Genomic DNA, 144,179 nt, shown 5'->3' with positions numbered 1-144,179 from the left:
TATTTTTAATCATACCTAATATGAGATTCCCCCACTATATTAAGAGTGGTTATCATTTATAAGAGGACATTGATTCATACACACATTCATACTAAGATATACATAAAAGAGAGCAAACACTATCCTTTTTGGCTTTTGGTATTTTATTCATAGTGTTTCTTCTATCAATTATCCTTTTCAATATTAGAGGTAATTAAACTCGAAGATTTAGGCTAACAAGTCCCTCCGGTTTGCATTCTATCTCTTTTATAACTAATTTAAATATGTATTTATTTATTTTTCCCAATTTGTATCAATATATACCACATATTCTTAGAACTACATATAAATTCAACTCTATCCGTTTTTCGGGTAAACAAATATTTTTCTCAAGACCTTTGCCTCCTTCATATGTGCGCGATAGAACAACGTCTCATGATATCAACTAATCTAAACTCTAATCGTTACAATTTTTTTATTAGTATATATTTTTTTAATTAAATTCCATGCACAATGTTAATTATGTTGAAATATTTTTAGGACTTAAGAAAGTTTGAAATATTTTTAAATGAAAAAAGAAGAAGATGAATACAGCGACAAGCATATTTCACAAAAAATGTGAACAGGGCTATAAGGATATTTTTTAATATATGCGACCAGATGCAATGTAGCACCTACCATGCAATAGGAAGACTGCAATTTTCTTTATCAATTTTTTCCCCCTAATCAACGCAGAGATCTGCTTGTGTTTTGTCATTTTTAAGAATTATCCAACATACGAGTCATTCTACAAACGTCTGGAAAATTCCAACAAATAGAATTTGTTGGAAATGGAATATCTACAAGAAAACCAAACTCTAAGTTTCGACTGCCATTGGTGGATAGCAGTCCAACATTATATTATTCTGGTAGTCTACACATATAAACTTTGCATCACAATTTACATGCCAGTGCCAACTTTCGAAAACCAATTACCCATGTCGCTCAGATCCTTCGTACATATTTCTATTCAACATGTATGAAAATATACGTCTAAATTAATAATACATTAAAAATTGGCATGTCATCATATCAAATACTTTTTTCGTAATTACACGAAATACGTATTCATAAACGAGTCCGAACAACATAACCAATAATAATCCTTATTAAGCCAAACTGTAAGTTTCCACCGTCATTGGTATATAATATTTCCAACGTTATACTTCTAGTCTATACATATGAATGTTGCATCACATGTGCCAGCGCAATGTTGGAAAACCAATAACAATCGTTAAATTAAACCAAACTGTAATAAACCGACTGTCATGCAGTGGGGGATAGTATTCCAACAATATTCTCGTAGTATATACGTATGAATTTTGCATCATATATATATATATATGGCAGTGCCACTATACAAAATCAATAACAATCCAGTATACGTAAGGGTGGCATCATTTGAATTATTATTAGTCGGGTTAACTTCATGAGCAGGACTAGTGGGTGTATCGTCATCCGGTTGCGTTTCATCAAAATCTATTTCTTCATCATCATTTTCATCAATAGTTGGATTACCATAAAGAGCATTCATATATTCATGGTTTAATTGTTCACTGGGTGCAATATTATGGTAAAATTGACTCTCGGTAAATTATAATAAACTATTATCGCTATCAAGAATAGGAGGTGTAGGACGGGTAACAGGTTTGGGTCGGGGAGCCGGGGGAAGTGGAGGAGGAACAGATTAGCCACTAGATTCACCACTCTTGAATTTTTCCTTATTTTTACTAAATATTTTTTTAAGGAATAAGCCATCTTAATTAATCAAGTAAAGTAAATAAAACAAACAAAACTATAATATTAAAACTTAAGAGTTGGAACGAGTTTACCGAATTGACGAACAACTTGTTGAAAATTAATTATCGTTGAAGACTTGAAGATTTCAATTCACCAACTTCACGATTTTGCACAAATTGTAACAATTAAGTAAGCAATTATAGAAGAATATTAGAGAGAAATTGATGATTTTGTGAGAAAAATGAAAGAATGAGGGGGTATTTATAGTTGAAAATAGGAAAAAAGTGTAATTATAAAAAGATTGGGGTTAAAACAAAGTTTGGGGAGGTTAAATGGCTATTTTGCAAATAGTCAACGACTATTTTGGCAGACCAAACGGCTAGTTTTTAAATGGCCAAACGGTCAAATTTTTTTTTAAAATTATCCGTTGGGCCTGGATAGGTCCGATTAGGACCGCTTGAACCGGCCCACTTTCCAGCCGGTCCCGGTCTCGCGGGTCTCGCCTATGGGACCGACCCACTACCCAGCCCACATCCCCACGGTCCCGGTCTTATCCGGTTAAGACCGTTTAGGCCCACTGCCCATTTGATCTTGCGGTCCTGAGTCGGTTCCGGTCCTAACCGGCCCACATGCCACCCTTAAGTATACGTACGTATGTATGTATGTATGTCTTACTATTAAAGTTGTGTAGTCCATAACACCAACTGAAGAAACCAGAAGAAAATGGAGTCTGACAACCACCGCCTAATTAAACTATATATTGTCATGGACCTTGTCCCTAGAACTCTTACGATAATTCGAAGCCACAGAATCCGACTTTCAACAGAAATAGACAGAATATTCAAGACATACAGGAGCCACAAATTAAGTATCTAGAAGAGCCTATAGCATTTGGCTTCACAACCAACCAACCACGATTTGGAAAAATTGGCAAGGATTTCCGTCTTGGAAGAAAGATTTCGTAAGATAGAAAAAAAAAAAAAAAAAGGATAGAATATTCTCTATTGACATAGAACGAGGGAATCGGCTTAAAAACGAAGGAACATTTAAGAATTGGTACACGCGAGGACACGTCTTTCCGATAATGCTAAAGATATAGGGTGTATTTGGTTTTAAGTATTTGATAAATGCAAAAAATAATTACTCTAATAAATCAAGCTTATGAACCAAAATCAGACAAAAAATATAAGTTTTTTCTTCAAAATTTAAACACGAGTTACGATTTTATTATCAATATGTGCAAAAAGAATTGTCGAAGGGACGCTTGGCTTGACCTTATTGTACATTTGAGATCCTGGAAGCCAAGTTAGTGAGGTTTGAATTTTGGAACAAGAGGAAACAAAATTAAGAACCCCTCACTAGTAACTAATCCAAGTAACACCAAATAAATAAAGAGTGACAATAAAGGTGAGAGCTCAAGGTGGATCAAAAGTAAGCATACCTAGTTAGCGTTTGGATATAGATTTGATTGAAACTTGAAAAAAGTATTTTTGAAGTTGTGTTTGGACATGCATTTTATTTGAAGAAAAGTTGAAGTTTTGAGGGTGGAGGAAAAATTTCATCTAAAAACTGCCCTAAACCAATTTTCAGAAACAAACAATATTTTCAATTTTCTTAAAAAAAAAAATAAAGCCAAAATCTATAAACAAACAAGAGCTTAGCCTTCTCTTCTTGACTCATAATGAAGAAAGCTGTCATATGTCAATGTTTATTATCCTTTAATCTGTCTAGGCAGTGAGCCAAAGTTAGCACATATACTGATTGGCCTCTCTAAATTAATGCTTAGTGAATATACATTGTCTATTTACCAGATTTTAATTTATTGGACTATGTCTCTGATTCATAAATGCAATTCCGGAATTAGCAAAAGTGAATCAATTTCACCAGTGATCAAATTGTATCCCCCGTCTATGCACCATTTGAGCCCAAACGGAAAAATCATAAGTTGGTTACCTCTAATTTATAATTTGTCAACTTATAATCACGTTTTATTTTATAAATTTTTAACTAATTTATCCTAATAATTCTTTTTGTAATTCCAAAAATATTATTTTTTCTATTTGTCCATTCCCAAAATAATACTTTCTAATTTTATTCTACTAGCTTTAGTGACCTTATAGTTATTTATAAAAAACGCTTATCAGCATCTTTTGTCAAATACACAATTATTTATTAGTAGTTTCAATACTTTTTTTCAAATATATAATTTCAAAAAGTACTTTTCAACTTAAAGACCACGGGTTAACTTTCAACCGGTTCATCACTTATCGATGTCATAACAAATAGCATTCAAATCAATATCAATAGAGGCGGGCCTAGAGTTTCAAGCAACCAATTCGTTTTAATCTTCTTCTTTTCTCTCTTTTATTTGTGGATTGAAATTAATTGCATTGCGCGTTCCACAAACTCCAAGGTAAAATAATACTTCAAGCATATATTCTCAATATAAACATACTCAAAAACTTAATAAGATAAAACAAAAAAAGATAAAAATACAAGTCGTGTTAACATTTATCAACGCAATAAGTTAATATTATTAAAATATCTTTCCTTTGAGAGGAAGTTTTTAAAACGGCAGGAAAAGATGGAAAAAACAGTTGGCTGAGTCCATACAAAATGCAAAACAACAAAAATAGTCTTTTAATTAAAACGGCGGCCAGACTAAATGCAGTAGGAAGCTTAAGTTTCTCTCTATTTTATTTTATATATTTTTACTTCTTCCTAAACAACAGTTGAGATCTGCTGTGATTTTCCATTTTCAAGAATACGGATATACTACAAAACTGGTCTGCAAATATCTAAAAACCAGGAAAGAGACAAGTTTGGTTGAATACTACTAGAAAACAATGTATACTTAGGTTTCGGCTGCCACTCGTTGGCTAGAATTCTTCCTATCATTTTTATTTTAGTTGTATATGCTAATATATAAATATTTTATTTACACTACAAGTGCAATTTAACATACGAAAGTAAGTTCCTAGTAAGATATTTAATAAACAAGGAAAGTGACAAGTTTGGTTGAACACTACTAGAAAACAATGTATACTTTAAGTTTCGGCTGCCACTGGTTGGCTAGTATTCTTCCATCATTTTTATTTTAGTTATATATATGCTAATGTATAAAATTTTATTTACACTACAAGTGTAATTTAATACGCGAAAGTAAGTTTTTGTTGTCAGTTACTATTTTCTTCGATACACTTTAATTAATTTTTTTATTATTTTCATACATATTAAGAAATTTACCTTTTATCATTAATTAATAATAAAATTGATCATATTAATTTTAATTTATTCATTAAAACTACAATAAATGCTCCTAGACTCTTTAATCCAAGAGTAATTTTGAAAAAAAAAAGATAATTCCTTCTTGAAACCTGAAAAAATTAAATATTATGGACCACAAAAAAAAGTCAAAAAATCAATTAAAGTGGACCGGAGGAAGTAACATTTATCATAAAGATTTTGTTGTAATTACTTTAATAGATACTTCCTTCGGTAACTTATAATTGATTTTTTGGTTGTTTTAACACATATTAAGGAACTCACTTTTTAACATTAATAAATAATAAAATTGATCACATTAACCTTTATTATCCCTTTAATTTATTTATTGAAAATATGACAAATACGCTAAGATTGTTTACTCCAAGGACAAATTTTAAAGAAAAAAATTAATTTTTCTTGATATCTGTAAAAATTAAATATTGTGAACTACAAAAAAAGATAAAAAAATTTAATTAAAGTGGACCAAACGAAGTGTGAGCAAACTTTGCAGATTTCAACAGCTACTACAGAAAACCAATAGCAAATCATCCCAATATGTATGATGACTCTGCAGCAACAACATCTGTAGACACAATGGGCTGGCCAAATCTGACCAATAAATCTTGCAATTTTTCTACATAACATGTGCAATATTTAAAGGGTAAAACTTGCTTGGCTTCATCTTCTTCCTTCGGGAGTAAGGATAGATAGTGAGCCTTTACCATTTTCAGGTGATGTTTGAGGGGGTAAATTTTTCTACATAACATGTGCTCGTTACGCTTTCACCTCGTATACCTTACATTTTGGACTACTATATATGGTTATAATATTGGGGAAAAAATGGTGTCAAAAGTCTCAAAATCAAGCAGCTGCTAAACTGGCCTTCTTTTTACTATACAGCTACTGAAACTGCTAATCAACAAAATAGTGTAGTAAGTAGTTTTTTCAGGTTGGGGGAACTTCACTTACTTTTGTCTTCTTCTTGTTCTAGCTAGTTCCTACTTTTATTTTTTTTGGTTGATACATTTTGCATTCGATTTAACTCGTATACATTGATAGAGTAATAGTGTAATTTTTTTACACTATTAGTATATTTTAACATGTAGGAGCAGGCAACCTTATTTATTAATTGAAATTGATTACTAATTCTTTATAGACAGTTACGTATAGTTATCTTTTTAGATAAACAAATAGTGTAATTTTTTTTACACCTATCTTGAAGGTCTCTAAAACTTTTGACAACAAATTTACCCTCAAAATAGTTCGTTTCAATAAAATGGTTCCAATAGGAGAAGTCTTGATCTCAGAATTAGGAATTCAACGTAACTTGTCTTGGTGAAAAGTTTTTATCCTAATATCTCTTGCAACCTAGACTAATGCAACATGCTTGCTTGCATATATTGTAGAGAGTGATAAATGATATAATTGAAAAGTAACAGAAGGAAAATTAAGAAATAAAATTACCCACTCAAGCAGGAATACACATATCTGAATTAATCTTCTATCCAATTTGTAGTTTATGTAGAGGACAAGGGACATTGCCTTTTCCTTGAAGACTCAATGTGAATGGCTCCACTACCACTTCTCCTCCACTACCAAAATTCATTTTTCTTTGTATTAAATCTACTTAAAACTCATAGCTCGTTTAGTTACCGAGTTCACAATTAATCTTTATACCTATTTAATGAAGTTTTTATTATAAAATACCATAAATAATAACTATCTCTACCCCTGAACTCTACTACACCACTGTAATTAGACCAAGTTGAATGATATGACGTTCTAGAGGTACCATTTGAAATTTTATTATATTAGATCAACAACAAGTACTTACTCTTACCTTATAAAAACAGAAAGACTATTTAGACGATAAAATTTGCCACTTTAGATCAAATACTTAAAAAAGAACATCAAAGTCAGGCTGTGTGGCCACGAGATACCCATGAAAAGCTAAATAGGAAAGCTTTCTATCTATAGAAAAAACAATAACATAGGTGGGGATAATATAATTTTTAGTCACAGTCACTAAAGCAAGATAGTAACAAAATCCTAGCAAGGATCTGAACTAGTACGAACACCTATTTTCCTGCCCTTACTTTAAGAAACATACTCCGTTTTAAAGATCGCAATCTTTTAAAATATGACATAAACATGTTACTCCTCTTCCGTTTCAGCTTAAATAACATATTTTTTTTATTTGTCCGTTATAAAAAGATTTGACATATTTTTATATTTGAAAATAATTTAATTTTAAATTTTTTATTTTTTACCTACTTTACTTTTAATGAAAAATTTTTATTGTCACACAAATGCATTACTCCTAAAGCTTTTAGTACCACATGTTTCAAAAGTTTTTTTTTTCTTAAATTTTATATCAGTCAAATTATATCATCTAAATTGAAACAGAAGAAGTATTTTTTTTAAACTTGTGCTTAAAGGATTATAACTTGTTTGGCCAAGCTTTTTTGGGCCAAAAGTGCTTTTTTGGCAAAATAAATTGAGGTATTTGGCCTAAGCTTTTAGAAGGAAAAAAAGTGCTTTGGAGGAGAAACAGATTTTTGAGAAACAGAAAAATGTAACTTCTCCCCAAAAATACTTTTCTAAGAAGTATTTTTCAGAAAAATACACTTAGAAGCAGTTTTCAAAAGCTTGGCCAAACATTAATTACTGTTCAAATGTGCTTTTCAAATTAATTAGCCAAACACAAATCGATTTTAGTCAAAAGTACGTTTTTAAAAAATATTTTTAAAAAAAATATTTTTTAAAATAAATAAATTTTAAAAACTTGACCAAACAGGCTATTAATCTAGAATGTTCCAAAAGTTCAAGTAGTGAAGAACGGAAAAGAAGAGGGTAGACAAAGGTCACCGTTCATGAGATAATTTTGAAGTGACATTTGTCAATTTCTAATTTCCCTTTTGGACATATATTTGAAGTAAAATTGAGAAAACAAATTATTTGAAGTTCATCATTGAAAAAAACATTTGATAAAGTTAAAAATTAATGAGTGGAAGTTAGCTTGAAAACTTAGCTTCCTTTATACCACAATTTCGACTTGAATAAACTTTTTTTCAAATTCAAGTTCAAATTTTGATCTGAATTTCACAAACAAAATCATAAACTTCGAGTTCAAATTTGTATTTGCTAGACAAAAAATACCACCTGCTCTTAAAGGCATGAGAATTGAATGATAATTTACTGACTGTTAACTTAATTATATCTCATCAATTCAAGTTTTAATTTTTACTATGTCCTATTCCACCCTGTCACTAACCCTATGCTCCCCCCCCCCCCCCCCCCCCCCCAAACCAAAAAAAAGCGTTAGAGACAAAATAGGTTGGAGGAACTAAGCAAAATCCATTCAAAGTTAAACCTCAGTTGCATACAATTAGTCCCAATGGTCAATTTTGGCTGTTGCAACATCCCTTAAAATTTAGGGAAAAGAGTCTAAATTGTTTTTGTACCATCTGTAATTGAGTAATTGTTCTCTTGTTACACTTTTGGTCTAATTTTACGTCGTTGTTATTAAAAGATTTTGTCTACCCTTAATCCGTAACAGAACTTCAACTTAAGTGTAATTGATAAGTTATACGCATTTTTATATTTTGATTATCTAACAAACTTTATGATAAGAACCATATCGAAAACATGTTACACCTCCTCAAGATGCCAAAGCACAACAAATCTTAAGTCGGGCACAAGTTCCAACAGCTAAAGTCGCTGCAACTGTTCTTCTGCACACACGTAACAATACAACCGTTACTTTATTGGGAATACTTTGTACCGGATATTTGCTTGCATCATCCAAGTGACATCACTTGCATATTATTAACATGAAACAAAGAAAAAACACACACTTGCACATCCGAAAAATTAATTAAGTTTTCTCTCAAGTGTGTTTCCATCTTGCAAGTGACTTCTAGGCTTCAAGAACAAAGAACAATGAAACGAAGGACTAGTTTCCAGCTCCGTGTTATCAATATGGCCTTAGTTGTGTTGTACTTTTGTTAGAGTGAATTACTTGTAATTCCTACTTAACTTAGCTAGAAGCATTGTGTAGGAAACCATTTGTAAAATCATAAACCTTATGTTTGTGTCTTGGCTAGAGTTAGTCGAGTTGTGAGCTTTGTAATAGAGTTATTACAAAGAGGCTTGTAATAGAGTTATTACAAGTGAGTGGGGGATTAAGAGTTTAATTCCTAGGTTACAATAGGTTGTAATCTAAAGTTGCTTGGTTGGTGAAGTTAAAATCCTACGAGTGTAGGACGTGGTTTTTAATTCTGTGAGCTAGGAGTTTTTCACGTAAACCTCTGTTGTGTCATTTACTTATCTCTTATTGTGTGTGTTATGTGGGAACTGATAGAGAACCAGGTTCTCTATACAATTTAGTGGACCCTAAGTTTTCATCAATTGGTATCAGAGCAGGTTCTTTCTATCACGCTAACATCTAGAAAGGATCCAAATGGCTGCTCCACCAAACTTTGAAGAAGGTCAATCAACCTACATACCACCAAGATTCAATGGACAGTACTACGGATGGTGGAAGACAAGGATGCATGACTTTATCATGGCTAAAGATTCAGAACTTTGGGATGTTATCTGCGATGGACCCTTCGTCCCCATGAAAACTTTTGGCGAGCCAACAGATACAGCCAAAGACAAGGAAGGAGTACAATGATACTGACCGAAAATCCATAGAGAAGAACTTCTGAGAAAAAATGATTCTCGTCTGTGGTATTGGACCAGATGGGTACAACATAATCTCTGCCTGTCAATCTGCCAAGTAGATCTAGGAAGCTCTCCAAATAGCACATGAAGGAACAACTCAAGTCAAGCAGTCAAAGATCGACATACTCACCACTGAGTATTAACTCTTTAGGATGAAGAATGATGAGTCCATTTAGGACATGCACACTCGATTCACCTCTATCATCAACGAGCTCCACTCTCTAGGAGAGATCATTCCAAGGAACAAACTTGTCAGAAAAATACTAAGTGTATTACCTAGTTCCTGGGAAAGCAAAGTAAATGCTATCACTGCGGCAAAGGATCAGCAAAAGTTGACCATTGATGAACTCATTGGAAATCTGAAGACTTATGAAATGAAGAAGAAAAAGGACCATGAAAGAAGAGAGCCCAAAAAGGAAAAGAACCTGGTCCTCAAGGTAGACAATAATGACTCAAGTGGTGAGGATGCTGACATGGCCTACCTAACGAAGCGATTTCAGAAAATAGTTCGCAAGAATGGAGGCATTCGAAAAAGGGTCAGCTTTAGCAAGCTAAGAGGTTATGACTTGTGTCATAAATGTGGTAAGCCAGGACACTTCATCAAGGACTGTTCTCTCCTCAAGCAAGACCAGTACAGGCACAACACAGACAAAGCAGTCAAGAGGAACTCGGTTCCTAACAAAAGATTCAAGAGAAAAGATGTCGCTGATAATGTTGTGAAATAAGCTCTTGCTGCATGGGGAGATTCTTCCAGCGAATCTGGAGAAGATGATGAACAAGGTGACACTTGCATGATGGCAGTTGAAAGTGAAGCAGCTGAATATGACTCTATCTTTGCCCTGATGGCAAAATCTGACGATGATGAAGATGATGTTGATGATAAGGTAAACTTTCTAGAAGTTCAAAGAAATTTGAAGTCTTACTCTCAGAAGAAGCTTATATCTTTGGACAAATATTTTAATTAATGCTTATCATAGTCTTATAAATGATAAAAATATACTAACTGTGGAACTAGGAGAGATAGAACATGAGAGAAATGATCTGCTAGTCGTAGTGGTTGACCTAAAAGAAATAATAGAGGAACTAAAAAGGGAAAACAGTTCTGGGAATATCCAAAAAGGAAAGGAAGTTGCAAGTGAGGCACACATTAAGCTTGAAAATGAATTCAAATCTGTAAAATCTAGTCTGTGTGCTGAACTTGAAAGAAACAGACAACTTCAGGAAGATTTAGGCAGAGTTAAAAATGACCTAGAAAAATCTCTAAAGTGGACCTGATCCTCTGATACAATCACTGCCATGTATACAAGCAATGGTGGGAACATACAGGGAGTCGGGTTCCAAAAGGAAAGGACTCCCTACAATCCACATAGCAAGTATGTTACTGTCCTTGATAACTGGCTTTGCACTCATTGTGGTAACGCCGGACACTTTAAAGAAAATTATAAGGCTAGAATTCAATCCCAACAGAAAAACAAGGTTTTTGTTGAAAAGGTAACTACTACTAAGGAACCTGGTTCCTCCATTAAAAACGTGTATTGCCTACTTGGACAAAAAGAAGTTTAATTCACCCTTTTTCTCACTACAAGGGACGCAAACTTGTTTGGGTTCCTATGTCTAATCCTTGATTTTTGTGTGCGGAGAGCAGTGAAAGGAGGCAGCCAAAAATGGTATATGGATAGTGGTTGTTCTAAGCATATGATTGGAAGCATCGATGATTTTCTTTCACTCAAATCCCTGCAAGGAGGGAGTGTGTCCTTTGGCAATAGCAAAAAGGGATACATTCTGGGAGTAGGAATAATTGGGAAGATGCTCACTCACTCAATTGAGAATGTGTACTATGTGAATGGCTTGAAATATAGCCTACTGAGTGTATCTCAAATCTATGACAAAGGAAACAAAGTGGAAGCATTATCAAAAACCTGCACAATCACAAATCTCATGATTGGTGAAGTGGTTCTGTTGGCAAAAAAAAATCTATGTTGCAGATTTTGAATCCTTGCACAATGAGGATCTTACATGTCTGAGTGTTGTTGATGATGATACTGAGTTGCGGCACAGAAGATTGGGACATACAAGCTTTTCATTGCTTAACAAGTTGGTCAAAAAGGACCTGGTCCGTGGGCTGCCCAAGTCAAGGTTCAAAGTCACAAGGTGTGTGATGCTTGTGTAAGAGGAAAGCAAGTCGGCTCCTCTTTTAAGTCCAAGAATGAAGTAAGCACCTCAAGGCCACTTGATCTCCTCCATATGGATATATGTGGACCTATGAGGGTGCCCAGTAGAGGAGGAAAGAAGTACATCTTTATCATAGTTGACGACTACTCCAGATTCACATGGACCTTGTTTCTCAGAACTAAGGATGAACCCTTTCCAGTTTTTGTTACATTTCTGAAGCAGATTCAAGTGAAGATAATCCATAATGTTGGAAGTAAGAGGTCTGATCATGGCACAGAGTTCGACAATGTAAAATTTGACGAATTCTGTGCTAAAAATAGCATAAGTCACAATTTTTTAGCTCCCAGAACACCCCAACAAAAAGGTGTTGTGGAGAAGAAAAATAGGACTCTTGAAGACATGGCAAGAACTATGCTAGTTGAAAGTGGCGTAGCAAAAGGCTTCTGGGCAGAGGCAGTCAACACTGCTTGCTACTTAGTGAACAGATGCATGATCAGGTCCCTCCTGAACAAAACTCCATATGAACAAAAGGAAGGAAGCCCAAGTTAACTCACCTAAGAACGTTTGGATGCAAATGCTTCGTTCTCAATAATGGTAAGGAAGCTTTGGGAAAATTTGATGCCAAAAGTGATGAAGAAAGCTTTCTTGGATACTCCTCACAAACAAAGCATACAAGTAGGATTATTCAAAACCGAATCGAAACCGTTAACCGAAATGAACCGATGACTTATTGGCTTATTGATATCGGATTATTGGGGTAATGGGCGGTGAACGGATTGAGATTTTATAATTAACGGCTTAACAGTTTGGGGGGCAGATTACTTAATTTTCTTATCACATAAACCGTTAACCCGTTAAAAGTTTTTATATTTACACTTTCCTATGGATCGTGAAGTAGCAAGAACTCCTAAGTCTCGATGTCCGTTCCAATTTATAACTTTCCCACCCAAATTTTTAATTCTATCCAGCTCATCAGGTCTGGTTTGTTAGGATGCGTACATGAAGTTAGTCAACAAAACCACCCATAAAAAAGAATCCATTTCAATATTATACCAAATTTTGTTTATTTGGTTTAGCCGATAAACCGCCCGATAATCATTAATCCGATACCAATCAGTCCCTTGTCTGATTGGATATCTAGCAGATTACTATATTTATAATCTGATAACCGATAAGCCGAACCGTTAAACGTAATTATTCGCCTGATCCGCCCGATAAGTACCCCTACATACAAGGTCTACAACAAAAGGACTCAATGCGTTGAAGACATCATACGTGTAATCTTTGATGAATCACACCACCTATGTGGGAAAAATTTACATGATAAGATTGATCAAGATAAAGAGCAGTTGAAGGTTCCTGGAGAAGTCATTGATATGTCAAATGGAAAGGCAGAATTGATGAGCCAAGACAAGGAATTCAACAAAGAAAATCCAACAGAACCCTCAGCTGATACAGAAGAACTTGGTTCCTCCATCATAACAACTGAAGCAGAGGATAAAGTTGTTGATGCCGTGCAAGGAACTCCTGATGCCGAGCAGAGAGGTGGTACTTACCCATCCATAGATTTCAACAATGGATCCTATTCTGAGGAACTTGGATCTTCCCACAATGAGATTCATGTGTCTACCTGGAAGCACAAAAGTTCACATCCTCTCCAAAATGTGATCACTCCTCTTGATTCAGGAATTCAAACCAGATCAAAGACAAGAAACTTGTTTGCCTTCTCAGCTTTCCTTTCTCAAACTGAACTTAAAAATATCAAGGAAGCATTGAAAGATGTGGACTGTATTACTGCTATGCAAGATGAACTTCATCAATTTGAGAGGAACCGTGTATGGAACCAGGTCCCTTGACCCACAGATAGAACAGTCATAGGAACCAAGTGGGTGTTCAGAAACAAGCTTGATGAATTTGGGAATACAACAAGGAAGAAGGCCAGGTTAGTGGTTCAAGGCTACAATCAAGAAGAAGGGATCGACTATGATGAAACTTTTACTCCAGTTTCTCGTATGGAATCCATACGAATTCTCATTTATTTTGCATCTCATATGGAATTCAAATTGTTCTAAATGGATGTCAAAAGGGCATTTCTGAATGGATATTTAAAGGAAGAAGTCTTCGTCAAACAACCACCTGTGTTTGAGTATTATGAGCATCTTAAACATGTATTCAAACTTGACAAGGCATTATATGGACTAAAGCAGGCCCCTCGTGCATGGTATGAAATGTTATCCAAGTTTCTTCTTGAAAGTTTCTTTACAAGTGGAAAAATTAACAAGACCCTATATCTGAAGAAACGGTAAAGGAACATGCTCATTGTGCAAGTTTGTGGGGGAATTGAATTTTTTTTAGGGTTGCAAGTTAAGAAAACCTTTAAGGGAATGATGATAAGCCAACAGAAGTACATTAAGGAGCTACTGAAGAGATTTGATATGGAAAGTTCAAAAATAATTGATACTCCTATTGCCACTGCCACCCATATGGATTTGGATGAACATGGTTCTCCTGTGAACGAAACCATGTACAGAGGCATCATTAGTTCACTCTTGTATCTCAAAGCTAGTAGACCTGATATTGTCTTCAGTGTGACTGATATTGTATCTCAAATAGTTCACTCTTGTATCTCAAATCTCATCTTAAAGCTACCAAGAGGATTCTATGGTATCTTAAAGGAATACAGGACCGGGTTCTCTACTATCTTTCAGGGGACAATTTTGACTTGATTGGGTATGTTGATGCTGATTATGCTGGTTATCTGGTAGATAGAAAAAGTACATCTGTCATAGCACATTTTTTGGGATCATGTTTTATTTCATGTGATACAAAGAAACAAAACTATGTAGCTCTTTCAAGTGCAGAAGCTGAGTATGTGACAGATGCCTCTTGATGTGCTCAACTGCTGTGAATCAAGCAGCAACTGGAGGACTTTGGTGTAATTTCTGATTGTGTACCATTACTGTGTGATAATACCAGTGCTCTCAACATGGCAAAGAACCCGGTTCAGCATAAGAGAACAAATCACATTGATGTGCGACATCATTTTCTCATAGACAATGTTATAAAGGGTCTTATCTGCATGAAGTTCTGCAAAACAGAAAACCAAGTAGCAAATATCTTCACCAAAGCACTGAGCAGAGAGCACTTTGAAAAGAATCGATTGGCATTGGGGTTGATAAAATTGAACTGAGCACTAGGTCCTTCAATAATTGGCTATGAAAGAATGAACAGGTAAAAATAACTAAAAAGTATTTTCTGGCAAGTTCTAACTCATCTCTATACCGTTACAGGTAGACACGCATGGCAACTACAGAGCAAATAAGTAGCTAATGACATTGCATCTTGGTAAAAGGATGAGGCTCACATTTACAAAACTAAGTCAGGGAACCTGGTTCCCTTGACACAGGTTAATAGTTCCTTTGTATTCTCATGCACATTTTTAAACGGCTATAAAAGTTCCACATCATTAAAAGTTTCAGGCTCACTCTCATCTCTTAGAACACAAACGTCACACCCGTTACTAAATGACCCGTCTACCCGGTGATTCGTACCCGTTTGTAATCGGTCACTCACTTCCCCTAAATAACCCCAAAAGTTGTCTTTTTCCTCGCTATCCACATCAAAGCCAAAAATTCCCTTTTCTCTCTCAAATCAAATATTTTTCTTCTCGTGTCCTTAATACAAATATCCACTATGTCTCAAAATTCAGAAATTTCAAACATCTCTAGTGTATTCCCCACTGTGTCTTCGTCTCATGAAGCATAGGAATGAGAGTCGGAGTCCTCTCTGTCACCCAGTCCAAACCCCATACCATACCAACAACCACCTACTACTTCTTCTCCAACCCAATCGAGTTCTGATTCTCACCGTAGTCGGAAGATTCAGAACCCCAAATGATTCGTTGCTACGACCTGTCCTTCTTCTTCACCGAAGGAAAAAATAGCAGAAGGTAAAATAGTAGACGGAGACGAAGGTCAGTAAGTTTCTATTCAGAAGGTTATGGAGAGTCCTGAAGCCCAACAAGATATGGTTCGTAGGAGTGAAGGCTCAGTAGTGCCCCTTCAAAGTTTTGATCTGAATATCGCTAATCCTACAGGTAATGTCCCTATTGTATCATCTGACTCTACTTTGGGGTGAATGAACAAGAAGCCATTGACAACATATTACTAATCACTGCCGAGGGAGATTTGGTTGGTGGTTATGAAGGTGTTAATGAGACCATTGGGTCTCAGGGGAAGGTGAAGGTGAAGGTCATCAGGAAGAGGGTAGGGAATTGGTGCCCTTTGAAAATTTGGCATCTGTTAGTACTACAGGGGAAACAAATAAGGGACCTGATCCCTCAGCCCAAGAAGATCCCTCTGTTCCTACTTGGGATGAAACCTCTGCCCCTCAAAAGAGCCCCAGGTCAGTACTGATCCTGCTCCCTCTCCTTACTTCGATGCTGAAGCATTAACTATTGTCTTTCCTGAGATGAGATCTCCATCTGAAGAGGAAAGTGAAGATAGTGAAGAAGCCTGTGACAGTGTATCTGTAGCAAGCTTCTTTGCGGCTAGGAATAGAAGGGCAGTTTCCAAAGAGCCCACTCCTAAAAGACCTATTACTAAGTTGTAAAAGAAGAAAGCCCTTGAATCTGTTCTGAAGAAAAACAAAGAAGAGAAGAAAAGAAGAAGGCTGATGAAAGGGGGAAAGCTGGTGAATGAGAAAGAAGTGCCTCCAGTACTTGTTGTTGATGTTGACGATGAAGAGGTAAATGAGGAACCTGCTTCCTTAATTCGTAAGTCCTCTAAGAAACCTGTGATTCTAAAACCCAGGAGAGAGCCATCTGTGAAAGCTGTGGAAGTGGAAGATGTTGAGGTATACAAGTCAAGTGAAAAGGTGTCTGAAAAGTCTGGTGAAAATTTGTCGGAAAAAGTCTGGTGAGAAATTGTTTGAAAAGTCTGCAAAGAAAGAGAAAAGTGTGAGAAAGTCTATGAAAAGGAAGGTTGGTGAAAACGAGGAACCTGGTTCCTCCAAGAAGTCCAAAGTAAGTGTGGCCAAGGATGAAAGTAGAGAAAACCTGAGAAAATAGAGGGTACTATGGGTCAGAACATTTGCCCCTGATATTCTTGACATGACAGGGATACGTCAACTGGTTGATATTTGTGAGTTTCAAAAGTGGACACACATGTTCACCAATGAGAGCCTTAAGGTGTATGAGGAAGAAGTGTGTAGCTTCTACGTAGACATATTCACAGTGGAAGATGATAACATCTGATTAAAGGTGAACAAAGTAGACTTTGTGATGGACGAGGTTGTATTGGGGAACATTTTGGGAGTGCCTACTGAAGGGATCTCATGCATTGAGGGGACCTCATCCATTGAGGGGACTTATTTTCCTAATTTCAGAAGTGCCATTCTGAAGGATGATGCTGTGTAGCAAGGGGAACGGGTGCACATGAAGGCGCTCTGTAATGAACCGGCCGGTCGTTTTGAGTATTACAACCCTGTTTTCCCATTTACTGCTCAAATTAGACTTTACAGTTGTTGTGTGACTTGCCGGGGTAATTAGTTCGGGTCCGGTGAGGTTTTGGAATGAATTGGAACACTTAGTTTCAAGGTCTAAAGCTTAAGTTAAAATAGTGACTGGATGTCGACTTATGTGTAAACAGCCTCGGAATTTAATTCTGATGATTCCAATAGCTCCGTATGGTAATTTTGGACATAGGAGCTTGTCCAAAAAATTAGTTGGAGGTCCGCAGTGGAATTAGACTTGAAATGCCGAAAGTTAAATTTTTGAGAAGTTTGACCGGGGGTTGACTTTTTGATATCGTGGTCGGAATCCGATTCTGAAAATTTGAACACCTCCATTATGTTATTTATGACTTGTGTGCAAAATTTGAGGTCAATCGGACGTGAATTGATTGGTTCCGGAGTCGTTTGTAGAAACTAAAAATTTTAAAGTTCATTAGGCCTGAATTGGGGTGTAATTCATGGTTTTAGCGTTATTTGAGGTGATTTGAGGATTCGACTAAGTCCGTATGATGTTTTAGGACTTGTTGGTATATTTGGTTGAGGTCCCGAGGGGTTTGGGCGAGTTTCGGGGTGGTTTCGAACAATTTCTAGGCCATTCTTAGTTACTGGTTTTTGGCCACAGAGGTATGCATCGCGATCACGGACAAATAGTCGCGATCACGAAGAGCAATTATGCTGTTTGGGCACACTGAATCGCGATCGCGGAAGCCTTTTCGCGATCGCGTAGAGGAAAATCCTGTTGCACTGACCCGACTTTGGAAGCTTATATCTCGCAATCTATAAGGATTTTGGAGATGATCCAAAAATAAAAATTATAGCTCTTGATGTCTAGATTTTCGAAACGTAAACCATTTATCATTTGGAGTTGTGTACAAAAAGTTATGGTAGATATACTATAGGCTGTCTGGGAAACGTTTGGAAATCTCTGTTGAATAGGGCTGACTTTGGAAGCTTATATCTAGCAATCTATAAGGAATTGAGAGATAAGTAACAAATGAAAGTTATAGCCCTTGGTGTCTAGTTTTCAGAAAGTTAAACCATTTACAATTTTGAATTTTGTAAAAAATGTTATGACCATTATACTAGAGGCTGTCTGGAATAGTTGGGGAGTTTGTTCTTCGCGACCGCGAAGCATTTTCCGCGATCGCGAAGAGTAAATGCCTGGACAGAAGGTATATTTTGAGGTTTCGGCCATTTTAACACATTTGGAGTTATGAAGCTTAGATTGAAGCAATTTTTACCATATGGATTGGGGTAAGTGATTCTAACTCTGTTTTGGCTAAATTACACGAATCTATTATTGTTTTTATCAACAAATTAGTGTTTTGGGTTGAAAATAGTAGAAAAATTCATAGATTTTAATTGAGGATTTGAAGGCCAAGTTGTAGTTGGATTTGAGTAATTTTGGTATAGTTGGACTTGTGGTTGAATGGGGGTTCGGATTTTGTGAGTTTTATCGGATTCCGAGACATGGGCCCCACGGGTATTTTTGGTTCGTAATTTTGGATTTTTGGAAAATATTAGTATTTTGATATGGAATTAATTCCTATAATTTTTATGAGCTGAATCAAATTAATTGTGACTAGATTCGAGCCATTCGGGAGTTGTTACGCACAAAATGGAATTTCTGGAGCATTGTTTAGCTTGCTCGATATTGGATTCGGCTTGTTCGAGGTAAGTAACTCTTCTAATCTTAGACTTAAGGGTATGAACCCTGAATATATGTATTTCGTAAATTGTTGGAAGGTGACGCACATGCTAGGTGACGGGCGTGCACTATAGAAATTGTGACATAATTATTTCTGTGAAATTTTGTAGTTAAATGATCTTGGCATTTTCCATGCGATTTTTATGAGTTAAATAAATTGAGCTGAAAAGCATATTAAAAATCATGTTGAGGCTATGTGCCAGTATTATTGGGACCCACAAAGGTCATATTATTGTGAAATATTTATTTTAAAAATTAAAATTCATACTCAGTCATATTCATTTCATTGCATATCATATCTCAGTCTCTATTGTTATTTATTGATACATCATATCATCATTTTGGGCTATTCTCATGACATTGTGAGCTCATGAAAGAGAGACTGGAGAGATTGATGACTGAGGGAGGCCGAGGGCCTGATTGTGAGGATATTTTTGGGATCGGGCTGCACGCCGCAACATGACTTTATACATATTATTACTATTATATGGATCGGGGTTGCCCGCCTGCAGCAGGCCTTATTGGCTTCTTATTGCACATGAGTTGGCCTTGCGGATCCTTATATATTATTGCACGTGAGTTGGCTGTGCAGATCCTTATATTATTATTGGAATGGGATAGTTGGTAATTGGCTTACCTAACGGGTTGGGTTAGGTGCTATCACGACTAGTTGGATTTTGGATCGTGACAAGGTGGTATCAGAGCTCTAGGTTCATAGGTTCTACAAATCATGAGTAAGTGTCTAGTAGAGTCTTGCGGATCAGTATGATGACGTCCATACTTATCTTCGAGAGGCTACATGGCATTTAGGATATATATTTCCCATCTTTCTTTCCTTATCGTGCAGAATTGATTCAGCTTGAGGCATAATTCTTTGAATTCCTTCCACGCATTCGTATGCGCATAGGAGCGCTCGGTATCAGCTGTGTATCGCCGGCTTGTGATTTCAGGGATGATGTGCGAAATGTGTATTCTATGTTTTGGTGATGGGCCAGTCTGGAGGACTTGAGGCCATGGTGAGACCGTTGTTTAAGCTCGGTAGCTTCAGTTATAACTTGTACATTTGGAATCATATGTTCGGTAATGCCCCTACAGGTGAAATTTGTGGCTCGATGAGCGGTGGAATGGCGGTATGATAGGTATGATGTGACCGCGGGATGTGTTAAGACGATTTGAACATAACAAGAAGTGTTTCCTTGAAATGTAAAGGGAAGACCGTTGGGTGCTTGATTTTCATTTTAATGTGACGTACAGTCTCGAGTATGAATGTTTTGAAGGATCTTTCATATTATTAAATTTTGGGATAAATTAAATTCTCATGTATGGTTAATGAGTTTGGACTCAGATTGACTAAGTTATTGCATAGTAATTGTGACTGGGAAAAGATATAACAAGATGCCAATTTGAGGCTAGGGAGGTGGGTTATCTCCTGGAGAGTAATCTATATAGGTGTGTTCCTTATATGTGAGTGGAAAGTTTCTTTTCCGTCAGCAGGGCGTATGTGTGGAGATTTGAATTTGAATCTGGCTGAGAAAGTCGACTTGAGTGTCAAGAGAATGATTGCAAGCTTAGCGGATGATTTGGGGTGTTTTTTTTATGGTTGGTGTTGTATGAGCTTGAAAAGAATTTTCGTGGCATTGACTACAGAATTATGACAGTAATAGGGCATGTGTATTGTGAATTATGGTGTGTTTTTATCTATGGCTTTGAGCCAAGTGGGGGAGCCTGCTATTGACAATTTGATTTCATGGTTATGTGTTAAATTTTAGTTTTGGGCTGAGGCATATTGGTGGGATAGTTATGACTTGCAGAAGTTGAGATCGAGGATGACTCGAGTAAGGAAATTTCTGAATACGGGTTATGTTGTGGGATGAGGGAGTAGTTATTTGAGAATGGTGTAGTGCGCATGGAGTATAAATTTGATCGGTGGTATTAAAGTAGAATTACTTTTTGGAGTGTTGTTGTGCTAATGGGGCACGTGTCTTTTGGCCCATTTGGGAGGTGCAATTTGGATTTTAATAAAGTGGGTGACTCTAGAGAAAGTTCCAATAGGATCGAGGTTTATATATAGCAATTGAGAAATTCTTCGGACTTGCGTATGGATTCTACATTTTTGTATAAGAAAGGTAAGAAGATGGCTTATGGGCCTTAGGGCGTTGTGGTTCTATGCTAGGGTTCGTGGGGTGAGTTGTGGTTAAAGATCGTGGTGTTTTAGCAAGTAGAAGTATCAATTTCAAGACAAATTCGGAAGGGACTTGGAGAAATAGGACAACTTGGTAGTAAGTTGGATCAGTATGGTAATGGATATGATCAGTTCTTTAGGTGCTTATGATGTGGTGGTTTTATACAGGTACTTTGTGGCAATACTCTTGGGTTTGGAGACTTGCGTGGCTTGGTTGAGTTAGAGAAATTTAAATTTGATGGAATGAGAAATAGTGATTCGTGTGTTCTATAAAAGATAGACCGGAGAGATTGATGACTGAGGGAGGCCGAGGGCCTGATTGTGAGGATATTTTTGGGATCGGGCTGCACACCGTAGCAGGCCATGTTGGCTTTATATATATTATTACTATTATATGGACCGGGGCTGCCCGCCTGCAGCAGGCTTTATTGGCTTCTTATTGCACGTGAGTTGGCCGTGCAGCACGTGAGTTGGCCGTGCGGATCCTTATATTATTATTGCACGCGAGTTGTCCGTGCTTATAACGCTTGGGCTGTAGGAGCCCCTCATGAGTCTGTACACCCCCAGTGAGCGCAGTTGACTATAAACAGGGATCGGGCAATACGCTGCAACAGGTATTGTATAGCGCTGAGTGATTGAGTGTGATGAGCATATTGAGAGAGAATGCGAGACAATGAGATTGAGTACTCTGAGAGAGTGTGAGTACATGAGTGAAATCTCTAAGATACATTGCATTGACATGCACACATGACATATATGCATAGAGATGTGTTTCCTCATGCTGTACGGTATCACATTATTCATGATTTCTCACACATGCTGACAGATGGGCATAGTGATGCATTTGTTTTACACTGGTTATTTGGGAAAGAAAATGAGATATTTTATTTATTATTGAAAGGATTTTGGAAAAATTAATTGCTTTCAAACTTATTCATATTTTTGGCAATTTCGGCAATCGATTTGGATTTTCACTGATGTATTTGAAAGAAAGAACTATTATTTTTGAAATCATGATTTGGCTAAGCATTTTGTCTCTGTGTTTCTTCTGGTATTATTTATTTTATGTTGTTATAGACCGTTGTGGACTAGTGATTTTGGACCCCGACCTTGGTAGAAGCTCGTCACTACTTTCAACCTACGACTAGGTTTGTTACTTACTCGGTACATGGGGTTGGTTTTAGTGATACTACACTTCTGCACATTACGTGCAGATGTTGGCTGTTGTTGTTGCTGTGCTCGATGATTGCGAGATCTGAAGATGTACCTGCGTTCCTGTTGTAGCTGCCTCTTGTTCAGGGTAGCCTTAGATTTATAAAAGCTTTATTTGTGTATTATTCAAATAGACAATGTATTTATTTCATTTCCACTTTGTATACTCTATTTTTAGAAGCTCATGATTTGTACTACTAGTTCTTGGGGATTGTATAAGATTAAGACCTTTATTTAAGCTCATGATTTGTACTACTAGTTCTTGGGGATTGTGTAAGATTAAGACCTTTATTTACTTAAATTTTTTTAATAATTATTATTGGAATGGGATAGTTGGTAATTGGCTTACCTAACGGGTTGGGTTGGGTGCCATCACGACTAGTTGGATTTTGGGTCGTGACACCCTCATTCCAGTGTATCAATTGTTGTTCGAGATGGTGAACAAGGTCTTGCTTCCACGTGGAGAAAGGGGTTCCATTATGTCAAAAACATACATATTCCTCATGGAAGCACTGGATGCCTACACCACTATCAATCTGCCAGGCCTCATGATCGTGCATATGAAGAAAGTTGCAGACTTTAAGGATGGTAATCATGGGTTTCCCTACTGGTTCTTGCTCACTAAGGTGTTTATCTTCAAAGTCCTTTTGGGAAAAGTAACAGTGGGAACTCGCAAGCAGACCTTCTCAAACACCACCTTAGAGAAATGTGAGTGCATTGATAAGAAAGGAGGGGTTGGCAGCAATTCCACTATCTCTTAATTGATAGATGTCCAGAATGGTGCAAATGAGGAAATAAGGAGGTTGAAGACACGAAATGCCATTCTTGAAGGGCAGCTTAGTCAGGCCCAGGAGGCACCTGGTTCCAGCAGTGCACAAGGCACAGAGGTTGCCGGTCTGACCAAAGAAAATGCTGATCTCAGGAAACAGGTCGAGGACATGAAGGAGCGACTGCTTAACTAGCAAGTGTCTGCAAATGCTCGAATAGACATTCTCCTTAAAACTCTTGCCTCTTCATCCCTGCCTCCCCCTTCTAGTGCTCCTTAAAACAGTTCCCTTCCCAGTGTCTATTGAAATGTTGTCTATCCTACCTTGGTCCCTTTTTATTTTTTTATTTTTGTGGCCGGTACTTTTAAGTTGTTTTGATTTATGAATTGTTGTGTAACAAAGGTACTACTATCTTTGTTCTCCTTTCTTTAAAATTAATGAGAATTTTATTCTTTTACTATGCATGCTATACCCTTATGCTCTATTTTTAGCCATGCTTATGTGCACACATATGACATGAATTAACTATGCTGGACTTCTTTTTGCTTATTACTTGTGAATAATCTTTTTATGATGCCAAAAGAGGAAAAATTAATTGAGAGGGGGAACATGTTCAGGGGGAATGCAGGAAATATTGTATGGTAATCTGGTCCTCAAGGGGAACTTCAATTATAAGTTTGTCATCATCAAAAAGGGAAAAATTGATAAGTTATGTGTCTTTTTATATTTTGATGATCTAACAAACTTTATGATAAGAACCAGATCGGGAACTTGTTATACATCCTCAAGATGCCAAAGCACAACAAATCTCAAGTCGAGCACAAGTTCCAACAACTAGAGTCAAAGAGGCGACAGAGGGAACATATGGACATCAATTTCCTTGCTCACTGTATCAGTCCACTCCTCGCAGCTATAAAGTCGCTGCAATTGTTCCTCTGCACACACGCAATAGTGCAACAGTCACTTTATTGGGAATGCCTTGTATCGGATATTTGCTTGCATCATCCAAGTGACATCACTTGGATATTATTAACATGAAACAAAGAAAAAACACACACTTGCACATCCGAACAATTAATTAAGTTTTCTCAAGTGTGTTGCCATCTTGCAAGTGACTTCCAGGCTTCAAGAATAAAGAACAACGGAATGAAGGACTAGTTTCCAGCTCTGTGTTATCAATATGGCCTTAGTTGTGTTGTACTTTTGTTAGAATGAAGTACTTGTAATTCCTACTTAGCTTAGCTAGAAGCATTGTGTAGGAAACTATTTATAAAACTATAAACATTGTGTTTGTGTCATGGCTAGAGTTAGTCGAGTTGTGAGCTTTGTAATAGAGTTATTACAAAGAGACTTGTAATAGAGTTATTTCAAGTGAGTGAGTAATTAAGAGTTTAATTCCTAGGTTACAATAGGTTGTAATCTAAAGTTGCTCGGTTAGTGAAGTTAAAATCTTACGAGTGTAGGTTGTGGTTTTTAATATCGTGAGCTAGGAGTTTTTCACGTAAAACTCTGTTGTGTCATTTAATTATCTCTTATTTGGTGGACCCTAAGTTTCCATTAGTAACTCTAATCATGTTAAAGGGTAAAATTAGGCATTTCTTCTCGAAGAATTAAATCACGTAGATCAGAGTCCTTATATTTCTCGCTGGAGCGCGTTCAATGGTAGGCAAATTCAAGTAAATTTGCTAACAGTAATGGTATATATGGACCAAAAGTCCAAATAATGGCAAAATTGAGGTGCATGAACAAATTTAGACCTTCTCTCCTATTACTTTTAAGCCATGGACTGAGAGACCGGAGCCAGGATTTGAAGGTTATAGGTTCAGAGTTCTAATCCTTTTAAGTTGCTGGTTTCTAAATTTAAAATTACTACATATTCAATGAATTTTATAAGACAAATACAAGGTTTGAACCAAAGCTACTGAATTCGACCGAACCCGTAACTTGCAAATAATAATTCGTTACTTCAATATACAAGTCAAATAATGCTACAGATGTTGAATGCCAGCTAAATAGGTGAGCTCCCTATCTTTAAAAATTGAGATGGAGGGTATAAACTCCATCATTAAGGTATTATTCCCTTCTTCTTTTCTTTCTTGATATAACAATTTTTAAAAAAAAAAAGAAAAAAAAAAGGCAAATGCAACAATACTTTGAACTTAGCTGCTAAACGGAGACATGAAAATGGATAATGCATGGTTCCAATGTCGTTATGCGTCACGATTCCAAGGTCCATTCTAACCACTTGAGTTACCAGACCTAGTTTTTTTTGGTACTATAAGAAAAACCGCCGTTTTATGCATTAATGGCGGCTTGCAAAATCGCAGTATATATATCATTGGCCATAAAGTCAATGCGGTCATAATCAACAATTACATAAAATAGAAGGGCTTTTCCGTAAATTAAAATAAAATAGAGGGCGATGATTTTAAATGTCGTACCTATGCGTAAAGTTGCCCTCTACGAATTCAAATAAATAGTATTTTAAATAAAAATTTGCAGAATTATTTCTACTTTAACAAATCGTGCAACATCAGAAAGTCTGATAAAATACCTAACTGTACGACCGTGGTAATATTTTATTGTGATACTAACATTATTCAAGATGTACTAATAGTTTTGGAAAATAATTCAAGATTAAGATCATTATATGATAAAGTTTTTAGGTGTGAGATAAAATGTTTTTGACAAGTAAGATCCTTGTAACGGGAATGGAGAACTTTTAAAATTTCAATTTGTGGATTCATGGTCGAGGACAGTTGACGTGGATATAAAGTCGACCAACAGTTGGGTATTTTCTAGTTTTAGTGGTTCAGATGTTACAGTCCAAAGAGTTTGTGCCTTATCACAATGCTGATGTTGTCAGCCGTAACTCTGTATTCATTAGCTCTTGGCTAGAAATTTGGTGGTCTCTCAATCGCTCATATTTACAATGAGGTTAATTTATATATTGTTTAGTCAAACTTCTATAAAATATGTTTATTTTGAAAAATGACTTTTTTAAAAGTATTTTTTAAAAAAAGTATTTTTGGTGAGAATCGGTTTGTGTTTGGCTAATTAATTTAAAAAATATTTTTGAGCAGTAATTAGTGTTTGACCAAGCTTTTAAAAACTGATTCTAAGTGTATTTTTCTCACAAGTGCTTCTCAAAAAAGTATTTTTGGAGAGAAGCTATATTTTTCTGCTTCTCAAAATCTGCTTCTGCTTCTCCTCAAAAATACTTTTTTTCCTTTTAAAAGCTTGGCCAAACACCTCAATTTTTGGCTAAAAGTACTTTTGATTTAAAAAAAATACTTTTAACCCAAAAAAAAAAACTTGGCTAAACTGACTATTAATAACTGATGGATTAACTAATTTGGCCTTTAGTCAAGAGTCTCGTTTTAAGTGATATATACTTGTGTCTTCTAGCATTTCTTCGTATGTTGCAAGAGATATTATTGGGGTTTCATACCCTAACTTTATTTCTATCTAATTTTCTTTTGTTCCTTTATTTATAAAGAAAGAATAAATCATTTGAAAAATAATACTCCTAATGATAAGACCAATGTGTCGGGTTACAATTAGCAGTGTTCTACGGGCGGGCTGGGACGGGCTGTACATAAAAAAATGAGCTCGTCCGTTTAATATTTCGGGTTGTTAGCGGGCTGTTAGCGGGTTGTACTTTTTCGAGGTTTTTTTGTCCGTCTGGGTTCGGGTGTAGCGGGCTGGACCGGGCCGGGCTATTTTTTATTTTAAAGTAAATTTTATTTTTCTTATTCAACGTTATTGATACTTAAGTGTTTGCAAACTTTTAAGGTTTAGAATTAAAGTTTGAAATTTAAAGTTTTAAATTTGAAATTTGAATTTTTAAAATTAAAATTTGAAAGTAATTGAAGTGTGTTTGCAAATTACTGATGTTTGGCATATTTCGATATGTGTTGATGTTACTTTACCCATGTTTTAACCGCTTCTTGATGTTATTTGATCTTTAAAATGCCCAACATGGTTTAATTATTGGTTTTATGACTAATTGAGTTGTGTGTGGTGAATTAGGGTGTTTGGAGTGCAAAAATATGAATAAAAGGTGCTCTAGGTAGAGGAAGAGAGATTGGATGCGTCGCATCCAATCTAGAAAAAGATCAGATTTCGTGCACCCTTAGCAGTGAAGTCGGCCCATAGCATCCACCGTAGCATCCGAAGCTGAGAAGTGGAGGACGAGGTGGATGCGAAGCATCCACCGTAGCATCCGAAGCTGAGAAAGTGGAGGACGAGGTGGATGCGACGCATCCACCCTAGCATCAATCCCTGAAGCTGATTTGGATTAGAAATAGGAGAACTTTGGCCCACGACTTTGGTACGCAATATATAAGCCAAAAACGCCTCTTTTAGGTCATCTAACATATTGGGAAGAGGGAAAAAGCCACGACAAAGCTGTGGAGGCCGGAATTCATCAAGTTTCTTCTTTCTCCCACCAAACTTAGTAATCTTTATGTTTCTTTATATGATTTGTTGTTTGGCTACCATGTCTATGTGGAGCTAAACTTCACGTTCTAGGGTTGTGGTTCTTTCATGACTATTGTTATTCGGATATTGATTTTGACTTCTTGATTTATCATATTAGTTTATTTTTTCAATCTTGCACTTAATTATTTAATTGCTTGATCACCAATTGAATATTATCTACGAATCTAGAATTGAACGCGAAAGTGGGAATCCTATATTGCATACAGGATTGAGTAGGGCAAGTTCTTGAACTCGGGCATCGGGGAACGGATTCGTAGTTAGGATAGATATATACCTAATTGCCTTGCTTGGTTGATTTACAGGAATTATAAATGCGTTCTTGTTGATTCTAACTCCATAGACATATAGGCGTTAGGTTAGCTTGAATAGGCGAGTAAGAACTCGACAGATTCTTATGAGCATTAACCCTGTCAACCAATAAGCTAGATAAATTAGTCGGTCAATTCAATTGAAGAATACAATAGGATTGTTAGATAGCCCATAACCCTAGATCGTTTTCATTACATTGATATCATAAAAATCTGCTCTTTCTCTGTTCACAGTTTATTATTTATATTATTCTTATTTAATTAGTTAGAATAAAATATTTTTAGATTTAATTCTTGTTTAGATAATTAAGATAGGCTAATTTAGTTAATAGTTAATCATAAGTCCTCGTGGGTTCGACATCCGACTTTGAGTCACTTTATTACTTGACGACCGCGTATACTTGCGTGAGTGTGTTTGGTCGCAACAAGTTTTTGGCGCCGTTGCCGGGGACTTAGAAATTTGCTATTTTTCTAGATTAGACATTTTTTTATCTATTCATATTTTTTTTATTATTTTATTTTAGTTAGTATTTTTTATTTATTTTAGCATGGCATCTTGGAATAAAAATTGTTCGAATGATGGTTATTCTTATTTTGATGATCCTTGTCCATATTGTGGAGGACCCCACTGGTGGAAAAATTGTCAGAATGTTCCCAGGAGCGAGTTGTGCGCACAATCTCAATCCTTTGAGTGGAATATTTGTAATATGTGTGGTGGTCAAGATGGCCATTGGGATGGTTGTCCTAATTTTGTTCATCCTTCTCTGAGCCCTTATTATGATCTTTCTAATGATATTTCTGAGTTTGATAGGGGCAATGAAGTGCAGGATATGGAGCCTGATGCATATATTAGGGATATTCTGAGGCAAGTAGCAGAGCAACAGGATGAACTCAAAAAAGATATGAAAAGAATGAGGGCAGCAATCACAAGAATGAAGGCCAATATGGAAGAATTGAATGAAGAGAGCGAGTACCAGCAAGAGAAAATTTTTGAAAAAGAGGAGATTTTGAGCCAAACTTGGCTGGCAGAACAGGCTGAAAAGTTAGAAATATATGAAGCTCAACATGAGGAACTTACTGATGGGATGAGACACTTTATAGAGGGAAGATCTAAACTGGGACAAGGGATCTATAAATTTGTCACTACTATTCACGACTTGCAAGATAAATTAAATGCAAAGGTTGTTGCGTCTATCGCCCAACAAAATAGTAATGAGTTGTCAGAAGCTGAAAAGGAGCTTATACGCCAAATTGAGGAGCTAAAAGTGGAGAGCCAATCATTCGAGCATATTTCTGTTGATGATGCCCATGTTGAGAAAAGTACACTAGAGCCATGCGAGGTAGCAGATAATGTTATATTTGAAGACTCTAATGTGTGCACATATGAGGATATAAATAGTAATACAATTCTAAAGTTGGGGCGTGTTGGTCCTCATTCTAAACATTTTTCGACATTGTATTTGGATGATGACATGGAAATCGAGTCATCTAAGCCTTTGGAGGAGTCAATGGAAGAGGAACATGATGCCTATATTTTTGAATTTGTCATGCCAAAAAGCAAAAAATACATTCCTCATCTAAAGGCCGAGAAGTGTAGAGTGAAAAATTTATTACTTGGCCTGGTTATCTTTGTAGCCCCACCACTGGAGCATAGCCGCAAACTGGATGCCATGTTAGGGGCTCAATTCATAAGTTCGAGGTGGAGGCAAAAAGTGATTCACGTCGTGCCGCTACGTTAAATCAGGCGCTTGTTGGGAGGCAACCCAGCGTTACTGCTTTCTTTTATTTTTGTTTACTTTTTATTTTATTTTATTTTTATTATTTTGTAGTATTTATTTTTGTTTTGTAGGATTATGAGCATAGGAAGCAAAGCCATTAGAAGAGTGCAAAAGCGAGCTAGATGGTGAGGACTAAGTGTGGGGTGCCCACACAAAGGACGATGCCTGGGGGAAGTCTGAGTACCTCGTGAGCCGCTATTGCTTCGGCCTTTGGCCTACCAGGGAGTCTCGTTTACCCTCTTATTATTTATAATGTGCATTGAGGACATTGCAAAATTTTAAGTGTGGGGTGAGGAGATCGTTTGGTTGAGTTTCTGTGCTATTTTAGCTTAGTTGTAGTACTCATTCTTAAGTGTAGTAGCTTTTGTGAAAAAAAAAAGAAAAAAAGAAATTAAAAAAAAAAATGAAAAAGTAGAAAAATTGGACTTTTCCCGACGATTGATCTCCTAGACAGTTTTCTTGAGGGATTAAAGTCTAAACAAAAATCCAAAAATATGTCTTTTAGCTTTCTTTAGGTAGTAATAATCCCCTGTGGTTTTTCTTTGTGCCTCGGTTCTTTTCCATGGGATGTAGTTTGAACCGGGTAGTTTTTTTCTTTCCGAGTAGATTAGGAATTTAGGGAATAAAAGGAGCAAGAATGATGAACCTAGGCGCCCTTGACTTGTTTGATAGTAACATATTTATACTTTCGCATGTGTAGTATCTTCTGTATGATTTGAATTTATTGATGATGCCTTGTTAAATTGGATAGCATGTTTTGTGGCGCCTATGTCTCGTTTACATGACTTATGTTCACCTTGTGTTTAATACTTAATATCTCGTGGCTCCGTGAATACTTGCATTGTTTGAGAGTCGGAATGTGACCGTCCTTAGCGAGTCATGTGCCATGTGTGGTGAGGTTTTTTGTGTAGTCCATGTAGTGTACTTGTGTCTAGAACTTGCCCGGTATGTGAGTTGAAGCGAAATTTTAGGTGATGCTCGGTTTGAAAAATGATTTTAGGATTTCTTTGATCTTTTTGAGCTTATTGCTTATCACAAATAAAATCTATCCCTAGTTAACCCTTTTGAGCCTGTAGACCTTTTATTTGGTACCCACATTACAAGCCTATACCCTTTTTATTCTTAATTGACATTGTTTTGATCCTTTTACCTCTTAAAGCACTTTAATTGTTAGATGAGCGCTAAAAGAAGTAAGAAGGGACTAAGTGTGGGGTGACTTTTGAGTGGAACCAATGAAAGAAAGAAGGGTGCACTTATTTTGTAAAATAATACACCACTAGCGGAAATTGAAAGAAAAAAAAAAGAAGAGAAAAATCTGGAAAAAAAAAAAGAAAGAAAAATATAGATGAATAAATTGTTGTCTTGTTCTTGCTAGTGGGTATGAATTAAAGTAGTTCTTAAAGAAAGAGAAAATATTATTGGGGGTGATATTATTTGTGAAATTGAAGTGGTGTTGAAGAATTTGCGCTTAAGTTATTTGATGATGTGTTAAAGTGCTTAGGAGGGTGAATCACTATTCCTTAAATATATCCTACCCGTCCCTTAGCCCACATTACAACCATGAAAAAGTCCTAATTGATTTTAGATCGAGCGAGCTTACATTAGTAGAGATTTACATTAAGGGCAAGCCTATGGTACTAATTTCATGCATGTGACTTCTTTGTGAGAGTGAGCGATTTTCTTTGATATATGTGAGTCATTAAAATATATTTGATCATGAGATTCGAATGTGTGGATTGAACTCGCTCTATTGTTCTTGTTGTGAGGGCACATGGTTTTACGAGGGATAGGTAACGTTATTAGACTTCTCTATGATGTTGGGTGTTCAAGCCATGAGTACATAGTGACATTGAGTCGGTTTTTGAGGTTAGGGTTGTTGTGAGCATGTTGTCTTTGTTCGAATATGTTTAAAGAAGGGCATAAGTAAAGGGAAGTGTATGTGATGCATAGTCTAGAGCCTAATTGTTGCAAATAACCATGGTCATAGGTGCAGTGTGCTTTGAATGATAAGAGCTTAATTTTGTTTCGTCTACTATATGATGGTTTGTTCGAGGACGAACAAAGGTTTAAGTGTGGGGTAGTGATGTTTGGCATATTTCGATATGTGTTGATGTTACTTTACCCATGTTTTAACCGCTTCTTGATGTTATTTGATCTTTAAAATGCCCAACATGGTTTAATTATTGGTTTTATGACTAATTGAGTTGTGTGTGGTGAATTAGGGTGTTTGGAGTGCAAAAATATGAATAAAAGGTGCTCTAGGTAGAGGAAGAGAGATTGGATGCGTCGCATCCAATCTAGAAAAAGATCAGATTTCGTGCACCCTTAGCAGTGAAGTCGGCCCATAGCATCCACCGTAGCATCCGAAGCTGAGAAGTGGAGGACGAGGTGGATGCGACGCATCCACCCTAGCATCAATCCCTGAAGCTGATTTGGATTAGAAATAGGAGAACTTTGGCCCACGACTTTGGTACGCAATATATAAGCCAAAAATGCCTCTTTTAGGTCATCTAACATATTGGGAAGAGGGAAAAAGCCACGACAAAGCTGTGGAGGCCGGAATTCATCAAGTTTCTTCTTTCTCCCACCAAACTTAGTAATCTTTATGTTTCTTTATATGATTTGTTGTTTGGCTACCATGTCTATGTGGAGCTAAACTTCACGTTCTAGGGTTGTGGTTCTTTCATGACTATTGTTATTCGGATATTGATTTTGACTTCTTGATTTATCATATTAGTTTATTTATTCAATCTTGCACTTAATTATTTAATTGCTTGATCACCAATTGAATATTATCTACGAATCTAGAATTGAACGCGAAAGTGGGAATCCTATATTGCATACAGGATTGAGTAGGGCAAGTTCTTGAACTCGGGCATCGGGGAACGGATTCGTAGTTAGGATAGATATATACCTAATTGCCTTGCTTGGTTGATTTACAGGAATTATAAATGCGTTCTTGTTGATTCTAACTCCATAGACATATAGGCGTTAGGTTAGCTTGAATAGGCGAGTAAGAACTCGACAAATTCTTATGAGCATTAACCCTGTCAACCAATAAGCTAGATAAATTAGTCGGTCAATTCAATTGAAGAATACAATAGGATTGTTAGATAGCCCATAACCCTAGATCGTTTTCATTACATTGATATCATAAAAATCTGCTCTTTCTCTGTTCACAGTTTATTATTTATATTATTCTTATTTAATTAGTTAGAATAAAATATTTTAGATTTAATTCTTATTTAGATAATTAAGATAGGCTAATTTAGTTAATAGTTAATCATAAGTCCTCGTGGGTTCGACATCCGACTTTGAGTCACTTTATTACTTGACGACCGCGTATACTTGCGTGAGTGTGTTTGGTCGCAACAATTACAATGAAGTGTGTTTGTGTGTATGCATATATAAAAGGTTAAAATTGTAATTTATCAAATATTAGGAGTGTGGGGGCTATTTTCTTAAGGGAATAGGCCGAAATGGCCATTTCTACAAAAAAGGGCCGTTGGCCAACAGTCATTTTTGAATTTGACCGTTGGCAACGGTCCAGAAAATAAAAAAATAAAAAAATTTGTAACGGATACCGGGTTGTAGCCCGTTAAAAACCCGTTAGCGGGCATAGCGGGTTTCAGCGCACCAATATTAAAAAACTGTTCATTTGAAACCCGCTTCTCGCCCAACCCGTCCCAGCCCGCCCCCAATACTACAGTACCGGACTGACCCGGGCTGATCGTAAATGGGTCAGCCCGGCCTGATTAACCAGTATAGTTACGATACATAAGCATAGGGAAATGGACTGCACTGGACAGAGTGATTATGCTCAACTAAATTTTATCAGGAAAGTTATTTTATTGGCTAGTTGTGACTTGTGTGCTTATCATGAATTCCTTCATTTTCATATTTTTACTAGTAATTCTTTTTTTTTTTTTTAATTCATTCCAATATTTAATGTATCTTTCTTGCCTGGATTGATAGAATTGCAAACAATTCAATGATTGAGTGATATGGACACATCAGTGATGAAGTCGTTGTTGTTATTATTATTATTATTATTATTATCACTATTATTATTATAATTTTTTAATTTATTTTTTATTTTTTATTATTATTAGGTCGGCTTACACGCACGTCGCTTGTTCTAACGGGTGTCTGCTACCTCTCATATGCATATATACTGGTAACTCTGTCCACCTCGACTTAAACAGGTAGAAAGAATTCACTTAATATTTCTTGTCTCAGATGGAATTTGAATCCTAATTTTTCACAAATTACACTAATACATCATTAGTTACCAATTAATCGTAAACTTCTGATTAGTATTGAGATTGGTAATTAAATATTGTGAAAGAAAGAATCTTTGTTACGTTGCAAGTACCCAAAAAAAAAGTATCTTTGTGCCCTCAGCTTGTCCCATTTAGTGCTTTTATTATCTGTTTCATTCATTAAGTTATATGTTGCATCTTACTTTGCTTAAATTGATGGAGTATATAGATTGGAAGAATACAAGAACGTTAGGTTAAACCAGGAAAGGAAGAGGACGTATTCAGAATATAATTTTAGCGTGATCATTTGTCACACTTTGTGTTTTTATCCTCTAATACATAACACAATATAAATTTGCGTAATTTCACCTCGCTCTGGAATTTTTAGGAAAGGACAAATAAGCGACAAATTGTCCGTTTACATAGTTACAAATTTAATTCTGTTATGAAAATAATTATATTGTGGATGTTCATTTATTACTCCGCTATAGATAATCTTCCTGAAGAAGATTATCCATTTAGTACTCTGTTGAAATTATCTACAAGCAGCTGATGCAGGCAGGTTGCAAGCAGCTCAATGAAATGATTTGCAGCAGCTTCTGATTAAACAGGCAGGTTGCAAGCAGCTCATGCAGACAGCTTACAAGCAGCTAAAAAAAAGCCTTGCAGCTGCTTCCTGAAAAGCCTCGCAGCTGCTTCCTTTCTTCTATAAATAGAGGAGTTTTCAATTCATTAAGTACATGAATTTGAAGTTGAATAATATATCAGTTTCTCTCTATACTTGTCTTTACTTTACAATCTTTATTTTATAACACGTTATCAGCACGAGACTCTGTCATCTCGAGAAAATACTTTGAAAGTATCAGAGGTACGAACTTTCTTTTTCTAAATAATGTCAAATCTTTCTAAACTTGAGTTTGTAGCCCTGGATATATCGGGCAAAAGCTACATGTCTTGGGTGCTTGATACCGAAATTCATCTTGATGCGCTGGGTCTGGCAGACACAATCAAAGATAAAAATCAGGCATCAAACCAAGACCGTGCCAAAGCAATGATATTCCTACGCCATCACCTTGATGAGGGCCTGAAAATGGAATATTTTACTGTTAAAGATCCAGTCATACTGTGGAGTAATTTGAAAGATAGATATGACCACCTGAAGATGGTCGTTCTTCCACAAGCACGTTATGATTGGACTCATCTAAGGCTACAAGATTTTAAATCTATCAGTGAGTATAATTCTGCTATGTTCAGAATTATTTCCCAATTGAAACTATGTGGTGATAATATTACTGATCATGATATGTTGGAGAAAACTTTCACCACTTTTCATGCCTCGAATATGCTCCTGCAGCAGCAATATCGAGAGATGGGATTCAAAAAGTATTCTGAACTTATCTCACATCTTCTTGTAGCCGAGCAACATAATGGGCTATTAATGAAAAACCATGAAAGCCGACCTACTGGTTCTTGTCCATTCCCAGAAGTGAATGAGACGAACTTCCACCAAGCTAAACGTGGAAGAGGACGTGGCCCCAGTCGTGGTCATGGCCGTAGTCGGGGAGAAAACTCTAATCGTGGTAATAATAATGCACCAAAGAACCCTCCTCACCACCAGCAGTGAAAAAGGAAGGAACAAAAGCATGAAGCGGTACAAGCAGCAAAGCCAGAAAATGCATGCTATAGATGTGGAGGAAAAGGGCACACTGGTCACGTACATGCCGTACGCCAAAGCACCTGGTTAAGCTATATCAAGCTTCCCTGAAGAAGACAGAGAAAAATGTTGAAGCAAATTTTATTTCTGAAGATAATTTAGACTTCATGCATTTGGATGTAGCTGATTACTTTGCACTCCCAGAAGGAGAAACAAGTCATGTGATCGGTAGTGAATCTGTAGAGATGTAAATATTTTAATTTCTGTTATTTGTAGTAGATAGTATAGTTATGTAATTGTTGTACATAAATAAAAAGTTATAATGTTTACTATCATATTTATTTTGTTTATGTCATTTTGAAGAATATGGATAATCCTCAAATTATGTTTGGATCAAAGACCAATCATGAAGATATTTGTGTAGTTGATAGTGGAACAACTCATGCCATATTCAAAGATCAGAAATACTTTTCTTATTTGCATAAGAAAAAAGCAAATATTTCTACAATTTCTGATAATATAAGTTTGATTGAAGGCTCCGGAAGAGCTATTGTATTTCTGTCTAAGGGAACAAAACTTATTATCGATAATGTATTGTACTCCTCCAAGTCCCGAAGAAACTTGTTGAGTTTTATAGATATCCGCCGAAATGGGTATCATGTTGAGACAATAGATGAAATGAATGTAGAATATCTTTGTATTACAAAGAATATTTTTGGCCAGAAATGCATTGTAGAAAAGTTACCAACTTTATCTTCTGGCTTATATTATTCAAAGATTAGTACAGTTGAATCACACTCTATCGTAAACCAGAAGTTTACTGATTCAAATACTTTTGTGCTTTGGCATGGCCGTTTGGGCCATCCTGGATCAATAATGATGAGACGAATTACTGAAAATTCGAGCGGGCATCCATTAAAGAACCTGAAGATTCTTACAAATAATGAATTTTCTTGTGATGCTTGTTATCAAGGCAAAATGATCACTAGACCATCACCAATGAAGGTTGGCATTGAGTCCCCTACCTTCTTAGAACGTATATATGGAGATATATGTGGACCTATTCACCCACCAAGTGGGTTGTTTAGATATTTTATGGTCCTAATAGATGCATCTTCAAGATGGTCTCATGTGTGCCTATTATCATCTCGCAACCTGGCATTTGCAAAGTTATTAGCCCAAATAATTCGATTAAGGGCACAATTCCCAGATTATCCTATAAAGGCTATTCGCCTTGATAATGCTGGAGAATTCTCATCTCAAGCTTTTGATGATTACTGTCTATTAGTTGGGATAAAAGTTGAACATCCGGTAGCTTATGTTCATACTCAAAATGGCCTTGCAGAGTCATTTATTAAACGACTGCAATTGATAGCAAGACCACTACTATAAAAACAAAATTGTCCACTACTGTTTGGGGCCATGCTATCTTGCACGCAGCATCACTTATCCGTCTCAGACCAACACATTATAATAAATATTCTCCGTCATAATTAGTTTTTGGTCATGAACCAAATATTGCCCATCTACGAATTTTTAGATGTGCTGTATATGTGCCAGTAGCACCACCACAACGCAGTAAGATGGGCCCCAAAGAAGGTTAGGAATATATATTGGATTTGAATCACCCTCTATTATTCGCTATCTTGAACCATTGACGGGAGATTTATTTACTGCTCGATTTGCAGATTGTCGATTTGATGAAACAAATTTCCCACAATTAGGGGGAGAGAAAAAGGAAATCAAAAGAGAAATTGTGTGGAAAGTTTCATCATTATCTCACTTTGATCCACGTACCCCTATATGTAATCAGGAGGTCCAGAAGATCATCCATTTACAGAATATAGCAAATCAAATGCCAGACGCATTTACTGATTTGAAAAGGATAACTAAGTCACATATCCCTGCAGAGAATGTGCCTATCCGAATTGATATCCCAGCAGGACCATCTATTAGCATGAGAGCTAGTGAACCTAAAGCACGCCTGAAGCGTGGTAGGCCTATGGGTTCTAAGGATCGAAATCCTAGAAAAAGAAAATCGACAAATGATCAAAATGATATTATGAAGGGATCTCCTGAAGAGACCCAAGATCTGATTAGTTATGAGATTCCTGAAGAAATCAATAAATCCGAGGCTCAAGAGAGAGAGACACTTTTAATAAGTTCTACTGGTGATGGGATTAATTTAAATCGATCTGAAATAGTGGTGGATAATATTTTTGCATATAATGTTGCACTTAACATTATGCAAGATAGTGAGGATTTTGAACCCCGATCTGTCGAAGAATGTCAACAAAGATCTGATTGGCCAAAATGGCAAGGGGCAATTCAATCAGAATTGAACGCACTTGCTAAAAGAGAGGTCTTTGGACCAGTAGTCCAAACACCTGCTGGTATAAAATCAGTTGGTCATAAATGGGTTTTTGTGCGAAAAAGGAATGAGCAAAATGAAGTTGAAAGATACAAGGCTCGCCTTGTCGCACAAGGATTCTCACAACGACCTGGAGTCGATTATGAAGAAACATATTCACCCGTTATGGATGCCATAACATTTCGATATCTCATCAGTTTAGCCTTACGTGAAAGGCTTGAAATACATATGATGGATGTGGTTACAGCTTATCTGAACGGGTCACTTAATAATGAGATTTACATGAAAATCCCTGAAGGACTTAAAATGCCTGAAGCATATTCAAAATCTCGGGAAATGTACTCAATCAGATTACAAAGATCTTTGTACGGTTTAAAACAATCTGGGCGCATGTGGTATAATCGCCTCAGTGAATATTTGTTGAAAGAGGGTTACATAAATGATGTTATTTGTCCATGTATTTTTATAAAGAAAATGGCATTAGAATTTGTTATACTTGCTGTTTATGTTGATGACATAAATCTTGTTGGAACTCCAGAAGAGCTCCAAAAGGCAATTGAATATCTTAAGAAAGAATTTGAGATGAAAGATCTTGGAAAGACAAAACTTTGTCTTGGACTGCAAATTGAATATTTAGCAAATGGGATCTTTATGCATCAATCTGCCTATACAGAAAGGGTCTTAAAACGCTTTTACATGGACAAAGCGCACCCATTGAGTACACCAATGGTTGTTCGATCACTTGAAGTGAATAAGGACCCGTTCCGACCTCCAGAAGAGGATGAGGAACTCCTGGGTCCTGAAACACCCTATCTCAGTGCAATTGGTGCACTTATGTATCTTGCTAATGCTACAAGGCCTGACATAGCATTTTCTGTTAATTTACTAGCAAGATATAGCTCTTCTCCTACACGGAGACATTGGAACGGGATTAAGCATATATTGCGATATTTAAAGGGAACTCTTGATATGAGTTTGTTTTATGCTAACAAAGATAGTGCAGATCTTGTTGGTTATGCAGATGCAGGTTATTTATCTGATCCCCATAAAGCTCGATCTCAAACCGGGTACGTATTTACATGTGGAGGTACTGTCATATTACGGCGCTCCACAAAGCAGTCAATTGTTGCTACTTCTTCAAATCATGCTGAGATAATAGCTATTCATAAAGCAAGTAGGAATGCGTATGGTTGAGATCAATGATTCATTTTATTCAAGAAAAATGTGGTTTGGAGTGTGATAAAAGATCCACAATTTTATACGAAGACAATGCTGCATGCATAGCCCAATTGAAGGGAGAATTTATAAAAGGAGATAGAACGAAGCACATTTCACCAAAATTATTCTACACACACGATCTTCAGAAAAATGGTGACATTGATGTGCAGCAAATCCGTTCAAGTGACAATCCGGCAGATTTATTCACTTAATCTTTGCCAACTTCAACTTTTGAGAAGATGGTATACAAGATTGGAATGCGGAGACTCAAATATTTGAAACAAGGTTTTCATCAGGGGGAGTAAAATACGCGATGTACTCTTTTTTTCTTACTAAGTTTTTTTTCCACAGGGTTTTCCTTATAAGGTTTTTAATGAGGCATCTAGAAATGCGTATTACTAAATATGTGTACTCTTTTTCCTTCACTAGGATTTTTCTCACTAGGTTTTTCCTAGTAAGGTTTTAACGAGGCACAATACCTTTTAATGAACATCCAAGGGGGAGTGTTATGAAAATAATTATATTGTGGATGTTCATTTATTACTCCGCTATAGATAATCTTCCTGAAGAAGATCATCCATTTAGTACTCTGTTGAAGTTTATCTACAAGCAGCTGATGCAGGCAGGTTGCAAGCAGCTCAATGAAATAATTTGCAGCAGCTTCTGATTAAACAGGCAGGTTGCAAGCAGCTCATGCAGACAACTTACAAGCAGCTAAAGAAAAGCCTTGCAGCTGCTTCCTGAAAAGCCTCGCAGCTGCTTCCTTTCTTCTATAATAGAGGAGTTTTCAGTTCATTATGTACATGAATTTGAAGTTAAATAATATATCAGTTTCTCTCTATACTTGTCTTTACTTTACAGTCTTTATTTTATAACAAATTCATACTTATTATATTTGTTGATTTATATGGAGCAATTATTTCATAAGATTTTCTTTTCGATTGAGTTCCCAAAGAAGGCATTTTTCCTTCACCAAGCGCACATGAATCAAATGTATATATATGGCTAGATATTTAAACTGACCTTGTCCAACCTTGTCCATTTTTTATTTTCAAATACAATTTTAATGTAATTACCTTTTTTCTTCTTTATTGTATATTTTTAAATCTGTTTTCAACTTTAAAAATACAAAAAAGAAAAAGAAAATGCAGGGGTCTTATGGTCTCTGGGATAATAAAACATCCTAGCTTCCATGTGCCATCACATTTTTAATTGAACTGTAACCAATCCGATTATGTTAAGGGCATTTATTTATGGATCAAAAGTTTAACAAAGGGTATTGGTGAGCCATATTTAATAAATAGGGGTATTTTTGACCCTTTTGCTGTTAATTTATAACTTTGTTATAATAAGAAAAAATAGAATGCCTATCTGTAATATAACCCATCTTTTAGTCCAAAGTAATCTGATTAAATCTAAAGAGTATACTCGTCATAATTTTAATGTCCATATGTTGTTTGTGACTTTATTTACTAATATACACATTCACTTTTAAGTAAGTGATTAATCATTACATGACTTATGTCACGCCCCGAATCTGGGAGCGAGACTGACACCCGGTGCCTCACCTATCCTTGCGTACCAACTTGCGACTAAGGGACTTTGAACATATAATGTCATACTTTGGCCATGGGCCACATTGCAAGACAATTATGAATGCTGATTAAACATCAATATAAAGTTGGGGAGACAAGGCCGTCATAACTACTATGGCTGGCAAACCAACAAAATATACATAAAAGGCCCACAAGCCCAACATACTGCACTAACTGACAGGATATGATTACAAGCCTCTACTGATGGATATACTGTTATCAGAACAGGGCCCCGACCTACTCATAACATATATACACAAGATGTACATAAAGCTCTAGACCCGGCAACTCCGAAGGGCATGGAGCTTACCGATCAAGCTGAACTCGGGCAACACCTAATGAGGAGGTCTACCCGTCTATCTGTCTGAACCTGCACGCATGAAATGCAGCGTCCCCGGCAAAATGGACGTCAGTACAAAATAATATACCGAGTATGTAAGGCAATATACTGAAAGTGGAAACTGAACTGATAATATAATAACTGAAAGTAACTGGGAGTTAAAGATAATCTGAAGATATGCTTACCTGATGACACTAACTCAACTCTCTCAATATAGTAAGTAAAATAGCTGTCTGGCCCTATAAGGTACACCCCATGTTTCGTACGTGAAAGTACGCCATAAGTAAATTAATGGGAGCTCGGAAATGAGAGGTTACATTCCGTATTTTCGTACGTTAAAGTTTCGTCGTAAGTTAATAGACGTAAGTTCGGGAATGAGATTTATTTTGGGATTATAAGTATTACACTATTTCAAATAAGTGATATGTAAATTCGTGAAGATTAACGGGTAAATGAATCAAAGAAAATAAATTTCATTGAAGGTTGTCAATTTGGAACAAAATACGGCCCGAGATAAAATACCCGATATTTATGGACTAGTACCATACAAGGTACCACATGACCATGATAGTAAGATATATAAAGTGTGTTGAAAGTGAGTAGTATTTTAAGTAATTTGAGATAATTCTTAATTCTGTGGATAACTGATTAATTGTGGGAATAATTATGTTATTAAGTAGGATTAAGTGGATAAGAATCTTTTTGGGGCTATCACATGACATTAAGCCAAGCCCAAGGTGGCACCAATATAAATAATGAGTCATAAAACCTAAGATGTTTTGTCTACACGTAAGAATCATTGGATAATTACCTTAGTTGGCTCTCTTAATTAGTGATATAACTCGGAGAATAAGAAGGAAGTATGGCAAGTTTACCACTTTTATAACTTAGACCAGCAACGTTGGTGATTAAGGGGTTTAATGGTTATTCATCCTTGCAAGTGTTATTTTTCGATGGAGTGAATATTAAACGGATAAGAAATAACGTGCTATGATATCGAGAATATCGTACGGATTTTTTTTCTACTTCGATCCGCCGTTACGTATTATCGCAATTGACGTGTATTAAAGGGATTGTCAAGAGAGTCGGCTCAGGTATGTTAAGGCTAAGCCCTTCCTTCATTTTGGCATGATCTCGTAATTACATGTGTTTGATAACGAGGCATAAAGAGAAGTTCATACTCCCGAATTTATATACATTATCCTAGTCTCATAAATTACAGTATTCTCCTTATCGGGACTTCATATTTAATTGAGTATTGTCTTCTTCCAGTCAAGAGAGCAGAGAGCCTATATATACAGTATTACAGTATTTTCATTACCATCGAGCTATAATCGATGGGCAGGCCCCTATTGGGTAACCTCTGATCAGATGGTAAGTTATATCTCGAGCCTACTATGGCCGAGCGCCTATGAGCGAGCCTAGTTGGTCGAGATACAGAGCCTAGTATGGCCGAGCGCCTATGAGCGAGCCTACTATGGCAGAGCAATTATATATAATCCTCAAATGTTGACTGATGCACTTATCATTTTCATAAGTTATGTCTTCCGAATACTTTAGTACTCTCCTTGCCATCTAGGCAACTGTTCTGTGAATAATCCCAAAGGCCAGGGGCATTCCCCCCTTTAGGCCTCTTTCTGTCACCACGACTTGTAGTCAGAATCCTTCCAGTCTCGTAACTGTTGCTACATTCTATCATGCAGCATGTACGACTCTAACCTTGTAATTGCGCCTATGCAACTCTTCTTTCTTTTTTTATTCTCCAGTTTTTAGCCAATCTCTATGCCTCACTTTGTAAATATATACAGAGCTTGACAAGATATCCCTTTAGGCATCTATAGGTATACTGAAGTTCTTTGCTCGGTACTTTATTGAACTTACGAATATTGCTATATCTTGTTTCATAGACCCGATTATCTATCCGCATGACTTTACTGTATCTAGGTAGGTCATACTATACCATAACTCTTACTTCGATTTATCGTTACTGAGGTCTGCCACCAAACTCCAGGTTATTCTCGTTGCTTATCTTATATGTATAAATCTAAGTCCTTTAACGCCTCTTTATTATTGTTCATCTTAAGTATGATGGTCTAATTTCATCTCATACTGTTGAACTTTTATCCATCTATTGTTGGTTCACCTTAATGTTGATGTATAATCTACCACTTGATGACTTGATTTCTTATGTAACACTGCTGCTAGGGCTCATGTCTCATCGGGGAAAATCTGAAACGATTAGACTGATCCACCTGGGGGTGATACTGTACTTCCATAACCCTATTTCATAGCATCCCAATGCGATTCACATTACGTGGATATTTTAATCCTGTAAAATTCATGAAGTCCCTTTTTTTTCTTCTTCAAATCATTACCCAATTGAAGGCCTAAACATCATCCTTTATTTACCCCAATTCCACCCTTATTCTACTACCCGGGCAGCATTCCATCTCTTCTGAGTGCTACTAGTCTTAGACTCCTTTGAGTTCATTCAGGCTATACTGAGCTATCTATAACTTAGAGGGACTATCAACTCTCTTGTTTTCATGGGCTTAATCTTAAGGACTTATCCATTCTCGTCCCCTTCGCACTCGCCCTTTCTCATCCTTACTCCTGTCATCCTAAAACCTTGTCGCTCTACCATACTTTAACTTGCGACCTACACATATGTATTTAATTTATACTACTTACAACTTTCCTTCAACTTGATTGCACCACAGATTTCCTTATGTTATTCTGGAACATCAAGCGAGACATCACATCATCTCCAACTCTTCTTTGCTCTCTTGACTAGATCTCTCGATACCTAGAAACTATAGGCTAGAAGGTATGCCACTAATGACACTGCTATTATTCCTGGATACTAAATCCCAACGTTTCTAGCCCTCTATCTGAAATATGGATTATTCACAACCTTCTGCACATGAGTATCTCGTACGTTGTTCATCTTTACCTTATTTACCTTAAAATATCGCATCACGTCTTCTATATCTCTCATGACCTTCCTTCCACATAGGTATAATTCATATCCACAACTTGAAATTCTATTATAATACTCGCACCTCTGGTGCATACACAGTCCGGTGGGAGCTTCATACTGACTTCTTATGAGGCTGGTACTCTTCTAACTGGCTTTATCATAGAGCCGTTATGAAATATGGTTGTTGTACTATCTCTCTTGTACCTCTGATATTAAGAGTGATTCTGCTATGTTTTCAATCATGATTCCTATTTCCGGGTGCAATAATCAGACTCCAGATTTACTTAGTTGATTAAACTCTTTTAGTTTCCTCTTCCTTCTGATCATCCTTCATGTAGGCTTAAGCTATCTTCTGAATTTTCGATCATACTAGTATTCACATCTAATTGTAATATTCTAGAGTGAACCATCTGGGTGTCTCACAAGGAGATCTATTAGCACCTTTGTAATATCCTTCGGAAATATCAACTAATGCAAACAATCCATCCACCATTTTGTGTCACTCTAACCCCAGCCGGATCCTAAAATTTGTCCTTCTCTTATACTACTTCTGTTACTGTTGAAGGTAACTCACAATACTTATATTTTTCTGCCTGAGTTGAAAATACCGATGATCTTCATTAATTGGGTACCTCGTACCCTTCTTATCTTGCTCCTTTTACTTGTTGAAGCTTGTATCTACCTTCTAAATCTCTCATTTCTTTTCATCATATAAGTGGATAGATATTCTTACCTTAAGGCTCCTTATCAAGAGGCTTACATGTCTTAGTACACACATGATCTACTAAAGACCTTACATTTACTCATCGTAAGCATCATGAAAAAATCGAGTTCCTCTGACTCAACTCTTCCATAGCAACATGCAATCTCTTACCAACAGTCTCTCTAGATGTAGGGATCGTCGTATTATGAATAAGATAGAGTTTAGGAAATTTAGTTCTTACAAGTGAGCTTTACCACACGATCTAGAGTAAGAAGAAAGAGTGACAGTCCTAAATGCCCTATAGCCTCCTACTTATAAGTGTAGTGCACGACACACCCATAAATAAGACTCTACTAGACACGGCTTGTAGACTCCCTAGGACAGAACTGCTTTGATACCACTTTTGTCACGCCCCGAACCTGGGGGGCGAGACCGGTGCCTCACCTATCCTTGCGTACCAACTTGCGACTAAGGGACTTTGAACATATAATGTCATACTTTGGCCATGGGCCACATTGCAAGACAATTATGAATGCTGATTAAACATCAATATAAAGTTGGGGAGACAAGGCTGTCATAACTACTACGGGTGGCAAACTAACAAAATATACATAAAAGGCCTACAAACTCAACATACTGCACTAACTGACAGGATATGTCTACAAGCCTCTACTGATAGATATACTGTTATCGGAACAGGCCCCGACCTACTCATAACATATATACACAAGATCTACATAAAGCTCTAGACCCGACAACTTTGAAGGGCATGGAGCTTACCGATCAAGCTGAACTCGGTAAACACCTAATAAGGAGGTCTACCCGTCTATCTGTCTGAACCTGCACGCATAAAATGCAGCGTCTCCGGCAAAAGGGACGTCAGTACGAAATAATGTACCGAGTATGTAAGGCAATATACTGAAAGCTGAAACTGAACTGATAATATAATAACCGAAAGTAACTGGGAGTCAAAGATAATCTGAAGATATGCTTACTTGATGATACTGACTCAACTCTCTCAATATAGTAAGTAAAATAGTTGTCCGGCCCTATAAGGCTCGGTATATATATAACTGCTCTGCCGTAGTAGGCTCGCTCATAGGCACTCGGCCATACTAGGCTTTGTATGTAGGCCAACTGGGCTCGCTCATAGGTGCTCGGCCACAGTAGGCTTGGTATATAACTTACCATCTGATTAGAGGTTTCCCAATAGGGGCCTGCCCATCGATTATAGCTCGATGGTAATGAAAATACTGTAATATTGTATATATAGGCTCTCTGCTCTCTTGATTGGAAGAAGACAATACTCAATTAAATATGAAGTCCCGATAAGGAGAATACTGTAATTTATGAGATTAGAATATTGTATATAGATTCGGGAGTATGAACTTCTCTTTATGCCTCGTTATCAAATACATGTAATTACGAGATCATGCCAAAATGAAGGAAAGGCTTAGCCTTAACATACCTGAGCCGACTCTCTTGACAATCCCTCTAACACACGTCAATTGCGACAATACATAACGGCGGATCGAAGTAGGAAAAAATCCGTATGATATTCTCGATATCATAGCACGTTATTTCTTATCCGTTTAATATTCACTCCATCGAAAAATAACACTTGCAAGGATGAATAACCATTAAACCCCTTAATCACCAACGTTGCTGGTCTAAGTTATAAAGTGGTAAGCTTGCCATAACTTCCTTCTTATTCTCCAAGTTATATCACTAATAAAGAGACCCAACTAAGGTAATTATCCAATGATTCTTACGTGTAGACAAAACATCTTAGGTCTTATGACTCATTATTCATATTGTTGCCACCTTGGGCTTGGCTTAATGCCATGTGGCAGCCCCAAAAGGATTCTTATCCACTTAATCCTACTTAATACCTCAATTATCCCCACAATTAATCAGTTATCCACAGAATTAAAAATTATCTCAAATTACTTAAAATACTACTCACTTTCAACATACTTTATATACCTTACTATCATGGTTATGTGGTACCTTGTATGGCACTAGTCTATAAATATCGGGTATTTTAGCTCAGGCCGTATTTTATCCCAAATTGACAACCTTCAACGAAATTCATTTTCTTTGATTCGTTTACCCTTTAATCTTCACGAATTTACTTATCACTTGTTTGAAATAGTGTAATACTTATAATCCCAAAATAAATCTCATTCCTGAACTTACGTCCATTAACTTACGACGAAACTTTAACGTACGAAAATACGGAATGTAACATCTCATTTCTGAGCTCCCATCAATTTACTTATGACGTACTTTCACGTACGAAACATGGGGTGTAAATACTTAGCGGCCTTTTTGTTGAGTTATTGGAATACTCAGTAGAGTAGTGCATTCACAACCAGCTTTGAATGTGTTTTCTTTGCTAAATTGTTTTATTTTTGTTTAATCTCTCGATATTTGAGATTGATAGTACCCAATTAATTTGAATTTGTGTCAGTAAACTCATTAAGTGGATTAAACAAATTTCAGGCGAAAGGTTCTCTATTAATTCTGAAGTGAAGCCTTTGAAATAAACTAAGTTGAGCTTTTGAGGGTGGGTGGTACTGTATGGGTCAAAATCAATGTTTAGAATATTTAAGCCAAAATAGTATTAGGGGAAGAGTTCATAAGTCGTCGTTTGTTGAAATGGTCCAAGAAGAAGCGAAGTCTGTGGTCGAGGGGTCTACAAGGGCCGAAGTCGAGGCGTCAACAAGGATCAAGGCCGAGGTCGAGTACCTTTGACATAGTTGTAACGGCTAGTTTTAAGATAGGATATTAAAGAGAATATTCTAGTGAATATTCTCCGCACTTGTACTATTAAGATTTCTTAGAAGCATGTTGCCTATAAATAGAAAAAGACACAGTAATAGGGGGAGGTGATATTCATTTGTAAAAATATATTTTGACTTGAGAAAAAGAATCGGTTCTCATTGCTAAGATACAAACATTATCCTTTCACTGAGATTATTGTCTATACCTTTCCACTAGATTCGAGAATAACTCAAATATTCAAGGGATTGTCCATAATTCATCATTGTCACAAAGAACATTCACTTATTCCATCCTTTCTTGGGTGACTCATTCATTCTATTTACTTAAATGTCATTTATTGCTATTCATATATATTGAATGCTACATTATTGTCTTTGATTTCTGAAATATTTATTGCATGCTATCGCCACTGTCAGACTGCATCTGCACAATGTTTGAGCTCTTTTAAGAACTTCATCTTAGGGATATTATTGTTAGCTAAGATTAACCCTCATTTATATAAATTTAATTATTTGAACCAAGATCCCTATTTTATGGTCAAACAATTTGGCACCGTCTATGGGGACTTCTTCGCTAACTTTTAGTTTCCTCTAGATCTACAATTAACGCAAGTCACTAACATCAAAAATCCACGAGATATCCTTTCTTTGTATATACAAAACCCTACATGGCAGGTAACAAAGGAGAAAGGACAAAAATATCAAGTGACTTCCTAACCAACCTCATGAATGTCATCAACGAAGGACAAAAATAATAAGTGACTTCCCAACCAATCTCATAAATGTCATCAACGAAAGTTGCAAAAAAATAGGCAAGGACACGTTGCCCAATGCGTCCCCTAGGTGAGAGAGGTCACCACCCCCGCACTGCAGCGGAAAAGGGGCCTCCATGTCTACAGAGGAGAAAACGCCCCCAACTGTGAAAAAACTCCTCGAGGCATGGCTGACTAACACGCTAGCAAGCGTCCTTAACAAGCCCGCTCCAGGCATGGCTGCAGAAATCGCAAGGGCCTACACGATACAACAAACAGACAAGCATTGCAACCGACCCCTCCCTCCAATGACAGGTATAACACAAAGTGTTACTGATAGTGCAGGTGACAACGCCCTTGCTACCATTCTAAGGAAGATAGAAGAAATGGAGAATGAAAACAAGGCACTCCGAAACTAGATGAAAGAGCACCAGGAACGAGTTGAAAATAAGGCTCTCCTAAGTTGCTGTAAAAAAGGGACGCCGACAGGTTCGTAGAGCAGTCGTACAACGATGATGCAACCCCACATGCCATACCAAAGACCTTCAAAATGCCGCCCTACCTCAGGATACATGATGGAACGACCGATCCTGAAGATCATGTAACTCACTACGTCACCGCCGTGAAAGGCAACGACCTCGCCAAGGAACGAGTGTCCTCCATTTTGCTGAAGAAGTTTGGCGAAACCCTTACGGGAGGGGCATTAACATGGTATTCGCAGCTACCAGCCCGCTCCATAGAAACTTTTGAAGAAATGGCCGATAAGTCCGTAACCACCCATGCCGGAGCCAAAAAGGCCGAGGCGAAAGTAAACGACATATTTGATATTAAGCAGTCCTTGGGATAGGGACTAAGGGACTTCCTCACCCTGTTCAACATAGTAAGGATGACTCTGCCCAATGTATACGAAGGGATGGTAGTCGCAACTTTTCAGAATGGGCTAAGTAAAGAGGGTTTAAGAGCAACTAGAAACTTTTGAGCCGATTGATGAAGTATCCTCTAATCACTTGGGATGAAATCCACAATGCTTATTGTGCCAAGGTCCGAGCAGACGAGGACGATATCAACGGACCAACTCACCAGCTAACCTCGGTACAGGCAAAATAAATAAAAGAACGAAGAAATAGTACCAAAAGAGATCATCTGATTCCGCGACCTAACAGGGAACGACACCAACCATATGTCAGGGCGGCCACCGCACCCTACCTCCGCTATGAAGAAGGCCTGTCCAGACCAAGGAAAGGGACTTAAGGGAACAAAATATGTATGTCTCATTTATTATCTGCTTACAATTTTTTTTGTCACCTATAGAAATCGTCTATGCTCTTGAGAAACTCGTAACAAAAGTGAAGTGGCCGCCAAAGATGAGATCAGATCCTAACACCAGAATAACTGACGCCCTTTGTGAGTTACACCAGGAACGCGGGCACAAAATAGAATATTGCATCGCCCTCAGATAGGAAGTCGTAAACATATTACGGCAAGGGGACGACCAACTTCCCCGGAGGACGTGAACATTAAGGCCCACCGAATCCGCCATCGCCGGCTCGTACCATCAACATGATCATCGGCGGCAGCGACGACGCCTCTATCAACGGCGTGAAGTTCACAACCACTCACAAACTCAAGCGGTTTATCACCCCGCAAATGGTACAACGGACTCGAAGAAAGTATCATCTTCGACGAGTCAGATGCCGACGATTTGACTTTCCCTCATAATGAGGCTCGAGGATAAGTTGGTGTCGCGCTGCATCACGCTAACCAGTTTTAATAATGTAGTTGAGCGAACATCTGGAGAAATTAAACTTCCCGTCTTGGCTAGCGATATGAGTCTAGAGATGATATTCCACATCATGGACCAGGCTACTGCGTACAACACCATAGTGGGATGACCATAGATACACCCCATGAGAGTCATCTCATCCAGCCTATACCAAGTAATTAAGTTCCTTACACCATGGGGGATATTCAACATACGCGGAGAACAGCGCACGTCCCGGGAATGCTACCGCATTGCCTTAGACATCACGGCCATCCAACAAAAAAAAGACAAATAAAAAGAGACATAACAATCAACAGGGTCGAGGTGGAAGCAAGAAGAAACCGGGGATGTCATCATGGATCCCGACATGGTCGAGGATGCAGGTTCGACCATAGAAGTCCTCGACCCCATTCAATTAGACCTCAACAATCATAGCAAGAAGGCCTATATCGGTTGTAAACTCTAGGAACCAGGTAAATTCAGTCAATTCTTAATAGCTAATGCAAATATGCCGGCATCCCAAAGAAAGTCGCCACACACAAGTTAACGTCGACCCATTCCACCCCCAGTAAGGAAAGTCAGACGTAAATTTAACTCCATCATCAACGATGCAGTCCGGGAGAATGTGGAAAAACTGTTAGAAAACGGCTCCATCAGGGAGTCGAAGTACCCTAAGTGGATTGCCAATGTAGTAATGGTCAAAAAGAAAAATGGAAAATGGCAGATGTGCGTGAATTTCACAGACTTGTACAAAACATGTCCGAAGGATTGGTTCCCGTTAACCTACATCGACCAGCTCATCGACGCAATAGCCGGGCACGAACTATTGAGTTTCTTGGACGCTTACTCAGGCTATAATCAATTTCTCATGGAGGAAGAAGACCACGTTCATCACCCACCAAGGAACGTATTTCTATAAGGTCATGCCGTTTGGACCAAAAAATGCGGGAGCTACTTATCAAAGGTTGGTAACCAAGATGTTCAAAGGCCAGCTCGGTAAGACCATGGAGGTATATATAGACGATATGTTGGTAAAGTCCAAAAGGACAGAGAATCACATCGATCATTTGAAAGAAACTTTCGACATATTCAGACGATACGGAACTCTTAACCACCAAAGAACAAGTCCAAAGGTTGACTGGTCGTATCGCCGCCCTATCAAGGTTTATTTTGCGATTGTCGGATAAATGTCACAATTTTTTTTGCGTACTCAAGAAGGACAACGGCCTCGAATGGACTACCTAGTGCGTCCAGGATCTGCGAAAACTAAACGCATACCTATCATCACTGCCCCTGCTTTCGAAACTCAAACCTTGGGAGCAACTCCTTGTCTACCTAGCTGTATCCGAGGTTGCAGTAAGCACAGTCTTGATCCGCGAAAACAAAGGTACGCAATCTCCCATCTATTACAATAGCAAAACACTCGTCGATGCCGAGACGAGGCACCCACACCTCAAAAAACTGGCCCTGGCCTTGGTCGTAGCTTCACGGAAGCTTAGACCTTATATCCAATGCCACCCTATCTCGGTCGTCACATCTTTTTCCCCGAGGAGCATTTTGCATAAATCCGAGCTAACGAGGAGGCTGGCCAAATAGAAGTGAGCACGATATAACATACCAGCCACGAATGGTGATAAAGTTACAAGTGCTCACCGATTTCAGTGCACAAATAATGCCTGAAGTTGAAAGGGAAACCGTCCAAGCTTCCCTCCAAATACAAGACCTCTGAGTCCTATTCACCGATGGCGCATCCAACGCACCAGGGTCCGGATTGGGACACATACTCGAAGTCCCAATAGGCGAAGTAATTCGCCAGTCCATAAGATTCTCGAATATGACTAACAATGAGGCCGAGTATGAGGCCGTAATTGCAGGGTTAAGGCTAGCACTCAAATATGGGGTGAAACGGTTGAAACTTCGCTGTGACTCCTAGCTCGTAGTCAATCAAGTCACAGGGACTTTCCAAATCAAGGAACAAATATTGCAAAAATACCAGACCAAAATCTGCAAGCTATTGCCTCAGTTCGATGAATGCCAGCTCGATCAAATCCCACGAGCACAGAATGCCGAAGTAGATGGCCTCGCCAAACTAGCAGCAACTACTAAAAAGATCATAACCGGAGATAAAAGCGTGGTCCACCTCCTCAATTAATTACTAGAACAAATCGAGGTAAGAACCATAAACTTAACTTAGGACTGACGCAATCGTATTATCGCATATTTTGCAGGACGACACACTCCTAGGCGACAAAAAAGAGGCCAAGAAACTATGAATGCAAGAGGACAGATACGATCTCCTTCATAGCGACCTGTACAAGAGGACTTACAGTGCCCCTCTGGCGAAGTGCTTGGGCTCGAACCAAACCCAGCGCGTCCTCGAATAAGTCCAAGAAAGACATTTTGGAGCTCACTCCGGCAATCGAGCACTGGTCAGATGCCTCATACGGGCGAGATACTAGTGGCCCACCATGAAAAAGGATGTCGCAGACTTCGTGAAGAAATTCAAATTGTGCCAAAAGTACGCCCAAATGATTCACCAAGCAAGCAAACACCTCCACTCGGTCACCTCCCCTTGGCCGTTCATTAAATGGGGAATAGACATCGTGGGCCCCCTCATAGCAGCGAGGTAATGTACGATTCCTTTTGATTTTAACTAACTATTTCTCTAAATGGGTGGAAGCAGGAGCATTCGCCCAAATATGGGAACAAGAGGTAATCACCTTTATATGGAGAAACATCATATGTCGATTCGACCTACCCACGGAAATCAGCTATGACAACGGACCCCAGTTCACAGGAAAGAAAATCGCCGAATTCTTTGAGAAATGCATATCAAGAGGATACTCTCAACCCCATACCATCCAGAGGGTAACGGACAAGAAGAATCTTCCAATAAGTCTATACTAAATATCATGAATAAAAAGCTCGAAGATGCCAGGGGACTGTGGCCGGAAATGCTATCAGAAGTATTATGGGCCTATCGAACTACTCCGAAGACGAGCACATGAGAGATGTCCTACTCTTTGGTTTTTGGACTAAGGCAGTAATACCGATCGAGGTCGGAGAACCCAGCCTAAGGTACTTCTATGAAAGCGGCACGAGTAACGAAGAGAGCAAAAGGCAGGAACTCGACAAAATTGACGAATGAAGAGACATGGCCTACATAAGAATGGCCGCCCAAAAACAACAAACAGAACGTTATTACAACAAAAAAGCAAAGGTCCGGCCGCTTAAAGTCGGGGACTACGTATTGAAAGCCAAAACTCTAGCGAGCAAAGATCCCCGAGAAGGCAAGCTGGGAACAAACTGGGATAGTCCGTACAAAATCATAGCCAAAGCGAACAAGGGTTCATTCCAACTAGAGACAATGGAAGGAAAGCTACTACCAAACAACTAGAATATCCCCCAAGTCATACTCTTTTTTCCCTCACTTGAGTTTTGTCCCATTTGGGTTTTCTCAAGGAGGTTTTTAACGAGGCGACGAAGGGAATGCTTCGAATAGAAGTACAAGAAGGTAGGGTCATTGTTACTATTTCATTGCTCGACCTATCAATACTCTCCAGGTCAACCAATGAAGGGACTAGATAGACTGGGACTGGGACTGGGACTGGAACGCCAGCCAACGCCCAAAAATCTGTAAATTTCTCCAAGTATGTAACCAAAGCAACAATGTCAAAGCAATAAGAAACTTACGCTTATCAACACGCCTTTTTCATGTTAAGGTTATGTTCGATTACGATCGAACAAACACCTACTGGCCCTCGACCACGATTCAACGAAAGATTATGTTCGACCCAGCTCGAACAAATACCTATCGACCTTCGGTCACGATTTAACAAAAAGGTTATGTTCAACTAAGCTCGAGCAAACACCTATCGGACCTCGGTCGCGATTTAACAAAAGGTTACGTTCGACCCCGCTCGAACAAACACCTACTAACCCTCGGCCCGATTTAACGAAAGGTTATGTTCGACCAAGCTCGAACAAACGCCTACCGGCCCTATACTTGTTAATCGGGTTGGGCTGACCCGTTTACAACCCGGTTCAGCCCGGGTCATCCCGGTACTGTAGCATTGGAGGTGGGCTGGGACGGGTTGGGCGGGAAGTGGGTTTCAAACGAACAATTTTTTGATACCAGTGCACCGAACCCGCTAAGCCCGCTAACCCGTTAACGAGTTTTTAACGGGCTACATCCCAGTTCAACCCGGTATCCGTTATAATTTTTTTTTTGTTTTTTATTTTCTGGACCGTTGCCAACGGTCAAATTCAAAAATGACCGTTGGCCAACGGCCCTTTTTTGCAGAAATGGCCATTTCGGCCTACCCCTTAAGAAAATAGCCTCCACACCGCTAATATTTGATAAATTACAATTTTCACCTTTTATATTTACACACACACAAACATACTTCAATTACTTTCAAATTTTAATTTTAAAATTTTAAAATTCAAATTTTAAATTTAAAACATTAAACTTCAAAGTTTAATTCTAAGCCTTAAAAGTTTGCAAACACTTAAGTATCAATAACATTGAATAAGAAAAATAAAATTTACTTTAAAAAAAAATAGCCCGGCCCGGTCCAGCCCGCTAAGACCGAACCTGGACGGACCAAAAAAAACCCGAAAAAGTACAACCCGCTAACAGCCCACTAATTCAGCCCGCTAACAGCCCGAAACGTTAAACGGACGGGCTGGTTTTTTTGTGTGCAGCCCGTCCCAGCCCGCCCGTTAAACACCTCTAACCGGCCCTCGACCGCAATTTAATGAAAAGTTATGTTCGACCAAGCTCGAACAAACACATATCGGTCCTTGGCCGCAATTTAACGAAAGGTTATGTTCGACCCAGCTTGAACAAACACCTACTGGCCCTCGACCTCGATCTAATGAAAGGCTATGTTTGATTACGATCAAACGAACACCTACCGACCCTCAGTCGCAATTTAACGAAAGGTTAGGTTTGACTAAGCTCGAAGAAACACCTACCGCCCCTCAGCCGCAATTTAAGGAAAGATAATGTTCGATCTCGCTCGAACAAATACCTATAGGCCCTCGGCCACATCCCAACAAAGAAACAAAAATATACACAAGTACAGAAAATAAACCATAGGAAGAGAAGAAGACACAAGAAACAACTTTGATATTTTATATACTTAAAACTTTTTACAATAGGCTTATGAAGACGCCGACAAAAGATACACGAAAAATCAAAAGAGAAAACTATTGGTCACCACCATTACGGCCTTCAACATCCTCGCCAACTTGGCCCTCAACAGCGTCGCCACCCTGACCATCAAGACCCCCGCCATCGCCACCTTCACCCTCAGGATATGTGGCATCATACCAGGAACTCTCCTCGAGGTCTACACCCTCGTCCCCCTCATCCTCACCGGCCTCAGGCGTAGTGGGATCATACCCACAAGCGACTAGAGCTTCACGAGCCTTAACACGAACATCTTCGAGGGCAGCCTCAGAAACGGATCCCACTGTATGCAAATATCGAAAGACATCTATCTGGGCCTCGTCATTAATCCACTCCTCATATAACTCTAGATGAACATTAGGAAAATCTGAAGTATGGGAAGAGGAGGGTTGTGCTAGTAATTGGGCCTTCTCGGCCTCAAGAGCAGCAACTCGATCGTGGAGATCAGAAGTCTCTTTCTCCAACTTCCCAATCCTTTCATTGAGCCACTCTTCTTTGAGCCTTGCCATCGTTAAATCATTTTCTTGCATGGAACGGAGAGTCCGAATCACCACCTCAAGGGACTCTGCCTTCCTCAACGACTCTGACCGCGCAGACTCCGCCTTCTCTAGCTCCTCTTGCTTCTCAGTGAACTCGCCACTAAGAGCCTCCGCCCTAAATTGACATTCCTCGAGCTGGCCGTGCAACATGACTACCTGAGCTCGGAGATCACTGCATTGGTCTTTGACCCCCTTGATAAGCTCAAGCTCTTCCTCTTTGCTCCTTAACGTCCCCTCCAGGACGCTGCACTTCCCCACCATCCGCACCAGCTCCTCGTCCCTGGCCTTCAAGTCCTTTTTCAATCGGTGCATATCGCCGCCTTCACAAAGCCGACACTGAAGCTCTCGGTACTTCTCAAGGACTCTGAAGTACTTGTCCTTCAACTTCACATAGATGTCTTTACGCCTCTTCTGCCTACGAGCACTCTCAATCTCCAAGATGACCGTCTACAAAACGAATGAAGTTAGGGCCTACGAAAGGACAAAACTTAAGGAAAATAACATATAATAAATGTACTTACTCAAAGGGCGAGGCCGGCAATGTTATTTGACATGTCGCTGTCATTCATAGTCTTGAGGGTCGTACCCCTCAACTTCGGAACTAAGAGGGAAAAAGAGAGGGGATTATCTTCTTAGTATCCACGAGAAGATTACGGTCCATCGGGATCGTAATAGTCATTGAACCCGCCTCCAAACTCACTTCAAGCTGAGTAAGCCCCTCGTCGATCATCCTCAACTTGTCTACATCCATGTCGGAATCGGATCTAACATCCTCCTAAGAAACAGCCTTTCGTCTATCATCAGTCGAAGAAGGTACGTCTGTCGCAACCCTAGAAGACGAGGCCTCTTCGCTTCTTGGAAGAACAAGGCCGTCACTGCTCACCATGCCTTCGACCACGTCCTTCACATGTCGTATATCTATATTCTCCAAACAAATGGCCACGGGACTAGCCTCTGGTCTCTCCCCGATATGCTCTGTGGCCGTCTCTCGAAGGACAAAACCACAGTCTCCTACATCGGATGCCGTCGACCTCTCTCCCGCCCCTCCTCTTACGAGGCATCAAATCTCCATCACTAGGCAAAGGTTCATCACCATCGTCTATGAGGGCATATAAGGGAGAAGCCAAAGTCTCCACGGCCGAATGATGGACAGATTTGGACGCAGCATTAGGAAGCACCGGGACAAAAGTAGGATCAGTTGCAGTCGAAGAAGGGGCGAGAGTCGAGGACGTAGTAGCTTTCCTCTTCCGAAACGAGGGTGCAGGAGCTCATGACCTCCTCGAAGATCCCCTGGCTGAATCTACGAAAACACAAGGAAAGGGAAAGATCAGCAAACGGAAACAAACAAATGAAGCTTAGACACCGATGGTAAAAGGAACTTACTAGTAGAAGGGAGAGAAGGCCCAAACTTCTTGAAAAAACTTGGCCATTCACGAATCTCTACGATATGAGGGAGGAGCTGATCGACCCAGTCAGAAATTTGAGCGACCAAAGGAAGAGGCGAGGTTTTGGCTGCATGAAAAGAAGACAAGTGGTCAAAACCCACGACCAAGCATAGAAGAAAAACCAGATACCTACAAGCAGGGGAATTAGATTCTTACGGGAATAATTCCAAGCCTTAGGAAAGCCGTCGACATTGGCCATCACGTCCTCGGTTCTGACCAAAAAGAAGTTGAACCAGAATTGACGGTTGGATTTATCGTCCATCTTCACCACCAAGCACTTGCCCCCTCGGTGGCGAAGATTTAACATCGTTCCCCTATAAAAGCTAGGGGCGAACAGATGTATGAAGTGCCGAAGTGTCAACTCGACCTCGGCTAGTTCGGCAAATTTGGTAAGCATTTTTGTAAGCTTATAAACGTATGGTGCGATCTGAGTTGGGCAAACGCCGTAATAACGACATAACTCCTTGACCAACGGTAGGAGAGGAAGGGAATAGCCGACTTAGAAGGGGTAGGCGTAGAAGGCGTAATACCCAGGACGGTGGATCTGCACTGTATCCCACCCAACTGGATTAACTCAATGTGATTGGGAAGGCCAAACTTAGCCTTAAGCTCTTCCCATTCCTTCACCATCATCACTGACCGAAAGGCTCTAGGTTCAACATCAGGTGATTTGGTGAAATCGGATCTGGACTCAGAGTTGCGTGGAATTATCTCTTCCACCGACGAGAAGGTTCCATTCTCAACGGTGACATGAACACTCTCCTCATGGGAGGGAAACACCATTGCCAAGGGGGCCACATGACTTCCCTCAATAGACTCAGTAGATATGTTAGACATAGTTTAATGTAGGAAAGATAGGTATCAAACAAGGAAGAGTTAAGAATAAAACAAATCATTGGAACAGAGAAGAAAAGTTCGCAGGAAGAAGAAAGCAAGAGAAAAATATGGGATTTCGAAACAGCAGAAAACTTAAACCTCTAAATCGCATCCAAATACCTCTATTTATAAAGGTCCTGGCACCAGAACCGAAAACAGCTCATCATTACTGGCGCTAGAACCAAAGCGGCAGGTTTAATCAGAGGTCACACATGAAGTGAAGCAACGCATCGGGAATATGCGTCATAATGACGCATGACGTCATCCTAACTCATGGGCAACATAATCCCAGCAAATCGCCCTGGAAAATCGAAGCGTTTGAAATGTGCTGCCCACGTAGCGCCACGCTGCCAGTTCGCCGCAACCACCACGACCTGTGTAGTTTACTCGATTGTTTCGACCATAAAGAACAAGATCCGCTAATCGAATCTGCCTGAAATCAGCCTCGATAAGCGGAGGGACTAACTGTATAGGTCAAATCTATCTTTAGAATATTTAAGCCAAGATAGTAACAAGGGAAGAGTTTTTAAGTCGTCGTTTGTCGAAATGGCCCAAGAAGCAGCAAAGTTTGTGGTCGAGGAGTCAACAAGGGCCGAAGTCTAGGCGTCAACAAGGGTCGAGGCCGAGGTCGAGTACCTTTGACATAGTTGTAACGACTAGTTTCAAGATAGGATGTTAAAGAGAATATGTAGTAGATATTCTCTACACTTGTACTATTAGGGTTTCTTAGGAGCATGTTGCCTATAAATAGAAAAAGACACAGTGATAGGGGGGAGGTGGTATTCATTTGTAAAAATACATTTTGACTTGAGAAAGAGAATCAGTTCTCATTGCTAAGATACAAACATTATTTTTTCACTGAGATTCTTGTCTATACTTTTCCACTAGATCCGAGAATAACTCAAATATTCAAGGGATTGTCCATCATTCATCGAAAGAATATTCACTTATTTCATCCTTTCTTGGGTGACTCATTCATTATATTTATTTAAATGTCATTTATTGCTATTCATATATTTTGAATGCTACATTATTGTCTTTGATTTCTGGAATATTTATTGCATGTTATCGCCATTGTACGATTATATCTGCACAGTGTTTGAGCTCTTTTAAGAATTTCATCTTAGGGATATTATTATTAGCTAAGATTAACCCTCATTTATATAAATTTAATTATTTGAACCAAAAGTTACATGACCCACAAGGACAACAGTATGATGTAGCCAAAGTTGGCAAGGTAAAATTCTTTTTTAGTTTATGATCATATACACAAGGACAACAGTATGATGTAGCCAAAGTTGGCAAGGTAAAATTCTTTTTTAGTTTATGATCATATAATATTCGTAATTTATTGGTTCAATTAATTCAATTCGTACTGTATGAGACCATTGAGATACATTTAATTTGCGGTAAGATATCTCATTCAAGTGGCAAACTCATAAAATAAAAAATAAAAAAAGAAGATGGAAAGTAGAGCAAGCTAATGACAAGACGACAACACAAAGTAGAAAATAGGCCGGCAAGAAAGTCATCCAAACACTTCCATTTGTCATCTTCTATATATTGATCGTACGAATATAAACTGTATATCGTAAATTTGTGTTCATAATTTTTTTTCACCCAATCGGAAAAATGACTATTAATGTGCATAGATTATTTTCTTTTATAAATTATATCAATTAATTATTACTTCATTGTCACTTGTTTAATTAAATATTTTTTCCCATGTTAAATTGTACGATCGATCACTTTATGTAAAAGTTTAAACAGTTAAAAAAAGCATAATTTTTATTTTAGTTAATTATGTCTTCGTAAAACGTACTAATCTTCTTTTTTACCATATTTCCGTTCATATTCTTTTAAACCAATCCTGTTGTAAGCGGTAAAAAGATGGAACTCCAAATTAATACATATTTTATAAATTTTCGTATGAGTTTCCATTTTAAGAATTCTTATGGCATTTAAACGACATACTTTTTGACTCTCATTAAAAGAAATTACGAAAAAGTTAAATCCCAAAAGTCCTTTTGTAATGTTAGAATTCCCCATTGTCACACTTATATATATATAGATATAGACATCAGTAATGCAACATAGGACCAACATATGTCTTTGAATCTCACACTAATTCTTTCTTTTCTCTCAACCTCCACCTCCTCCTCCTCCTCCTCCTTTTTCAGCCTTTGAAAAGGAATAAAGAAAAAAGTAAACTCCATTATAGTTCTCTTTCATCATTAGTCATCAAATTATATAAGCTTTAAGTAGTACTCCAAGCTATTACAATGGCTTTAATTGGATTGATTGTGAGCATATTGTGTGTGATTTTGGGGTTGAAATGGGTACTTGGAAGTGTAAATGTTTGGTACTTTGAAAAATTAAAGTTGAGTGACAAGAAGAGGTTATCATTGCCACCAGGTGATTTAGGTTGGCCTTTCATTGGTACTATGTGGTCCTTCCTCAGAGCTTTCAAGTCCAGCAATCCTGATTCTTTCATCTCTTCCTTTGTTTCCAGGTCATCTCTCTCTCTCTCTCTCTCTCATCAGTATTTAGGAATCGAACCGTACATATTAATATGTGGTTAAAACTTAAAACTAGTACAAGATGTACATTTCAAAATCTACGTCTAAATTTTAAATTTGTTGTTACGTAATCACCGCTACTAGCGGTACCTATTACATGATAGGAATAACAAAACCTTTTTTTCTTCTCTTGAGTCTTGACCAAGGGAAATTCCAGTCATAAATTCAGAAGTCTTAAATCTGAATCATTAAAAGATTATTTCTATTTATTTTTTCATTCTTTATAGAATTTTTTAAAATGTCAGATATCTAATGAATTCATATTATTGAAGCTTGTAGCATTGGTTTGCTAGAAAATTTTGAAAATTAGCCAAGTATAATCTTGAAAAAAAAGGTTGCCTTTTGTATAAGCAACTTAGTGGAAATTTGCTCGGCGGTTTTGCAAGTTGTCCATTTTCTGTAATTCTAAATGGTAAAAACCATTTCCCTCATTTCTAATGTCATCTAGTGAGAGATATTAGTCAAAGGGAAACCAACAAAAGAAGAAGAAAAGAGGAAAAAGAAAACTATTGCATGTCTCACAAAGTTTTTCATTAAATCGAGAAAAGAGGCAGACAACATTTTGTCATTTTACCTGTCACTTTTCTTTGGCCTTACAAGAACAAAACGACATTCTCTATAATTTCTCTCCTTTTCCTATATCAACTTACGTTTCCCTTTTCACAATTGTCCAATCCTCACAATTAAAGTTTGGTTAAAACTGTAAAGTAGTAGTACTACTAAAGAAAAGAAATATTTCCTTTCAATTTATATGAACCAATTTTTTTTAGTATGTGTCAAAAAAAAGTATTTTTTTCTCTATTTAAAAATAATTTATCTATATACAATAATTTATAATCACACAAAATATATATATTTTATTCACACTTTAAAAATTTTTTTTCTTTTCTTAAATTTCGTGTCCAGTCAAATGAGTTCTCATAAATTGAATACGCATTAATACATAAGGGTCTATTGGAGAGTGTGTATCACTTGCTTAAAGAGGGTGATGGGATCAGAAAAAGAAAGTTAATTTTTTTAATTTTTTGCAAGATTTTTTATTAAATACGTATAATTTTTTACTCTTCTTTCCTTTTCTTTCTTCGCTTCTCCCTTCTTCTTTACTAACAGGTGCTTCTCCGCCACTTTGCTGCCTCCGTCTCCACCAAATCCACCAGAATTTTTCTTCAACAGAAAAAAAAGTTGCACTCCACATATTCAGCCATTAAATCATACCCCCATCACTTTGATTGCTACAATCTACACCACATCGATTTTAAAAAAAAACATAAAAAGCTTCAACCATAAAAAAAAATACAAAGTCGTCGGAGCAACCCTGATGAAATCCCACGATTTTGTTTTCCAAAGACCGTTCAGGAAGAACAAAGTCGCCGGAGCTCCGATTCGAAATAGTTGTGGGTCTTATTGGGTTACATATTTTAGAGATGAAACGAATATTGCTGAAATCGAATCATTTTTCTCTGATGCAACGATTTAGCAGTGAAACTAGCCGTGGAATTCCTCTCCTTCATAAATTGATTTAATTTTGTTAATGAGAGAATCTAGGAATGGGCTGTTTTTTTCCAGTGTGATATGGATTTTGTTGATTAAGTTCAAAAGTTTCCTTTATTTTTCTAATTAAACTCTTTTTTTCAAAAAAAAATTTGAAGCGTGGTCAGTTGTTATTCTGGTGGTTGACGACATCAGGAGAGAAAGTGAGGGAAAGGTTAATGGGGGTTACGGGCAGGGGTTTCCCAGTGAAGGGGCTCGAAAGCTTTTGAGGAGTAATTATGTATTATCCTTAAAGAAAAATACATTATTAGAACTTAATAAAAAAGTGAGTAAATAAAAAAACAGAAGAAGAAAAGACTTGTTTGATTAAGGTATTAATCTTATTATATTATGTCAAAACTTTTCAACCCATTGAATCTTGAATATCCGTCGAACATATTTTGACGTTCTCTTTTATTAGATCATTATTTTTATCGTAGTAAAACATATCCAATATTTGGATCTCGAGGAGATAAGAATAACTGTACATTTCCATGTTTTAGTACTCCAGTAATAGACACCCTGGGATTGGAAATAGAAATAGTATCTATTAGAGAAAATTATTTGAACATACGATTTCTCAATAAACTGTCACTTACTTTTTCCTGTTGAAAAACACTAAAATCTTATCTTTGGAACAACAATCTCACAAGTATAGTCTATTCGTTAGTTATTTGCCACTACTTTGGTAGACAACTTGACAAGATAACAACGTGCATCTTACCTGCCCCCACTAAGCCATTTACTTTTTGAATACCTAGGAAAAAAGGATTCTTGTATTCTTTTGATTTAATATATTTTAATATATCTTAGCAGGTATTCTATTAATTTTTTTAAAATTACTAATCCTATTACTTTTTAAGTGAGATTATTTTTAAACTATCAATGTTCGGAAGTTAATAACAAAAGTGATTCACAAATGCGGCTTTCTAGCAATTTTCTTTTTGACACCCCTCGATAAAATTCCTGACTGTGTCTGTCGCTGACTTTTCCATATATTATATATGGTAGATTCGGACGAACAGGAATGTACAAGACATTGATGTTTGGTAGTCCAAGTGTTATTGTTACAACAGCAGAAGCTTGCAGGAGAGTTTTAACTGATGATGAAGCCTTCAAGCCTGGTTGGCCTACTTCTACAATGAAACTCATTGGGAAAAAATCATTTATTGGCATTTCATATGAAGAACACAAATGGTTAAGGAAACTAACTGCAGCACCTGTTAACGGGCACGAGGCGTTGTCAATGTACATAAAATATATTGAAGAAAATGTAATATCAGCTTTGGAGAAATGGGCAACCATGGGACAAATTGAGTTCTTAACACAGCTAAGAAGGCTTACTTTTCGGATTATCATGCACATTTTTCTTAGCTCTGGAAGTGAACAAGTTATGGATGCCTTAGAAAGGGAATACACAACTCTCAATTATGGGGTTAGAGCTATGGCTATCAACTTGCCAGGATTTGCTTATCATAAAGCTTTCAAGGTACCCCTTTTTCTATGTATAGGTCACGAGTTCGGTTGCATTAGGGTAGGCTGTCTACATCACACCCCTTAGGGTGCGGTCTTTCCCAAGACCCTGCGTGAACAAACCGGGCTGCCCTTTTCTTTTTTAATACGAGAAAATATTCCTTACTTTGTCACATTGTCAAAATTGTCTCTTAATGATAAATGTTTTGCGCAAAAAATCCTCTTTATTTGTTAAAAGAGGCTTTGTACAATCTATTTCAGGCGCGTAAAAAGCTTGTGGAAATCTTCCAATCGATCGTGGATGATAGAAGGGAGAGGAGGGAAAAAAGAGGGCCAGGAGAGAAGAAAGACATGATGGATATTCTATTAGAAGTTGAGGATGAGAATGGAAGGAAATTGAATGATGAGGAGATTATTGATGTTTTGGTAATGTATCTTAATGCTGGTCATGAATCTTCTGGTCATATTACAATGTGGGCTACCTATTTTCTTCAGAAACATCCTGAAATCTTCAAAAAAGCTAAGGTAGCCAAAAGTTTCCATTTTTGGAACATTTTTCAATCTTCACATTGGAAGTGTTCTCTGTTTCTTAAGAAGTCATATTTTGGATTCAAAAACAGGCAGAGCAAGAGGCTATTGTGAAAAATAGGCCATGTGATCAAAAGGGTGTGACACTCAAGGAAATTAGGCAGATGGACTACCTTTCAAAGGTAATTCTTGTGTTTTCCTTTTAACATTCTTGGATATAAATTCTGATTTCTCAAGCCAATCTGTTAATGTAATGAAACCATTTTGTTGCTCCTTTATAGGTGATCGACGAAACGCTTCGTGTGGTTACCTTCTCCTTTGTAGTCTTTAGGGAAGCAAAGAAAGATTTCATGATTAATGGTTAGTTATAATATATCATTTCCTGATATGTTTTCTTTCAATTATAACCAAGTTATGTGCTTATGGCTAACACAACTTAACTGTCTTGTTTTCCAGGTTATACCATTCCAAAAGGATGGAAAGTCTTGGTGTGGTTTAGGTCTGTTCATTTAGATCCTGAAATCTATAATGATCCATTGGAGTTTAATCCTTCAAGATGGGATGTAAGTTTGAAAAACCTTTTGCTTTACCTAAATCCCACCACCTCTTGGGAAAAAACTTATCCACACTCGGTGTTTGTGTTTACAACAATCTTATGAATTCATGGCGTGTCTTTTACATACATTTGTTATCACTTAAAGGTGGGTTGCTCTGATGGTAAGCGCCCTCCACTTCCAACCAAGAGATTGTGAGTTCGAGTCACCCCAAGAGCAAGGTGGGAGTTCTTGGAGGGAAGGATGCCGAGGGTCTATTGGAAACAGCCTCTCTACCCCAGGGTAGGGGTAAGGTCTGCGTACACACTACCCTCCCCAGACCCCACTAGTGGGATTATACTGGGTTGTTGTTGTTGCTGTTGTTGTTGTTATCACTTAAAGTACACTTCTTTACCTCAATTTTATACTCAACTATGTAAAGTGATGTGGTTTGGCTTAAACACCGAGTGTCGATAAATTTTTTACCATTCCTCCGGAAAAGAAGAGCGTTTTAACGTGATTTAACTATCATACTTTCTTTAAAAATTTATGCCTTTTGAATCTTTAGGGACTTACACCAAAGGCAGGAACATTCCTTCCTTTTGGAGCAGGAAGCAGATTGTGCCCAGGAAATGACCTTGCCAAGCTTGAAATATCTATTTTTCTCCATTATTTTCTTCTAGATTATGAGTGAGTTAAATCTTCTTCCGTTCCTTTTTTTTCTTTTATTTCCCCTTCAAATCTGTTTTTGAGCTATATTATTCGGACTCTCCGAAAATGTCACCGGGTAGTGTCGGATCCTCCAAAAGCAATGTAGTTTTGGAGGATCTATCACGGCTGCGACAGCATTTTGGAGAGTCCGTGCAACATAGGTTTTGAGCACTTAAAATCTTTTTGGTTGATTATTGATTGGTGATTTGCTGTTTTTGTTGCAGGCTTGAAAGGGAAAACCCTTCTTGCCCCTTGATGTATTTGCCTCATTGTAGGCCTAAAGATAACTGTTTGGGCAGAGTAAAAAGAGTCTTATCAACTACAAATGCATAGGTCCAAAATTAGAAAACCACATGTCTCTCCCTCTCTGTTATTTAGAATTTTAGCTGGATGTGGAAAACTACACCAGCAAAGCAGATGCTTGGAAATAGTTAGGAACCAAAAAAAAAAAAAAGCAAAAAAGAAGTCCAAAAAAATTCAGTCATTTTTTTACTTTCTTCCACATTTCTTGCCCAGAATGAATAAATGCAGAAGAAAAGTTGGTTACATTTGCTGGGCTGATTCCTTCTTTGGTAATACTGTTAACAACTAGTGTATATATATATATATATTGCTTTCTATAGCACAAGAAAACTCAGGAGTCTTTTTTGAGAATATTGCGTACAATTCCAAATCACAGATTTGACAATTTCATTTGTTGATCAATGTACATGGTAATCATTCATGTCAACTTTGATCAGTCTTGGTTAAGATAAATACTTGGTTTGGTTAACATCAATTCAACAGATTTGTGTTTCCACAGTGGTCATATTTAGGACCAGTTAAGGAAGAAAAGAATAGAACCTAAGCAGAAAAAGAGAACAATTGATGAATAAAGAATACTATACCTCACTAAAAACTGGCTAAACACAGGGAGAGATCAAATTGGCAACTGCCTCTAGAGGCTGGGGCTGTGGAAACTTACTGAGAATAATAGTGTGTATTGAAGTTTTTCGAGGACTTTATCGTTACAGTAAATTGCAGCTATAAAGCAAGCGAGAGGCATAAATCTGCATTGCCATTGCCATTGCCAGAGAACACAAGCATGGCCTGTAGGAACAACATCCTTCACAGCATAGAAAAAGCATTTCTCCCTACTAAAGTTTCAAATTCCCGGTTAAAAGCTTTTCCCTTGTCCACACAGTTGAAAAAGGACAGGTCAAAACACAACTGCACAAAGCCACAACCTCTACAGGGATCCGATAAACTTGTGCTGTTCTATGACTATATTGCATTATATGTAAAATTTTCAATGCAAAATACAATAACAATTAGTTAAAATAAAGTGAACAATGCAAAACAATTTGATGTTTGGGTTGATTTTAACTCTTTTTATTCTATATCTATATCTACTTTTGGCTTGAATTTAATTAGAATTGATCATTTGTGTTTATTCCCTTTCAATTCAATGCCTAAATCTTCTCACAGCCACCTTAAAATTCCTCTTTTTGAAATCCTTTAGAATTGTCAAACACCTTTTTCAAGATTTTTTAAGATATGAATGACTAAGGCCAATCAACGGATCGTATCAGTCTTTAAGAGAGAATTGCGTACAAATTACTTATCTTTGACAGTTTGACTTGTTATATATACATCCTTAATTATAATTTCGAATATTACAAAACCTTTTGGTTCTTTAAACTTAACAAAACTAGTCTTAGTGTAATAAAAACACGAAGGCCCTTAGCGAAATGTCGTTCGCCTTGTTTACTCTCTGTTAATGCACTTTATAATGGAAAAAATAGTAAATACAAATAAACTAAATAAAGCCGTAGCATAAAGAAAATAATTAACAAGAAGAGAAGAAATAAACTACTCCTTTAATTAGTATCCTTAATAGTTAATACTAACAAAGAGTGCAACACCAAAATAAACGACTTCAAGATCTACATAGCTATCAATTCAAATGCGGAATTACAAGTCAAGTTGAACGATATTCTTGTAGTTTTTTATAAGTATTATATTTTTATTATAAACTTATTTATGTATAGTACATGAGAAATATTAGTATTTAGCGTGTCTATTTTCTGTGAACATGCAATATATTGTTTTGCAAAAAAAAAATAAAAAAATCTAAATGATGAAAAAATTACATAAAATTAGAAACATACGACTTAAATATTTACTAAAAAACAATCTTATATAAAGATATTACAAGGTACAATTGATAGAGTGCATGGAAAAACTATAGAAAAGATGAAATTGACCTCATTATGCTAGGAATATGGATGTCAGTAATAATTGTTATCGATCTAACATTTGCCGTCTAGGTCTGCACCTTAATGCTATATAGTAATAGATTTTTCCAACTGAATATAAGACTTTAATCTCCTTGATAATGTTCCGCAACCCTTATCTCGCCAACATAGAGCCTGTTTGGCCAAATCCTCAAAATTCATTTCTTTTTCTTGAATTATTTTATAATTCCTATAGTACTTTTTATTGATCAAAGAAATAGATATTTACATTTTGCTTGTGACAAAAACTACTTTGTTAGTTAACTGAATCTGTTTCTGTTTTCTAAAATAAATTTAAGAGTATATACTTTAAAAAAAATTCAAAAAAACACCTCTTAAATCTTCCGGACTTTATATTTTCTTAGTGAAAGTGAAAAGAAAGCACGACAACTTGTGAAATTATAGTAATGAAATTATAAAGCTGTAACAAAACTTAAGTTGAAAATATTGACCAAGATGATCGAGGACTTCTATTATCATTGTTTCTTTATTTGCTGAGTTAGATAAATAATCATCAATTTTTAGGAACCCATTTTTTTTGTTTAACTTTCATTTTAAAACTCAAACGTAGATTTTTTAATATATTATTTATGTAATTTTTCAAAAATATATATTTAGTAAGACATGATGCACGCGTAACGCACGTATCTGTGATAACTCAATATGTCATCTTTAATTTTAAATATTATTTCTGTGTTCTAAAACTTTAAATAGCACCATTTAGCTTTTCTCGACTTGCGTGCACTGTGCGTAAATTTTTTCGAAAAGTTTTTATTTGAAAAATTGATAAAAATATGGAATAGAGCTTTAAAACTCACTTAAGTTGACTTCGGTGAACATTTTGAGAAAACGAACCCGGATCAGTATTTTGACAGTTCCGATAGGTCCGTATAGTGATTTGGGACTTGAACATACGTCCGAAATCAAATTCGGAGGTTCCTAGCTCTAGTTATCGCTTGTTGTCAAAATTTTGAAGTTTAAAGGTTTAATGACTTAAGAGATTTGACTAATATTTGACTTTGTTGATACCGGGTCCGTACTCTGGTTCCAAAACCGAAATAGGTCCATTACTATATTTATGACTTGACTGTCAAATTTGGTGAAAAACGGAGTTAGTTTTACGTGATTCGAACGACCGGGTGTTAAAATAGAAGTTCTAAAGTTTTATTGAAAATTTCATTTGATTTGGTGTCCCATTCGGAGTTCTAGGCATTATATTGGTGTTTTGATCACGCGAGCGAGTTCGTATGAGATTTTTGGACTTGTGTGCATATTTGGTTTGGAGCCCCGAGGGCTCGGGTGAGTTTCGGATATCCTACGGACCTTAGTTCTTTGAAAAATCTTGTTTTCTAGACTTCTGTTGGTTTTCTGGTATCATGTGCTTCGCAAACGCGAAGAGGAATTTGGAACAAGGAAATTTTCTTCATCACGAACGCGGAGCAATAGGGGTCCTTACCCTTCACTAACGTGACCAGCTTCCCGCGCACGCGTAGGCTTGTGACCTGGAGAGGGAGAATCGTTGTTTCTTCTACGCGAACGCGAGTATTGGCTCGCGAACGCGAAAGCCAGGGGAAGCAGCCTTCGCGAACGCGTTGGAGGACTCGCGAACGCGAATGCCACTTGGGCTGCTACACATCGCGAATGCGAAGAAGGCCTGACGCCAGTGATTAAAACAGACCAAAAATGAGATTTTTTCAATTTTTCACAAACCCTCCATTAGAGCTCGGCTTAGGGGCGATTTCAAAGCAGTTTTTCACGATTTTGAATTGGCTAAGTGTTCTTTATCATATAGTGATTATATTTCATAAATTCATGTCTATATTCATCATTTATTTCAGATTTAGATAGAAGAAAATTATACTTTTTGTAAAACTTTTCAAAAACGAAATTTATGATTTGAAGGTGAATCCGATGTCGGAATTCGATAATTTTTGTATGGTTGAACTCGTATCAGAACGGGTGTTCGGATTTCGTGAGTTTTTTCGGGATTCGAGATGTGGGTCCTACTGTCGATTTTTAAAATGAATTTCGGATTTTAATCTGAAAAATTAGTAAATTCATATGGCATTAATTCCTACAATTCGTGTTGAGTATATTGAATTGTTTGTGACTAGATTTGAAGCTTTCGGACACGAATTCGCGAGACAAAGATTTATTGGAATCTTGAAATTGGTTGCGAAGTGAGGTAAGTGTCGTGGTTAACCTTGACTTGAGCGAATAGAACCCTTGAATTATTTGTTATGTGAAATTCATGTGAACGACGTATAGGCGAGGTGACGAGTGTCTATACATCGTCAAATTAATTGTTTGCATAATTATTTAAAAATTATAAATTATTTTAAATCATAAATTAATTATTATATTACTTATTTCTCTCATATTCCTTGCTCAATATTATGCCTTGAATCCATGCTATAGTTGCTACATGCTTATTTGATATATGTGACTTAATTGCTACTTGACATTTAGCATACTAATATTTAAATTGCATATTTCCTCCTTAATTTCCACAATAATTGCCACTTGTCATCACTTATTTCTAAATAAATCATAATTATTGTATGCTTGTTGTTTTATAATTTCATATTAATTGTTGAATTTATTGGAGCAATTTGTTTTATAAGAATTGATAAATTATATTATTGGAGGAGCGGGTTGCACACCGCAACAGAATCGATTGAAATGAATATATTGGAGGATCGAATTGCACGTCGCAACGGAATTGTATATGAATATATTGTGGGATCGGGTTGCACGCCGCAACGAAATTGAATATGAATATATTGTGGGATCGGGTTGCACGTCGCAACGGAAATTGATTGAAATAATAATTGGTTATGACTGCCGAGTTGGCTTCAACTATTGAAATGAGTTACATGTTTTATTTCTATCATTATTGTTATTATTATTATTATTGCGTATAGGTTAATGTAAGTGACCTGCCTTAGCCTCGTCACTACTTCGTCGAGGTTAGGCTCGACACTTACTAGGTACATGGGGTCGGTTGTACTCATACTATACTCTGCACTTCTTGTGCAGATACCGGAGTTGGTCCCAGTATTGTACAGTAGATTTGCTCGGATTCAGCTATTCGCAGGAGATTTGAGGTATAACTGCATGGCGTTCGCAGTTCTGAAATCCCCTTCCACTTTATCGTAGCTGTGTATTTCTTTGAGACAACTTCATTTTCATTCGGACCTTTATTTGTATTATTCTAATAGCCCGTGCACTTGTGACACCAGTTCTGGGATGGTATTTAGATATCGATATTATTATGGATTATCCACTTTATTTCAGACTTTATTTCCGTATTTATTTCTTTATTATTAATTAATTTAAAATTATTTAAAAATGGCTAATATTATTCTAATATTGACTTGCCTAGCAAGTGAAATATTAGGCGTCACCACGATCTCGAATATAAAAATTTCGGATAGTATCCTAAGACTAGTTATTAAAAAGCGTACAGAATATAAAATAAGAATGAATTTGAGATAACAATTGACGTGAAGATAGATGCATTAATTATTGGTATTTTAGTAACGGATAAACATGAAAGAAAAAAATGAATCCTTTCTTATCTTCTTTCCCGAGATGGAAAGAGAAAGACTGACAGTACTCTATAAAATAACATACACTCTTCAATTGTAGTGAATTAAGAAATATGATAAACTAAAAAAGAACGGCAATTTTAATCATAAAAATGAATGCTCAAAATCGTATTTAACGTAAGTGACATTTAATTTTAAAGACCTGAACATATTTATTTTAGTCCAAAATTTGTACATATTTTACTATTGTTATTTGCGACGGGAAGATGTTGTTTTACCGATATTAGAGAACCAGTTTAACCTTATTTAAATTAAATAAGAGACCGGTCACTTTAAATTTCATATATTGTTAAAACTTTATAATTAACTAAAGAAACTTCGTTTCCTTATTTCGTTATCAGTTATTACGTTAGAAAGCAATAAATTAGAATCCTTCGAGTTTCCGTGTTTAAACACATAATTAACGTAGGGATCTTTGCACAAATAGCCGGTCATATTCATTGTTTACTTTTTTTAGTCATATACATGAATTATACATTGATTATACGCAACTATACACATATAATACATAAATTCTGTATATATTATACCTCTATCGGCTATTTTTAGTTTAAGTAGTTAGATGAACAGCTATTTGGGTTAATTGTTCTTTTTTAATTTCACGTTCTCTATTTCGTTGTTTGCCAGAGTATAAAAGATCTTTTAATTGATTGTAAAGGCCTAAACCTAATACAAATAAGGAAAATTTTAATAAACTAAATTTTATTTGATTTTAAAGGCCTAAACCTAATACAAATAAGGAAAGTTTTAATAAATTACATTTTATTTAATTTTAAAATCTTAAATATTAGAAAAATCACTAAATGATAATGTTATCCAATATAAAATTTACTTTTAACGGGTAAAAAAATGAACGATATTTTGCTAAGGATTTTTGTGCTACTGAAATCTATAAACGGACAAGTGTACATTATGTATTAAGTAAATTATTAATTTACTTTTATATTCTTTTAGCTTCTTTCTTTATGCATGAACTATCGATTTCAGGTCACTTAACTTCGCTCTTTTCCTAATTTATGGGTAGTTAGAATTTTGAGATTCAAACTTCTTTAGACAATTTGGACATAAAATTTTTATTTTTTTAAAAACAAAATTATTACATAAGAATTATTATAAATCATAATAATGTAAAATATGAAATATTTAGAACACTTATGAAAAATTACGATAATTTTTTTTTTAACTCTAAAAATTCAAACACTGCCATATAAATTGGGACGGAGAGAGTATTATTATAAATATTGATGAAAGAAATGAAAAACAAAAGACATAAAAAATCTATTTATGTACTCCCTTTCAAGGTTTTTTGATACGTGGGATACACGTGGCTAGCCAAGTAAGTGTAAGAACGAGTAAGATAGATGAACAAAGGCATGACTTACCATCGTTTTAGAACAGGAAAATTATCACATAACTAAGATTTCCTCCTCTAAATGACAAACTAAAAGAGTGTAATTAATGCAATAATTATTTCTGATAATTTTCATGCCCAAAAATTCACTTAACAGACTAAAATTTTGAAACAGTAGGGGATATTATTTTTTTCAATTCCATATCATTGTTTAAAAATCAACTGACGACAATATAGAAAAAAGAAAAAAAAGGTGTTCCACGTGAAGTCATCCAAAGACTTGTGTTAGCTCTGAAAAGTATTGTCGTCCTTGATACATGCAAATAATTTATGGTATTCTTGTTTTCTAGCTTTGGGTAGATGACCACTGTGGGGCAAATTCATTACTCTAATAATTTCTTGTCTTTGCCCTCTCACCTCAGATAACCAGAGACACCATCTCTTGCACCTACCCCCCTGTTTCCAACCTTTCTTCTCTGAACAAAAAGATCCAATTTTGAACCAAGAAAACCATGGATCTGCTACCAGAAGAGCTTCAACACTTAAGCTTACCATCAATTTTGAAGGAATCAATTGCCATACCAAAGAGATCTCCACAAACTTTTTACCGTATAACTCTCAGCTTAATCTTGCCACTCTCTTTTGCAATCTTGGGTCATTCCTTTTTCACTCATCCAATTCTTGATCAGCTCCATGAAAATCCAAGATCCTCTCACGCTTCTCAATGGACCAAACTCCTCTTCTTCCAATTCTGCTACTTGGTTTTCCTCTTGGCTTTTTCTCTCCTTTCAACTGCTGCTGTTGTTTTCACTGTCGCCTCACTTTACACTTCAAAGCAAGTATCTTTCTCCTCTATAATCACTGCTATTCCTAGCATCTTGCGACGTCTGTTCATAACTTTCATATGGGTTTTTCTATCCATGCTTGTTTACAACGCTGTCTTGTCCTTTTTCATTGTGCTCATGTTAATTGTCTTTGAAAGCAAGAACAGTGTAACTCTGTTTCTCATCTCTGTTTTTGTCCTCTCTGTTTTCTTCCTCATAGTGCATGTTTATTTAAGTGCCTTATGGCATCTTGCTAGTGTTGTTACTGTTCTTGAACCAAACCAAGGGCTTGGAGCTCTAAAGAAAAGTTATGAGTTATTAAAGGGAAAGATGAGGATTGCAGCTGTAATGGTTTTAGGATATTTGGTTATTTTTGGTCTGATTAGCAGTGGTTTTAGTGCAATTGTTGTAGATGGTGGTGCACATGAGGAACATGAGGCTAGTTACAGTATATTTGCTAGGATTTTGATTGGAGGGATCTTGATTGGTGTGCTTGTGGTTGTGATTTTGGTGGGGCTTTTGGTTCAAAGCTTGTTTTACTATGTGTGTAAGAGTTATCATAATGAGAGGATTGATAAGAGTGCTTTGTATAGTCATCTTGGTGGGTATTTGGGAGAGTATTATGAGCCTCTCAAAGGGAACATGCAAATTGATGATAGCTTGGAGGTGGAGATGAAAGGTGGAGAAACTGCTTGATTTATGAGTTTGTGATGGTTTTGAGATAGAGCAAATTAAATAAATCTCAGCCCTCATTTACTTTTCTTATCTTTAATCTTATGTGTTCTGTAATGGAAGGAAATGCAATGAAGAGACATTGTTAGTGTATATAGCTTAAATTGAGAGTTTTGTTTGTGTTCTTTCATTTTAAGTTTATTCATTTGATTATGCATAACTATAACTTGAAGGAGAACAAAAGTGAAGTTGTATTTGCATTACCTATAGATAAGGGATTCGAGCTGAGCTGGAAGCAGTCACAAATGTTTATATCCCTTGAAATGCGGTTCTTTTTCGGTTCAAATGCTTATATCCCTTGAAATACGGTTCTTTTTCGAACCAAATACGGGATGATTTGTGCATGTGGCCGCTCTTTCGTGCATAACTATAACTTCTTTCTTTCTACTTAACACAAGTAGGTGAAATCTTTGGGTATGTTAAACTTACTTGGGGTTCGCAGCAGGAGATTCTTTATTCCCTTAATCTTTATTTGCGCTGAATGTTTGTCTACTTTGTTACATGTGATTTTGAATTAGGTGTTAGTAAAATACACTGCTTCTTGTCGGCAATTTCTTTTAACATAGAGAATTTGACAAGGATCACAGGTATTACTAATATGTAAATATTGATTTCTATCCTTATGCTCTATCAGGTTTAAAATGCCAAATATTTTTTGGTCATAGAAATCAAAAGCCTATTTTACCTTTAGTCGTGGTCATGCCGATAATTAAAATGAGGAAATAAATTCTCAAGGTTTTTAGTATGAATTTGCTAGCTAGATTCGTTTGGAGAATAATTACTCTACAAAATTTGTTTTGCTATAGAGTGCTTAAAGTTAAAAGCAAATTGGTCCTAATTGTTCTTTTTACAAGTTAGTTCCTCTAAATCAACGTCCTACTTTGGAAAGCATAATATGGGAAAGATATTCTTTAGCTAATGGAGATGGTGAAAAGTGGATGAACATTTATAGTAAATTTTTACCTAGTGACGCTATATAAAAGGCGGATCTAGAGCGGATTTAGTTGATTCAACTAAATGTTTTGCATTCAACTCGAATTATTTATAGATATACAAATAAAAGATGTTACATATATTATGATTAATTCACATTTATTCTAAACCCACCAACTCTAAATCTTGGTATATATCTCATTTGGTTATGACAGGAAACATAAGTTAATGCACAGAGTATACTGTTAAAATATTATGGGTACTTAATTTCTCAACGTAAATCAATATTGTTAGGCTATGCTATTGTAGGGATTTGATTGTTGATGCATCATGCACAGTGGCGGACCCAAGCGGTGACTAGCACCCCCAAGTGGTGATTAGCGGGTTTAGCTGAACCCGCTTCACAAAAAATAATAATGTGTATATGTATAAATTAGGATTAAAACTGTGTAAATTTTGTATAAATATTTTATTTGAACCAACTTGACAACTATTATTTTACGATTAAATTTATATAATTCTAAGATTGAACTCGCTTGCACAAAATCCTGGGTCCGTCACTGATCATGCATGTATCACGTTGTTAACGTCTAACTCTACGACCCGTTGCTAATGACAATGGGCATTAAATATCTATAGGATCTTAAATTGTGAAGCAATAAGTGGTTGGCCTTTAATATTAACCTAATTCTAGCCAGCAAATTCTTTATACCTGTAGTGGTCCTCCTCCCTAGTCCCTATCCTTTTCTCTTCCCTATTAGCTGTCATTTTGTTATAGTGAGTTACCCTGGGCTAACTCATGAAAACAAAACGCATAATGTTTTGGTAAATATTTACCACATTGAAATGTCTACACTAAATCAATATAATTTATCATAATTTAGTGCATTTATATATTGGGGGGGGGGGGTGTAAATACATATTAATTAAGTATAGTTAAATGAAAAAGTGTATATAAAATCAGAGGAGGATGTAAAATAGTGGTACCGGATTATTTGATCCAGTACTTTTGACGTGGATCATAAACTTATGTCATATGTGTACAAATAAACTAAAATACAAAAATTATGAACCCTTAATTTTAAACATACAACGGTTTATACTAAGAACCTTAGAGATTGAACTCATTAAATTTAAATCCTAATTTCGTCTTTGTATAAAATACATATATCATGTTTATCATTAATTTGGTGTAAACAACAAATATTGATAAGTATTTTTCTAATGTTGTTCTAATTCAATATGATGTATCTAAAAGAACATGAGATAATTTGAAAAATAGGAGAATGAAGTTCATGACATTACTTGTGGCTTCCTTGAGCGGCCTCCTTGTTAACTCCGTTATTGGTGCACCTAAACCATCCCGAGCACCAACGAGAATTATGCAATGACCAATGACCAATGACCAAACAATCCAGTGTTAAGGCTTTACAATAGTAAATTATATAGAGGAATTTTGATAAATCACTACTTTTTAGTGATTATTAATTTCTTATAGTTATCACATACATAATTACTTCCTATATCTACTATTCCGTTGTTACGGTAGTGTATTCGTTTTATTCGCGATGTTGTATACATGAATACAATAGCAAAAAGCGTCTAAATATCCAGCTGTACGCGTATGTATTCACATGTATTCGCGCCATGTATTCATGAATACAGTAACGGCAATCACCTTAAAAATAGGTCTGTCTAATAACGGAAATAATATCAATTAGCGTGATACACTCCTAATATAACTCAACAAAATCAATTCTAACATGCCTCATTATCAACCCAATTAATTAGAATGATTTTTCAGTTGTATAAAACTGTGTATTTAACTTTTATATTTAGTGTGTTTCAATATTTTTTTTACTGTTACATTCATTAGATTCAATATTCATATTTACTGTATTTCGCTACTTTATATTCAGTATATTCAAATGTATTTGTATTAATAGTAATTTAGTTATTCCTAATATATATTCTTACTACAGTATTCAGTATATTTCATTGGCTGTATTTACTGTATTTCTATTTGTATTCAGTGTATTTTATTGTATTTCACTGTATTTTAAAATTAAATGTATTCACTGTTTATATTCTGTTCTATTTTAATGTTTGTATTCAGTATATTTCAATGTTTATATTATGTATTCATGCATACTGTTATGTACAGTATGTATGAATACAGGTGTATTCAGATGTATTAAAAAATATAAGCCTTCGAAATACATAAATACAAGCAAAAAATGTATTTATACAAAAATACAATGTGTTTGAGTGAATTTGTACAGAATATAATGTATTTATATCATTGTATGTGACTAAATAGCAAAAAGAAGAAGAAATTTTGTCGGATCCGTACAGAATACGATATCCGTCGTTCATGTTACAGTACCCATGCTCTACTCGGATTATTCCGACATCTTGAAAATTCACCAGGATTTCTCTGATCACGAAAGTTGAATTCACTCGTTTAACATATACTCTGGTAATCCATTCTAGAATATCTCCAAAAGTGATCATAGATAGACGGAGCGCATTTCAAAAGACTCCTTGTGTTGACTGTATTGCAATTAGTCGATTGCTCAGCATTATGCCTCTCTGTTAAAAGGTGAAGGCACAGTCTATCTTCGAAATCTCACGACCCAAAATCTACCTAGTCGTGATGGCACCTAACCCAACCCGTCAGGTAAGCCAATTAACAACTAACCATTTTAAATGAGATTTATTATGAAAAGAAATAAAAATACAACTGCTTTTATACAAGAACTTCTCAAGGACTGGTAGTACAAATCATGAGCTTCTAAGATTAGAATCTACAAAGCTGGTATGAAATAAATACATCCACTATTCGAAATGTATACAAAGGGATTTTTATAAATCTAAGGCTATCATGAACAAGAGGCAGCTACAATCGGAACTCAGGGTACGCCTTCAAATCCAACTCCCATCGATCACAGCAACATCAACATCTGCACGCAAGGTGCATAAGTGTAGTATGAGTACAACCGACCCCGTGTACTCAATAAGTAACAAACTTAACCTTAGGTTGAAAGTAGTGACGAGCTAGAACACAGGTCAAAGTCCAACACCAATAGCCAACAACAACTCATAACAATATAACAAAAGTGGTACAAGAAATAACTCAGAAATAAAATGTTTACCTCGTTCACAATTTCAGAAAATAGACATGTTTTTCAAGTATAAAAGTGAAAACCCAAATCTTTTACCGAAAATACCAAAATATGAGTAAGTTTGTAAAATCGTGATTTTCCTTCTCAAACTTTTCAACAGGTAAATGTTTCATTATCAATGTGTATGAGAAGTCATGAATGACGTGATACCGTACATCGTGAGAAAAAATACGTCTCTATGCTTGTATGTCAAATGTGCATGTCAATGCAGTACAACATAGTGAACAACCATATGTATACTCTCAGAGTATCAATCCACCCAGTCCTCCCAATCACTCGGCACTCGCACTCGACACTCAATAGGTACCTGCGCTCAGTGGGGGTGTGTGCAGATTTTGGAAGGGTTCCTTCTGCCCAAGCGCTATAATCCATACGGATAACTCACGTGCTATAGTATCAATATCTGGATCCGCACGGACAACTCACATGTTGCATGGACAACTTACGTGCCATAGTATTAATATCTGGATCTGCACGGACAACTCACGTGCCATAGTATCAATAATCTCACAACCAGGCCATCGGCCTTACTCAGTCATCAATCTCTCCAGTCTCTCGGGCTCACTATGTCATGAAACTAGCCCAAAATGATGATATGATGTATCAATAAATAACAACAGAGACAACGAGATATGACATGTAATGAATGAACATGACTGAGTATGAAATTGCAATGTAAGCAAATAACTCAACAGCAGTAATGACCTCAGTGGGTCCCAACAAAATAAACATGTAGCCTAGACATGGTTTCTAACATGGATCACAACTCAATAACTCTAGTACGTAGAGATTTCATGGTTACAGATAAGCTCAGGTAACTACACAGTACCACAGAAATAACGGAGTTACGATTCACACGGTGCACGGTGCACGGCCACACGCCCGTCACCTAGCATGTGTGTTACCTCAACAACATACACATAATACGAAATTCGGGGTTTCATACCCTCAGCAACAAGTTTAGAAGTGTTATTTACCTCGAACAGGCCAATTTCAGTACTGAGCAAGCCAAGCGATGCTCCAAAATACCATCCCGCGTGTACCGACCTCTGAATGACTCGAATCTAGCCTAAAGCAACTTAAATACATCAAATAAAACCTAAGGAAACAATTCCAATTGATAAAGGTCAAATCTTAATCAAAAACCCGAAATCGACACAAAAGCCCAACCCGGGCCCACGCCTCAGAAATCGATGAAACTCACAAAATCCGACAACCCATTCAATTACAAGTCCAACCATACTAGTTTCACTCAAATCTGACTCTGACTCGACATTGAAAACTCAAAAATTCACTCTATGAGACTTTAGGCTAAAATCCCCAATTTTCTCTTTAAAGTCCATAATCCAATTGCCAAAAATGAAGATAAAATATTAAAATATAACCAAAACCGAGTTTAGAACACTTACCCCAATCCTTATGATGAAATTTGCCTCCAAATCGCCTCAATCCGAGTCCTACATCTCAAAATATGAACAAAACGACTAAACCCTCGATTTAAAGCTTCTGCCCAGTCATTCTGCTTCTGCGGACACAAGAGCCGCTTCTGCGAAACGAGCTCCGCTTCTGCGGACTACACTAGTCAGTCGACTCCTCGCACCTGCGGATCTCCATCCGCTTCTGCGCAACCGCAGGTGCGAAGCCAAACGCGCTTCTGCGTTCCATCTCGCTTCTGCGCCCAAGGACCTCGCTTCTGATGGGCCGCATATGCGCTCCTATTTCCGCTTCTGCGATCTTCCGCAGCCAAGCCTACTTGCGCTTCTGCGATCAACTGTCCACATCTGCGCCCATTCTTCCGCAGATGCGGAAACACCAGAACCAGCATACCTACAACAATGCAACATGAAACGAAAATGATCCGAACCTCGTCTGATACTAACCCGGGCCACCCGGGACCCCGTCCGAATATACCAACAAGTTTCATAACATAACACGAACCTAATCGAGGCCTCAAATCACACATAACAACATCGAAACGACGAATCTCACCTAAATTCGAACTAGAATGAACTTTGAACTTTCAACTTCCAAAACTCGAGCCGAAACATGTTAAATCAACCCGGAATGAACCCAAATTATGCACACAAGTACCAAATGACATAAAGAAGCTATTCAAATTTCCGAAACCACAATCCGAACCCGATATCCTCAAAGTCAACTTCTGGTCAAACTTATGAACTTTCTAAACCTTCAAATTTCCGACTTTCGCCATTTAGCGCCGAATCCTTGTAGAAATATTCAAATGCAAATCCGGGCATACGCCCAGGTCCCAAAATCACCATCCGGACCTAACAGAACTATCAACACTCCGTTTCGGTGTCAAATTCACAAAGTCAAACTTGGTCAACTCTTTCATCTTAAAGCTTAAAGCTTAAATCATGAAATTCATTCTTCCAAATCGATTCCGCATAACCTAAAAACCAAAACCGACGATTCACATAAGTCATAATACATCATACAGGGCTACTCATGATCGTAAACTACCGAGCGAAGTGCAAATGCTCAAAACGACCGGTTGGGTCGTTACATCCTCACCCACTTAAACGTACGTTCGTCCTCGAACCTGTCAAGAGTTGTGCCAAAGCCCTCAAACCGCCGTGTAACCTTACCATGTACCTACTCGAGGTGATCCCATGTCACCCTATTCTATATAGGTCCGACAACACAACATACTAAAGATCATTACTTCAACCTTAAATTTTCGGAACTGGATTCCGACTCCGGTATCAAAAATTTAACTCCCCGGTCAAACTTCCAAACTTAAATTCTTGTTTTTAGCCATTTCAAGCCTAATTTAACTACGGACTTTCAAATAAAATTTCGAATACGCTCCTAAGTCAAAATCACCATACGGAACTGTTGGAATCGTCAAAATTCTATTCCGGGGTCGTTTTTTCAAAATATTGACCGAAGTCAAACTTGGCCTTTTAAAGCCAACTTAAGGAACCAAGTGTTCCGATTTCAACTCAAACACTTCCAAATCCCGAACCAACCATCCCCGCAAGTCATAAATCATTAAAAGCACATACGGAAAATTTTATTTTAAGGAATGGGGTTCTAAAAGTTAAAATGACCGGTTGAGTCATTACAAGCATGAAGGCCCTTAGCGAAATGTTGTTCGCTTTTTTTACCCTTTAAAATTAAATTTCACACTAGACAAAGTAGTCATTTGGTTATTTCTCTAATATTGGTAATATAAATAATTATTTAATATTTTTCAAATATTTAGGATTTCGAGATCAATTTGATTTTGTGTATTAGATTCTTTCTTATTTAAAGTATGTGACATAATAAATTTGTAGAAGAAAAATCAAAATAGTATGTAAAGTGTTTCAAAATAGCCGTTTACATAAACTCTGAATCACTTTTACGTCTTGGGGTATTTTTGTTTATCATACACTTCTATAATTAATTCTAATAAATTAGGTAATCTAGCTAAAAGTTTTGAGCAATTTCAGTTCCTTTTAGGCTTAGGAGTTGTTTGTTTTGTTATAAGTTATAAAAAAGTGAGAATTTGATTTAGGTGTAGGAATAGTTTTTCAAAGGAAATTAACCGATTAGTTCTTTACAAGAAAAAGATTAATTCTTTATAATTTTGTGAGGTGAAAATTTATTAATTCTTTATAAATATTTCAGGTAAACTTTTCGTCCACTTTCACCTCTTTTAGGTTCAGGAAATTTTTATTTTATTGGTAAAAATCTCAAGCACTTTTACCTTCTTTTGGGTTTAGGATTATGTGTTTATGTACATATTCCTAATATTTAGGACTTTAAATTTATTGAAATTTTATCTCTTATAAATTATATATATACTGTATTAAAAGCACGAATGCCCTTAGCGAAATGTCGTTCGCCTTTTTTTACCCTTTAAACATCAACCTCACATTAGACAAAATAGTTATTTTATTTTCCTAATATTTAGGATTTCGAAATCAACTAAATCTTGTATTAAATCTTTCCTTATTTTAACTATGTAACATAATAAAAAAATATACTCCAATATTAATAGTACACGAAAATCACACATTTTCCATAAACAATTCTTATTGATCGAGCACTTTCCCTTTCTTTTAGGTTTAGGAGTCCGTTTTTTCTTTCTCTTATTTTACATAATTATATGTAGTTATACAAAATATTAGAAAGAAATTTAAAGATAAACATTAACTACAACTACATATCAAGAAAAGATTCAATACTGAAAAGTATTCAAATTAACATAGCTAATCCACTCCAAAAAAAACGCTGAATTTGCAGAGGTTTTATTTACATATTGCGGCGATCAGAAACCTCCGCAATATACTTTTACGGCAGTATTCAAAACCCCCGCAATAATGTTTGCCGCAACCAATTTGCGGGGGATTTTTTTGACAGACCGCCGTTATCATATAGCGGCAGGTATTTGACGGTAGTATAACCTCCGCAATTTGATAGTTTGGCTATCACTTATTAAAAAAAATAGCGGAGATCTAAACCTCCGCAATTTATTTATTTAACCACCACAAATTTTATAACACAATATTATTATAGGTTAAATAGTGGCAGTTATAACCTCCGCTATTTATTGAATTTTTTTTTCCTGCAATGTTACTCCATAACTGTTCCAATTTCAATTATATTAATATAATGAGGCATCAACAAATTATATAAATTGCTTACTGGAATCAAATAATATCAATATATTAATAAATCACAAAATACATTAAAGTAAATTATCATTAGTCTCAAAAATTTACTTTAAACACAACTACTTCAACCATTAAACACAAAACATCAATATTATAAGTCTTAAAACTAACTTTAAACAGAACATCCACTCCAACCATTATGGACAAAAGATCTACTATGACCATTCAATCGAGTACGATACTTAATTATCTAATATATTTGCAAGCAACTTCAATGGTTGTCGTTAGGATTACTTCCACCGGATGATCTTCTTATATCCATGGGTGAAATGGATCCGCTAGCCACATCACTTGGCTATAAAACAATCAAAATAAAATATAATTAACAAAAAGTACCTCAACAATATCCTAACTAATAATCACTTAGTTTCAGTCAAGTATCAGTAACTAATAATTACTTAGCACTGTAATGCACTGCTAGTGAAGTGTGAGCACCTAAATTTTTACCGTGCTTGAATATTTTCCGCTCTCATCTTCCCACGTGTGTCCCCACTCTTTGTCCCCCACACTTTGTCCCCATTCCACTTTCTCTTGTCCCTCATGCTTGCCCTCATGCTTGTCCCCCACACTTTGTCCTCTCTCCACTTTCCCTTGTCCCCATGCTTATCCCCCACTCACAAACTCCATACCACTCTCCCTACCCATTAAAAATAACCCCCAATTCCTTTCTTCTGGGAGAGAACGGACAGAAAATCCCTGCCTCCTGAACAAAAACATAGCTCCATCTCCCTACTGCCACCTTCAACCAACCAACAACCACCCCAAAAGAATTTCCAAAACTCAGCAAAATTCCAGCACAAAAAAACACCTCAAACCCAGCTGAAAACAGCTCCAAAAATACCAACAAAAAAAAAAAAAATAGCACAAAACCACCCCGAAACAGCCACTCTTTCTATGTCAAAACAGAGGCTATCGGCGAGTTCGGGCTCATTGTTTGAAGTCGTCGTTCGAGTCACTTGAGGTTCGAAGCTTTCCGGGCAGTTGAGGTCTATTTGTAGTCACGTTTGACTGCTCGTTCGTTGCTATTCAGTCGAGTTTGTGAGGTTGCCGAATCGAGTTTTTCCGGTTTTGGGTTCGTCAAATTCCAAAAAATTATTGTTGTACAAGTTACTTTGAAGGATCTATAATCCGAAAGAGAATATTTTGCTACAATAAAAGGTCCATTTCTCTCATTTTGTTCTTTGATTCATTATGTCAATCTCTTTTTAACATTTGATATGATAGAGTTTTAGTGTTTTTTTTTCCGTGCTATCTTACAAAAAATGAATGTGTCCATCGTATTTGCTAAATGATAGCGTTGGATGTTAAATTATCTATGTTAAAACTTAGTTTCATGTTAGTCTTTTCTGATGTATGTTTGTATCAATGTTATCATGATTTAGTATGCTATAATTTAGACAATATTTTAATGTAATTTGATAAATGAATTGATGAAACAATAGATTTTGGTTAAATTGGAGCGAATTTAGTTTGCTGGTTTGGATTTTCAGTTGATTTGTGGATTTGGGCTAATATGGTCATAGGATATTGATTTAAAGTGACTCCACTTGAATTGATTGGGCTTAAATAATTTCAAATTGCCAAGCCCAACACAAAATAGACCAGTAAATGAGCTAGCTACATCTTTCTTAACTAATTAATTTTGTTTCCTCCATAAATAAACTCCATAACTGTTAGACCTTCACATTTTATCCCAAACTTAGGAAATTAATTAACTTATGAATACGATAACATGCTTTAGGTGCACTCTTAATTAATCAAATTATCGTGATTATGTACACGTTCGCGTGACATAATTTTAATTTTCAAAATTAAAATCGAAGTATGTGTTCGCGCAACTTTGGTCAAAACATTCTTAATATAATAAAATTCTATTAATTGTGTACACGTACGCGTAACATAATTTTGACACAATAAACAATACGAATTCACACTCGTGATTCGTTTCAAAAAATAATTTCATATTTTAATAATTAAAAGCGGGTAGGTAAAATATGGGAATCGATAAATCGCAGTTTTATCCAAAAATTAATTTAAGCTAAGTTAGTCAATAAAAGCCACCATGCTAGAATTACGGATTCGGGTAATGCCTTACACCTTCTCTCCGGTTAACAGAATTCTTTACCCGAACTTTGTTTTCGCAGACCAATAATAATAGAGTCAAATCTTTGTTTGATTAGGGATTCAAATAAAATGTGACTTGAAACATCAACAAAATCAATTTTAAGTGGCGACTCTATAAATAAAATAATCCCTACTCAATTTTATCACTTTAATTGAAAAATCCTTTAATCCACTTCATATCTTTTTTGGGGTAAAAAGAGGGTGTGACATGAAGCATAAAAGTAGTGATACCCCACAAGAGAGAAGTTAGCAGATACAGATAACAGAAAGATGCCTGTTTTTAGCATCAAGCTTGTAATTCGTTATTCCTTATGTTTGAATTGCCTATTATATGCCTTGTCAATTAGACCACAAGCCGCAACCACAAAAGCAGAGCATACGGTCATAGAATCATTCAATCGATTGACACCAGCAAGATTTAACACAATTTTCAATTAAACATCAGGCTGCAGATGCTTCAAGAACAATCCTTCCATACTTGTCAAAAGAGAAGAAGCAGAAAGCTAAATGAAAGAAAATTTACCTTATCAACAATAAAGATTTCTTCACCACTGACATCCACTTCAAGATAACAAGAAACATCCATTAAAGCCAAATAAAAATAACTTCTTATTCTTAAATAAGCATGAGAAAAAATGAAAAAAATTCAGTTCTTGGTACACTACAACAAATGTGATCTTTAACCACGAAATTATTGTTGAGGTTTTTGTTTTTAAGATGAAATAGTCTTAAAATGAGGGTGAATGGGAAATGAAGGGAAAATGAAATTTTTTGAGTAAAATTTTAAGTTTCCCTCTCTTGACAATGAAACATTGTCTCATATTGGAAAAGGAAAAGATTTTTGGTGGGTATATATATAATTGCTCTTCTTGTAACTCTTAAAAAGTTAAGAAGAAAGCAAGCCTCGCGTCGTCGTCGTCGTCGCTCGCTCGGCTACGGCTACGGCTTCGGCTTCATAAATTTTTTGGACCAAATTTATTTGTTAATAGTAAATATTAACGTAAGATTATCCGCATTTGTAACAGATATTTTCCAATCCATGTATTGACCACAAGGCAGCCGCCTAATGCTCTTCCCACCATGAAAAGCTAATGCTTGCTCCACCATGGAGGGTGGACGATTGTTCTTCTTCAACACTAGCTGCTATATATATGTGTAGCAGCTGTTGAAGAAAGACACACAACACACAATACACAAGACTGAAATCGCTCAATAGATTTGGCTATACATTGCACTCCTTCCTCTCAGCATTTCCATACGATTTTCTGAGTTTCTACTCCTTCGTTCTGTATTGTTTTAACTTCAAACAAAGCAACTGTAAGTGTGATTTGCTACCGAACTTTGTATTCGCTGAAACACTGGGGTTTGAAGTACCACTACACCAGTGTGTTATTCGTTCTATCTTGGGAGGAAATAATCCATAATCTTGGGTACTAGGAGGGGATTAAATTCCTTAAGGAAACACTGTGAATTCAGTGGGCTCGAATTAATTACTGTTTCATTACGATAACTTATATTTTGCAGAATTATTATTTACAAATACAGCAATATTGGCGGGACTAACAATTATTAGCTACAATAGAAAAGGTGTCGCTAATTATTCATTTTCCGTGACAAAAATAACAATCCGTACTTAAATGCATGAAGGGTAAATTTTTAGTGACGAAATTCAAATTTCATAGCAAAAATTGTCTACTAAAGTTTCCCACCAAATAAATGGATTGGCGCCAAAAATTGAGTGATATTAGCCACAAAATTAAAGGTATTGGTGACAAATTAGTTTTGTCACTGATGTTCTAGACAATTTGTGATAAATCAGTATTTATCTTAAAACTAATTATATTTTGGATACGAATAAGTTTTGTCACTAAAAGTATGCAATTAAAATGGCGACAAACTAAAATTTGTAGTTAAATGGTGTAAAATTTAGCCATAAATTTTTATAATTTTTGTGACCTTAGCTTTTGTCACTAAAGCATAAACAATTCGTGACAATCATAGTATCATCTCTATTTAATCCACAAAACTATTAGCTACCGTTGAAAATTCGTCACTAATTATTGACTACTTGTGACAAAAATTACACCCATACTTAAATATATCAGGGACATATTTTTAGTGATGAAACATAAATTTCGTAACAAAAATTTTGTCTACTAAAGTTTCCTAAAAAAAAATGGTTTGGCGCCAAATATTAAGTAACATACGCCACAAAATTAAAGACATTGGTGAAAATTAGTTTCGTCACTAATGTTGTAGACAATTTGTGACAAATTATTATTTGTCTTAAAATTAATCATAATTTGAATACGAAAATAGTTTCGTCACTAAAAATTTAATTCTTTTTTACTTTTAGATTTTTTGAAACAATTTCATCCCTCCTTGAATGTACCTCTTTAATTATTGTAGATATCTTCCATCAAATTTAAAAGAAATTAATTTTTAATTATATTTTAAAAGGTATACTTAGAGTTTAAATCTTTGTATGTATAACTAGTTATGAATTTACTAATAAATTATTAGATTTTGTTAATTTTAATTAGTGAAATATGAATAACTTTTTAAATTAATTATTTTTTATCTTTTAACAATTTGATTTAATATTGATTTGTATAATAAAGTTTTTAATCATGAGTTATCCTTGTTAGCAAACGTTTTAATCTTGTGATATTTTTTGGTAATATAATAAAGTTAAAGTGTAAATAAATTGCCAACAATATATTTTTTAAGGTTAGTAAAAATATTTTTCTTACTGATAAAATACTTAATTACCCAAAAACCAACATTTTTGGTTTTCATTATTTTTCAAAGTTGAACAAAAAAAGTGGCGGTAAGTTTGCCTCCTTTTCTTTATGTTTCCCCAAATCCCTCCTTTTAATTTGTATACTGCCGCCTCCATTCCCTTCATCTCCCCACGTCTCCTCGTATCTCTTTGTATGATCTTCATCCCCATCTAACTCTTACCCAGTAAGATCTGCCTATTGCTATCATGATATATCATCTCTCTCTCTTAAACATACAATCCAAAGTGTTTGATTTTCTTCGAAGCTTTTTTTTAACTTAACAACTTTAAGAGACTAAAACTGTAATGATGTTTCGTTTTAAGACCCAATTCCATTTCTCGTACCTCTTTTGCTTCGGTACAGATCTCATACCGGATCTCACTGTGTTTATGTATAGTGGTTTCTTTTTTAATTTTATGAAGAATATTTAAAGATATTTTGTTTATGTTTCTTTAATTTTTGTGAGGTTAAGTACTCAAAATTTGATATTTCTTACTCTTAATTCTTGAGTTTATTTGCAGCCAGAGAGGAATTGAGAATATCTGTTGTGTTAAATCGAGTAAGTATTTTATTCACCGGTACTTATTTCTTATTCTATTGTTTGCTTCACTAATTAATACATAATTTATGATTAACATTTAATTTTTTTTTTTCTAAATCATGTATAAAAACGTACGACTAAAATTATAACTTTTTTTTCACAGGTACATGAACGTGGAAGTTATTCAAGAGTAAAATTATTAAATAAGTGGTTACATTAGAATTATTCTTGTATTCCGATTAGACTTTTCATGTTGGATAGATTTTACTTTATTTATGTATTTTCATTTATGGAGTTTGTAATGAGATATTATCTCAATATAGTATTAGTTGTTTAGAATTATATGATCATGGATAAAATATTTTATTGTTACCATGCATGTTTTATTTTGTTATTTCCAATTTGTAAAATGATAAATTATCAATTAATGGAAAACTAGGTATACTAATTATAAATAGAACCACCACTAATTTAAATGACATCAAATTTTGTAACTATTGACAAAATGTATACCTCTAAAACCTTATTTTTCAGCAACAACTATATTATACTTTTCAAGACATTCACATTTATATTAGTTTGTCCCAAATTGAATATATCTAGTGGCAAAAATAATATTTGTCTGAGAATCGCTTTTATCGACCACCAAGTAACGTTTTATTTATGACAAGTGTAATTGTCACTAATCATAAAAATTTGTAGCAATAATTTTATTTAGTTGATAAAAATAAAATTTTAGACGGAATTAATTTTTAATTACAAAATTATAAACCATTTTTACAAAAGAAAAATTGTCACTAATTCATACATTTAGGGACGAAATATTTTTTCGTATATAAAAGGTGATCTTTAGTGACAAAACTACTTTTGTACTACTACGAAATATGCACAATTTTAGAGACAATTGACATCGTCACTAATTAAGCTAAATAGTTAGTGACAAAATTGTCTTGTCGGTATTAACAACTTTTTAGTGACGAAAATAAATAATTAGCTACACTTTTTATTTTAATTTCTCTAACAAACAAGCTTGTCACAGATACTATTCATTTGGGGACGGAAAAAAATTCGTTGTTAATATAGTTCTATTTAGCGACGAAACAATAAGTTGTCTTTGTATACTTTTAGTGACCCTCTTTCAGGGACGAACTATTGACGAATTATTTTTCGTCATAAAAGCTTTTTTATGACGTAATATGAAGTTTAAGTGACATAATAATTCGTCATTGATAATCAAATTTGTTGTAATGGTATTACAAAAAAGTGCTTTGTCAATTGGTTCAAAAGCAGAACTAAAAATAAATATGTAGAGTGAAAATTTTCGTCCATTTGCTGTATAATCTGATCTGTGTCTATTCTATATTTCCAATGTGAAAGAATGACAATTTTATTTTTAAGTTTTTTCATTTCTGAGAATACATTTCCTGTTTATATCACAAACTGTTATTATGTACATGAATGGAAAATTCCATACAAGTTGGGAGAGGGTATTGTAACTCTTCTGAGTTCTCCTTACCTAAAAAAGAAGGACAATATTGAAACGAAAATGGTGAAATGATGCGATTCAAATCAAATTTTACATGATACAGAAGTGAAAGTAGAAACTGTAAGTTCCTTTCTCACTAAAAGTGACAGAGTAAGTCTCCCCTGGTCCATTCAGATATTCCTCTTCAGGCATGGAAATCTTACTTACATCAACACCAGCTGGGATTTCATCTTCATCAAATACAACATTGTGAGGGAAACCGGTATTAGAAAGACTAACCCCTATGATTAACATTTTGTTCAGATATTGCCTATTCTAAAGGTCTGTTACCAAATACAGGAAAAAGATTACCTCACATCCTTCCATTAGAAAGATAATGCAAAATGCTAGATTCAACACATTCTACTTGCACCACATTACACATTTCTGCTAAGTTGCTAATAACTTGTAATTATCAATGATGCCATAATATAGCCCAAGAAATGGCAATGCTCTCCACAGTAAACATCCAAATTTCCAAAAAGCCAACAAAGAATATCTTAACAATGTTGTGAAGCATAATTCAGGGGAGTGTCAAACTCCAGGCAATTCCAGGATAAAAAAGAACTAAAACCCGCAATTTACATATATTTTCCAAATAAACCCGCAATTTACATACATTTATTAGTATTTTCTGTGGAAGAATTTCTTCCACGGAAGAGAAGGCATGAAGATGAAGTCAAATTGCTAAAGAAACATACTGTAGGAAACTGCAAATGTGATATATGTTAATAATGTTATGAACGATCACAACTAAAATAATTGCAATACATACGTAATTACTTGTTAACCAAATCCTATAAACTGATAATATCAGTCTAATATATTCCTCATCACTTGACAAATAAAATAGAAAATATGTTATTGATTCATTAGCCTTTTGAAAGAAAGCAGAATTGATATTCATGCAACCTAATCTATTTTCTGCGCATTTTGTATTACAAACCTAGAAAGAAAAAAAATAATATTCAACACTACGAAGAAAACTAAAAATCTGTTTGTACCTTGAGATTGATTCAAACACCATGTAGAGCAGAAAGAGGAATAATAGCTAGTGACAATTGCGTCTTCTCTGAAGGTCCTCAAGAGTTCTAAAACACACATGCAAGAGGAAATATTTCAATTAAGTAGACCCAAAATCGCAGAAATTAACTTACAAAAATACCGAAAAAGCTAAATTTTACAACCTAAAATACCTAATGCAGAAGGAGAAAGAAGACTTACATCTCTAATTCAAAAGAGAGTGTTATATCCTTCTTCAAAATACACCGATTCAACAAAAAATTTTGTTACTCTCAGTAGAGAATCGAAAACAGAAAAGCCACAAATTAGAGGAAAAATCAGTTAAGGTAAAACACAAATTAACAGAGGAAATAAACCTAAAACCCACATGCAAGAAGAAAGAAACACAGAAAAGCAAAATCAAAGAATGGGGAAGAGGAATTACTATAGATATGAACCCACAATCAAACTCAGCGTTGTAAATCTCTTTCATAGAATGGGGAAGAAAGCAAAAATTTGCATTAGTGACGGTCCAAGCGTGAACCCAAGTTGGGAAAGCTATTCCTCAACTTTGAAAGCTAAAAAGCCCTACGGTCCAAATGGAAGTGAGGGAGGGATTTGGGAAAAAAAGAGGGAAAAATTGGGGTTAGTGCGCTTTTTTTTTTTTTTTTTTTTTTAAAGGTTGGCAGAGGTTATTGATCGCCCCAAATATAATATATTTGTGAGGGTTGTATAAACCCCGCAAGTTAATATAAATTACGGAAGTTATAATAACTACCGCAATTCAACCTCCGCAAACTCACTATTTTTTTGTAGTGATCAACTTTTTACTTTTTGTAACCGCACTTATGTTGGATTTGTAATAACAATTAATCTTTAAAATTTTATTATTTTCTTTATTTATTTTTTAACTTTATTATGTGATGCGAATTTTGGTATTTATTATAAATACACCACTTTGACTTTTCTAGATCTTTGCACCTAAATAAAAAAAATCATATTCTAATATTTAGGACTAAACTTATATTTTAGAATTTAAGTTTAACTACAAATCCTTCAAAACTGCGTATGAAGGAAACTGTCTATTTTATGTAAGGATATTTCAAAAACTTTGCTACTTATCAAACAGAAAAAGAAAAAAAAAGGAAACTTTGAACAATTTCCTCTTCTTTCCCACAATCAAACGGTAGAATATAAGTCCTTATAGGCTTCTAATTTAAAAGCCTAAACGGACTTGTATTCTACCGTTTGATTGTAGGAATGAAAAGAAAAATGTTACATAAGGTTCCTTTATTAAGCATTCATCGTTTTAGAAACTTATAATTTTAAAAATTTATTTTATATTCGAACATATTTTAAATAATATGTATGTTAAATTTTTAAATATTCAATCATAAGAGAACACACACAACGCGCATAATCTATATCTATACTATATTAAAAGCATGAAGGTCCTTAGTGAAATATTGTTCGTCTTTTTTACCCTTTAAAAATAGATTTTATACTAGATAAAACAATCATTTAATTATTTTTCTAATATTTAGGAGTTAATAATCAACTAAATTTTTTTTAAAAAAAATTCTTATTTAAACTACATAGAAGTTCCTAATATTTAGGACTTCAAATTCAATTAAAATTTACTTTACTTCAATTCTTTCCTTAAACCAACATTATATCCTTGCGGACTTTAAGCATGCTTTTGGAGTTTAATGTGTATCCTTAGCCTCTGATGTATATAATTCTTAGTAACTTTTTCTTTTACAAATACTTTCAATAATTGATTACCTAAAAGACATCACCAATGCATGTTATTTTTTTCCTTTTATTTTTAAAGAGTTTTGATTTAACTTTAGGTATAAATTTCTAGAAGTTAGAATTATTGTTAATGTTAATTTTAAAAATAAATTAATCTATATCCATACTATGTAAAATTATAACTATAAATGATATTTAAACTTTAAATAAATTAATATACTTGGAACTTTGAAATAACTAAAAATTTGAAAAATTGTCTTAGCGAACATGATTTTAAAATTGCAAAATTACCAATGGCAGAGTTTATTCAGAATGAGTTTAACGTAATGTTAGCTTTTATTTGGTCTTCGATGAATATGTATAGAAGGAATTTAGACTTAGACCAATAAGAATCTGGTCAATATTTTTACATAAGAAGAGGTTCACTTATTGTATATATAATTTTGATGACCTTTAAATGAACAAATAAGAGTTTTATGTATTTAAGTTATAAAGAGCAAATTTCACATGCTAAAAACATACATATAAATATTTAAATTAAAAAAATTAATGTTAGACTAAACCCAAGAAAGGAAAAAAAGAAAAGAGCAGAACATTTTTTTAGACTTTTAATATCTTTTGTTATAAAGTAACTTAACCTCATTTATTTACATAAAATATTTATATTAGAATCTTGATAAATTAAAATTAGATTTTATTTTTGTATTGTCTAATAAAATAGAAAACCAATTTATTCCTTACACGATGATTATCATAAAGTTTTTATACTTTATTTATACCAACTGAAAACTGTGTGCTTAATTATTTGCATTGAAAATACATGTTTGTCCAAAATTAATAATTAATTAGGTAATAATTAATTTATTATTTTATTTTATTTTATTATGATATTATGAGTATAACATTAATAAAAGAGATGTTGTGTGTGATATAACAACATAACATATATCTATATAATAATTAATAAATCCCAAAACTCCAAATACTATATAACTAATTCAACTAAATTCATCATCTTTATATATTTTGAAGATATTGCATTCAATTATTGTATTAATGCAATAACATTTATTGTAAGCATTTGAACAAATATCGCATTTATTTACACGTTTTATAATAATTGACGCGATATACACGTGGAATGCACGTACACTAAAACTAGTAGACATAAATATGTTTAATTTTGAGTCAAATATAATAAATGGGATCACCCTTGCTAGAAAATTGGATTCGTCACTGTATAGGTCACCGACCAAATATTTGGTGGATAAAGGGCTAATATTATTTATTACGTACTTTTTAGTTGTATTTAAGTAGTAACTTTTTTCCACTAAAACATGAATATAATTGCTTCTCTTTTCAAATCCAGATAAAAAAAATTTCCTTTTAGATCTGACCAAGAAAACATGTTTGATTGTCTATTATAAGTTATATATATGGGAACTTGAAATTTCGATTTGATTTTTTTTTAATATTGATATTTTTGACAAACTTACACGCACTTTTTGACCAATTTACCGGTATTCTATACCGCTCAAAAGCATAGGTTGACAAAATGATCAGATATTAATCATGTCCATTAAAATTAAAAAAATATGTGTTTACCCGAAAAACGGATAGAGTTGAATTTGTACGTAATTTTAAGGGTATGTGGTATAACTTGACACAAATCGTAAGAGTAAATATGAAGATCGAGTGATGACTGTAGAGAATGAAAAATAAACAAGGTTAGAAAGAAGATGATTTATGGATTAGGTAAGATGAATCAATCTATCAAGCTAAAAAGGAGATAACTCTTCAATATATGAGTGTATGATATCTAAGTTACAATGTTTGCCCAAAAAACCCTCCTTTTACAGAAATATAGCCATCATTTCTATAGTGGGAGGATCCTACTTTAGATATAATAAAAAATACATAGTGGGGAACCCATATGATAAATCAGCTTTTCCATAATTACTGCCAGGATTCTCTCCTCTAGTGCGGTTGCAACGACTCTTGGCTATGAGCTCGATATTGACTCGAGCTCGATATCGACTCGAGCTCTCGATCTTGACTCGAGTTCAATTCTGATTCGGAGCCTTGTATTGATTCGGGGTCAGTGTTGGTCGGCATCTGCCTCATAAGCTCGATAACTTCACTTCGCATCATAGTTTGATTTGGATTCGAGCTCGATAAGATATCGAGCTCGACATTGATCGGTCCCTAGGGCTCGAAGCTTGATGACCTGACTTCAGACCGCAACCTGATATTATGAAGACTCCCTTCGATCCAATGCATTACCATTTCGACTAGTTCGTAAGAAGGTTGAAAATGGTTTTGACAGTATACAAGATACAAGATGATTTCACAATTCACATGCAAGTTGTTACTTCTGTGTCGCACCAGGCCACCAGGTTATTTCCGTTAGGGCTTTTACTTGATTTATGTAGTAAAGCTTTTCTGATTAATTGTTTTCTGATATATGAGAAAAGGGTAAAAAATGAAAAAGGTAAACCATTTTTCTCTTAGTCTCTTTTTAACGTCATTATCACTGTATAAAACATTATTTATCTAACTAAATTACTAGTAGTTCTAACTTCTACTGTTCCTTTCGATTGTTCGTCATAAAACAAACTCTATTGTTAAAATCGACTAATTAGCCGGGGCGGCCCTTCCCTGCTTTAGGTACGAAAAAATTAAATGTACGAATATTTATAAAAATAATAAATAAAATAATATTAAGTTATTTTAATTATAAGTAAAATATTTGGGCAAAAGTATATTATATAGAAGGTATTACATAAATGGGAGGATTTATAACATAATAGATTTTTCAGGTGAAATGTTTGTAAAATCTGGTCAAAGTGATTATTGTGATAACTAGAGCATAATAAAATAATTTTTGTGTAACAAAAGAAAGAAAAATGACTTTTGGATAATGAACATAAAGTTGAATGACTTTTACGTAACCAAAAAAAGAAAAATAATTTTGGGTAATGAACATAAAGTTGAGTGATCACCCACGTCGAATTTGAACCTAGCTACAACCTTTTAATGCCACTTTTACTACTGCATTAGAAGCGTTTGTATGTCAACTGAATTCAAACAATTTATGTAATACAAAAATTTCTTAGGACAGCAAGTTAGGGCTTGCATGCCTGCCGGACTACGCCATAAGCCAAGGCATGTAGTGGGATTTATATAGTTGGTTTGAGTTTTGTTCAAAACTCAAACCAACTATAATGGAACAAAGAAAGGGAGTACTCCTAAAATGGCGCCTTATATTTCTGCAAAGCGCAAGAGTACTCAAATTACAAATCTTACTAGAACGCCTCTAAATAAAGGGCAAATTGTCAATTTTAAAAGAAGTTATTCATGTCAAACCTCTTTCAGATGTCAAATGAGCTTTGCAATGTAAATATTTTTCTTTTAACTCATCTTATTATACATTATGGAGTAATTTCTAGAATAGGTGAGATGTTGTTCTGCGAATTCTTGGGGACCAAAGAGCCACTGGGCAGAGCTACATGGTTTAAATATACCGTACAATAAATAAAAACAAAAGGAGAAGAGAAAGTAAACAATATGAGAGAAGATAGCGAGGTAAAAGAAAATTGTATATCTCTTACACTTTTCTTCCTTAAATCAAACAAGGGAAGGAAGGTTTGGCACTCTTTTTTACCGTTCTCTTCGCATCCTTAGTATCGAACAGATTAGGAGGGTATGGGATCTAGGTTAATTTAAAACAAATCCAACGTCAATGTATAAATCAAGAACACCATAAACTAGTGTGAAAATGCTCCAACGGAGGTTGAATAGGTCGTCTTCTGCTCATTTTTATCTCGATCCATCATTATATGACTCTATCAATGAGGTGATTTCTAAAGTTCACGAGGAATGGAGAGAGAACCCAGCCGTATGTATATAGAAAATTAAATATTACTCTATTCTTTCTAATTTATGTGAACCTATTTGATCGGACACATAATTTAAAAAAAAATAAAGATTTTTTGAATTTGTGATCCTAAACAAATTAAAAAGAGACTCAAAGTATTTGTATGGTTATAAAAATTTCTCATTAATGATACTAATATTAGAAGTTTAAGTTAAATTCTTTTTAAATTTATAAAATAATTATTTTTTTTGAAACGGACAAAAAAAAATAGATTCATAAATTTGAACAGAGGTAGTACGACTTAATTGATTCTGCAATCACGGACTCATAGGTTCAGAACAAGACTTACACAATGCCAAGCTCACATTTTAACTAATTTAGAAGCCGCACTTATGGTGTACGAACATTGGGACGAACACTGGGATTTCAAAAAATCTAAGGGTAAATTGATAATTCTTCATACCTTCTCATAGGGACACATGTGCTACTATTAATTTGACCAAACCACGTATACTACACTTGCATTCAAATATAGTCTATGTGTAATTCTTCATACCTTCTCATAAGGACACGTGTGCTACTATTAATTTGACCAAACCACGTGTACTGCACTTACATTCAACTATAGTGTATAGTAGTACTTCACAACTCAATTTCTCTCTCATTTAGAAGACCATCTCTATTTGTGAGCCATCTCTCTTTGTGAGCGATATTTATGGTACAGTTTGGGTCGATTTTTTTTTTTAAAAAAATTAAATCAAGTAAGTTATTTTTTTAAATATTAAAATTATTTTAAATTAATTAAATTGATTTTTTATCGATTTGGTTTTTATCGATTTTTTAATTTTTTCGGTTATTTATCGATTTTTTTTTAAAATATGAGACATATATTACCAAATGCATATTTCGGCGATTATATTTTTAACGTAACACTATCAAACTAATTGCTTTTTGAGAAATTTATCATTTACCAAGATATATTGATGATAATTGATTCAAATAATGATGAATAATTTAAGTACTTAATTAAAAATTAATTATTTTTAACATGAAATAAATTCTTGTACTTAGCAAAAGAAAACTAACAATCAAACTAGAAGGCAAATAATTAGATTATTATAATAGTAAAGAACTAGACTAAAAATACAAATGATTAATATATATCATAAAATTTTAAAATATATATATATATATATATATATATATATATATATATATATATATATATATATATAATAAATATAATAATAAATTTAAATAGCTATTTTTATAGTCGTTTTGGTTCGGTTTTTTTCGATTATTTTTTTATTAAAACTAAAATTAAATCAAATTTGATCAATTTTTAAAATTTAAAATAAAAAACAAACCAAACATAAATCGGTTTGGCTCGATTTTTCTGGTTTTCATGAACACCCCTTATTTGTGAGTATCTCAGCTTTCTTCTACTCTTTTTTTGTTCTTCAATCTTTTAAATTGTGAAATTGTTTGATAGATTGGTTTGTGGTTGCTTGTGGCGTTAACTCTATTGTCCTTGTGATTTTTGGTAGATTCTACTTCATTCTCCTTCTTTCTTTGTTTCACCCATTTCTTGGTGATTTGATTTTGATAGATCCGATTTGATTTTCTTCATATCTTAGATTTTTCGCTCTCTGCAATTTTCCTCTTGCTTAGCTACTTCAATAGGATTGAGTTTTCTCCTATTTTTGTTTTTTTTAATTTCATGGATTCTGTCTCTTTCTAATTTTATCACTTGCTTGATAAAAATCTTCTAGCCTCTGTTGTGTTTGTTTTTACATTCTTTTGAATAATTTCTTGCTAGATCTACGTACATGTCAGAAGTTCTATCTAATTTTCATATGCATGTTTGGAAATAAATACTTAGGTGCGTGTTTTTTGTTTCTAATTTTGGTTGTGTAACAGTGTTTTTGTGTGCAAATTTTATTATTTGAAGTTGCCTATTGAAGGTGAATTCAAAAAGTTTGTTTTTCTGATTTTCTTTAGATTTGATTTCTTCGTTCTTAAAAAAGTGGATCTGAAGCAGTGAGATGCTTCTGTTCTCCAGTTTTGTTCTCTCTCTTTGAGTTTTGTGTAATATGTGATTCCTATAAATGTCTCTTACTATTACTATACAGTTGTAGAGTGATGCATCTAAGGTGTTTGATCAGGAAATCTTTTGCGAGACACTATTTGGTTCTTGAATTCTTCACTATTTCAATGTATTTCATGCATTGCAACAGACATGGGGCGGTCTTCTTTTTTGAAAGCTTGAACCAATTACCTGATCGAGAAAAAAATCATTGGCTGAGTCGATGAACAGGAAAACTACTATCAATTGATAGGAATCATCATGCATCATCAATAAACCATGGTAAACATCAAAATGTGCATTTTGCAACTGTGAACAAACTATTCCTTTCTTCAAAGTTATGTGAAATATGTCTTGAATCATCAGATCCACACTCCAGAGAAGAAAGTTAATAAGGAAAAAGAAAATTTGCTAACTTGCCAAACCATATATCATTGACTCATTGTAAACTTCTGTTATGTTCTTTTCTATGTGTCTATGTGATCTTTGGTGACATTTAGGGAAAACATGATTGCTATAAGAGCACAAACCAACTCATATGTTGTTGGTTAGTTTTATTGAGCAAGAAATTCGTTTATACCTATTTCTACTCTCAAGCTGTACTCCACATTCTTTAGTATAATCATGTTTATTAGATGTGGGTATATTTTTCACCATACATTTATGTTTATATACCTATCTGTTTCTAGCTTGGAACTAAAGTTTAGTTGATGTTATAGTATAAAATTGTAAGGAGATTTAAGAAATCATGCTCAATATATAGAGTAGTAAATAGTTACAACAATATCATGGTTGAACTTTCTGTACTATAGAATTATGCAGTTTTGTCAAAGGCGAAAAGCTCTAAAAAGCGTTCCATGTGTATTGAGCTTTAAGCGCAAAGCGCAATTTAAGTGTGGGTTTTAGTAAAAAAAAGGTGGAATAAAGGAAAAAAATAAAAATATATATGTAATTTAGGAAAAAATTAAGTAACAAGTTCCACTACAACATTTTGCATATATAGCTACAAAATACATTGTAACTAAATATAAAATTTTCCGTAGCTAAACACTTTAGCCACAATATTTTTTTCCGTAGCATCCGTAGCAAAATGTAGCGTGGCTAAAAATTAGCTACAGATTTTATATGATCCGTGACTAAGGACTAATACTTATTGCTACGAATGTTTTCTGCGTTGTAGCTATATTGATAATACGTTTTTGCTATGAAATATATATAACTCATAGCAAATAATCTTAGTCCTTTGCCAAGGCAAATAAACTATATAGCAATTTTTGTATTGTGCTACAAGGTATTTTACTGTGGCAAAAGACTTAATTTGTTTGCCACGAAAATTCAAATCTTGCGGCTATTTTTGTATTTTAGTTTCGTGGCAATAGTATTTTTCTCAGCTACAAGTTCAAAATTTCATAGCTATGAATTGAAGTATTTGCCACAAATATTTAGGTAGCTAAGAATCCATTCTCTTGCCATGAAATATATAAAATTATAGCTAAAGATTTCTTCATTTGCTACAAAAAGTGAGAATGTATAACCATATTTTTGTTACGTGATATATATATATATATATAGCCACGAATTCAAACTTTTATTGCCACAAATTAAAGAATTTGCTACAAGAATAACTAGTCAAAATAATTTTCATAATAGCTAAAATTCCAAATATTTTAGATTCCAAAACAAATTCAAAGTTACACATAAGCTTTTAATAACGTAGCTAAGAATAAAAAGAATTTATATTCCACAATAGGTTTCAAGTTACACATAGTTGTAAATTTCGAAGCATTCACGATGCACAATTTTTCTACGACGCCGTCTTCTTCTTTCACTCCTCCTCAAGTCTTTAACTGCACCTTATCTTGGTCTTAACTTGTCATTGCTCTAACTCCACCAATCTACCTGTCAATGAAAAAATATTTTTAACACCACGAAGCAAAAATAATTGATCATATATGTTTTTAACAAGTACGACTGAGTTGAAAGCTCAATTAGTAAAAATATTGATAGAATTTCAAGCAGATAAAAAACATGTATTGATAAATATTTTACAAGAATTTCTAATAGATAACAAAAGGAAAATATACAAAGCAACAAAAGAAGTAAAAAAGAAAATTTTGAACACTTTTTAAACAACTTATATTATCTTCATCCGAATTTTGTAATATTGCTTCTGTTCAAATTCTCAATCACTACTTATCAAAAATAAGATACAATATCTATCAAATTGCTGGAATAGTCCGCAAAATTGTACCCAAAAATCCAAGTGAAATAGGTATAAAAAGATTTACAAGCCCTAAAATATAGAGATATGAGCTTACCTCTTCTGTCCGAGAATAGAGAAGCGATTGGGTTCTCTCTCGCTCTTCTTTGTCATTCTCGATCGTCTTAATTTAGCCTTGGTTAAAGAATAAAATAGAAAAGTGGGGAAAGGGAGGTGGTGGCGGGAGAGAGAGGAGGTCAGAGTGTAGTTTAGGTTTTAGGGATTTTTGCTTTGGGCCTTTGTCGTTTCTTTACTTGTTGTTATACTATAAATTTTTACTTTCTTTTAATTTTTAATAAGACACGTAATACATTAAATGCAAAAAATGTAAGTGCTAACGAATATAAGTAATAAAAAAAACTACCAAAAACCAAAAGGAATAATATTATAAATACTTAATTTATAATAAGTAACATAGAAACAATAAACTATTTAAATAAAATGAAGGTATTCTAATTTACCTTTTTCTTTAAAGCTTCTTTCGTACTATTTGATATTCTTCGTTTGTTATATTCTCCTATTTCAATTATATTAATTTTAAAAAATATTAGTGCTTAATTAGATTTATGATAGTAATTATTAAGTTATCAAAATAACATTAGACCATTAATTATGCATATTCAAATTGAATACAATTAGTGATCAATGTAAATAGATACAAGCAAAAAGTTAATTTTTATTTAAATTATATTAGAAAATCACAAGTAATACTTTGTTTAGTATGAATAATGATATACTAATTAATTTTTTTTATAAACTCCTTTATCAACCATATTAAATTATCAGCGTTTTGAAATAAAACCTAATAATATTAAAATTATTTAAGTTTATAAAATATCGAATAATAGTCGTAAAAGAGACACGGCCCCTTCTTGTATATTAATTATATTAAATTCTTAATTCTTTGATTCGGTGTACAATATAAATAATTTATTGTACAATGTAATTGGTATAAAATTATATTTGTTTAAATTCGATGTTGTAATTAGGCATGCACACAATAATGGTATTTTTTTTCTTTTAAATCCCTCGCAAATTAGGAGGATCTATAATGTTTCCACACTTCTCCTCCAGCGTGACTCGAACCCAGGATCTAAACACTTATAAACTTTACTATATTTTATGAAAATCTTACGATTACAGCTCTTATGAGGTATATCCATAACTAAGTATATTAAAACATACTTATTAAAATAAAAATTAAATTATAAATATAAACTTTTTATGTATTTACTATCATGAAACTTACAAAGAAAATAAATATTTTTGTCGAAAACTTGTATTCACCCAATTGACGAAGGAATATAATAAATATATTTTGAAACATATATCTCTCGAAACTCATAATATGAATATCTCATTTTTATTTTAGTTTGTTTATTTATTCATCTTCTTCAAAGTTATTTTAAATTTACTTAGTTGGATAAAATTTCATTTGTGTAATATTATTATTATATAGGAGGTTTAAATATTTATAAAAAAATAAGAATAACATCATTATATGTAAGAGCTTCGACAGATAAATCGATTATGCAAAATACACAAAAATTTTAGTCTTCTAAATAAATAATTTGTATTAATTTTCTATTTAAGAATTTCAAGAGATACATATTTCAAAAAATATTTATTAATTTTCTAATCAATGACATGAATAAATATTTTCAAAAACAATATTTCTTCTCTTCTTAAAATATCATAAAAAATAAGTACATAAAAAATTATTTATAATTGTAATTTATCATTTAACATTATATTTTAAAACAATTAGTTACAGATATACCTCATAGAGGGTATCAGTGTAGAATTTCAATAATATATGGGATATAAGTTTAAATTTAAAATACAACGGATGTATCTGAAATTGATTAATACTATAGGAGTATTTTATGTAACTAACAGGAAAAATTAATATGAATAATAATGTTAGCGGCAGAAAGTTCTATTTCTAATTTTATTGCTATTAGTTAGCATAAAAACCAACAATAAATTTTGTTTTTCACTTTAGAATCGTTGCTATTTTACTATACGTTTTTTTTATTTCTCGTTTTTATACTGTTTAGATTCAATTTTAAGACTGAAGATTATTTTTCATCCTTTTTAATCTTTGTTATTTTTAAATTTAATTAATTTTTTAATTAATATTTCTAGACCAAGTCTTTTCATGATTTTCATACTCGAAGCAAAAATATTCATCTTTAAAAAATGTTGACCTAATTTATTATGGTTAAAATATTATTATTGCAATGGTAACCTCAAATGTACGATTATATAATTACAGTCAACTATAAAAGTTTATTGAAATTTTGAATCTGTTACTATTCATTTTTTTCTTGATAAAAAATTGTAACTATTAAGCCAACTATTTTGAATTTGTTTCTAACTTGAAGCAAAATTATCCATTAACTAGAGGATTGTGTTTCAACTAATTTAATAGTCGTAAAATATTACTATTGCTACAGTACGTTTCAATTCGTGGTAATACTTAAATAGCTACGAAATTTTATCATAGTGATAAATCTGTGGTTTATATCATTTGTGACAAATAATTGTTAAGCCAAATGTAGCAATAGTTTATTTAGAACTTAAAGCAAAATTATTTATTCAGATACAACCTTTATTTTAAATAATTTATTGTGACTAAATATTAGTTTTGCTACAGTAAGTTTTAGCATGTAGCAAAAACTAATGGTTAGCTACGGAATTTTATCATATCAAAAGATCCGTGGCTATATCATGTCTTCATGACAAATAATCATAGCTTTTAAATCAACTATTGCCACGATATTTTATAACTTGAAGCAAAAATATTTATTTTAGCTACAATAGTTTGTTTCAAAAAATTAATTGTGACTAAAAAATTACTGTTGCTACAATAACTTTTAATGCGCGGCAAAAACTTATGATTAGCTATGAAATTATACCGTAGCAATAAATTTATAGCTATTTAGGTCATTGTTGACACGATAATTAGTATCCATAGCAAAAATGAGGAATTAGCTTTGTCAATTTAATTTTTTTGGCTAAGAAATTTTACGAATTTGTAAAAACACACGCAACTCTAATTTTTGTGGCTATTGTTAGGTACTAGCCACAAAATTTAGATTTGTAGCTGAGACTTCGTAGCTATAAATGCATTATGTTTTAGTGTTCATTCATAGTGTTTTCCTTAATAACTAATACACTTATTTGTCAATTATATTTGTTGTTTAGTACCGTTCGATTCAGAATAGAATTCATGGGCATATGAGTGTTCATGCCTTAGTGCCTATACTAAAGCACATCTTAAGCGAGGGGAAGCACCCTCCGTGAGCTTTTTTGAGTTTCAGGGCTTAAGCGTGCCCCTTTGACAACACTGGGCTTAACTACAACATCTTGGTGGTAAATTGAATTCAGAGTTTATTTGTACCGCAGAGTTATGCGATTTCATGTGTTTTATCTACCTTTTGGATAATTAGTGTTAGAATATTATTATTAATCTTTATATTATGTGATGTATGAATTCATGTTCATTTTGTGGTATCGTGTCAATTGTCAATAGCTTCTCCTAAAATGCGAAGTCTACCGTTTGATCTATAGAATGAATGACCTCCATGATCTTCTGTTGGAAGGTAATATCTCTATAGGCAATAACTCTTATTTCATTGCTAAAATATGTATTTTTGGTGGTTAAGTGTTGATGATAATAGTGAAGATATATTAAAGAGATGACTCATTAATACTTGTGGAACCTGATTGTATTTGATGGTCATACTTGAATACTCATGCAAACAGAGGCGAAGCTAGGGATTTAAGTGTGTGGGTTTTAAATTTTAAAATAAAACACTGCTTCCTGGGGGAATCGAATTCCATCTTTCCCAGCGAACCCACAACAATTACTGTTGAACCAAGACCCCTTTTGTTACTGGGTTCGGCAGTATATATTTATATAGATTTAATAATTATTTCAATACAAATATAGAGTTCCGGAAAAAGTCACTGGATTCGCCCGAACCCGCACCCACTACTGTAGCTCCGCCCCAGTATGCAAAGTTCATGCTACTTCTCAACAGACAAGCAGTTGATCAGATGTGCTTAATCCACCGATTTATTGTTTGAGAATTTTGAGAAGCCTAAAAATCAGGTATAGTTCTACTGAGACAGTTCTACTTATCGTTTTGTCATTGTGGGTTGGCTACAGACTTGATGATGTTCTGTTCCCTTGCATGTAACAGGTTGGTAATTTGAAGGCAACTGATTCTTTATGTTTTCTCCCTCGATTGGGACTCTCTAAAAGGTAATTAAAATTTTTTACAATATTATTCCTTGCTGAAGAAAAGTTCATGTAGTACTTTTCACAACAAAGATAGTTACTTCGAACAAAAAATAGTTCGTATAATAGTACTTTTCACAATAAAGACTCTTCTTTTGAAAAAAAATATTTCTTAGTTTCACTACAAAATACAAGAGCCTTCTATCTTTTTCTAAGTCACTTATGTAGCAACATAAAGGGAGCTTCTCTTTTGTAGCTAGCTTCTCTACTGGGGGTTAAGAAATTATATGTTGTTCTACATCTAACATGAACACTCCATTATATTTCTGAAACACAATAGTATTTCACTATCATTTGATTTTTATCTTTGCGGAGTAAGACACCTCTCAATAATACTAACTCAATTACATTTTCTTCTTTCAACTTGTAGCTTCATCTCCAAATTGTACTTTCTTTGATGGGAATCAAATTTCCAATCTTTACTATGTTTGCAGATATTGAGTTTTTTTGTGGCACAGAAGAAATTAAAAAAAGAAGAGATATTGTCAGTACTTCCCTTAATAACAAAACTTTCAATACAGTTGGGAGATTTTCAAAAATTTAGATGCATTCAAAAATTGTATTGTTGGAGCAAAAGAATGTAACTTCTAATATTTATAGATACCCCAGAACTTATGGATTTCCTCCTTGCAGGGTTAGGAGTATATCATGTACACGAGAATCTTTGTACTGTTTAATACCTCCTCGATACTATTTTATTGAATAGGATTTACCTTTCAAAAAAAATTATCAATTAAATAGTTAAGAAATGATCCTTTAAAATCAGTTCTAAGGCGGATGATTTGACGGGCATCATCATATTGGGCCCGTGCAGAGCACGGGCAAGCTCTTACTAGTCATAATATATGAAGTGATTTATGCCCGACATTACATCTAACAATAAGAAGTCTAGGTTATATCTATCAATTACACTTGCTTGAACCGTTTTATAAATGTAAAATAACTAAATTAATACTAAATCTACATGAGAAATATGTGTCAATTACAAAATTAAAGTCATCATGACTCTATACAATGATCGTCAAATATTTTTGGTTATACTTTGCAGCGTCGGCTGGATTTATATTTGTTGCCTTCACATTAGGACCTCCAGCCAATACCTTCAAATATTATTTCGTCAAGCTAACATTACCACTTGAATCAACTAATAGAAAACCAAAAAGGATAAAATGGGATAGACATTAGCTTACAATAACCTAATTGTCAAAACTAAAACTTATATTAAAGTCCAAATTAAGCGTTTTGGGCTTAAAACATTTCAATGAATATGATAAAGGGATCTTTACATAAATAGTCAGTCATATTCATTGTTTACTTTTTTTAACCATATATTTAGATTACACATTTATTCTACCAACGAATTCTCTATAATAATTCATAAATCTAGATCGGCTAATTGTTCTTGGATAGCACCTGTGCCAGTAGAGATTTCTCGATTGCAAAATATATTGAAATCCTGGGTAGTAAAAAAAAAAGTGGAATGTTGTATTTTCAAGATTGGATTTCATATTCAAATAAACCTCGTAATCGTAAGAAAGTGGGCCTATTAGTTATGGGTCTAGCAAAAGAAAAATTGGGATAGGATTCTGTAGGATTTTCCCCCCTTCAATATCGGGCGTGAAAGTTTCCTTTCATCCGGCTCAAGTAGGTACACCAAATAAGGAAAGGAGTTCTCGTTTTCAAACTCTAAAAAATCCCAAAATAAAAAGGTCTACTCCTTACTCAAGTTCCCAGTGAAGACGAAACAAGATTTCAGTGATTTCGTCTTCTATTAATTCTTTATTCAAATTCAAATCCAACAAATAAAATAGAAAATTCTTGAGTAGTCTACTTCCCTTTGAATGATAAAATCCCTTAACTCTTAATAATTAAAGGAATACCTTGGAACCCATAAGGGATTTACTTGTCTATATATTGTTCCCTTCACCTCGATGGTTAGGCCACCACGCCCTTAAACTCTATACGCGATAGATAAACTCCTAGAACATGACATATTTGCTTACTTGAACATAATTTCTTTCCACGAAAAGAAAGGAAATGGTTCATTCCACAAAATAATAAGTTTTTTTAAGAGGTACAAATAGAAATTCCTCTTTATTTGATTTGTTACGAAATCGATCATAGATCAATTCCTTTTTATTTGGGAGTATTGACTACACCCCAATTCTGAGCTTCATGTTACTCTTTCCAAGTTACATGTCAGGTCCAGGGCATCCCAATTGGATTGACTGGGATGACCGTTTCTCCTTCCGAGTTATACATAATTATACATATATAATATATAAATTATGCATATATTATACCTCCATCGATTCTTTTCAGTTTAAGCGGTTGGGTGGACGGCTATTTGAGTTAATTCTTCTATGATAAACCATCTGATTTTATTAGCCCCCACCCCCACAAAAAGGGGGGAAAAAAAAAGAAAAAGAAAAAAAGAGAGTACCGAAGCTTAAAAGTTCTTCAGAGAAAGATGAACGCAACAACTATGTTGAAACTGGCCATTGTTGGTTCGTGTTAGTCTATTAAAATATTGAAATAATAGAAGAGTATTGGTCAAAGTTTTGTATTTTCCAGCTTCAATAACTGAATATTCGAGAAAAATATACTTTATCAATGAGTATAATATTAGCCATTACATCCCATTATTCACAAAAGTCCAGCTATTTAATGCTTTCAAAATTGTTTTCCACAGTACCCAAAAGTCTCTCAATATAAAATTTAAAAAAAGATCAGTTAGACGTAATTTTAGACTTCAAATGCTTAAGTAAAACAGTACTACATGATTTAAGACCCGAGATTTAAATTTGTTGTTCCTTATTGCCTTCCATGTACTAATTAAAGAAAATAATTGTAAGGACTTCCTGGTACTTCGAACTTATATTATGCATCTTCCATTTATTTTCTGTTCCTTTGACGCAATTAACACTTTTACGCGAATTTAGGATTTTAAGTTAATTGAGTACATAATATTACTGCACCCATTCATCATTGTGTCATAATGTATCGATGCCATGCATTATGTGTAAACTTTTTTTTCTCCCTATTTCCTTTTAACTATATATAATTTGAGACGAACAGATTATTTAAATAATGTTTGTGTGATCGCGAATATACATCCTCATCCACAAATACAAGAAAAAGTTCCGAAATTTAGCCGTTGTAATATGCTACTATCTATTTAAAAACTGTACGAAGACAAATTATACTAAGTCATAAAAATACATACCACTTACAAAGCTATGTGTAATTACATTTCTTGTGCCATGATTGTGTAAGTAATTTTATATGATCTTTTATAGTGTTTTTTTTTTTTTTGAGAGAGAAAGGAAAGAGAGTCAGAGAGGGCAGCTCAACAGCCAAGGAGAAGCAAAGAGGGAATAACGTGTCAAGATATCGCAGTCCTCGGCGGTGTTATAGCAAACTAAATTTTGAAGAGAAATATAGTTATATTGCTGTGTATGTTTATTTTATTTATAGGACTGTAACCCTTAATTAAAATAATACAATTATCTATTGCATGTCTTGCGCAAGTTTAGATCTAATCTTTATTTAACTGTTCCTGTATTGTACTTAAAGTCAACTCCCAATTCGGTTCGCGAAAACCATCTATAAGAAAGTATAATGTCATTTTCACCTCTCTAATTCTCTTTGTATTCCAATTGAACACCCATATTATCGTCTTCATGCCATTAAATGAACAAGGATAACCAAAGCCTTTTTATTGTTGAAAGATACACTAGGTATAGCCAAATATCTTAATTTAGACTTAGGTGAAAGAACATCAAATATGAATTAATGGACTTGTAATTTCTTCGTAAAGCTATTGATAATCACTTCTTAACTTACGAATGCAATCGTCCTTGACAGGGAAACATTATATTGGATAAATAAAATTATATATTTAGAATTTTTAAAATAATTTTTCGTCTATGATTAAAATTAATTGAACATTTTATATTTATCTTGGTGCATCTCTAATAGAATTGACAAATTCTACAAATATAAATTTTTCTATGGGCGAAATTATTAAAAAAGCACTACACAAAGTCATGCAGAGTGACTTGCTTGCAACATCCAATTTACCATTTTTACTACAGAAGGATTATAGGAAAATGAATTTAAACCTTTATACACTACGGTATAAAAGATTTTCACACTATCAATTCACTTAAAAATTAACTATCAATAAATACTCTTAATACGTGAAATTTGTAACATAAAAAACAAGATAGATAATATACTATAATAAGTTAAACTATACTGACTTGTAAAGTTCTTTTACATTCTAAGTTATATTATAAGTTAAACCTCAGAAAATTATGATAAATAAACTTCCATGTTAGATATTTTAGGGTCCAAGTTCATATTTACCCAAAATAGGGGGTGTGATGACAAAAGAGCAGTTTGAGTATTCAACTACATAGACTATTCAAAGTTATAAATTCAGCTCTTTCCAAGAGGCACATCTTTTTTGCTTTGATGTCAACAGTTACACAGCTTGCATACTTCTAATGCCAACCAATTAAATTAGAGTTCTTTGACTTTGATTTATTCCTTCTTTAGACTTCCACACATATCTCAATCTTACTTCATAAATACATAACATAACCAACTCATATAAAAGCCTAGGATTATGTCTACCCCACTTCTCCTTTCAGCTTATAATCAAGAAAATCTAAATCATCTGTCTATGGATTTTCCTCAACATTTTAGATGCCCCATTTCCATGGAGCTTATGAAAGATCCTGTTACAATATCCACTGGTGTAACATATGAGAGAAAAAATGTAGAAAAATGGTTCTATACTTACAAGAAAAAAACTTGTCCTGCTACAATGCAAGCAATTCACAGCTTTGACATGACTCCAAATCACACCCTCAAGAGACTCATTCTTGCTTGGCAAAATGGGAAATCTCAATCAAATTCATCCTCTTCATTTTCCAACAAACACGATGAGCTCGTTTCGTTGCTCAATACGATTGAATCGAGCCCTTTTAAGGTAAGTTCTTTAAAGAAACTCAAGTCAATTGTTGACGTAGGTGATCATGATGTGAAGGATGATTTCAAAACATGTGGTGGTGTTGAGGTTCTTGTTAGGATCATTCAACAAATTTTAATGGAAAGCTCGGATTTTGTCACGTTTAGAGCTTGTGAAGAGGCTCTTAGTCTTTTGATCAAATTGCCATTTGTATTAGAAGAAGAGGAGACAATCAAGATTTTGTTACAACCAGGGTGCATGAAATCCATGGCCATAATGCTCCAACGGGGAAGTGCAGAAGCAAGATTTTGCACCGTTTCGATATTCCAAAGGATCACAAAAGCTGATTGCAATTGGAATATTGTGATTGAAGATCAAGGGATTGAATTCTTCAAATCCTTGTTGGAGATTTTATCTGATGAAATCTGCAGTAAGGCAAGTTCTTGTGCATTACAAGTGTTGATAGACATACTCGAAAAATCGAAAAAATCAAGATTGAAAGCTATAGAGGCTGGTGCTATTTGCAAACTCATTGAAATACTTCCAGATTCAAACAAATCAAATTGTGAGAAAATAATGTACTTGATCAAGTTATTGTGTGAATGTGCTGATGGAAGAATGGGATTCATAGAACATGGGTTAGGAATTGCAGTCATATCCAAGAAAATGTTGAATATTTCAAATGTAGCCACAAAAATTGGGGCGAAAATTCTTTCATTGATTTGCAATTCTAACCCCACAGAGAAGGTTTTGGAGGATATGTTGATGTATGGAACAGTGAAAAAATTGGTGACTTTGTTACATATTAGTGGCTCTTCATCAACAAAAGATAGAGTTCTCAAGATTTTCAAGTTACATGGTGATAAATGGAAGAAAAATCCATGTTTCCCTTATGAGCTCAAGAATTATTTGGGGTTGGGAAGTGATTCTTTGTAAAATCATGGGTTCAAAAAAGGAGTTAATATGAAAGTCAGATACTTGTAAAGAAATTTGTTGAAATAGAAGAAAGTTTGTTAGGTTAATTATGTCCAAAGAGTGTTGAATTAACCATTTGAATTTTTGTAATCTGTTGGGTACGCCAGTTTGTTTAATGGTAATCATCCCCAATAGTTTTATTTTTTGATGTAATTTTTGATACATTTCATATGTGTCTTGGACGAAGCCAATGCTTATAGAAATTTCATTTTACCTTAATTGTTATTGCATTCTTGCTTTGTGTCTCTTAAAATATAATGTAGATATACATCCCAGTATGGTTTGGGGCTATATACGGTGTTTTCTTCCTCTTCTAATAGAGAGCACTTTACTACTTTATTTGTGGATCTACTGGATGCAAATCAAATACCGATTGATTAAAAAAATAAACTTGTATGAAAAAAGAAAAAGAAAAAATGAATCAGTCCCCATTGTATGAAAATAAAAAATAAAAAAATATTGTAGATAGTTGAACTTCCTCATTAAATGCTTGGTCAGCCAAGTAAAACTTTATAATTTTTGTAACTGATTATTAAACTTTGACCTCAGCTAATTAATTTCATTTTGAAGTTTTCTTATCTAGGAAATCATGTTACAAGTATTGTTCAAAGACGATCGAAATAAATACTAGGAAATAGAAAGAAAGTCTAAATTTGACATTGTCTAATGATTTTGATGGAAGTTCAACTGTTTTAATGGAAATATAACAGATATATTACCACCTTTATACGTCATGTTTCTTGCTACTTCCAACAGTGAAGTTGACTTTTGCCTATATATCGTGTGCCCAGATTAAATTATTGGGGATAATATTTTATCTTAATGGCACACCACGTCACTTCCTTATATAGTTCATTTCTTTTTTAAAGTTGCATTAGTCATCAAGAGCAATTTTTATTTTATTTTATTTACCACAACAAAGAATTATGGTAAGACCAACATAACAATGCAATTTCTTTTGGTTAAAAAGAAAGATTATCAATTGTAAGCGTATAACGTAACTTCATTACGACAATAAATAATTAACATCAAAGTAAAGTTTACTTTAACTTGAAAGTCAGTTTTGAACATCTCAAATATCAATTCAATTGGTTTTTATCAATTATAAAAATGTGATCGAACATGATGAATGCATTTGGAAATGTAGGCAGAACTTAGTAAGTCAGAGTTAGATAATGATTTTTCTTTTAAAGTATAGGGAGGTCACGGTTTAACCTTTCATATTCATCTTACTTTCGCAACATTTCCACTAAAAAGATAAGAGGGAGAGAACGTTGCATTCTTCATCGTTTCTTCCAGTTTTATTAAAGAAATATTATTAAACTTAATTTGACTTATATAATTTATTAGTAATTGTTGTGTAAAATATTAAAGTAAAATTTTGAAAAAGTTAGTTCGATCAACAGTGAAAATATCATATTATCTTTTAGATTTGTGTACTTTATCTATAATTCTTGAGGGGTTGTGAAAGTTATTTTGACCAATTTTTAGTATTCCTTAAAATGAAAATCTACATATAAAAAAGGTAATCCGGCACTGAGTTCTAGCTATATGTAGGATCTAGTCGGATCAACTATATAAGTATATAGGATCTATTGTACTCAATTTTATCTTGCGGTTCCACAATAGATTGTTTTCACGGCTTGAATCCGAGATCTCCAAATTAAATGGCAACGACTCTTACACTTTAGTGGCTCACCTTCAAAATATCATATACACATTATTATTAAATTTTAGATGGTTTAGTTTGGACTTTTGATGGGTTGTGAGAGTTGCGTTGGAAAACACTCCATCAATTTCGACTTATTTGACATAGTTTAACTCTGACATGAAATTTAAGAATGAATAAAGACTTAAAATTTGAATTCTTGAACATAACATAATGTTTATATTGGTATAAGACTTGTAAAATTTGTGGTATTTTAAACATGACATTAATATTTATGTGGCTATAACTTATAAATTATCATTAAAGAAATACATATAAAAATATATTATTCTTTTTTTTGGAATGGACTAATAATAAAATAATATTAAACAAAGTGAAACGAAGGATGATCCATAAGAAAGGTGGCAGGATTCGAACCTATGTTCGGCTTATCGTAATCGATAGCTACGACAATCTTCTCTTATGGCTCTTTCTAGAGAAATAGAGAAAGAGAGTTGCCCAAACCAAACCCAGAAATAGAGAATCAAGCCTCTTTCTAATCCATTCATTTCTGCAAGTAGGGAATCCAGAGCGTTGCCCCCCTCCTACTCAAGGTCAGGAAGTATTTTAAAATGTCTTGAATTGAATTTAGTATTGAGAGAATAATAAGATCGGCTAACAACTTAACATCATCCTTTTTACTACAGAGAGGAAGTAGTTAATCATGAGCACGCGATCATGGTATCTCGTGCTATAATAGTTGCAAAGTAAACCCTTTGAAAATGACATTTCAAATAAAAAAACAGAAAACGATCTTTCCTATTTTATTTCAACAAGTGAAAATTTAGACCAACTAGAAGTTAGCTATAGCTATCAAGTAGCTCATGGTTTTGATAGTTATGAATAAAATCAAAAAATTATAAAACAAGAAATAAATTAAAAAATAGAGCTGAATCTTAGTTCAACCACTGAACAGTTGAGCTGCAAACTTCATCTATTAACGTTAATTAAAGATCTTTTGAACGGGCATACTCATACTCCAAAATCAAATGAATTTCACTGGTTTTAGGAATATTTTGACATTTTGCTTAGTCTTTGGTCAAAGGACTTAATATAAATTTAAAATAAAAAGTTTGCACTCTTGCCGACTTTAGAAAAATTAAGTAGCTACATTTATTTATGTAGTTAAAAGGTGCACCTTGTATAGTAGGTGAAAGAAATAAGAACTTTTTTCTTATGTCAGAAGATAAAAATACTTTAGAAAGTAGAAACCTTTCACATGAAGACGTACGTACACAATTGCCTCTGCCAGAAGGCATTTTCCAAGTTGCACTATTGAAAAAAACAAATACCCATTTTGGTGGCCAAAATCTCACCGCACCTTGCTGTCTAACTTAACCATGAAATGAAATATAGGCATCCTTTATCTTCCATAGTCGTCTTTGACCTGTGGTGGAGACAAGAGACAAGAGACGGCGTCATCTTACACCACTTTATCGAAAAAGTTTCCTAAATATATACTATTTGACTACTTAATTAATATTTTTTAAAAGATAACATATTTAATAGATCGACACCACTTGCACAAGCTCATACATAAGTTTTTAACTGCTTAGAGAATAAGTTTAATTACAGTCAAGTAAAAGATAGGGATAAAAGCGGCATGCTAGGATATGGTCGAGCTGTCGATGAAAACTAGTGAAAATTATAGTAGATCAAGATGTGATATCTTTCTATTGAAGCCTTGTTGAGTAGAGTTACCAGTAAAGTGCTCGGTGACCAGTGGAGGTGCAGACAAACTAGCCTAGTCTCCACTGTTTAAATAAAAATATTGCTCGAGCATAATCAACTTATGCTGCTTTATTTAGAGACAGGATGCACATTTATATGTAAATTAAATAGATATGAGCAAGACAAATCCACAAGTTCTTGCATTGCAATAAATTAAGATCGATAGAAGTTATTCTGCATACAAAAAACTATCTGGCTAGTATTCTTCAATAATGTAAAATCTTTCCTTGTGCTTGAGATTTGATCAAATGAGGTCGAAAATTAATGTAACCCACCTTAGGATTTCTATCCTTGTCCTCAAGTATGGCTCTGCAACCCTGCCATAAAAGCCAGGTGTAAGTCACGTAAATGCAGTAAAAAGGGTGGCTGAAATATGGCATATTCTACCTCAAATTAATCCTTGCTAAATTCTGTCCTCAACACATGACAAGCAATCCTATACTCTCGGATAAGGCAATTACCAACACCTTACAGCCTCTCTTCTCTTATCTGGAACAGAAAAAGGACTAATATGAACAATTTGCAAATAATCAAGAAATCGTCGGTTGAAATGTTGGTCAAATCAAGGCAATACGGCTGTGCAGAAGGAAAAGAAATTCAACATGTGGTTGTGGAGCCAGACATCATCACATTTTTCATTTGAAGAACTTGCAACCCAGCAATACTGATCTAGTATCAATATGAAAATCTGAACATAAATAATCTTAATCCAAGTTCAGATTCTAAATAACCCTCCTGATGAGGCAGTTCTTAAGCAAATAAAAACTCAGGCAAAAGGTTCCCCATTTTTAATAAGTTGTCGAAATTAGCTTATTAAAAGAAAGAAAAGATTTCATTGATAATTGTTTTTTAAAAAAATCAACTGAATTTCGCAGGGCTTGGGAGCGAGCCAACAAAGGTGAATATTGAAAAGGTTGAGCTAGGACACGAGTGGACCTATATTGTGGTTCTTAGTTAGTTAGCCAGCTGTCCAATCACGTAGTGACAACTGTAAGTTAAGGAAGTGTAGTCGGTTAGATGTGTATATAATAGAGTATGTACTCCTCTTGTTAATTCATTCGAAAATCGATGGAATAGTAGAATTCCATTTTCCTTCTTCATCGAGCTTCTCTGCAATTATAGTGGTCTCAATCTCTTAACGTGGTATCAGAGCCGACGTAATCGATTCAAGTTGCGTCGTTCTCATAGCTATCAAGCTCAGTCGAACCACTTCTTAGTTGATATAGCTAAATTTCTCTTCCATTTATGCTCGTTATCAATTCATTCGAGTTAGAGTTTGAATTATCTTATAACAACAGAATCTCTATTTCTAGTGAATCAATTCACCAAGTTTGGTTCGATCATCAATGTCGATTGAGGAAAACAGCTCTCCTAGGGGTTCGAACACAGCTGATTTGAACACTGGACTTCCAGAGGGATTCACAGCTTCTGTAGTCATCCATCAGCATCATCCATTGTTCCTTCAACCATGCGATACTCCAGGTAGCTCTCTTATCTCAATTAAGCTAATTGGACATGAGAATTATGCCCTATGGAGTAGTTTTATGCGAGCCAGTCTACTTGGCAAGAGCAAGTTAGGGTTTGTTGATGGTAGCTACACTAAGGATAAATTTTCCCCTTCTTTACATGAATTGTGGGAAAAATATAATGTCATAGTCTTATCATGGATCATGAACTCAGTTAGTAATGAGTTGCTAAGTGGCATGGTGTATGCATCTAGTTCACAAAAGGTGTGGGTTGATCTTAGAGAAAGTTTTGACGAAGTAAATAGATCCAGAATTCTATTTTTGCACAGACAAATTGCTACTCTATCTCAGGGCATTTCATCCGTGTCAGTGTATTTCTCAAAGCTGAAGGAGCTTTGGGCAGAGTTTGATGCACTCATGCCTTGTCCTGGATGTGGCTGTGAGGAGTCGAAGAGATATGCAGAACATTTTAGCAATCGCAGGTTGTTGCAGTTTTTGATGGGCCTGAATGAGATTTATTCTCAATCTACCAACCAGATTATGATGTGAGTCCTACTCCAACTATAAACAAAGCCTATTCTATGATAATAGCAGAAGAAAGTAGGAGATCTGTGACCAACTTTGCTCAAACTTCTGCAGTAAATGAGGGAATAGTTATGTTCAGTGGAAAAGGAACTCCTCAAGTTTCAACTAGCTATAAGCCTAAGAAAAACAATCTGTTCTTTGACTATTGCAATTACAAGATCCATACAAGAGATACTTGCTACAAGCTTCATGGCTACCCCTGCAGACTTCAAGCCAAAAAGGAAGACTGGACCTAACAATGTTTCTTAATACACAAGGGCTCAGACTAGTATTAGTTCTAGTAATGGAGGCTTTGAGGCTACAGCTAATTATGTAGGACATTTGATCTCGTCCAATTTCACACCTCAAATCAAGGTTCTGAAACGGTCAATTACAATAATAGTACCCAACAAGAGTCGGAGTCGATTTCCACAGGGAGCTATATATGAGAGTTAGGGGTATATATTGTAGTACGTGAGTTTGAACTACCTTAATTTACACTTTCACAAATTGGGGTTATTTCTATCTCTATTTTAAACTAAGATTGCAAAGTTAAGAAATGAAACTAAGAAATTGTTTTTGTTGTTTTTCAAGTTTTGTAAAAAGCCTAGGGCTATGACCATTACCTAGGTGTTTGCCTAATAAGATATAGATCTTAATGCTTGTTTTGTTGATCGGGGCGTATTATAGCTATCAACTCTCAATTATCCACTCAATACCTCTTAGTCAAAGAGTGATTTTGCCCAATTTGGCTTTCTCAAGTTCAAATGGGTATTGCACAAAACGGTTGATAAAAGCTCAAGTCGAGTTATTACTATCTCTAAGTTGAACCCTTTAATTGGGATTATCAATCTCTCGATTGACCCAATTTCTCGTTAGCCAAATTTACTTAGACTAAGTCTCTCTTTCTCAAGTAGAGACTAAGTCAAATAGGCATAAACTAATGTTTGCAACCATTAATTTCATAAATTAAAGCATGAACAAGGCTAAATAATAAACACTCAACCATAACCAAATATTAAATTAAACACGCATAAGGTTTACATACTAGGGTTGGGTCACAACCCTAGTAAAAATCTAGCTACTCATGCTTAAAATTAAAGAAATAGAAGAAGAAATACTAATTAAAGTCATATTGTAAAATCAAAATGATAAAATCTATGTTAAAATATCCCAAAATATGAAAAGCTACTAAAAGAAGCAAAGAGAAACGACTACTGTAGTTGCTGATGTAAAAAGTTGACCTAATTTCGTGAAACTCTTCTATTTATTCAAAGCTGGTAATTTTGGACAAAAATGCCCCTCGGGAGATTCTGCGGCCGCACAATTCCATGTGCGGTCCATAAGTTTCTTCAACTTGTCAGGAAATGGAGGTTTGCGACCACACAATTCTGATATGCGGCCGTGAGGCAGTCTTTCTGCGGTCCGCAGATTTAAAACTGCAGTTGCAACTTGGTCTTCTGCGGTCCACAACTTTGCTTCTACGGCCACAAGGCACTTCTTTTGCGGCCGCACAATTCCTGTGCAGTCCGCAATTATGAGGGACTTGGAATTTGGAAATTTGGACATTCTCTGAACTTTGTTCCTAACCGAGCTTTTTGCGGTCGCACAATTCATGTGCGGTCCGTAATTTGCACAAAAGTCTGTTGGGCTTTCCTTCATCATCTGTGGTTTGCACTTTGTAAGCTTCTGTGCCTTTTATTGCCTTGAGTTTAGATTACTCCTTTTTGAGTCAGATTTTATCTCGGGAGTCTATCTTCTAACATTTCTGCAATTTAACACATTTCATCAGTTTTGGGAACACAATTCAATACTTTTAGACTAAAACAAAAGCTAAAAGGCGCTAATAAGTAGTCAAAATTCGCACTTATTAACTTCTCCAAATTTAAGTTTTTGCTTGTCCTCAAGCAAATAAAATAGTTTTCACCTCCACAAGTTAAGGGCCATTCCAGCCAATCAAATGTGAGTCATTCACACATCAATTTGGGACCAACAATTACCCACACTACTTATGTATTATCAACAAGGCGACAAGTTAAAATTTTATGCACATATAGTTCTAATGTGACACTTGAGCATCAAGAGTTGACTTTATTTATCAAGTAAGCTCGCTCTTTCATGTAGGTCATTGTGGATCCCAAACTCCTCATCCTCTTCTCTCCGTTTGCCTATCTCACTTAAGAATTTTAGCACTCAATCCAAAAATATTTGTGAAAGGTTCACTCATCTCTCTCAAGAGAATGTCGCAAGTACGACTTTAAGTACCATAGACTTGCCCCTCATGTAGATCTCCCCTAATGTAAGCTTACTAGGCTTGAAATCACGTAGGTCTTTTTCGGAATATAGTGAAGGCTTTTGGACTATGGTTAAATATACTATGGTAGAGCGGGTTCATCTTTCCTTAAGCATTCCATTTTTTGTTTCTTGGCTTATGCTTTGCCAATTCTTTGAGGCACTTTCTTTTCCTTGGGAAACTAGAGAGACTTAGCATCTCTCTTTCTTGATCATGACATTCATCTTCTTCCTCTTTGATTTCTCCATGCTTTGTATCATTACTTTTCTTTGCATCCCTTCAACTCTTCCACTTATTCACTTTCTTTTGCATTTTTCTTTTTGTTTTTTACTTTTTTTTGCATTTCCTTCTCATCATTTTTTTTCTTTTTGTGCCTTGATGCCTCCTCAAGCACCTCGTCTCTCTCCCAAACTTACATTTTTATCCAATTATATCACAAGAGTGTTAAGGAAAGCTCGAGTGGCAAAAGATGGTCACGACAAAACGGGTAAAGGCTTGTAACATGATTATCAAATGAGAAAGGCTCGAGTCTCAAAGGGGTTGACTAGGGATAACAATATTGGTGGGCAATGAAAAAATTCAAGCGGGTCAAGGAAAGGCTACAATCACTTCTCAAGCTAAGCAAAACTTAAGATTTTGCCTTGAAACACATTCGAGGCAAGTTCTAGACCATTCACACGGATACCCGGACTTGCAGTAAACACATCTCACCTCTCACGCAACTGGATTGTTAAAGAGGATAGAGTAGAGGGCCCACAACGATCACATTCAAGATTGAAAATTAGTATGGTTCGATTAAACCACTCGATGATTGCCTAAATTAAAACAAGAGTCATAGAGTCACTAACTAGAGTTATTTCTTTCCAAAAAAACTTGTTTTTAATCATAAGCACGTAGTTAAGTGTGTTGGTACCAAGTGAAGCACGTTTGACTCTTCGATCATGAATTAATTAGGTCTTTTTATTCATTACTACTACTACTATTATTATTATCTAAACACCAAAAACTGACTCAGTTCCTTAAGAAGGTTATCATGCCATTCATCGTTGGGAAGAGTCACCCGGTTCACACAAAAACTACTTTTGGAAAGAACCGTGACATTAAGAAAACTAAAGGCTTATTATCTACTAAAACACAAAGAGAAGCTATTAAATCAAAAAGAAACTACTTAGTTAAACACTAACTAATAAGAAAACACATGTAAAGAAGCTACAAAGCAAAAACTATCGAAAGCATAACAAATATACATAATAAAAGAAGAGATATACATAATGAGAGAGGAAACGAGAGAATATATACAGAATAAGGAAAACGAAGAAAATACTGTCAGTTATTACAAACCAATACAGAATAAGGAAAACGAAAAAAATACTGTCAGTTATTACAAACCAATTGTCTCAGAATCATCAAAATATATCAAATAAACTCCACCCCCACCCCCCCGAATAAAAATAAGCATTGTCTCCAATTCTTAACAAAATAAGAGTAAAGGAAGGGTAAGAGTGAAGAAAACTCCCTATGGCTCCTTGGCAATCTCTGTGTCCACAGTAGCATCACCGACCTCAGTCTCATCCAACTGGATCTTATCATCATTAACTTCGAGCGTGACTGGGTTGGTGAACATCTAACGTACTACCTCGGCAGTGTCAGCAGCAAGGTTTGGCTCCTCAGACTGGCCAGCTGGTGATGTATGTGCTGTAGGATCTGGGCTTGGTTGGTGCGGGTCAATCAGCATGTCAAATGGAATGTCTCCAGATGCTGCAAGCTTGGTAACCTGTCTCCGGAGCTTGTCCACTGACTTCTTGGAGCCCTTGGACTTCCACATCTTCTTCACTTCCTTGCCCAGCTCTTCTATCACTGACCTATGCTGCACCAAAGTGGTCATGATTGTGTTCTGATTCTCCAAGAGCTTCTTCAGAGTTTCTTCAACTGTGGGGGGAATTTGGGGTGCCAGAATGGAGGACCGTGCTGCAATATTACTGGATATGTAAGACAGCTTTGCAGTAGCTGCCTGCATCTAGTTGTTAAGGCATGCCAGTGTCTGGGAGACACACAGCGCAGATAGTGGAGCAGTGGGCATCGGCACCGGCTTGAAAGCCGAGGTGGAACCTGTAATGGGGGCTGCTTGAGGCACTGAGGCTGGAAGTAGGGGCATAGCTGCTGCACTGGCTGAAGGCTCTACTGAAGTAGATGGCATGTTGACTGTCTCTGCGGCTACCACTGATGACTCATCAGACTGGCCTATGGTGGTAGTCGGCTGATCCTTTTTCTTAGGGTTGTGTGCATCCATCAACGAATACCATGAGAAGGGCTTCTTTGCCCGCACCTTCATATCAAAATCTCGCGACTCTACCCGTGCATCCATAAGATACTCAGTAATGGTGTTGGGATACGGGTAGGAGGTATCAGATTACCTGGAAACCATAAATATGTTGGCCGACATCACGACACCCACATTGATCGAGTACCCAGCCATGATGGAGGCAGCTAGAACTGCCCGCGGGATAGGAAGGTATGTCTTATTCTGACTCGGGTCTAGTCGGCTACATACAGAGGTTTGGCACCCCTTTGCCTCGAAACTCAGGGTGTTTCTATGAATAGATACCCCTGCTATGATCCATGCTGGTGGTGGCCCAGGAGCTGCCAGAATCTCAGCTAGCCACAGGAGAGCTGCATCCCCCATTGCAAACTTCTCCAAATACTGTGTGGGATCAACATCATCAAACCCCAAATAGGTGTTCAATGTATGCTGGTCAAAACACACCTTCAGGTTCCTCACTTTAGTTACCTTGGTCCCTTTCTTAATATGTCCCACATTGGCGTAGAACTCCCGGACAAGGTATTCCTTCGCATCCACTACGCTCTGGGTGAACCACATCTACCCCTTTCGCTCTCGGAACTGCCTCAAGACAACCAGATTGTACTTTTCAAGATCTTTCAATTGGAACTAACGCTCAAGAGTGAGCGATCTCACTGCCCACCACTCACAGAAACTAGAGAAGGTAGCCAAACTAACGAATATGTCCTCTCACTTCTCTTTATTCTTCGACCGCTTAAGGCCGACAACTGTAGCATCTTCCCCTCTGCCATCATCGGGGATATCATCAACTGTAGTCACTGGTGCCTCAGGGACAGGTGTAGAGGGGGGCTCGGAAGCCTGACTAGCACTTTCTGCATCCTCAGAAGTGCTCTGAGATGTGGAAGGCTTGTCCCGGAGTTGATACCTTCCTGGTGGCTTTGATTGGAAAGTCGGCTGCTCTTGAACCGAGTTTCCTTCTGATGCTTCCCTAGATAGGACATAAGATCTGGATTCGGAGGGCTCTGCATTTCTCTCTCGACCGACTATAGCTTTCTTTGTGATTATCTTTTGGAGGGCGAGGGGTAAAACACTCTTACCTCGACCCCTGGAAGGTTCACCCCTCCCCTTTGTAGTATCACCTCTACCTATAGATCTAACCATTTACTCTACCAAAAAAAGCAGGTGTCAGTTGTAATTTAATTTCAAACATACAAGAACACACCATAGAGACAGTGAACAACACAGTGTAAAACATGCTTGCAGGGTAGGGGAGTACGGTCCGCAGAATTCTCATTGTGGCTGCAGAATGGGCATTGCGGACCGCACAATTTATCATTGCGGCCGCAGAATTGGATTGCGGTCCGTACAATTGCCCTTGCGGCCGCAAATCAGACACCACTAATATGCCAACTCTCTGATAACAGAGAATGGGCTGTTTTGCGTCCGCAATCAGTTTTCTACGGTCCGCACGTTTTTTATTGTGGCTGCACATGTGAGTCATCAAATTGACAACTCTCTGATAACAGATAAATAGTTGTTCTGTGGCCTTAATGGGATTTCTACGGTCCGCACATTTTTCATTGCGGTCGCAGAATCATGCTTGATTAAGTACCCTAATTTCAACTTCTGCGAACCGCACAATTTCTTGTGCGGCCATAGATTCCAAAACAATTACGATAAGAGTTCTAGGGTTTCCATTTTTTCACAAATTTGACATGGTGTCAGTGTATAATCATGAAAATCTATACTAGTTAACCCACTACAGTTTTAACTTATATGGTTGTATAATTGAATTCTACTGACAAATGGCCTAAAACTAACTAACAAGTTGTAAATTAAACTAAAAGTTGAAACATTCTACAAGTAATTGAGGCATACCAGATATGAAGTAGTGCAAATGAGTGATCACAGTTGTTGAGAGTGTGTGTGGCAGATGATTTACCAGATGTTTTTAATATTTTAGACTTGTGAATGCTCAGAGACGGGAAAAAAGTAACAGTAGCCCTAGGCATTCTATTTATACTGGACGGTTCTGACTGAGGGAAAGAGATTTGAGTGCAGCCACAGAATTCCCATTGTGGTCCGCACTCTGTTACCTGGGGCTTAGAAGCCCCTTTGTGTTGCGGTCCGCAGAATTTGCTGTGCGGCTGCAAATTTTGTCTTGCGGATCGCAGATTTTGTCTTGCGGCTGCTATTTGGCCATTTCTCTGACAAACCAACTTCAGAGAGTTGTCATTTCCCCCCTTCAATTTGTACGGTCCGCAATGTAATTGTGCGGCCACAGAGGACCTTTTTCTGCCGCAACCACAAGTGTGCGGTCCGCACAAAACAATTGTGGTCCATAATTCTTTCCACACTTAGCCAAATTTCTGGACATATTTCCTGTAAAGCATCCTCGACCCTGCAACATACTTCAAATCTAGTTAGCACAAAAATAACACCTAACTACAAAAGAAGAAGACAAAAGAAAAAGAAACATGGGTTGCCTCCCAAGCAGCGCCTGATTTAACGTCGCGGCACGACGCATATTACCATCATTTGAAATGAATCATCGCCACAACGTGGCCATCACCAACGTTTCCCAGATAGTGCTTCACCCGGTGACCATTGACTCGGAATACCTCATCATTTTTGTTCTTCAAGTCCAATGCACCAAAGGGTGTCACACCCACGACTTAAAACGGGCTACTCTATTTAGACTTTAACTTCCCGGGAAACATCCTTAACTGTGAGTTGAACAACAACACAAGATCACCCTCTTTGAACTCTTTGTTCCAAATGTACTTGTCATGAAGATATTTCATATTCTCTTTGTAAAAGGTGAAACTTGTGCATGCATGGTACCAGAACTCATCCAACTCATTCAAATGTGAAATCCGCAAATTAGCAGCTGCATCCCAATCAAGATTCAATTTCATCAAAGCCCACATGACTTCGTGCTCAAGTTCCACCAGAAGATGACAAGCTTTGCCGAATACCAACTGGTATAGAGACATTCCTATAGGAGTTTTAAAAGTAGTTCGGTAAGCCCATAATGTATCATCAAACTTCTTTGACCAATCCGTCCGGTTAGCATTCACTGTTTTGGACAAGATATTCTTTATCTCCCGGTTGGAGACTTCTATTTGACTGCTAGCTTATGGATGATAGGGAGTCATGACACCATACTTGCTAAGCAAAGTGTCAAAAGACTTGTAGCAAATATGTGACACCCCATCGCTTATGATAGCCCGCAGAGTACCAAATCTTGTGAAAATATTCTTCTTCAAGAACGACACCATATTTCTCGCTTCATTGTTTGGTAGAGTAATGGCCTCAACCCATTTAGACACATAATCAATCGCGACCAAGATGTAGGTGTTTTCACAAGAACTCACAAAAGGACCCATGAAGTCAATACCCCACACATCAAAGATATCAATCTCCAAAATGGTAGTGAGAGGCATTTCATTCTTCTTCGAGATTACACCGGCCCGTTGACATTCATCACATTTTTTCACCACATCACTTGCATCTTTGTAAAGAGTGGGCCAACAAAAATCGCAACTTAGCACTTTGGCCATCGTTCTTGCTTAGCCGTCATGGCCACCATAAGGTAAAGAATGGCAAGCCTCAAGAATAACACTTTGCTCTTCGTCCGGTACACATCTTCTAATTACCCCATCAGTGCAAATCCGGAAAAGGTATAGCTCGTCCTAATAATAATATTGACAATCCCGTTTGAGCTTCTTTCTTTGATTTGAAGAGAACTCATCCGGGATGATTCCACACACAAGGAAGTTTGCTAGATCCGCGAACCATGGCACCTCCTTCATTGAAATAGCCAAGAGTTGCTCATCGGGGAAGGAGTCATTGATTTTAAGGCCATCATGCGGCCTCCCCTCCTCCTCCAAACGAGACAAGTGGCCCACCACTTGATTTTCACTCCCTTTTAGATCTTGGATGTCAATATCAAACTCTTGCAACAATAGCACCCATCTCATCAACCGAGCTTTGGAATCTTTCTTGCTCATAAGATAGCGAAGTGCTGCATGATCCGTATGAACAATAACCTTTGCACCCACCAAGTACGGGCAGAACTTCTCAATTGCAAACATAATGACAAGGAGCTATTTTTTTGTAACGGTGTAGTTGACTTGGGCATCATTCATGGTCTTACTAGCATAGTAGACCGGATGAAAAATCTTGTTGATGCATTACCCCAAAACTACTCCAACCGCTACATCACTAGCATCGTACATGATCTCAAAAAGGATACTCCAATTATGAGCGGTGATAATGGGAGTGGTTGTCAACTTGAACTTTAACAATTCAAAGGCTCTCATGCAATCATCATTGAAGTTAAACTTAGCATCATTCTCTAAGAGCTTGCACAACGGGTTCACCACTTTAGAAAAATCCTTGGTGAAATGCCGGTAGAACCCCGCGTGACCTAAGAAACTTCGCGCGCCTTTCACCGAAGTTGGAGGTGGAAGTTTAGAAATCACCTCAATCTTTGCCTTGTTGACCTATATGCCATTCTTTGAAATGTTTTGGCCAAGGACAATGCCTTCCTCGACCATGAAATGGAATTTCTCCCAATTTAGCACCAAGTTCATTTCTTCACACCTTGTTAATACTTTATCCAAATTTTCCAAGCAATCATCAAAGGAATCCCCGACCACCGAGAAGTCATCCATGAAGACTTCAAGGTAGTCCTCGACCATATCCGTAATGATCGCCATCATACACCTTTGAAAAGTCGCCAATGCATTACATAAGCCAAATGGCATCCGCTTGAAAGCGAAAGTACCATAAGGACATGTGAAAGTTGTTTTCTCTTGATCTTCCATAGCAATAAGCATTTGGTTGTAGCCCGAATATCCATCTAGAAAGTAATATAAAGCACGATAGGCCAACCTATCAAGCATTTGGTCAAGGAAGGGGAGTGAAAAATGATCCTTCCTTGTGACTTTGTTTAGCTTGCGATAGTCCATACACACTCTCTATCCGGTCACCGTTCTTGTGGGAATCAACTCGTTCTTATCATTGGTAACTACCGACATGCCCCCTTCTTTGGGACACATTGCACCGGAAAAGTCCACGAACTATCGAAAATGGGGTAGACAACCCCGGCATCCAACCACTTGATAATCTCCTTTTGACCACGTCTTGCATAACTTCATCGAGTCTCCTTTGATGTACTATAAATGGTTTGGAATCCTCCTCCAAGTTAATCTTGTGCATGAAAAATGCAGGGCTTATTCCCCGAATATCTGCCAAAGTCCACCCAATAGCCTTCTTCCTCTTGTGGAGCACCGCCAACGTAGAGTCAACCTGCATGTTAGTTAAATAAGAGGAAAGAATAACCGGTATAGTAGAACAAGGACCAAAATATTCATACCGAAGATGTGGAGGCAATGGCTTCAACTCCAAGGTAGGAGGCTCTTCAATTGAAGGCTTTGTAGGAGGAGTTTTCCTATTTTCAAGATTCAAGGAAAGTTTCTAGGGTGCATAGTTGTACGACCACATTCCGTGCAAAGAATTCACGCATTCAATGAATCCATCCATCTCATCATCATCAAAGTTGAGCAAGACGGCCTCCAACATATCACCTACATTAACCGTGGAACTTGTATCATCAATAATTACGTCAGTCACCAAATCAATGAAAGAACATACTTCATTGTTGTTTGGTTGCCGCAATGAATTGCACACGCGGAACACCACCTTTTCATCACCCACCCGAAAAGTGAGTTCTCCGGCTTCCACATCAACAAGAGCCTTCCCCATAGCAAGGAAAGGTCTTCCAAGAATAATCGGAACCTCATAGTCCACTTCACAATCAAGAATAACAAAATCCGCCGGAATAATGAGCTTATCAACACCAACCAATACATCTTCAATCACTCCCAACAGTCTTTTCATGGTATGATCGTTCATTTGTAATCTCATAAATGTGGGTCTTGGTTGCCCAATTCCCAAAGTCTTGAAAACCGAATAGGGCATCAAATTGATACTCACCCCAAGATCACAAAGAGCTTTAGCAAACTCGGCACTTCCAATGGTATAAAGTATTGTGAAAGCACTGGGATCTTCTAATTTAGGAGCCATCGAATGCATAATTTCACTCACTTGATGCGTGACTTTGATAGTTTTAAAATTCATCGACCACTTCTTTGTCACCAAATCCTTCATAAACTTTGCATAACCGGGCATTTGCTCCAAGGCTTCAACTAATGGCACATTTATTGAGAGACTCTTCATCATGTCAATGAACTTTTTGAATTGATTCTCGCCATTTTTCTTGGCGAGCCTTTGAGTATATGGAGGAGGAGGCTTAGGCAATGATTCCTTAGCCTTTTGCGCTACCGGTTCCAGTATGTTAATAACATGATCCCTAGACGGGTTCACTTCCTCTTGAGTCTCTCCCACATTGTCATCAATATCAATCCGCACTTCATCATTTGCTTGCAGCATATTGTTTGGGATCTCTTCTTCTTCTACCACTTTCTCATCATCCACAAGTTTCCTTTGACTTTGAGGTGGGTGCATTCCCACATCTTCCACTTTTTGTAGTAACGGCCATGGCATGTCCCGTATTGTTCCCACCCTTTGGGTTCACTACCATGTCACTTGGTAGTGCCCCCTTAGGATGAGAATTTAAAGCTTGAGAGATTTGCCCTATTTGCACTTCTAAGTTGTGGATCAATGTGTTGTGTGAAACAAGTTGGGCATCGGAATCGAAATTCTTCTCTATCATTTGCTTAAACATGTTCTCAATACGGCCCATTTAATTGTTGGAAGAACTAGGACCATGGAAAGGATAAGGGGTGGGTTGCTCGGTTGTTGATACATCGGGGGCCTCTGAAAACCCGACCCTCGATTTCCTTGATTGTTACTCCAACCGCCTTGATTGTTGCCTCCCCAATTGCCTTGGTTATTGTTGTTATGCTAATTCCATTGATTATTGCCACCACTCCAATTTCCTTGATTGTTGGTGTTATTCCAATTGCTTTGATTATTCTGAGGTCTCCATTGTTGTTGGCTTGGGCATTGAAAGTTGTTTATTTGCCCTTGAAAGTTGTTCACATATTGGACCTCTTCTTCTTTGTCATTGTAGGAATCATCTTGCTCAAACCCACTATCTTCTAGCATAAAATTTTCTACTCTTTGTTGCACTTGCAGACCCTTTGTTCTCCGTTTGTTCACCATCATGTTTACTCCCTCCATTGCATTGACTTGCCTCGGGTTTTGCACTTATTGAAGTTGAGCCTTTGCCAGTTGGTTCATGGTAGTGCTCAATTCGACTATGGCTTGCCCATGGTCATGCAATTCTTTGTGAAGGTGAATCGCATTGGGATCACATTATGGAACATTAGCCCGGGATTGCCACGCCAATGAAGTGTCCGCCATCTCATCCAAAATATCACACGCCTCCGCACAAGGCATAGTCATGAAGTTCCCACTGGAAAGTTGATTCACTACATATTGGTTGATTGTATTGATCCCTCGATAGAAAGTTTGTTGAATCATGTTCTCCGTCATATCGTTGTTGGGACACTCTTTCACTATTGTTCTATATCTTTCCCATATCCCGTGTAGTGGTTCATTGGGCTCTTGCTTGAATGCTAGAATTTCATCCCAAAGTATAGCCATGTGCCCGGGAGAGAAGTACTTAGAAATATATTTCTCCGCCAATTCATCCCAAGTATGAATGGAATGATTTGGCAAACGTTCCGACCAATCTAAAGCTTTTCCCTATAGAGAGAAGGGAAAATGTCTTAGTCTCAAAGCATCCTCGGAGACATTTGTTTGTTTAACCCCCCCCCCCAAACACGTATCTACGAACCCCTTCAAGTGTTTGTATTCATTTTGACCCGGTATACCGGTGAAGAACCCTCGTTGCTTGAGCAAAGTTAGCAGCACGTTGGTTATTTGAATGTTGCCCGCCCTAATACGGGGAGGAACTATAGCACTTTCATACCCTTCATTCGGCAACACCCGGTGTGGAGCCGCTCGTGGTGGAGGTGGGGGTGGAGTGAACACATTGTCATGAGGCACTCGGCCTCGTCTATTGGCTTGAGGTTCAAGAGGGACCTCATCCATTTGATCATCCTCAACATCCACATCCCCCAAAGCTATGTTTCTGAGCTCATTGTTTGCCATGATTGCACCTACAATTTCTCAACACGTTAGTAACAAAGAAGGAAAATAAGATATTCAAAAAACACACCTAAATATATAGTTAACACCGTTTTTAACTCCCCGGCAATGGCGCCAAAAATTGATCTCGTCCAATTTCACACCTCAAATCAAGGTTCTGAAACGGTCGATTGCAATAATAGTACCCAACAAGAGTCAGGGTCGATTTTCATAGGGAGCTATATATGAGAGTTAGGAGTATATATTGTAGTATGTGAGTTTGAACTACCTCAATTTACACTTCCACAAATTGGGGTTATTTCTATGTCTATTTTAAACTAAGATTGCAAAGTTAAGAAATGAAACTAAGAAATTGTTTTTGTTGTTTTTCAAGTTTTGTAAAAAACCTAGGGCTATGAACAATACCTAGGTGTTTGCCTAATAGGATATAGACCTTAATGCTTGTTTTGTTGATCGGGGTGTATTATAGCTATCAACTCTCAATTACCCACTCAATACCTCTCAGTCAGAGAGTGATTTTACCCAATTTGGCTTTCTCAAGTCCAAATGGGTATTGCACAAAATGGTTGATAAAAGCTCAAGTCAGGTTATTACTATCTCTAGGTTGAACCCTTTAATTGAGATTATCAATCTCTCGATTGACCCAATTTCTTGTTAGCCAAGTTTTTTTAGACTAAGTCTCTCTTTCTCAAGTAGAGACTAAGTCAAATAGGCATGAACTAATGTTTGCAACAATTAATTCCTCAAATTAAAGCATGAAAAAGGTTAAATAATAAACACCCAACCATAAACAAGTATTAAATTAAACACCCATATGGTTTACACACTAGGGTTGGGTGACAACCCTAGTAAAAATCTAGCTACTAATGCTTGAAATTGAAGAAATAGAAGAAGAAATGCTAATTAAACTCATATTGTAAAATCAAAATGATAAAATCTATGTTAAAATATCCCAAAATATGAAAAACTACTAAAAGAAGCAAAGAGAAACGACTACTATAGTTGCTGATGTCAAAAGTTGACTTAGTTTCATGAAACTCTTCTATTTATACAAAGCTGATAATTTCGAACAAAAATGCCCCTCAGGAGGTTCTGTGGCCGCACAATTCCATGTGCGGCCCGCAGGTTTCTTCAACTTGTCTGGAATTGGAGGTCTGCGGCCGTGAGGCAGTCTTTCTATGGTCCGCAGATTTAAAACTGCGGCCGCAACTTGGTCTTCTGCGGCCGCAAGGCACTTCTTTTACGGCCGCACAATTCCTGTGCGGTCCGCAATTCTGAGGGCCTTGGAACTTAGGAATTTGCACTTTCTATGAACTTTGTTCCTAGACCAGATTTTTTCGGCCGCACAATTCATGTGCGGTCCGCAATTTGCACAAAAGTCTGTTGGGCTTTCCTTCATCTTCTGCGGCCGCAGATGAAATTCTGCAGTCCGTACTTTGTAAGCTTTTGTGCCTTTTATTGCCTTGAGTTTAGATTACTCCTTTTTGAGTCAAATTTCATCTCGGGAGTCCATCTTCTAACATTCATATAATTTAGCACATTTCATCAGCTTCGGGAACACAATTCAATACTTTTAGACTAAAACAAAAGCTAAAAGACGATAATAAGTAGTCAAAATCCCCACTTATCAGCATTCTCAGAAGAGTAGCCTTACTCCAACTAGTCAAGGTGGTCAAGGAGTAATTGCAGGAGTAACTCAGTTTACAGTTGATCAGTACAATCAGATTTTGCATCTGTTAGGCAAGTCTAGTATCACCTCTACAAGCCAAGGTAATCAAACAAGTAATGTAATGTCTGCAGATATGATCTCACCCTCTATAGTTACTAAAGTTGAGGTTAGGTGGATAGTTTATACAGGTGCTTCTAATCACATGGTAAAGAGTCTTAAAGTTCTAGAAGAATCTAAGACTGTTGATGAATCCAGTATTGGAAAAGTACACCTTCCTACAGGAAGAATAGCAAGTGTAAGGCATACAGGATCTACAAGTGTGCTACAAGGCCAGAAAATTACCAATGTGTTACACATACCAGACTTCAAATATAACCTTTTGTCTGTTTCAAAATTAACAAAGGAGCTTAGGTGCTTGTCTTTGTTCTATCCTAACTTTTGCCTTTTTCAGGATCTCTTCAATGGAAGAATGAGGGGGATTGGTAAAGAGGATGAAGGTCTTTACATCTACATATCAGGCAACAAAAACCAAGCAAGTGGAGAAGAAAATACAATAAAGGATGATATATCAAATGTATCTCTGTGGCATAAGAGGTTAGGTCATGTGCCAATTGATGTTCTGAGAAAGCTAAGCTGTTTTCAACATTTAAAGTGTTATAGTAAGACTAAGCAATGTACTGTATGTCTTATTGCTCAGCAAACAAGACTTCTATTTCCTCTTAGTACTTCTATTGCTACTGCATGCTTTCATTTGCTTCATGCTGATGTTTGGGGTCCCTATAGGGTACCTACTCATGATGGGAAGAAGTACTTTCTTACATTACTGGATGATCATTCCAAGTTTACCTAGATTTTCTTGTTTCTCTCTAAAGCTGAAGTGATTGTTGTTATTAGACAGTTCTTCATTATGATTAAGAATGTTTATTCTTGTACTTTGAATTTTCTAAGAACAGATAATGGTTGTGATTTTTTCAACTCACAGATGACAGAATTGCTGCAGTCTCTAGGAATTGTTCATCGGAGTTCTTGTGTCTATACTCCACAGCAAAATATATTAGCTGAGAGGAGGTGTTCCACTAAGGTTCGGGGGGGGGGGGGATATGTATCAACTGCAGTCTATATCATTAACAGACTGCCAACACAAGTGTTACTAGGAAAATCTCCCTTTGAACTATTGTTTGGTCATTCTCCTTCCTTGGACCATATGAGGATTTTTGGTTGCCTAGGTTATGTGACTGATGTAAAAAGGGGTGACAAATTTTCACCTAGAGCCTCACCAGCTGCTTTCCTTGGCTACTCTATGACTCAAAAGGGATACAGGATGTACAACATCCATACCAAGGAGTTCTTAGTCAGTAGAGATGTTCTGTTTAAAGAAATTGTATTCCCTTTTCAACTTCCAGCTTCTCTACCTTCTTTGTTTCCTGCAATTGACATACCTCAAGTGTCACTGCCTAATGATACCTCTATATCTCCTCTTACACACTCTTCTATATCCTCATTTTCTCCTACATCATCTCTTATTTCTGCTTCACCAACTCATCACAATCTAGACCAATCATGTCACGACCCCAAAACCTAATATGTCGTGATGACGCCTATCGGTGGTACTAGGCAAACCGACCTTCCCAAAAATACTTCCAAACTAAATATAAAAGTAAAGTAAAGCTTTCCATATCATGAATTGTTTTCATAAAATTAAAGTTAAACTCAAATTTGGAACAAAGTGCGAAAAAGCGAGCCCCAAACATCAGGGTATCACCAAGTCATGAGCGTCTAAGTATTTAAAACTATTACAGCCAATGTCTAAATATCAGTACAAAATGACAAGAAATGTAAAAAGAGTAACAAGGTCCTACGGACGCTGACAGCTACTTTGCAGTCTCCGAAACTCAAACAGGTCTGGACTCAACAATCTCCGTGCTCAGACACACCTGAATCTACACATGTAGTGCAGGGTGTAGTATAAATACATCCAACTCAGCAAGGAACAAAAATAAATAAGGAATTGAGAAGTAGTGACGAGCTATACAAAACAATTCAGTTGATAATTTTCACAGTTAAGAGTAAACATGAGTGAAAGATCAGTTGTATAATTACCAATTCCAGCCAGATAATTATCAGCTAAATGCAGCAACAAAGTGAAATATATGAAACCTCACAGACACTGTCACTCAAACCCTCAGTAACTCGACACTCAACTCTCAGCCCTCAATGTACACGCTCAATAGGTACCAGCGCTCACTGGGGGTGTTCAGACTCATGATAGGCTCCTACAGCCCAAGCGCTATAATCCGCACGGACAACTCACGTGCTATAATATCATATCTGGATCCGCACGGACAACTCATGTGCTGCACGGACAACTCACGTGCCATAGAACAATACCTCACAACCAGGCCCTCGGCCTTACTAAGTCATGAACCTCTCTAGTCTCATAGCTATCAATAAAGAAAGGAAAACAGCCCAAATCAAAGTGTTACAGTATATCATCAGGGAGAATAGAAGAGACTGAGGTAAACATGTACAAGAATCACTATAACTAAATATAACTGCCAGGAGCAGGAATATAGCCTAAGCATGATTTCTAATATGAAAGGCAGTCAAGTTCTAGTAGATAGAAATGCATATAAATACAAATAAAGGCTATTAGACTTCACAGTCTCCCAGGACAGACCAAGTCTCAATCCCTCACGGCGTACATCCACACGCCCGTCACCTAGCATGGGTGCCATCTCCAAACAGTCACATTATACCAAACTCCGAGTTTCATACCCTCAAGACCAGATTTAAAACTATTACTTACCTCAATAGTGTAGAACTCCTACTCTGGAATGCTCATTCCTCTCGAACCAGCCTCCAAATGACCCGAATCTAGGAATGAGCAATAAAATACGATCAATATGAGCTAAAGGAATGAATTCCACAAGGAAAATACCAATTTATAGGCCAAATCCCGAAATTCACTCAAACCCGGCCCCTGGGCCCATGTCTCAAAATCCGATAAAAGTTACAAAACCCGAAAGCCCATTCACTCGCGAGTCTACCCATACTAAATTCATCAAAATCCGACCTCATTTGGTTCCTCAAATCCCCAAATTACTCTCTCCAAAATCTCAAGCCCTAACCCCTTATTTCACTCCAAAAATCCTACTAATTAGGTGAGAAATTAACGGGAAAACACCATAGCTAATGATAATAGAGCTAAAGAAACTTACCTCAGTGAATACCATTGAATCCCCTTCAAATATCACTCCAAAATCTCCAAGGTCCAACTTGAAAATGGTGAAAATGAACAAAATTTCGCAAAATCTTCTATTTAGGTTCTGCCCAGGCTTTTCGCACCTGCGGCTCAAAAATGCGCACCCACGGAGCCGCTTTTGCGCACAAATCTCCGCATCTGTGGAAAATCACTTAAGTACCCATCTCCGCACCTGCGCTCCCTATCCGCTTCTGCGACCTCGCAAGTACGGAAAAGACCTCGCACCTGCAGCCACTGCCAGTCCTCCTCACTTCTACATCTGCGACTCAGCCTCACATCTATGCAACTAATCTTACGTACCTGCGGTTCCAGCCCAGGTCCTCTATGTCCGCATCTGCGGCTCACAAGCGCACCGACGACCACGCACCTGCGGCTCCCCCTCCGCAGGTGCGGAAATACCAGTAGCAGCAGCTTCAGCTGCATTTTTCCAACTTCAAACAATCCGTTAACCATTCGGAATCACCCCGAGCCCATCGGGACCTCAACCAATCATACCAACAAGTCATATAACAACATACAAACTTAGTCGAGCCTTCGAATCACTCAAAACAATATCAAAATACCAAATTACCCTCGGATTCAAGCCTAAGAACTTCTAAACTTCCGAATTCCACGAACGATGCCGAACCTACCAAACCACGTCCGAATGACCTCAAATTTTACACACACGTCACAAATGACACCATGAACCTACTCCAATTTCTGGACATCCATTCCGACCCCGATATAAGATTTTCCGCTGCCGACCGAAATCGCCAAATTTCTAACTTTCTCCAATTCAATCCTAATTTCACTATGGACCTCCAAATCACATTCCAAATGCGCTTCTAAGTCCAAAATCACCTAACGAAGCTAATGGAACCATCAAAATTAAATTCCGAGATCGTTTACATATAAGTCAATATCCAATTGACTTTTCTAACTTAAACTTCTAAATAAGAGACTAAGTATCTCAATCCACTCCGAAACCACTCCGGACCCAAACCAACTAACCTGTATATCATAACATAGCTGAAAAGCATAAAAGGAAGCAGAAATGGAAAAAATGGGGCTATAACTCTCAAAACGACTGGCCGAGTCGTTACAAATCAAATCAAGCAGCTGTTGAGACTGAGCCAGAATCATTAGCTGAATCTACTCATGATCAGTATCCTCATCATACCTCTACAGACAATAATCATTTGATAGAAACTTCATCTCCTAAAAGATCTGGGAGAACTAGTAAACCTCCTATCTAGCTAAAAGATTATGTTACCAATCCTCAAGGCAAAGCTAACTGCTCATATCCTCTTTTAGCACATGTTAGCTATAAGAATGTGTCTGACTCTTATGCCAAAGCTCTATCTTCTTATTCTGCAGTTATGGAGCCACAGTCCTATGCCGAAGCTATCAAGGATCCCAAATGGATTGTAGCTATGAAAAATGAAATCTCAGCTTTAGAGGATAATCACACCTCGTCTACGGTGGAGTTACCTGTTGGTAAGGTTCTAAGTGGATGCAAATAGGTGTTCAAAGTAAAGTATACAACTTCAGGTGAGGTTGAAAGATACAAAGCTAGGTTGGTGGCTAAATGTTATAGTCAAAAGGAAGGGCTTGATTACACAGAAACCTTATCACCTAAAGCCAAAATGGTGACTGTTAGGTCAGTAATTGCAGTTGCAGCAGCCAAGCATTGGCCTCTTTTCCAAATGGATGTTCACAATGCATTCTTGCATGGTGAGCTTCTAGAGGAGGTGTACATGGATGTGCCTCAAGGGTTTGCAAGTCAGAGAGGGTCTCATAAGGTTTTCAAACTTCATAAATCACTATATGGCCTGAAGCAGGCACCCAGGCAATAGAACAGGAAGTTGACTGATGCCCTGGTGCAATTGGGCTTCACTCAAAGTCATTTTGACTACTCCCTATTTACAAAGAAGGTTCAAGCTGAACTTGTTGTTGTGTTAGTGTATGTAGATGATCTGATAATCAGTGGGAGAAGCCTAGATCTGATCACTCAGACTAGAAATGATCTGAAACTCAGGTTCAAAATGATGGATCTAAGAGAACTTAAGTTCTTTTTGGGAATAGAATTTGCAAGATCCAGAAGTGGAACTGTTATGAGTCAAAGGAAATATGCTCTGGAGCTGATATCTGAAATGGGACTTGCAGGTGCTAAACCTGCTGGAACACCTCTAGAGACAAACCTGAAGCGTACATCTGTTGAGTATGATACTGTTGTAGGATCACCTGATTATGAAGACAAGTTGTTTGATGATATAGGTGCATATCAAAGACTGGTAGGGAGGCTATTATACCTTACAATGACTCGAGTTGATATAATATTTATAGTACAAGTACTAAGTCAATTTATGCACAAGCATAAGCGGTCGCACTGGAAAGCTGCCTTGAGGGTTGTGAAATATGTCAAAACTTCTCCAGGTCTTGGCCTACTAATGCCTTCAGAAGGATTAGATAAGTTGGAAGCACATTGTGACTCAGACTGGGGAGGTTGCTTACAGACCAGAAAATTAGTAACATGCTACCTAGTTAAGTTTGGGAATGCCTTGATCTTGTGGAAATCTAAGAAACAAGACACAGTTGCAAGGAGTTCTGCTGAAGCTGAATTTAGAAGTATGGCTTCTACAGTTGCTGAGATAACTTGGCTCACAGGACTTTTCAAAGAGTTAGGGGTCGATGTGAATCTATAGTTGATCTTTTTTGTGATAGCAAAGCTGCAATCCAAATTGCAGCTAATCTAATCTTTCATGATAGGACCAAACACATAGACATTGATTGTCATTTCGTACGAGAGAAAATCATACAAGGTGCTGTGAAGACTTATCACATTTCTACAAAAGAGCAGCAAGCTGATCTTCTCGCCAAGAGCTTAGGAAGACTGCAACATGATCACTTAATGTCCAAATTGGGATTGAAGGATATCTTCAAACCATCAGCTTGAGGGAGGGTGTTAAGTAGGTGGTTAGAGTTAGTTAGTTAGTTAGCCAGATGTCCAATCATGTAGTGACGGTTGTAAGTTAAGAAAGTATAGTCGGTTAGATATGTATATAACAGAGTATGTACTCCTCTTGTTAATTCATTTGAAAATCAATGGAATCCTTCTTCATCGAGCTTCTCTGCAACTATGGTGGTCTCAATCTCTTAACACTACCAATGTCATTATTATGCTACTATCTCATAAGACTGCAAAATCTGTATGGATTATATGCATTAACCTCCCTGATATCTACTAAGCTAAATATCTTTCCCTAATTATCAATCAAAGAAATGAGGTTTACATTCTTCCTACATGACCAATTTCTTATCAACCTGAATGACTCACCGATCTCAAGGAAATTTTAAGACTTATTGGGGAAGCTTTCTTCAGTGATTGAATGGTCAAAGAGATCCAGTCATTATTCTAGTCCAAAGCCTCATTTTCCTATAAAAGATTCATGCAAAGTTCTTATCAAGTACTTTGATATATTATCAGGATTTCACACAGTAATTGTTAGATAATTATGTGTAAATAGTCCTAGTCCCATATGTAGTAGGAGTAGAATATGTCATAGTCTCATATGTAATAAGAGTAGAATATGTATTATATATAGAGCTCATTATATCATTGTTAATAAATATATTTTTTTCCCGTGCATTCTCACATGGTATCAGAGCTTCAGTGAGAAAATTATCGTTGTGCGTCATTCCAATGACATTCGGGAAGAAAGATCTCGTCGCCGTGCAATTTCCGGCAACTTCGTCTTGTTCCCAGGGTTCATCACTCCTACAGTGCTACTATGCATATACCAGTACCGCCATCAGATCCGAAACCCTTGTGTGACTAAACCACAGAAATTCCAATCCCATCGGAACAGAAAAGTCAGTTACCGTACGTCTTTCCGGTTGACGACTCAAGATTGGTTTGCGCTATCTCCTCAACGGTAAGTGTTGTGCGAAAACCAACACTACCATCTTGTTCGAAAAAGTCAAGTGACAAAACTCCAGTCAATCGCTCCCGCAGAAAGTCTCTCACGCGCCTCCACGCGCCGCCAGAACTAGGGTTCCGACGAGCTACAGTAACTTTTCCAGCACGTGTGCGCCATTGCGACCACTTTTTGACAAAACTTCGGCCACTTTTTGACAAAACTTCTTCAGGAAAACTTACTCATCCAGTGATTCCGAGCCTACCCATTAAATTACATCAAATTCTGATAACTTTTATTTTTTTCCGGCATGAACATTGATTTCCGTCGTGAATAATAATTTCCAGAAAGTTTATGTGTTTCTGGTGGTGTTTTAGAACCTCTTTTATAGTATGAAATTCGGCTTGATCTCACTATTTTCAAATTTTTCCGGCGACCTTTCGGCCAACTTCTATTTATCAGCAACCACCTGGTTTTGTTGCTCAAGGTGAGTTTATGGTCTTGTATGTCGAATGATCAGCTTGCAGATATTTTTACCAAGTCCCTCACTGGTCTTCGTATTAGTTATATATGTAACTAGCTCGGTACATATGAATTGTATGCACCGGCTTGAGGAGAGTGTTAGATAGTTATGTGTAAATAGTCTTAGTCCCATATATAGTAAGAGTAGAATATGTCCTAGTCTCAAATATAGTAGGAGTAGAATATATATTATATATAGAGCTCGTTGTATCATTGTTAATAAATAAATTTTTCTCCCGTGCATTCTCGCAGTAATTTCACCGCAAAAAGCAAAAGCCCATCAAATGACCACTCATCTCCCAAACTTACAAGAGTAGATATGATTTCTTCAATTGTTCTTCGAGAGAAACAGCGGTTAATAATCTTCACCCTAAAAGCACAAAATTGCAGAAAATAAAACTACTGGTGCACTGTTGAGAAGTCATAAAATCACAATATTTTCCCTCGATTCAATGAAAATTTTGGAATGCTATCCATAATAATAAAAACAGGAAGAAGAACAACATGATAGCAAAAAATAACAAATAAGAGCATAGATGATGACTTAATGATATGCCATCAATACTATGCTATTGGTAAGTTCAAACAATCTCCTAGGCTTTGGGATTGTATTTAGAAGGTAAGCTTCCAATAAATCAGCAGGAAAACTAACACCATAATAGACATATTAAATGAACTCACTTGTGATATGGATTTTCTTTTTTCAACTTTGGTAAGCGACTTATGATGGAATGAACTAATGCTTGTTCTAGAAGTGGCAATCTCTACAAACAAAAGGAAGAGAAAAAGCATTCAAAATAGATCAGAGACGAGAATGCTATGGAATCTGATGCATATAGAAATCAATGAACCACATATTAGATGAGTCAATGTTCATAAGGCCTTCTACCACCGCGAAATGCAAAATATAGATCAAAAGTTGTACCAATGGCTAAACGAAGATCCGACAAATCTATGTAAGAACCATTCGATGCATGATTGACAAAATCCAGATTCCCAACAAGTATGTTTAGCTTGGAACTGCTGGAAAAGGTAATTCAGAAGACCCATAGCCATTTTTCTCCAAGTATGTCGAAGTCATATTTGTTAGTACCCAATTACGTGAAAATATTTCAATGTGCACACTGTACTATGCATGATGCATCTATAAAGCAATATTAATTGTTATTTAAGAAAAGAAACACCAGAAGATTACTTATTACAGGCATGAAACTACTGAACTTGTTGTTGCTGCAACCAAGCCAAGTAGACTAATTTGCAGCTAACAACATAGTCTATTGGAGGTTACATTGACCACATACCTTAACTAGAATACATTTGGGCCAAAGTGCACACCCAAGATTTCGGAATCACGGTCCCATGGATAAGATTAAATGTCTTAAGAGAACATAAATAAAACGATTAATCAAACCTATATAACAAGGTAAAAATAGCACGGGCTAGCCAGTTTTCGGACTGGTAATTCAAAAATAGCCCACGTTTGCAAAATCATTGAAAAATAGACATTATTTTGCTGCAACACGAACCGATCCAGCATAATATACTGGAGATTGGTGCACCTGTGTATGAACTTCCAGCATATTATGCTGGAATTCCAACACGCGAAAAGTTTCAGCATAATATACTGGAGATTGGAGTACTTGTGTATGAACTTATACTGGATTATTTTTCGAATTTTGAACAGTGTTTTCGTTCAGATTTATCTTTACATGAAAAATGGCTAAATTTCGATTACTTTTGAAACTGTGGCTATTTTTAAATTACCGCTTGTAAATCTGACTATTTTTTAATTTCTCCCTATAAAAAGTGGCAGATAAAATTACCATTTTGACTAGGGATGGCAAAAACAGCCCAAACTCATTTGATCCGCCCAACATTTAATGGGTTGGGCATGAAACATTTTTCCTGATGGGCTGATTTGGGCATGACCCATCTCAACCCATGATAAAAGCTAGCCCAAACTCAACCCATCACTATCCAAACTTCAATCCCTATAATTTGAACTCAACCGGTTACTACCCAAGATAGATTAATGAAATTTTTTACTTCCTTCTAATCATGTTTGGAGATGGTATTCCATTTATATGAATTTCTGGTTAACAAGTTTCTGTTGACTATCAAATAAATAAATAAATATGCCAGTAGACTTTTCAAATTGCAGCTGAATAGAACCTTAAATTATTACTTATTATTAGATTTTTAATTGTTAGATTAGTTAGGGATTAGATATTAGTATGAGCTTAATTAACTTTTGCTTTCTGAAAAATTCAATAAAAGAAAAATGCACATTTTATGATATTATTCTCTTTTATCTCTTTATATTAAGAAAAAATTAGTATACAGATTAACATCGGAATCAAATAAAAATGCAATGCATATTTTTTTTTGGTCAAATGCAGTGCATATTAACTTGTAAAAGACCATACCAAAGTATACAAATCACAGCTAATCATTTCTTTATGCAGTGAGAATAGACAGCGAACTTGGCAACCTTAATTCAAAATTCGTGTTCTACTATTAAAAAGCATGTTGAAAGCTTGCAGCTAAATGATTAGTATTATACCTTTTTATAGCTTAATTCTCATTTTTCTTTTTACATTAAAAAGATTTGAGAGGCTCTAACACGTGAAGTAAATAATGATGCAAAATTACCATGTAAAAATCATGAAGAATGGGAAATAAAAGTTTGATTAAGTTGGGCGGGTTGGGTTATGACCCATTGATTTGCCCATTTTAACCCAACCTATCTTAACCCAAGTGAATTTTGGGCAGGATTGGACAATAACCCATTTATTAGTTGAGCTCATTTAAACCTGCCCAAACCCAGCCCAAACAGCCCTTTGCCACCCCTAGTCCTAACACCATAAGCCTGACATCTTCCAACAGACAGTCGACTAGCAATTTTATTATTACATGTAAGAGGGCAACATGTAATAACACCGCTAGAGAGGTGTTAGTGATAACGAAGGGTTTTTCGGGAGGCCACAAAGGGGACTGGTAGTGTAATGAGGAGGTCCAAGGAAAAGTGGAAGATAAGAAAACGGCATATCTGAAGCTAGCAGGGAGCACAGATGAGGAGGAGAAGAGGACGTGTAGGGAGCATTATAAGAAAGCAAGGACAGAGGCAAAATTGGCAGTCGCAGTGATTAAGACCGTAGCTTTTGAGTGATTGTATGAGGATCTTGGGGTCAAAGGAGGAGACAAGAAATTGTACAGGTTAGCCAAGATTAGGGAGAGGAAGGCTCGGGACCTAGACCAAGTACGGTGCATGACGATCGTAAAACATACACTTAAATATGATCGCTAGTCGAATATAGTACTCCCTCCGTTTCAATTTATGTGAACCTATTTCCTTTTTAGTCCGTGCCAAAAAGAATGACCCCTTTCCCCATTTGGAAATAATTTACCTTTATGCAATGATTTATAACCACACAAAATATATGTACCTTATTTTACAACACAAGTTCAAAAGTCTTATCTCTCTTCTTAAACTCCGTGCCCAGTCAAATGAGTTCACATAAATTGAAACGGATGGAGTATAATATAATATCGTATCTACAGGGATTGGAGTTAAACAATATTATCGTAGTTTATAGCTAGATTGCCATCCAAGATGATCAACAATTGAGAAGTATATGATTTCTAACTAAAATTACTAAGAATCTAAAGCTATTGACTAATGACAATCGAAACAAAGATAATCAAGGAATTTATCAGTGGGAGAAAATATGGGTTGATAGGGTAGGTGCAAGATAATTATTTGGGATCTAACTCTAGATAATTCACTTCTAATGTTTAAGTGAGTCTCTCGAATTCACTCAATTATTAGTTCAAACGTTCAGCAAAAACTCCTCTCTCGATTAAGCCTTAACCTCACAAGATAAACTAATTTAAGCACGTGAAGATATGCAAGAATGCGTAGTGGATTGGTCTTTAGGAAAACCTCTTTCGATTATTCTCCTAGCTAGGTTTAATCAATAATTCAACTAGCCTCTTTCGATTACTTAGAAGAATCTATGAACTCACCCATCAATATAATGCTAAGATATCACAAGTTATGCTTCTCTCGATTATATGAACTAGTGAATATAGATGCAACAATTAAATCATCCAAAAATGCTTCAATATATAAAACTGGAGTTATAATCCACAAACAATTATCAATACACCAAATCCATCAAACCCTAAAGGTAACTACTCCATAAATATGGAGCAATTCAACACAGATAAAATTAAAGTATAGGAAAACATAAATTCAGTCCAAACTCGTGTCTTGAGTGAGGAAGGAATGATGAAATCCTTGTACTTGTGTTCTTCCAACCACTCCTTAGCCTCCTTAGGTCGAAAGTATATCAAAAGTCCAGAAAATAATATTTTTTCATGTATTTATACCAAGTAGGGTCGGGCCCAAACGAAATCACCTTTTCCTACGCGAAATAGGGAAATTACTCTGTAAAATTTGCACAGGCGCGCTTCATGGGGTGACGTTCCATGCGGGGCATTAGTGGAAAAATCAAGAGAGTTGAAATATGTCAGGAAGCAGGAAAATGCACTAGCGCGGCGCCCCACGCGCCGCGGCTTTAGGGTTGTCTCAGAGTACGGATTCTTTCGTGCGTTTTGACATCCTGATGTGATTTTCGTCCCCCGAAAGTGATACCGGCTTAATCCCTTGGGCTTTTACTCAGACTTCAAAGCTTCAAATAGCTCGAATTCATTCCATCCATCTACATAGCTCGGAAACACTCCTACAAGGCATAAAATACGCAATAAGTACAAAACACTAGCGATTAAAGCTCAAAACGAATAAAGTGCAATAAATTAGTGTGCAATAAGTGACTAAAATACGAGATTATAGCCTACCATCAACACACCACACTTAGACAAGTAATCAAACTACACTTCACATAGACACGACCTTTTTAAACAACTCTCATAACTCATCACACCAAGAATATTTAAAACAGATTAAGTACAATACCATAACATCCTCGCCTCAAGATTTGACTCAAAAGTACCACTCATTATTTATAACCTACTCACTTACTCTAACACAGAGGTCAACGACATTACCTTTCCTTCAT

The 144,179-nt window shown here is 35.9% G+C and overlaps 4 protein-coding genes and 5 long non-coding RNA genes across 10 annotated transcripts; 6 read left to right on the top strand and 3 right to left on the bottom strand.

The window, feature by feature from the left end:
* The first annotated feature begins 15,924 nt into the window (after positions 1-15,924).
* Positions 15,925-17,179, top strand: LOC138896933 (uncharacterized). The gene is made up of 6 exons (XM_070182616.1): positions 15,925-16,021; positions 16,158-16,225; positions 16,330-16,449; positions 16,567-16,779; positions 16,838-16,970; positions 17,043-17,179. Exons 1-6 carry the CDS (start codon positions 15,925-15,927, stop codon positions 17,177-17,179), a joined length of 768 nt encoding a protein of 255 aa, XP_070038717.1.
* Positions 17,180-60,471: 43,292 nt separating this feature from the next.
* LOC104087090 (ent-kaurenoic acid oxidase 1-like) lies at positions 60,472-66,276 on the top strand. Its single transcript, XM_009591489.3, has 8 exons — positions 60,472-60,886; positions 63,495-63,972; positions 64,218-64,481; positions 64,577-64,666; positions 64,766-64,844; positions 64,941-65,047; positions 65,586-65,707; positions 65,953-66,276. Exons 1-8 carry the CDS (start codon positions 60,657-60,659, stop codon positions 66,059-66,061), a joined length of 1,479 nt encoding a protein of 492 aa, XP_009589784.1. The 5' UTR covers positions 60,472-60,656; the 3' UTR covers positions 66,062-66,276.
* Positions 66,277-73,313: 7,037 nt separating this feature from the next.
* LOC104087091 (uncharacterized) lies at positions 73,314-74,615 on the top strand. The gene has a single exon (XM_009591491.4). The coding sequence runs from the start codon at positions 73,479-73,481 to the stop codon at positions 74,484-74,486; it is 1,008 nt and encodes a 335-aa protein (XP_009589786.1). The 5' UTR covers positions 73,314-73,478; the 3' UTR covers positions 74,487-74,615.
* A 13,740-nt stretch (positions 74,616-88,355) lies between these two features.
* On the top strand, positions 88,356-89,145 carry LOC138900475 (uncharacterized). The gene is made up of 2 exons (XR_011411556.1): positions 88,356-88,791; positions 88,937-89,145. It is a non-coding gene; the product is annotated as an uncharacterized lncRNA (long non-coding RNA).
* A 999-nt stretch (positions 89,146-90,144) lies between these two features.
* Positions 90,145-91,737, bottom strand: LOC104100794 (uncharacterized). The gene is made up of 3 exons (XR_011408241.1): positions 91,523-91,737; positions 91,303-91,389; positions 90,145-90,489 (listed from the first exon to the last, which is right to left on the bottom strand). It is a non-coding gene; the product is annotated as an uncharacterized lncRNA (long non-coding RNA).
* An 8,919-nt stretch (positions 91,738-100,656) lies between these two features.
* Positions 100,657-101,506, bottom strand: LOC104100801 (uncharacterized). The gene is made up of 2 exons (XR_687332.4): positions 101,337-101,506; positions 100,657-100,917 (listed from the first exon to the last, which is right to left on the bottom strand). It is a non-coding gene; the product is annotated as an uncharacterized lncRNA (long non-coding RNA).
* Positions 101,507-104,751: 3,245 nt separating this feature from the next.
* On the top strand, positions 104,752-105,555 carry LOC138893063 (uncharacterized). The gene is made up of 2 exons (XR_011408240.1): positions 104,752-104,886; positions 105,328-105,555. It is a non-coding gene; the product is annotated as an uncharacterized lncRNA (long non-coding RNA).
* A 4,665-nt stretch (positions 105,556-110,220) lies between these two features.
* On the top strand, positions 110,221-111,501 carry LOC104100807 (E3 ubiquitin-protein ligase PUB23-like). The gene has a single exon (XM_009608136.4). It carries the CDS (start codon positions 110,221-110,223, stop codon positions 111,499-111,501), a length of 1,281 nt encoding a protein of 426 aa, XP_009606431.3.
* Positions 111,502-115,159: 3,658 nt separating this feature from the next.
* LOC104100816 (uncharacterized) lies at positions 115,160-139,828 on the bottom strand. 2 transcript variants are annotated; one of them, XR_001970152.3, is made up of 5 exons: positions 139,780-139,828; positions 139,408-139,468; positions 137,997-138,095; positions 115,367-115,468; positions 115,160-115,296 (listed from the first exon to the last, which is right to left on the bottom strand). It is a non-coding gene; the product is annotated as an uncharacterized lncRNA (long non-coding RNA). The 2 variants fall into 2 exon arrangements; XR_011408239.1 differs by having other exon boundaries at positions 115,160-115,468.
* Between the last annotated feature and the right edge of the window lie 4,351 nt (positions 139,829-144,179).

This window comes from Nicotiana tomentosiformis, chromosome 1, assembly GCF_000390325.3.
Source record: "Nicotiana tomentosiformis chromosome 1, ASM39032v3, whole genome shotgun sequence".
Taxonomy (NCBI): domain Eukaryota; kingdom Viridiplantae; phylum Streptophyta; class Magnoliopsida; order Solanales; family Solanaceae; genus Nicotiana; species Nicotiana tomentosiformis.
The sequence above is the reverse complement of the archived record's forward strand: the minus strand, read 5'-3'. Positions and strand labels throughout refer to the sequence as shown.

Coding starts and splice junctions, on each gene's coding strand:
- LOC104087090 (XM_009591489.3), top strand. CDS start 60,657: ATGGCTTTAATTGGATTGATTGTGAGCATATTGTGTGTGATTTTGGGG. Junction 64,845..64,940: donor GAAAGATTTCATGATTAATG/GTTAGTTATAAT, acceptor CTTGTTTTCCAG/GTTATACCATTCCAAAAGGA. Junction 65,708..65,952: donor TATTTTCTTCTAGATTATGA/GTGAGTTAAATC, acceptor TTTTTGTTGCAG/GCTTGAAAGGGAAAACCCTT.
- LOC104087091 (XM_009591491.4), top strand. CDS start 73,479: ATGGATCTGCTACCAGAAGAGCTTCAACACTTAAGCTTACCATCAATT.
- LOC104100807 (XM_009608136.4), top strand. CDS start 110,221: ATGTCTACCCCACTTCTCCTTTCAGCTTATAATCAAGAAAATCTAAAT.
- LOC138896933 (XM_070182616.1), top strand. CDS start 15,925: ATGGAGAGTCCTGAAGCCCAACAAGATATGGTTCGTAGGAGTGAAGGC. Junction 16,226..16,329: donor CCTTTGAAAATTTGGCATCT/GTTAGTACTACA, acceptor AAAGAGCCCCAG/GTCAGTACTGATCCTGCTCC. Junction 16,971..17,042: donor AAGTGTGGCCAAGGATGAAA/GTAGAGAAAACC, acceptor TTGACATGACAG/GGATACGTCAACTGGTTGAT.